Raw genomic sequence first — 138,543 nt, forward strand, 5'->3', positions numbered from 1 at the left:
GCTCGAGCTGTGCTTCCTGGAGAGGGGAGTCTCCAGGAACTGGCCCCTTCCAGGACAGAGGTGGACAATGGGAACCACCACCACCACCCCAAGATTATTGGCTGTGGTGTAACTTCAGGTAGGCAGAGCTTGGACCCATCATCCATCATCGACTCTAAGACGTCAGCAATTATAAAACATTGTTTGATTTGTTTTTGCGGTACGCAGGCCTCTCACTGCTGTGGCCTCTCCCGTTGCGGAGCACAGGCTCTGGACGCGCAGGCTCAGCGGCCATGGCTCACGGGCCCAGCCACTCCGCGGCACGTGGGATCTTCCCGGACCGGGGCACGAACCCGCGTCCCCTGCATCGGCAGGCGGACTCTCAACCACTGCGCCACCAGGGAAGCCCAAACATTGTTTTATTTAACACACACATTAAACTATGACAGGTTATGGATGCAGGACACCCCAGTTAGAGTTGGTGAAGTACAGCATCTAAACGTGTTACAAGAAGGGATTAAACTGTGCTTGATTCAACAGCGAAAGGCTGAGCCACTGTTAACTGTGTAAAGAGAAAGCGTAGTCGACGACAGTAAAAGATGCTCACACGCTATGTGTTTTTTTTAAAGCAAATTATAAAACTATTATGGTTCTGAACAACAAGAAAATCTGTATAAAATATTTTGAAGACACCCGATAACTGCCAAAACAGAGAAGACTTTCTTGAGGAGCGAAGATCCCAGAAAGAAGGGACGTGGTTTTCCTTTTGAGATATTTAGCGATTAGTATGATGTTTTAGTCAGCTCAGCAGCCGTAACAAAATACCACAGACTGGGCAGCTTAAACATGCTCTCACAGTTCTGGAGGCTGGAAGTCCAAGATCAAGGTGTGGGCAGTATGGGTATCTCCTGAGGCCTCTCTCCTTGGCTTGTAGATGGCCGCCATCTCCCCGTGTCCTCGCATGGCTTTCCTCTGTGTGTGCAGGGGAGGGGGAGAGGGAGCGGGAGGGAGGGAGACACACAGTGCAGTCCCTAATATGTGCAGCACACAAGAAGCTGAGACACTGAGCACAGCTTTTGAGTCTCATAGGATGGGGAGACAATGATTGGGCAGGACCGACTGCAAGATAAACTGGTCGGGGGGCTTTGATAATAACCTGGACCTTCAGCTGGAACACTGAAACCTACAACAAAGGAGTGAGGCTGAGGTGCAGATCAATCCTCACAGACTGAAACCCAGCATCCCAACGGCTCACTCCCAAACTGCACCAAGCTGACCTGCTCTCCTTCCCGTTGCCAGCCCGAAGCCAAAGGAAACCTCTGGAGGACAGCAGCATCACCTGGGCCTCAGGTTAACTGAAACATCTTCACAGACAATATCCAGAACAGACTAAAACTTCACAAAGAAAAGCAGAAAACAAATGATCCAAAACCAACGGAAGAAATATGTGTATATTAGTAATCCACAGGAGAACAGTATATTGGCATTATTAGATAGATTTTTAAATAACTCTAACATGTTCAAGGAAATAGACTATGAAATGGAAATTTTCAGCAGATAAGTGAAATCTATAAAGAAATGGAAATTTGAAAACAAATACAATCACTGAAACTATGAATTCAGTAGATGGGTTTAACAACAGATTAGACACAGTGGAAGAGAAGATTATGAAATGGAAGGTAGGTCAGAAGAAAACAGAAGCAGAGGGAGAGGACTGTCCCAAGGATAGGAGAAATAGCTTTCAAACCACTGCAAGAACAATGCAGCAACAAAACTCAACCAATCTGACAACGTCATAAAAACAGATAAAAGGAAACAATAGAAATAACAGAAGACATTTATGTAGCACTTATGTGACCTGCACTCTCATACCTTCATACACATTAATGGAATGAGGTAGGTACCATTATTGTACCATTTCACAGATATGGAAGCTGAGGCACAAGTTTCACATCCAAGTTTACCTGGTTACTAAAAGCAGCAGAGCAAGGATTCAAGCAAAGGAAATTATACCAGCTCTACGACAAGAAAGTAGAATAGAGCATACAAAAAATAAGATAGTAAGAATAAGTAGGGCTTCCCTGGTGGCGCAGTGGCTAAGAATCTTCCTGCCAATGCAAGGGACACGGGTTCGAGCCCTGGTCTGGGAAGATCCCACATGCCACGGAGCAACTAAGCCCGTGCACCACAACTACTGAGCCTGTGCTCTAGAGCCTGTGAGCCACAACTACTGAGCCCGTGTGCCACAACTACTGAAGCCTGCGAGCCTAGAGCCCTTGCTCCGCAACAAGAGAAGCCACCGCAATGAGAAGCCCGCGCACCACAACGAAGAGTAGCCCCGCTCGCCGCAACTAGAGAAAGCCTGCACGCAGCAACGAAGACCCAACGCAGCCAAAAAACAATCAATAAAAATAAATACATTTTAAAAAAAAGACTTTGCCTTTAAAAAAAAAAAAGAATAAGTAAAGACCAGCAATCATACTAGATATGTATGGATTAAATTGTTCTATTTAAGGACAGTGGCTCCCTACGTGGGTCAAAAAGATACAACTATGTTTTCTTCTACTGTAGAGAAAGGGTAAAAATAAAAGGCAAAAATGCTATAGCTTATAACAGTTTTCATATCAGATGAAATACACTTCAAACTGCAAAGCATTAAACGGACAATGAGAGATATATTACATTAGTAATGGGTCCACGCCACCAAGAGGCAGGTAGAAACATGCAAATAGGGTCTCACTCTGTTTTTTTGATGTTTAACAGCTGACATCTTTAAAGCCTCATCCCTGCCTCTCTTCTGTCTTCCCCACATCTTAGCACGCAGACAAAGACTAGGCGCCGCCTCCTTTGGTACCGGTGGGAAATTCAAACCACTCAAGCACCTGCCCATGCAGAAGCCCTCACCAGGGCCCCGCCCTCGCACAACAGAAGCCCCAAGTGCGCCTCCCTTCCTGGCTCTCAAGCCATTTTCAGGCCAGCTTGGGAGGCCTGCGCTGCCCTCCCTAGAAAGCCTTCTTATGTGAGGGGTGAACATTTCCATACCCTCTTGGGGTGCGCGCGCGCGCATGTGTTGTCACCAGTCTTGACAACTGGACCAAATTTTGGGTGAGGTTCCCTCTTCTTTCTGAAAGGTGTCACAATGGCAAACACTCAGTAAGCATACAGAAGATCTGCATAACATAATAAGCTCATGAAAACGCACAGAGAGAAAGAATTTGGAAACCAGTGAAAAGCTTATGGAATATTTTTAATCACCTGTGGAATATTTACAAAGTTTGAGCACATATTAGGTCTTTAAGAAAACCTCATTAAATTGTAAGAAGCAAAATCATACAGAGGGAGAGTTCTGCCTAGGATGTAGAAAGCTGGAATGCTCATTACCGCTGTCTAAAAACAAGAAAAGCTGGACAACCTCAAAATCACAACTTTTCCTAAACCTATCAGAAAGCTGGGATTTCGGCTTCCTTGTCTTTAAGTTTTGGGTCCTCTCCCTAATCTGCCTGCTATTATTAAGCTTTCAGAGTCTCAGACAGTTGCTTACTTTGTCTTGTCCACACCAGAACTCTCTCCATTTTTGAAGGTTTTCTGAGTATAGAATCTGAGCTTAGGGACTTCCCTGGTGGTGCAGAGGTTAAGAATCCGCCTGCCAATGCAGGGGACATGGGTTTGATCCCTGGTCTGGGGAGATCCCACATGCCTCAGAGCTACTGAGCCCACTTGCTGCAACTACTGAAGCCCGCCTGCCAAGAGCCTGTGCTCTGCAGCAAGAGAAGCCACTGCAATGAGAAGCCCGCGTGCAGCAACGAAGACCCAACCCAGCCAAAAATAAATTAAAAATTCGAAAAAAAAGAAAGAAATCTGAGCTTAAAGCCTTTAAATGTATCATTCACTGTCCTTAGACGATATCTGGCTTTCAGTAAGTAATTACAAGACACAAAAAAGAAGGACAAACCCCCCACAATCAAGACATGAAAATCAACAGAACCAGACTCAGATGTGACTCAAGTGCTGGGATTGTCTGACAGGATTTACGTTAAGGCTCTAGTGGGAAAGATAACATGAAGAAAAGGGTGGGGAGACTTTCAGCACCGAGACGGAGACTCTGAGGAAGAGGCCAGTGGAAATGCTGGAAGTAAAAACGGGGTAACAGAGATGAAGAATGCCTTCAACAGGCTCACGAGTAGACTCAGCACAGATGAGGAGAGAATCATGAGCTTCAAGATAAGACCGTGGAAATTACCCAGACTAAACAAAGAGGAAAGGTGGACCCCAACCCGCCAACAGAGCAGAGCAAATGGAAGCCCTGGAATAATTTCCACTGGTCTAACACATGTGTAATTGGAGTCACAGGAGGAGAGGAGAGAGTGGGCAGGAGAAATGTTGGAAACAATAATGGCTACAAATTTTCTAAAAATAAAGACACCACAGCACAGATCCAAATTCAGAAGGATTTAAAGATATACCTTTAATAATATATATAATAAATATACAAAAGGCACAACAAGACACATCATATTCAAGTGATGAAAACCAAAGACAAGGAAAACACCTTGAAGGTAGAGGGGAAAAAAAGACAGTACATGCGCAGGAACAAGGATCAGAATCACAGAACACCTGGTGCAGAAACGATGCAAGCTGAAGACGATGAGGACAAAGACGTGCTGCCTCTACACACACGAAGCTCAGGTCTCTATACTCAGCAAACCAGCCTTCAGAAGCCAAGGAGAGACTTCTGGTGTGGACAGGACACAACCCTCCAAGGACTCTGAAAGGTCAGTCATAGCAGGCAGCTTAGAGAGCAGACCCCAAACTTAAAAGACCTGACGGGGTGACTTTCCAAGTGCTCCTCCTCTTTCATCGGCCAGCTTCGACCAGAGGTCGACCCCAGTGTGGGATTACATACCAGTGCAGGTGTCAAAACCTCCAAGAGAAAGCCTCTCTCTCTGGCCAGAGGAAAGGAGACCCTGCGAGCCAAAGCATGCGAGTGAACCCAGGTTTTGGTTGGTTGGTTGGTTGGCTGGTCTTGTGTTTTTTACTCACCGGATCCTGTCCTGAAGAGACCCCGATCCTGGAGCTGCACTGTGGCCGTAGGCCAGGCACCCCACACCTCAGGAGAAAACCCATCCCTCTGGCCACAGAAACCGGGAAAAGGGGTCCTGTGATCCAGAGAGTGTCGGGGGTCCTTCATTTTATCCCTCTTCCCTCCCTGCCTGGCCCTCAGGCAGCCCCAGTCACACGACCCCACCGGCCCCTCCCCTAGGCAGGCGGGGCCCCTCCGCTGACCTCCTCCGGGCCCCAAAGAAGGGTCAGAGGTCCACACATCTACCTGAAGGTTGTGGGTCCTCACCAGCTATATTGGCAGGGTCTGGGAACATCGTAGAAACAGAGCTCACACCTGCCAGGCCAGGGAGATGATGCACAAGCCTGACTGGGCTGAAGGTGCCTCCGTGAGAGCCGCCCCAGGAGGCGGGGATGGCGTCACCAGTCTGGCTAATGGAAACGTGGGCACCACCGGCATCCGACCGCTTAGAATAACGAATGTCCCTGGCGTTCTAGAGCAACCTTCCTGATGTCCCTAGACCAGCACCATCCACATCTGCTGGAAACATGTTACAAGTGCATACTCTGGGGCCCCTCCCAGACCCGCTGGCTCGCAATTTCTGGGGTGGGGCCCCGCACCTGGGTTTTATGAGCCTTCCAGGGGGTTCCGACGCAGCTCAAGCTTGAGAACCCCTGGTGGACAGTGGTGCTGCTCAGATGGGACACGGTAGACAAATCGTCAGGGAATTCTGACTCAGCAGGTCCTGGGTAGGGACTGACGTTCTGCAGGCCTACTGAGCTCCCAGCTGATGCCCGTCCACTAAAACTCGGGCCACATTGTGAGGAGCGAGCCTCGAGGGCAGTGGTTCTCAGCCCTGGCTGTGCACTAGAACCACTTGGAGATGTTGGGGAAAAAACCACCTGTGAAATGAGACCCATGAGATGAGTGTGGCTGGGAGTGTGGCCTGGCACTGGCGAGCGCAGTGAACAGCAGAGGCGCAGGCCCGCTGCTGCGGAGGAAAGGCCTGGGCTCCCAGAAACGGGGGTGTTGGTGGGCCTATTACGTGAGCCTGCGCACCTCCCCTCCAGCTGAGCTCACGACACTCCCTGCGCAGAGTCATGGAGAAATGCACGGGCAAAGTGCCCCCGTGGCTGTCCTCTGCGGACCGGGGAGGCTGCCATGGAGCGGGGTCACCCGATCTCCCTGGGGATGAGGGGTCCCGGCGTGGTGGTACCAGATGTCAGTGCTTAACACTAGAGACAGACGCAGAGCAAATGATCATGGAAGGAGAGGAATCAGAATTTTTTGAACCGATGGCAGGGACCCTGGGAATGAAACCGATGCACAGCTGCTAAACTAGCAGGCAGGATAATTCTAGGTCTTCTGGTCAAGCCCCAACCCGTCACCATAACGGGGATGCCCGGCTCTTCCCAGCAGCTTCCAGGACTGGTGAGGAAGGACCCTGCAGTTCAGCCCCAGGTGAGACCAGCAAGTGGCTCTCAGGGCTTCCTCAGAGGGACCGATGACCGTTTTCAAGGGTCACTGTGTCCTGGAGCAAAGGAAAGCCCCTGACCCTCAGGGGTTACTACACACCAGCTTTGAAGAGGCCCGGTCAGCCACGGAGGTCCACTGGCCAGAGTGGGCTTGTGGAGGCCGGATGAGAATGGGTCTCACCCCGAGTCTAGCTCACCGGGGGCCCGTGGGAACCAGAGGCCCAGAACGCGTAGCGGGGACACGCACACTTAGCGCCCTATGGAGTCTCCCCACTTGTGCTCGGGGCCGGAGCGGAGGCCATGCCGTAGAAAGGCCCCGTGGAAGCCCGCGGAGCCCCACCCCCTGCTGCGGGAGGTGGCCCAGAGGCGCCACATCCCCAGAGGGAGTGCTGCAGGTCAGGGACCCCCGAAGCTCAATCGCAAGGCTTCCGGCCTGTGACTAGCTGGACTGTGTTCCCCCAAGTTCACAAGCCAGGGCCCTAGTCCCAGCACCTCAGAATGTGCAGAATCTGGAGAGAGGACCTTTAATGAGTTACTGAAGTTAACACGAGGTCGCTGGGTGGGTCCTAATCCAACCTGACCGGGTCCTTACGAGGAGAGACGAGGACACAGACACACACGGGATGAGCACGCGGGAACACGGGGAGGGGACGGCTGTCCACATGCCCAGGAGAGAGGCCTCGGGAGGGACAGCCCTGCGACCCCTGGGCCTTGGACTCCCAGCCTCCAAACTGTGAGACGGTCGATACATGTCTGTTGTTTAAGCCCCGAGTCTGCGGTGCTTGTCATGGTGACCTGAGCAGATACCCCACGGCCCACTGAACCCCCTCTGTGGCTGTTACAGAGCACGGGTCCTGAAGAGCGGCTGGGGGTCACAGCCAGGGCCCTGGGGTCGCAGATCCTGGCACCCAGGCTTTGCTTTCTCCTCCCGACCCCGCCGGCCGAGGTCGCCAGCCGGCGGGTGCCTGCGCAGGCTGGGAGAGCAGAGCGCCTCCATGCTGACCTCGGCCGGGCGACCTTCTGGTGCGGTCACCCGCAGCGCACTCCGACATCCCTGGAGGAGGTGGGCCTGGTGCAGCCCAGATGCTCAACTAGGACCGGCGTGGGCCAGGGTGGGGGAGGAAGCGGCCCCAGCTCAGGACACATGACCCTGGTGCCCACCTCAGGGAGGGAACGTGGAGTTGGGGTCACCAGGGCCTGGGGTAGCCTGAGCAGGGGGAGGGGAGGGAGCTGGCCCGGCTCTGAGGCCAGACCCTCGGCCACCACGCTCTGGAACCCAGGACCACGGGGTCAGAGTCGCCGAGCAGGCAGGCTCCTCACGGGCTGGCACAACCTCTCCGTCCCTCGGGTACGGGGCGCCCGGACCCTCCTGGGAAAGGGGCCAGCTCCCCCAGGCAGCCACCCGGCCTCGCTCCCACCACGGTTTCCCTTCCCTAGAAGGCGGGTCCTGGGGTGGGGCTTTGAGCCGCTCGGTCCCGGGCGTGGATCGTTGCACCTCCTCCCCGGGGGCGGCCAGAGGGGCCAGCAGTGCCCGCCGCCCCCTTCCAGTCACCGTCAGCAGCCCTGTCACTGAAGGCAAGCTCCCGTGCCCAGTGCACAGTGAGGCCAAGCCAACCAGAACACTGCAGTTTGGCGCAGAGAAGGGCCCCGCGAGGAGACGGGTGGCTCGGGCTCAAAACACCCCTGGGCCTTAGGGTGGGAGATGTCCGCTGCTGGTCGCTTGCTTCAAACAGGAGAGCCAGGGACTCCGAGCTCACAGGTACAGCTGCTTCCCCTGGAGCTCTCTGTACCTGGTCCCAGCGCTGCAGGGGTGCTAGGAGGGGGGCTGCTCATTCACACCGATGGGTGCAGAAGCCCATCTTTACCCAGACAGTCCCGCGGTCCTCACTCCCCAAGCAGTCACGTCCACACCGCCCAGAAATGACACACAAGGAACGCAAAGCATTGTCAACAAAAGCGTGTATTAATCTGCTGATTGGAAACTGGTTAAAGAGTAAGGCACTCAGGCTTACGGTCTCCGTGAGGTTACGGTTTCTGGCTGCTCTTAGTACCATTTCAGAAGCCCATGACTACAGTGTCGCTCCCGGGCGGGCTCCGCGCCGTGTGGGAGGACGGCACCCGCTCTAACGCCTCGCAGACTCGCACTCACAACCCGGCTCCGCTTTCAGCTCGGCAGCCTCAGGTCCAGAGAGTGACTTTACATCCACACGAGCTACCGTGTTAATACGAAGTTCACTGAAGTCTATCACAAAGTTTCTTTTATGAACAAACAGTAGAAAGTAAAAATTTGCAAACTGTTATAAAATACTTAGGAATGTTTCATAATACTTTCATTGCTATCAAATGCCCAAGAAACCAGAGAAATAAGACTAAAGAGTTTGTTAAAGGTTGTTTGTGAAACTTAAAGGTAGGACTGTTAAATCAAACAGATCTGTGTAGCTAACAAGGCACGTGCAACCGTTTGATGACACGTCCTTTGATCACTGGGTCCGCGTGAACTCACTCACTTCACGTGCTTGTTCACCCGCCTCCCCAAAGCTCAATGGTTTTCACATTCAAAGCAATTTGGCAACTAGGACTATTTTCAGATTTAAGAAAGGCTGTTCACGGTGACTCCACGGTCTGCTGTCCCTGCCAGGAAGCGCTCAGACCATTTACTGCAGTCACGCGTCTTGATCTGGAAGAAAAGGAACCACCACGTGTGGCCATGGAAGGAAGTTCCCAGAACACGGCCGAGACAAAGGAGCAGAGGCCGGAGCTCAGGTTGTCGGCCAAGCAGGACAGCCACCAGCGTCTGTCGTGCACGGAGATTCCATCAGCGGCCCCGCGGAGCCTGGCCAGTGCAGGCCCCTGCTCGCCGGGGGCGGACCTGTGGTCACCCAAGAGCCCTAGGTGACCGTCGCAGATGGCAGGGCAGGTCTGATTCAGGAGACTCTGCCCCTGGGGCCTGAGGCCTGTGGTCAGCGGGGCGGGAACGGCAGGCGGAGCCTCTTAGACACGCCCCCCTGCCAGCCACACACCAGCACCTGACCGACTACTGCCCTTCAGAGAGGTTTTATAATTCGAACTTTTACTGGAAAAATATCTTGATGTTCCAGTAAAGAGACACACTAAAAAGTCATCCCATAAGTGGCCTGAACTTTGACAGTAAAGCTTTTTGGTGGAATCTTTTAGGTGGGAGAATAAAATCCAAGAATTCTTAAAAAAAGAAAAAAAGACATAAGGTGAGTTTAACTACCACTCAGTGCTATTCGGTATAGTCAAGGTCAGAAAGCAAACCCTCGTCCAACTGCGTCCTGTACCCTGATGTCAACGGCAAGTCGTCTGTGCTTTTCTGGGGAAATGACAGGGGCTGGGGGGTGGCCCCAAGACGGACTGCAGACGCCCCACTTCCTGCGCGTGGAGCTGCGCGGGCCCGGATGCAGGGAGATGGTCTGCACTGGCTCGCAGACGGAGCAGAGGCCAGGGATGTGCAGTTTCCTCCCCAAATGAACAACAGAAAAGCCCTGACAGTCTTAATGTCTCAAGTGACTAAATACAGAAATCAGAGAAGAGGGAACAGAAGCTCCCAGGCCTGGGCCTGGAGGGCAGCTTCCCTCCCCAGGGTCAGAGGCGGATGGGGCAGCGGGTCCCTGCTGACCCACAGCCCGAGGAAAGGCGTGGAGACCGCTGGCCATGCCGCGAAGTGCGTCTCAGTTGTTCTCGAATCTAGCGTATGGGTTTTCTTCTCTAAACAAACCTGAAAACAAAACGGGCCTGATTAGAAATGCACTCAGCCAAGAGGAAACGAGGGTCAGAAAGCAGCACATGGTGTCTTATATGAAGATTTACTGCGGCCAAAAGGAAGCTGGGTATGCTAATAGGCAGGTTCAAACACTACCCTTCACCTTTTCGTGAACGTCACACCACAGGTGACTTGAAAACTGAAGTGGAATTTATTGTAAACAATATTTCTAAGAAACACAGATCCTAAGAAATAGACTTGTTTGCTGATTCTCTCAAAGGGAAATAAGAAATTTAAAGCCACCGTTTCTTCCCTCAGTGGTTGACTAAATTATACAGAAGAAAACAAAACAAAACCATCTTACTTTAGATATTCTTATAAATGCTGATTAATTTTCAGAATTAAGGCCACACACAGAAGGTGACCGTCAGTTTACCTGCGAAGGAGCTAAGCGCCCAGAGACTCGGAGTTTCTCTCTGCATCGTGGAAACGCACCCGCCCCCCTCTTTACACACCTGGACTGCACACGCAACTCTCCGGAGCCACTGCAACAAGTCTCCTTACCGCAGGGTTTGGGGGGTGGGGGACAGTGGGGGAAAGCTAAGGGCGGGGGGAGAACGCCCTTCTGTCAGAGGAACAGAGAGAGCTCAGCCTGCGGGGGGAAGCGCTCAGCCTGGGGGTGGGGCGGAGCGCACAGCTGGTTTTGGGTAAAAAGCTATCACGTGCCAAATACCGAATACTAGCAGTCTTGTTAAGGCCCAGCTCCGGCTCTATTTCTGGTTTAGAGGGAAAACACACAGAAACTGCTTTGTGATAAAGAAACCAAAGGCCTTCTAACGTCAAGAGACGGGTTCGTCTGCGGTACATTTGGTGTTCACAGGGCCAAGCACCTCCCTCCCCCTCCCACCAGCAGCTCGAAGGTTCCCCACAGCTGAGGCTTCCTTCCAAAGTCCAGGCCACTCAAAGGGCTTTACACAAAGGGCACAAGAGAATTCTATCAGTGCAATTAAAGGGCAACTGACCAGCTCCAAGACAGGAACACAGGGAATCCGTGACTGTTCCAGAAAAGGCCTCGTGCAGGCCGAGCAGAGCAAAGGTCCAGGATCCCATCACGACCTGTGCTACGTTGTGTGTGTGTGTGTGTGTGTGTGTGTGTGTGTGTGTGTGTGTGTGTACACGCACACGAGCACACAACCATCTCGTCTTTTATTTACATTAATGTTAAAATCAGATTTCAAAAAGCTTTCCATGATTTCCAAATTTCGTCGGAAACCAAGTGCCAGGGAGCAGAAAACACCAGTGATATCGGTGGTTTGAAAATCAGTACAGAGCCAGCTAAACACAGAAGCAGGTTCAGTGCTGTCAAACACCGAAAACATAGTCCCCCACTGAAAACCTCACCAAACAAAAGCCCAGAACAGAGCCTGGACACAGCTCCCGGGAAACAAGCGGTCCAAGGCCTCAGTGTGGCTACTGCTGACTCGGTCAGGAGGCGGGTCAGGAGCAACTCCAGCACAAGGGAGAAGGCGGGCAAAGCCCCGCAGGTAAGGGACTCACCCCACCGCAGGGCAAACAAGTCCACAAGGCGGCAAAGGGCGACAGCACTTCACCAGCAAGCAGGTGCCAGGAAGGCCTGCAGAGGCAGAGCACTCGCGGGCCTCGTCTTACGGGCACTGCTCCCAGTGCAGCCCACACCCTATAGCAGAGCCCGCCGGGCGCTGGGCGCAGCCAAGACGGCCAGGCCAGCTCCTGCCGACGGAAATGCAGAGCCAGGCGATTCTCACCGTATTTCTTCCTGATCTCATCATGTCTCGACTTCATCTCTGCTCTCCTAGAAAACACAGAAATCCCTTTCAGCAGCAAATTACAGTGTACATTTCGTGTGTGTGTGTGTGTGTGTGTGTGTGTGTGTGTGTGTGTGTGGCCGGGGCCCCTGCAGTGGAAGCGCAGAGCTCTAACCACTGGACCGCCAGGGAAGTCCCCACAGTGTAATGCCAACAGCTGTGCCTTTCACTCCATTGTGGCCTCTGGGAGCCAGAGCCGGGTGGTGGCGGCTCTGATGTGGCCACAGCCACGCTCCCACCGGGACAGGCAGGGTGCTGAGCACGGACCCCTTCATTTCAAGGAAAGCAATTCCAACACCCCGTACTGTGACTGAAGACATTTTTTCCGTATGAAAACAAGCCAATCAGCAAAGACCTTACGCTTGGTTCTGAGGATGGTTAGGAGCTCGCAGGAGCCTCGGCCCGGCCGCTGCGGGCTGACAAGCCCCCAGCCCCCCTGCGCACATGCCTCGGACAGACAGGAGACCCCAGGCAGAAGCCTTCCTCCTGCTGAGCCCCCGTGGGCTCAGAACCAGACGGGCCTCCAGAGGCCTCGCCGGCCCTGCCCCAAAGTCCCAGCTGGTGGCCACCGGCCAGGTCCCTGCCACGCAGCTTCCCACCCTCCACGCCACCACCGAGAAGCCCCCTCGGACGCCCGACACGGTCCTGACTTTCCCACGTGGAGAAAGCTGGGACCGAGTAACGGCCCCCGGGGCGCGGGGCCTCACCGCTCCTCCTGGCGGACCCGGCGCTCCTCTCGCTCCCGAGCAGCCCTCTCCTCGCTCTTGTCCGGCCGCCGGCTCCGCCTCCTCCCGCAGCAGCAGAAGCAGCAGCAGCAGGCGACGCCCAGGAGCAGGGCGCCCCCAAGCACCGACAGGGCAATGATCAGGGCCTCGAAGTTCACTGCCAATGCAAAGGCGCACAGTCAGGGCCCCGCTCACGGCCACGCCTCCTCCTCGGCAGGCGGAGGGCGGGGGGGGGGGGGGGGGGGGGGGGGGGGGACGGGGACAACGGACGGACGACGACGCCCCCGCCTTCCTCCAGCCTGCTTCTGTGACTTAGTCACCATTTCCATCAACCTGAAGCAACAGGTAGCTTTTCTCATCACCTGATGCTGAAAGGCTGTTTCCAACCTGAGAAAAGTTAACAAAACCAGGAAGAAAGAGAAGCTCCGCAGTGCACTCAGCTGCTACAACACTTGAAACTCAATCTCACGCAATCAGACGCTAAACCCGACCGGCTTCCGTGATTATCTAAGTCAAAGACCAGAGCCTCCCATCTGCTGCCAACAGGACACACGCCTGCCCGCCGGGCAGGGCACCAGCTGGAGCTGCGGCCCCGGCCAACGCCCAGGGGCTGGAGAACGGTGACTGTGATTTCCTGTCCAGACCAAACGCACTCAGAACAAGTTGCAATTCTTTCCAACTTCTCTTGAGGATTTACAAATTAAAACCAGTCAGTCGGTACTTTTCCACTCCATTCAAGCCAGAGCCTATCACAGGACAGGCTGACACCTTCCAGTTAGCACCACCCCGCCCCGCCCTGGACAGCAGTGCGACCATCACAGGACGGCCTCCTGCCGCACAGAGCTCAGAGCTTGTAAGCTCGGGTGCCACTGGTCTCTTGGTTGGGGGGAGGTGGGGTGGGCTGGGGTCTGGAAGGTGAGAGCTCTTCCTCGGGTCGGGGAGGGAGACACCAGTGCCCCGGTGCCCCCAGCCCCCCTCAGGCTGCCAGTGTGACAGCACTCGCTCTGCCTTCTGAGCTTTGAACCATGTGGTTTTTCCTCCTCTGACCTGTTCTGGAAGTGCCAGAATTGCAAGATACAGTAGTAACAGGAGACCGCCACAAGCAGGTGGCGTAACTTTTTGACTAGAGAACTCGAGAACAATCAACTTTATTTTTATTTACTTTTTAAAATCAATTTATTTATTTTATTTATTTATTTTTGGCTGCGTTGGGTCTTCGTCGCTACACGTGGACTTTCTCTAGTTGCGGCGAGCAGGGGCTACTCTTCATTGTGGTGTGCGGGCTTCTCATTGTGGTGGCTTCTCTTTATTGTGGAGCATGGGATCTAGGCGCACGGGCTTCAGTAGTTGTGGTGCACAGGCTCAGTAGTTGTGGTGCACAGGATTAGTTGCTCCGCTGCATGTGGGATCTTGCCGGACCAGGGATTGAACCCGTGTCCCCTATGTTGGCAAGTGGCTTCTCAACCACTGTGCCACCCGGGAAGCCCCGAGAACAATCAACTTTAAAAACCGACGAGGGGCTTTCCTGGTGGCACAGTGGTTGAGAATCCGCCTCCCAATGCAGGGGATGTGGTTTTGATTCCTGGTCCGGGAACTAGATCCCACATGCTGCAGCTAAGAGTCTGCATGCCACAACTCTGGAGCCTGCGAGCCACAACTAAGGAGCCCACATGCCACAAGTAAGGAGCCAGTGAGCCGCCACTAAGGAGCCTGCCTGCCACAACTAAGACCCAGTGCCACCAAAATAAATAAATAAAATAAAATTTAAAAGAAACCAAGAAAAAACAAAAACCCATGAGACCAGTCAGACCGCTGGCTCTAAAATACACCTGCCCCCACAAGAGCTTTTCTGATTAGCAGCTAAACCCAGTTATAAAACAGAACAGGAATTCCACCACGATGGGAAGCTAAACTATGGGCTTACTTCCGAGAAATCTACTCTAGGACGTACTAGACCTGAACAGAGAGAGACCCCTGTTCCCAGACGAGGGTTCAGACGGTAAAGACCTTGCTGTTCTCCACCTGAACGCGTGTGTGTTTTTGTTTGTTTTTTGGCTGAGCTGTGCAGCATGTGGGATCTTAGTTCCCCGACCAGGGATTGAACCCAGGTCCCCCGCAGCAGAAGTGCAGAGTCTTAACCACTGAACCACCATGGAAGTCCCCTGAACGCCTATATTTAAGGTCATTACAATCACAACCCCAATTTTGCCTAGAACTGGTTAAGATGATTCTACAGTTACTTGTAAGAATAAAAGCACCTGTGGCACAGGGCTGAGTTAGTGTGAGGTGCTGCCCGACGGGGTGGACCGCAAGGCCCCACCCGCTCGGCTCCCGTGGATGAGGCCCCAGCTCCCTGCAGGCCCGAGGAATAAACCCGACGAGGCCAACGCACCTTCTCTCAGGAGCCGTGGGCACCGCGCCCTCCTGTTACCACAAAGTCTGCCCCCAGCGCCCCTGCTCACCCCCCGTGAGCCCGTGTGCCCCGATGCTGCCTGGAGCGGCATCAACGGGGGCAGCCACGCTTGAGAACCGTGTGGCCCACTGACTAAGGCTAGACATGAAAGGGGTGCCAGTCAGCAGCGTGCTCCTGAGCGCACGCCCAGGGCAGGTGGGTGTCTGTGTCCAGCCCACGCGGGAGCACACGGCAGCCCGCACACAGCCCGGTGTCCACCAGTGCACCGCAGCGGTCGCCCACGGTGTCCTGAGGGATAGGCGAGCGCTGGACGTGGTCTGTGTGTGTTGCTGAGTGGCGATAACCTGCAGACTCACGTGAAAATTCACTGAGTACACGGGCATTTGTATATGCACAAGTGTACACGCATGTGTGCACGCATGTGTCTGTACTTGCACGTGTGTACGTGTGTGTGTCCTCTGGAGTCCAGGGCCCGGAGAGAGGGAGCGAGGGCTCACGTGTGCACTGTGTTAGAGTCATGCTTCAGTTTAAAAGCATTTTAACAGTTAAGGTCCCAGATGCTGATGGTTGGTTCCCTGGTGCGGGAGCCATCTCTGCGGAACAGACGGGGAGGGAAGGTTCCACGGAGGAGGCGGCCGCCAACATGGAAGCAGACGGCCGTGTGGCCCAAGGAGCCTTTCTGGAGTGAGGGCAATAGAGGGAATGGCCAGCTGGGAGGACGTGACGGGTGTGCCTGCACATGTACACGCACCCATACACACACACTCCCACAGACACAAACTTCTGGGTTCCCTGGATTTCAGCTGGTGAAATCAGAAGTGAGTCGTTTCAGACGGAGGCTGACAGATTCTGAGATGGAAATCAATTCGAAAAAAGACAGATAAAACAGATCATCACAATTCTCTGCAAGAGCACTGGCTCCTATGACCTGTAGCCAGGCGGCCTCCCGATGGCCCCAAACCAGAAGCCATAAAGGAAAGGATTAATAAGCCCAACTCATAAAAATGAGCTCCATGTGGCAACACACACCACAAACCAACCTAAAAGGCCACCTAGGAAACAACCTGGGTCTCACCTAGGGATCACTTCCCTTGGAGAAAGAGCAGGGTTAGGGTTAGGGTTAGGGAATGGATACGGTTTAGGGTACAGGTTATGGTACGACAACAGTTTAGGGTTAGCGTACGTGTGAGGGCATGGGTTAGTGTTAGCGTACGGGTTAGGATTAGGGGACGGGTTAGGGTAAGGCTTCGGGTTAGGGTTAGAGTTAGGGTTAGGGGACGGGCACGGTTTAGGGTACAGGTTATGGTACGACAACAGTTTAGGGTTAGCGTACATGTTAGGGTACGGGTTAGCGTTAGTGTATGGGTTAGGATTAGGGTACGGGCTAGGGTAAGGCTTCCGGTAAGGGTTAGGTTAGGGTTAGGGTTAGGGTTAGGGTTAGGGAACGGGTACGGTTTAGGGTACAGGTTATGGTACGACAACGGCTTAGGGTTAGCATACGTGTTAGGGTACGGGTTAGCGTTAGTGTACGGGTTAGGGTACAGGTTACGGTAAGGCTTAGGGTTAGGGTTAGGGTTAGGGAACGGGTACAGTTTAGGTACAGGTTAGTGTACGACAACGGCTTAGGGTTAGCGTACGTGTTAGGGTACGGGTTAGTGTCAGTGTACGGGTTAGGATTAGGGTACGGGCTAGGGTAAGGCTTCCAGTAAGGGTTAGGGTTAGGGTTAGGGAACGGGTACGGTTTAGGGTGCAGGTTAGGGTACGACAACGGATTAGGGTTAGGGTACGTGTTAGGGTATGGGTTAGGGTATGACACTGACACAGGTGCTGACACGCCACCCGCATGGCCCCGGGACGTGGGGAGATGCCTGCAGAGCACAGCCAAGGCCGTGGCCTTCAGGGCAGCCTCCAGACCCGGACCGGCCACTTTCCCAGACGCCACCGCTCTCACCGGCCTCCCCCACCTCCCCACTCCTGGCAGCTTACATTAACTGAGCACAACCAGAATTTTCAAAACGGCACTGGTTTTGCAAGAAGCCAATGAGAACAGCGACTTACCCCAGCACACGCCCCAGCGCGCAGAGCTCAGCTTGCAGAGAGAGCTGGGCGGCAGGATTTTGGTCACCGGGTAGTCCAAGCACGCCTTGTCAGTGTTGCACCAAAGACACTGCAAGAGGCAATGACAGGGCATCAGACGCGTAAATGCTGAAGGGCCAGCCCCACTGGCCACACTGCTGTCCCCCCTCGGCCCCCTTGCTGGTCCCCGCCCGGGGCCTCTGCGTGGCCTGCTCCCCTCGCCCGGATGCTGCCCTCCCTTCTAACACCCAGAGCATCCAGGCGTCAGCCGCCTGCAGGAGGGAGCGAGCCAGGCATGGCTGGAGTGGTGTCCGCCCACGGTTATCACCCTGTAAAGATGCTAATTTGATCTCTAGGACTGAACCAAGCGGTCTGTCTTATTGCTGGCTGTCTTAAAGATGATTCTACTAGAGCACAAGGGCATCCGTCCAGAACCGCAGAGCTGGAGAAAACCTGGCAGGTGTGCCCGAGTCCCTGGAATGCACGGCAGAGACCTGGCCAGCACACCAGCCGAGGGGCCCAGAGCCAGGCAGGCACTGGCACAGATGTGAGGTTTGGGTCAACCTAACAACCCGCCCAGGTCAGGACGTTCAGGATGTTTTCAAGCTTGAAGATAAAGATTTTACTAAGTTTTTTTTCTTTGAAGTTTTAACAGGATGGAAAGTCATGGTATGTTTTGGTCCCAAGTTAGGGTGAAAATCTGTTACAGAAAAATGTTTTAGTGAAACCTGGGGTCCCAGGGCCACTGACACAGTGTCCACTTTGGTGTCTTGTGTTCAAAATGACAGACAGCAGGGAGGCCCTCTTCATTTCGGCCGTTTCAGAATAACTTCCATTTCAGCGGTTCTTTCCTGGCTTAACAATTTCTGGGAAATCCACCATTTTCAAACAGCTCAAGTTTTAAACACCTAACTTTCCATTTTTACGTGACAGTTTTACTGAAAGCCATGTGAGCTCACTGGGAGGATAAGTTCTCTTTGTGGTGGTGTCGTGGCTGTTTGTCACTCTTGTTTTTTAGATTAATGAGGTACACGCACGTGGTGAACAACGCGGGGGTGCCAGCAGATCCTTCCGGAAGCCCGTGTGCATTAAGGATTCGCACGCAGCGGGGTCTGCCCTGGCTTTCATCTGCACTTCTGACCTCACCTGTCTGGGTTCAGAGTGGGGGTCAGGCCTTCAGAGGAGGCGTGCACCCCGCTGTGGTCTGGGCATCCCCCAACCCCACACAAGGAGGGCAAGCACGGGCACTCCAGCTCGAGGCCCCCTCAGCACTGCGAGAGCCCGGCGGGGGCCAGGAGGGCTCCAAGCACACCTGCCGCGTCTCAGGGTCCGTCTGTAAGACAAGAGGCCTCCAAGGTGGAGTGAGCCCCGTGGGAAAGCCCTGGGCTCAGGTCAACAGTCGCAGACGAGGGGCTAAACGTGCTCCCGCCTCCCTGGCCCCCACCCTGCTGCCGGGCACCTCTGCTCACGCCTGCGGGCCCCAGGGGCTCACACAAGTTCCGGGCTGTGTGAAACTCACGTGCTTCATTTCAGGAGCGGAAGGAGCACGTGAACAGCACTCAAGCGGCATGTGCAGCTTTCACCAGACGCTTTAATACGCCTGAGAAAGGCTGCTAAGAGCCGTCATGAAAAATACCTCCACAAACCCCAGACCACAGAACCCGGAACACACACACGCAGCCCCGGAGCCAGAGGCAGCGGGTCTGCTTCTGGATCACACGCTGACCCTGTGCTACTTACAGAGACGTTCCTCAGGCACTCTTCACAGGTTCTGTTTGTGTTCTGAGAGCAACCTGCAGGGCAAAGAACACACATCACTGAGGACCCCGCGGCGTCCCCGCGGGGGGGGCGGGCAAGAGACGCTCAGAGCCCGGACAGGCGGCCCCTCCCGCGCCAAGCCTTCAGGCACGCAGACCCGGCCTCTACAGGCAGGGCCCTGGGAGGACACACAAGCAGCACATGTGTGGTCCTGACCCCAGGGGTCTCCTGGGAGAGAAGACGGCGCCGCCCAGCAAGGCCAGCGCCTGCGTCTCACCTGCATGGTCGCACACCACTGACTGTCCAGTCAGCAGACACCCTGGAACCAGAGGCCACAGCGATGCCAGGCCAGACTCAAGCCAGGCCGTGGCCCCCTCGCCGGTCCCAACCCTGCAGAGCACCCCCTGCACCCCCAGGCACTCTTCACCGCACAGGTGCTACGGGAAGGGCTCAAACCCCGAGCAGCTGGCAGCTCTGGAACGCAAGCTAAGCAGAAACGAAGAGGTGGTGTACGAATAAAGGATTCCAGTCCACCATCAAGCAGCTGCCCTTCACCCCACGCCGCCCCTCAAGACACGCACACACTTGGGAGAGGCCTGAGCACATCCCGTCAGCCACCAGGAAAGGCACGTGAGAATCGCAGTCAGGCCCCACTTCACACCCACCAGAACGGCTGCATTACAAAGACTGACGATGCTAATGGTGGTGAGGATGGGGCGGGTGGGCTCAGCGGCTCGAAAACAAACACGTGCTCCTCCGAGACTTGGCAATTCCACTCTCAGTCTCGTACCCAAGAAAAACCAGAACACACGTGCACAGGGAGACATGCACAGGGGGCTGATGGCAACTTTATGTATAGGAACAGCTGAGAGCTGAAAATGGCCCAGATGTCCAGGCGCCCCGCATGCCCCTCGGCCTCCCCACTGGTCCTGAGAGCTTCCAGGTGGCTCCCTGGCCAGGGCCTCTGCGCGGCCTGCTCCTCCTGCCTGGATGGAGGACCCGACCCTCCCCGGGACCACCTCCTCCTAACACGCTGTACCCAAGGGGCAAGGGGCAGAGGTCGTTGGAGGATGGACAGGGAAACTGGTCCAGTCCTACAGTGGGACACTCTTCAGCCCTAAAAAGAAGTCTACGTCACACATGATGACTCTACAAATCACGTGCGTTGGGGGGAGCCTCCCGCAAAGGCCCGCAGCGCAGGGCTCGGGGACGGGTGAGACTCCTCTTCGGGGGCCGGGTTGGGGGGAAGGATGGGCTGGCTGGGACCCCAAGCTCCTGGAGAGGCCTGTTCTGAGGCTTGCAGGAGGTCAGGGTCTCACAGGTGTAACTCACTGGATGGCACACGTAGGATTCCTGCACTTCACCGTGTGTAAACTTGATCTCAAAAGAAGGAGGCGAACGCTGAGCTCTTAGTGATGAGGTGCACGGGGAGGAGGTGGGGGCGTGCGCGGCTGTAACTTCAAAACGCGACAGACCTGGTGGTGGGCGGAGGGCCGCTCACTGCCCAGGTCTCCCAACTTCCCTCTACTTTCCAAGGTTTTCCTAATAAAATGCAGGGCAAAGAGCTTTAGCTTTAAGTCGTTTGCTAAGCAGGACTCACGCAGTAACTGCTGCTGCGAAATAGCTGGAGAGTTCGTCTATTCAACAGCCTTCCACGCTCCATTCTTAAAAACCAAAATCCTCTTTTATCTGAAACGAAAGCCCCTTCTGTGACAACACGCCGTTGTGCGCAGTCACCATGAAGCAGCACCCTCCGCAGAGCCTCCAGTGGCCTGCTGCTGGGTTCGCGTTCGAGCCGACCCTCAACTGCGTTACTCCCTCAGCCCCAGGAAGCTGGAGCCAGAAGCGGCCCCTGAAATACCTCCATTCTCAGAGGACTGCCGAGAGGGGCCCCGGGGCCCTGTGGACCAGCAGGAGGGAACGGCCTCACTCACAAGCCGGATTCGCAGTTCTGTCCACCAAGGGGCTGAGAGAGGACGGCACACGTGTTGCCAGGTCTTTGGTCTCCAGCCACTGTCCCCACTAAAAGGAAACGGGCAGAACAATAACGCCACAACCGGGGCAGAGAAAGGACAACACCGGCCTTGGACAGCTTGCAAAGCCAGAAAGTGGCACAAGGACCCAGAAGCCAGCGTGGAGGGGGTCCTCCTTGCCAAAGTGGCACAACTTAACGTCAGAGTGAATGACAGTAATGGACTCTCACCTCCTGAACGCCCATGATTTCACACGGACACAGAATAAACACAGGGAAGGACAGCTAGCCAAGAGTCTCCGTCCCAGTAAACAGGGACACCAAGGCCACTGCGCCGTTCGCGGAGGGACAAGACGTTACGTACGGTGTCAGAGCACCCCCCGCCCCGGTCTGGCACCTGACAAGTGATCGGAGATATCACCAAGACAACCTGTGACAAGACAACGGCACAGAGTGACAGCAGGTGCCTCTGAGGGGTGCAGGAAGGACAGTCACCCAGTGGCTGAATCCCCCCCAGATGCACCCGAATCAAATCAGAGGAAACCAGGCAGGACCACAAAGGGCCTCTGAGCACAAGGACAGGCTGAGGAGCTACTCCAGGGGAACAGAGGCTGAGAGACATGACACCTGAAAGCAACACGCCAGCCGGGGTCAGAGGACCGAGGACGCTACTGAGGTAACTGGTGATCTGTGTGTACAGTCGTGTGTTAAATCAAGGGTCCGGGATCGTACCAATGGTCACTGTGCAGACTTGACCGTCACGTTCCGGCTATGCCCTTCTTAGGAGACGCACCCTGGTGAATTTAGGGTAAATGGCCACATCACAACTTGCTCTCAAACGGTTTGGTGACAAGAGTAACAGGCAGCGACTTCCCTGGTGGCCCACTGGTTAAGACTCGGCGCTTTCACTGCAGTGGCCCGGGTTCAATCCTGGTCAGGGAAGGAAGATCCCACAGGCCGCCAGGCACGGCCAAAAGAAACAGAAGCACGCAGACACAGACAAGGAGCAGCAAAGCAAATACGGCGAAGGCTGGAAGAGCAGAAAGGGACTCAGGAGTTCACTGGACCATTTACTCCTTCAACTGTTTCTCTAAAGCGCTGGGCAGGGAGGCGTGGCGGGGACCGCACGGCGCCTACCACACCCACTCTCGAGTCCTGAAGCACCCTGAGAGAGGCCCCAGGCAGCAGGTGCTACAGCATGGGAACTTCTTCTCAGGCCTCTCCAATTTAAAAGTCTGTGTGGTAACTGGTCTTGCGTGAACTAACCTAACCGACATCGGCTCCAAGATACACACCATAAACCGGTCCACCCTGGGGTCTCTGGGTCACGGGCCAGATGAGTCAACAGAGAGGCCTGGGAGGGGAAGGGCCAAGGAGACGGCCTCGCCCTTCTCCTGCTCCCGGCAACGCCAAGGTTCAACAGCCCTCCCAAAGTCAGTTCAGAGCCGAGACAAGGTAGTGCCCTCCTCGCCCTTGAAAACACCAGGGTGTTTTTCATAGTAAGACAGGGAAATACGTTAACCATTTGCAGCTGCTTCAGAGACTGGGCGTCAGCAGTCACTCACTGCATCTTATCTCATCCCGGAAACAGAAAACTTTGTGCTGAAAGCCAGAGACACGTAAACATCTGGCCTGAGTTTCCGAGGTCTAACGCTGAATGTCACTGTCCTGACTTCGGAAGGCCCGTGGCCGGGACTCTTCAGCTTGGACTCCCCTTACCAATGACTAGAGAACCTTAAGTCTCATGCTCTTGGGAAACTAAGTTAAAACAAAAAAGGTTCTCCGGACACACTAACCCATGATACATTTGAGTTCCTTCCTAAACTGCTTAAGCACAAAAGGACACACTAGTGTGTGTAAAGAGGGGTGTTGTAAAGAAACGAGGAAGTGAGTCAGTATATTTACCGTGGAACACAACAGGCCAGAGGGCTGCCTGCCTTCGGCAGCGCCCTCAGCAGTGGAAAAACCCCAGAACCGGGCACTATGGCCATGCCGCACGGTGACAGGGCACAGAGTGCCCGCGCGGTCAATTTCACGTGAGAAACGAGGCAGAAAGTTCACCTAGACAAAAAGTCCTGGCTGTCGCACCGCCTCAGCAGAAAAGGGGGAGTGAGGAGGGCAGAGGGCAAAGGCTCGGACCCGTGCACACACCCCATGCCCCGCAACCTGCCTGGAAGCCCCCGTTCTCTGCAGCAAGACCCTGTAAGGAGCCCCCGCCCCCAGCTACCCCGGCCACCACCAGCTCCTCCGGACCCCTCTGTTTAGGACAAGACTGAGGTCCCTTTAGGGGCTGCCTTCCCTCTAGATGTAAAGGTGAAACTCTGGGGTGGAGTCTGACCCCACACCCAATTAAAGCGGGGGCCAAAGCCCATGAAACTTCTTTAATTCAATGAACTTCCCTCTGAAGATCTTCAACACCTTGTCGGTTCCTAACGTCTCCCCACCACCCAAGTGCACAATAAAGACAGACGTTAGACGTGGCTGGGTTTGGACCGGTATGATGCTCTGTGATGGTTAATTTTATCTGTCAGACTGGCTGGGCTAAGGGATGCCCAGAGAGCTGGTAAAACACTTTCTTTTTTTCCTTCTTTTTTTAAGATTTTTTTTTTCTTTTTTTTTTTTTCTGTGGCCCTGCCGTGCAGCATGCAGGATCTTAGTTCCCCAACCGGGGATGGAACCCGAGCCCCCGGCAATGGAAGCGCAGAGTCCTAACCACTAGACTGCCAGGGAATTCCCAAAACACTCTTTCTGGTAGTGGCCGTGAGGGTGTTTCCAGAAGAGACGAGCATGAGTTGGTGGACGGGTGAAAGCACCTGGCCCTCTCCAAGGTGGGTGGGCATCACCTAACCAACTGAGGGCCCGAACAGAACAGAAAGGCAAGGAAGGAGGAGTCTGCTCTTTGTGTGAGAGCTGAGACGTCCACCTCCCCCTGCCCTTGGGCCTTCAGGCGTAGACTGGGCCGTATCCCCCGGGCTCCCCACTGCCTGGCCTTGAGGTGTGGCCTGCGCTACACGCCAGCTCTCCCGGAAAGCAGACGGCAGCTCATGGGGCTCCTCGGCCCCTCGGTCACGTGATCCAGTCCCTCATAATAACTCTTTCTCTATAGCTACGTATATCCTGTTGGTTCTGTTTCTCTAGAGTGATTTTTCCTAATACACACAGCATGCTTGCGAGGAAAACAAAGTCTCTTAAATAGCGTAGTCACATTCCTACAGCATGACAAGTGGTAAAGTCTCACAGCAAGCCCGGGCTCCGTGTGGCTAGAAGAAGAGCCACTTTTCTCCTGAAATACTAGGATTAGAGTCCAGTTTCACTCCCAAACTGTCACAGGACATGCCCACGCAACCCACAGGAGTCTCTGCCCTTAAGCCCAGGGCTAGGGCAGGGTGAAAAGCTGGAAAACACACCTGGGGCGCTTCCTGACACACCCATTTCAACAATACACACCCGGCGGCCACCAAGGAGAGGTTCTCGGGCGACTGAGGACTCTCGGCTCTCAGCCACCCAGTTTGGTAAAAAGCACTCGCACCACACTTGTGCTGAACAAGCCATCTGGGCCGAAAGTTCCCTATTCTGTGTCACTCGACTCTGCATTAACGAACAGTATCACAAACGTACACACAAGTACGCTTAGAAGGCGATGAGAAAAAACTCAAGTAGTCCTGCCCTGGAACCGACACCCCACGAGGTCACAGAGAGGAAAGGCGCTTTGCTGTGCTAAACAGAAGGTAACGAAGCCGCAGCTAACTGGCGCTGAGAAAACCCCCGGCCCCTCAGGCTGACCCAGGTCGGTTAGGCCACCGGCCCAAGGCTCGATTCCCCACACTAGCGACCACGCGGGGATGCCACACACAGCAGCCAGATCAAACGCTCCCAAGATCCCCAGCGGCCTGCAGACCACCTACAGGAAGCCACCCTCCAGCACCAGCGCTTCTGGAACTCCTGGGCCCTTAGGTCATGCACTCCCCTCACCACCACCCCCTGACTCTCATCTGCCGTTTCCTGGTCAGGCCCCCCAGGAACTCGTCGCCTCCACTTGCCGGTCACCACCGTGGGCCCGGCACCTGGCACAGGTAGTTACTGAGGACAGGGGGGATCGCCTAGCAAGGCCGCCCACCTGCCCACGCAGCGCGGGCCTGCAGAGCCCAGGAACCAGCGGCAGGGCGGGCTCAGCCCAAGCACCGGCCGCTATCCCTGGAGCTCCTCGGAGGGGCCTACTCCGCACGGTGGCGGGTGTAGGGGCGGCATACAGGCCTCCCCGAAGCGAGCAGGGCCCCCAACACACCAGCCGCGCCCGCACAAGGGCCCGGCCCCTGGACTTCGGCCGCCGACCCGCTGTGGGACAAGCGAGCTCCCCAGCTCTGCTTTCGACCCCGAGTCCACACCCGAGACGGCTCTTTCCGAGGGTCGTGGCGCCGCTGCGCTCGGCCAGGCCGACGCCGCGGTCCCGGACCACCCCGCATGCTGAGCCAGGACAAAGGGCCGGCCCACCGCCGTCCCCGAGCCCCGCCGCCCCAGGCTGCGGACCGACACTCGGGTGGCCTCCCGGCCGCAGACCGCGCGAGCCCAGAGCAGCGACCCAGAGCGGCTGCGACCCCCGGCCCTCCGCACCCCTTGACCCCGACACTGCGCCCCCCCGCCCTCCCCCTCCGCCGCGACCCCGCCCCGCACCCCCGGCCCCCCCGCCCCCGAGCCCGCCGGCTGCCCTCACCCTGCGCGGCGGCCGCCGGGAGGAGCAGCAGGAACAGCGCGGCGCCGCCGAGGGCCAGTCCCCAGCGCGGAGTCGGCCCGCGGACCCTGCCGGACGCCATGGCGGCTGCGACCCCGTCAGTCGGTCGTCGTCCTCGTCTGCCGGACGCGCAGCACCTCGGACCCCGGCCAGGCGCCTCCGCCCGGAAGGGCCGCGCTCCGGCGGTGGGCGGGGCGGCAGACGGGCCAGTGCGGAACAGGGGCCCGCCCCGCGCCGCTCGCGGTCCCGCCTCCCGGCGCGCGGATCAGTGCGCCTGCGCGGCGGGAAGGGGGCGGGCCGCGGGGGCCGCTGAGGCTCAGTGCGCTTGCGCGGTTGGAAGGGGTGCTACGCGACCTTGACCCTAAAGGGGTGGAGGAGCGCTCAGCGAGTGGAGGGGAGGCCTTGCTTTCTGGCTTGGTCCCGCGGGCCTCGCAGAGCCAGCACGCTGGGGCCCTGACCCCCGCCCGGAAGACCTCCGACCCGGAGGTCACCTCCCCCGAGTCGGGGCTCGGGCCGCGGGGAGGGAGCGGGCGGGCGGAGGCCGGCGCCTGGGAGGTCTGCTGGACCCCGGCCCCGGACAGCGTCATGGAATGATAAAAACATATACTGCGAGAGTCCAGTTGCTTTCTTTTTAAGATTGTGTTTCCATAGCCAAAGTACAGTGGGGCTTTGGGTATTGTATAGGGAAGCCAGGGATACTTCTCCTAAGCTTCCTGGGGTCACTGGCTTGTGGCTTCCTGGACCAGCCTGATAAGACCACCTTCCCGGTAGCAGCAGTGCTGGCATCAGGGGTGGGCCGTCCGTCACGGGGGAGGTGTCTGCCATCTTTGACCTAATTCAGGGCCCCAACGTCACTTACTGGGTCGTGTTCCACTGCTGTCCCACACCTACCTCAACTCTTGAGGGCTGCGGTGAAATCCGGGCAGTGGGCTTTGCAGTCCAGTACGGAATCTAGCTGACCCCGGCGAGGTAGGTGTGGTGCAGGCTGATCAGAGCATCCCTCCCTCTCAGTGTGCTGGGATTCAGCGGTGTGGCGTTTAAAATCTTCCGTACTTGCTCTCCCTGAGCGGCCCCAACTGGTTGGAATGTAACTGGTCCTCAACCCCCAGGGTCAGTGTGGAAAGACTTTTCTCGGCCAGGAGGACACAGTTGGTTGCAGTGTATTTGTGCCTCTGCGATGTGCAGGGACCAAAGGCAACGTGACCTCATCCTTCCCCGCTGCCAGATGTGGAAAACTGGGCCCAGCAGGGTGCCTGTGGAAGGTCATAGGGCCAGGAAAACAGCGCATCAGGACTGTGAGGCTGGCATCCCAACCCTGCCAGTTCCTACCTCCATGACCTTCGCTTCCGTGCGCTTTAGCGGCACAGCTCAGCTCACAGCACTGCTGACCATCACGAGGTCACGGGGTCACGCACAGAAAGGACCCGAGGGCCTCAGGTTGGGGCCCAGTGTTAGCGTCCCTGAGCCTGGCGCCCCTGCACACAGTGACTGCACGTCTGTGACGTCACACCAGTGTGGATGTCCAATGTTTTAACAAGCATGCCTTCAACTTGCCTCTGGCTCTTTGTAGAGGGACAAAGTTCCTTCCTGTTCATGTGAGGCAGCAAAGGGCCCTTGACTGCAGTAAGCTGTGTCTGCCCTACATCCTCCAGTTCAAATACTTCTTATCTCCCTTTGGTTTGGATCTTCTGTTATAGAAAAAGATGTTTAAAGACTCATTTGCCATTGGAACTGGAGTAAACACCAGCCCGGGATAAACAACAAGGTCCTACTGTACAGCACAGGGAACTATATTGAATATCCTGTGATAAACCAGAATGAAAAACAATATAAAAAAAGAATGTCTGTGTGTGTATAACTGAGTCACTTGTCTGTACAGCAGAGATTGCCACCACACTGTAAATCAACTAGACGCCAACTAAAAAAAGTTTTCTTAAAAAAGAAAGTTTTGGAATTAAAAACAAAAATACCAGCCTGGGCTTGGAACTATGGCCCCAGAAAGCAACATTGTTTCATCGTAACAACCACACAACAACCATGTACTGGCATTTGAAGGACATTGGACATTTGTAAACATTAACCAAGACACAGTGAACGCTACTGCATCTCAAACAGTGCCATCAGCAATGGCATTTTAAAATACAACTGAGCTGTGGGACAATTCGACAATGAGGAAGTTCAAAAAATACTCAGGGGCTTCCCTGGTGGAGCAGCGGTTGAGAGTCCGCCTGCCGATGCAGGGGACGCGGGTTCGTGCCCCGGTCCGGGAAGATCCCACATGCCACGGAGCGGCTGGGCCCGTGAGCCATGGCCGCTGAGCCTGCGCGTCCGGAGCCTGTGCTCCGCGATGGGAGAGGCCACAGCGGTGAGAGGCCCGCGTACCGCAAAAACAAAAAAACAAAAACAAACAAAAAAACACAACTCAGTAACTAGAGCCCAAGTCCCTGTTTGAAAAGGGGGCAGACGGGACAGCATTATTTAACTTGACACATTCGATTGTCAAAGAGCTTCAAGCTGATAGGAAAGACCCAAAACCACACAGGATGAGAAATACGAAATACAGTGACTTTCCAGAGAAACATATGAGTATTCTGTTTGCAATCTGGAATTAAAAAAGAATGTATGGTCTTTCCAGAACAGTGGTTAAGGGATGAGATTTGATACAGTTCGTGGTGTTAACTTAGGAGGAGTGCCCAACGGCAGCACCATGGACAGGGCTGTCCGGGGGTAGACGGGCCACGGTGGGCTGAGGCCTGAGCCCAGCTGGTTCTGGAATTCCAGGGCCCCCGCCCCTGGACCGTGCATATGGGAATCACACAATTTGGGCCTTTCACCTGAGTTGTTTTTATTTGGTGGTTGAGTGTGCCATCTGATTTTTTCATCATTGTTAGTACATTCTTTAGTAAGTTAAAGAATTATTTCCAGAAAGGCTGTGTAAACAGATCGAAGCGTCTACCTGGGCTGGTCACATTTTAACCACCGTGATCATTAACACTGCGGAGAGCTCATTTGCAGCTCAGCTGAGGACAAAGGGTGCACTTGAGGGCCTCAGAGTTTGGAGGTGCCTCGGAGGGATCTGGAAAGGTCTGTGGGTGCTCTCAGGCCGGGGAGGGGCAGCGGGGCTCTGGGGCAGCGGGAGGGATGGACAGAAGCAGAGGACTGTGCCGACAGGCCAGAGCCCATTTTCTGTGGTTGGGTTAAGAGATGCATGCACCGTGCGTGCACCCAGGGTATGAGGATGGCTCCAAGGGGGGCTGCAATTGGGAAGGGCTCCCTGGTCCCTGCCAGGCTGGACCTCTTGGAGCCCAGGGATTTGCCCTGGACTGAGACACAGAAAACTCTGCCACCTGCCCCCTCCCACGCGGGCAGTCATGACCCTCAACGCACTTCCTCTCAGGGACAGGGAAGGGGGCTCTTGTGACCCCTTCACCTGCACTTTGACAAGACAGAAAACTTAATTCTTTCAAGGTCATGCAGCCAGTGAGAGGCAGGGTGGACGGGTGGGGGGGGGTGGGGGGCAGGAGGGGAGCGCCCTCTGAGCCTTCTCCTGAGGGGGCACCACCCCCTGCACCCACAGCACCTGCAGCCCCCATGCACAGAGGCGCCCTTATGTCCAGAATTAGGCCTCCGTTTGCTTGCTTCACGTAACTATACACAAACTATAGAGTGTCACAGAATCACCTGCAGGACTTGGCAAACTCAACTGTGGAACTCAAGTCCCAGAGCCTCTCATTCAGCAGGTCGGGGGCCAGGCCCAGCCTGGTGAAGCTGAGCCTGCTGTCTGAACCAGCCCTTCAGAAGCGTGGTTCTGGGCCAGCGGGGTCTCAACCTCAGCTGCCATCACCTGAAGTCCATTTAAAAGTGGCAATGCCAGTGCTCTCAGACAGACAGACACACACACGCACGCACACACCAGCAAGGCAGTCAGAACTTGGTGGGCGAGGTGTCGTTGAAAGCTCCCCAGGCACAGGCTGCTGAGACCCTGAGCTGGGAAGTGCTGCTCTGCAAGGGCAATAAGGCACCCACTATTCTAGCTCCTCAACTGCCCAGGTGGAGAGCCCCAGGTCCCAGACAGTAAAAGGCCCTCAGCAGTTAGAATTTCAAATAAAAGTAGCGGACTCAAAGCCAGATGCCCTCCAGATGTGCCCACTCGCAGGTCTGCTGGGGGCCCAGAGGGTGGTGTGACACTGTGATTAATAAGAAATATACATTTCGTCTTCATCCATTCAAGGCACAGAGCTCCTAAAACCCTTGGAATTTCCCAAGTAATCAGTGATACAAGAGTGTCTTTGTTATTCGTAACAGTCCCCTTTCAAGCATATCTGAGTTTGTTCGTGTGGTGACCTTTGGAAAGCAGCTGTGGATGAGATCTGGTTGCCTGGGGAACTTGCAGTCTCCTCTGCGTCCCCTGCCTTCAGGGAGGGGAGAGGGGCTGGAGTGCTTTGTTCAAGCATGCCTACGCCTGTATAATGGAACTTCCATAGAAACGCAGAAGCACCGTGTTCAGGGAGCTTCCAGTGAGGGGGAGAGTGGGCTCAGAGGGCTTGGGGGCCCTGTGCCCCTTCCCCATCCCCTGCCCTGTGCACCTCTTCATCTAGCTGTTCATTTATGACAAAACTAAACTGGTAATCTCGTGAGTAAACTGTTTTCCAGTTCTGCGAACCCCTCTTGCAAATGAACTGAATCTCTGGTCTATAGCTGGTCCGTCAGAAGCACAGACGACAACCTGGGATGGTCAAGGGACGGGGGTGGTCTTGTGGGACTGAGCCCTTAATCTGTGAGCTCTCCAGGCAGACGGTGTCAGAATGGAGTTAAATCTGTGGGAGGCTGGCCAGTGTCCTCAGAGAACTGAGTTAATTGCTTGTTTGTGTGGGAAAAACATACGTACCAGAGATGGCCCACTGTCCAGATTTGCCCAGACTTCGGGGTTTCCCGGGCTAAGGGACTTTGAGGGTTAAAACCATGACGTCCCTTGGGAATTCCCTGGCGGTCCAGTGGTTAGGACTCCGCGCTTCCACGGGCTCATCCCTGGTTGGGGAACTAAGATCCTGCAAGCCACAGGCGTGCCCCTCCCCACCCACAAAAAATGGGATATTCCAGGGCCTCCCTGGTGGCGCAGTGGTTGAGAGTCCGCCTGCCGATGCAGGGGACGCGGGTTCGTGCCCTGGTCCGGGAAGATCCCACATGCCGCGGAGCGGCTGGGCCTGTGAGCCATGACCACTGAGACTGTGCGTCCAGAGGCTGTGCTCTGCGACGGGGGAGGCCACAACAGTGAGAGGCCCGCGTACCGCAAAAAAAAAAAAAAATACCAGAAGGTGAATGAGGACACCGCCGAAGCTGGAGGGTGCGGCTCAGGACGTTTTCTCTGGTCCACGGGCTTGTGCTGCCGGAGGAAGAAGGGCACTCGTCTAGCTGGAGTTTTGGGGACCAAGGGGCATCAGGAGGGAATTGCACCCCAGTTGTAACAGAGGAAATATGGTCATTACGTGTCTGTGGACGCGGATGCACAGGAAGGGCACAGGGACTGCACGCAGGGGACCCCAGAGGAAGGAGCCGTTTGGGGGAGAGTACGAGACTCCATTGGACGTGCCTGTGCGACATGGCGGGGGGGAGGGGCGTCTGCAAGGGCTTGGGACCGGAGTGGGGACCTGCGGCTTGCAGACCACGTGTGAGGAGGGGCTCGCCTTCCGGGGGTCATGGAGGGAAGGGTCAAGGCTAGGAACGTGCACAGCCATCCACATTTACCAGGTGGGGAGACTGGATGACCTGCAGCCCAACGTTGTCTGCAAGTGATTCCATTTTGTTCAATCGGGTTTTAACGTTTTGGAAAAATAGAGCCTGATTCCTCGCCTAGGTGTGGAAGGATGCAGCACCACTAAGGTGGTAGAAGGTTAACCGTTGGTTATTCTGTTTTAAACCCGCTTGTTTATGGACAGGCAGGAAGGACGGATGCCAGGGGTGCTAGAGTGATGGGCAACAGGCGGGAGCGCCCGTGGGCCTTAGCCACAGTCCTCACTTGGTGTGTGGGTGGAGAGGCGTAAGAGGCCTTAGGTGGGATGAGGCGACACAGGACGAGACAGGACAGGGTGCTGGCATCCAAGCAGCAGCGAGTGGGCTCGAGCAGGGAAGGCAGAGCTTCCCCCCTGCAGGGGACCAAGCAGCAGTGAAAGTTATCAGCTGCGGGAGTGTAGAGGGGGAGATGGTCACTCTTATTTTTTTAAACCTCGCTCTCAGTCCTGGACCACGTGCTTTTCCGTCTCAGTGGGCATCGTGTACCATTTTACACTGGCTGTGAGGCTACCCTCTGTGCACCTCCAGGAGGGCAGTGAGGGTCTCTGCTTCTGCACACTGTTCTCTGCACAGAGACGGGCATAGGCAGTGCTCTGGAAGTGCAAGTGCAGGCTCTTAACCACTGAGCCGCCAGGGAAGGCCCTGAACTGATGTGTTATGTGTTTTTAATAGAGTTATGCTGGGGTTTTAATAAAAAGTTATACATTTTATGGAAAAAAATAAGGGGAAATAGCATCTGAAACTATGTCTATGCACGTGAATGTATATTCACAGATATGCACCCCGTGCTCACATCTGTCTGCGCCTCTCAGGTCTGTGCAACGTGAGGGAAGAGCAGCATCGCCAGGGCTGCAGAGGATGTTAACACACCGGAATAGAGCCCTTTCCTTGGGGACCCAGGACCGCCCCACCCTGACGGACCCTCACGGGCCACACCCGGACCCTGACCCACACGGAGCCTGCAGAGGTTGGCAGACACGCACACGGCTAGGTGATCACGCTGGGACCTGCCACCTACGACCATCACACCTGATCACCTTGACCTCCAGGTCACCCCAGGAAACAGCCCGTGAGAAACACACTTATTTAAACTCTCTTCCACTCATCACCCAAGAGCGGGTGTAGACAGCCGAAAGCGTGACAGACGCCCACTTTCCCATCTTGCCTCGGCCCCGTTCAAGCTCTGCAGGGGGACCCCTTTGCTGGGGCCGTCCCCTGTCTTCTGAAAGCTGCCTAGGAGGTGGGGCCGGGACAGGGACAGAGAGGGGCGTGCATGGCCAACAGGTGAGGAAGGAGGAAAAGAGAACCCTGAGCCATGGCCCAAAGTCTACACGGACCCTCGGAGTGTGTGAAGAGCAGTGGAGGTGGGGCACAGAGCGCGGCGCCCAGGGAAGCCCCTGCGGAAGGGTTATTAATTTTTTCTGTACACGTGACTGGGGGCAGCATGATCAACGGGATGTAATTTTACACTCTGAGAAGTTCACATATAAATAAATCTGTACCACCTTTCATCAGACCGCGGTGCTAATTTTTACAAAGGACAACACATGTCTAACCTTATGGGACGCGAGCTATGGGACGCGAGCTATCAAAAGTCACTCATGTCAGAAGGGGGAGGCTGGCCCTTCTGATGAATCCCTAGCATTATCTGGCCGCGTCTGTCATTCTGGGGGCAGGAAAACGGTGGACTTTCCATTAGTGGTGAAGTCGTCAAGTGTCGCCAGCCGAGTCCACCGGGCGACGGGGTCACGGGCGGCCTGCGGGAGGGGACGTGGCGTGGGGCGCTCCTCCTGGGCGGCGCAGGAGGCCCCGTCTTCACCAAGCAGCCCTAACTCTCAGCAAACTTAGGGTTCATGACTGTCGTGGTGGCGCTCTTGAAAAGGGGGTTGTCCTGGTGAGAAAAGCAAGCGAGACTTGTCAGCGCAGGGAGGAAGGCGCTGGGCTCCGGGGATGAGCTGCGAGGGTGGGGTGAGGCGGGCTCGGCTCCCGTGGGCGTGCCCTCGCCGCAGAGGTGGGAGGCGCGCCTTTGTGGGGCCCCGGGGCCACTCACGTTATTCCACTGGGACTTCAGCTTCTCCTTCTCGAAGCGCTTGTACTCCCTGAGGTCACTCAGGTGGGTCAGGACCTTCCAGATGCCCAGCAGGAGGAGGCCGACGAGCACGACGCCTGCCACGGTGCCCCCCACGATGGCGGCGACGTTGGGGCCCTTCACGCACTCTAGGCAAAGAGGCACACATGCGGGGGCGTCAGGCCCGCCCGTCCCTGCACGGTGTCGGCGCTCCGCTGCTGGCTCTCAGTGACAGGCAGTGAGCAAACCGGCCCTGGCCCCGGCCCCGGCCCCCAGCCAGGGAGGGTGCAGAGCTGGGCACAAGGCCAGGCCGTGTGGTTCCAAATGAAATTGAGAGGCCCTTTGTTCATGGAGAAGGAAAGGGGGCCGAGGTGGCCAGTAAGTAACCAGGGCCAGACCCTGGCCTCCCACCTGGACAGCCAATGACCCAATCACTGGAACCTAGCCTAACCCACGTTGGATCACAGTTTAGGGGTGGGCACTCTCCTCGTAAAGGCATTCCCAGGGGAACCAATGGCAGCAGCCTTGGGAATGAGGGGGGTGGGGTCCCAGTGCCTGTGGGGCTGCACCCAGCCTCCCCCTGAGCTTGGGGGAGGGGAGGCTCTGGACTGCAGCACGCCTGCGCGGCGCCTGATCAAGGCACGATGTTCAGCGTGAGCCCGTCTGCCCGGCTCGTGGGCACTGAGGTTCGCTGGCACTCCCCCCGCACCATCCTGGCCTCTCCAGGGAACCTTCCTCCCTCACAGAAGTGGAACAACTTAGCCAGCGCGCACAAAGCCAGACCTGACCCCACACGTGCCTGTTAAAACACCCGGGGACAGCTGTCTGCACCAGCAGGCTGGGCTCTGCCGCCCTGGTAACAGACAAAGGGCTTGGGCTCTATCTGCCTTCCTGGGGGTCCTGTCGTGGGGAGGGGAGCTGGGAGCAGGTCTCAGTCCTGTAAGGTCCCCGGGGTGGGCTGCTGTCCCACGTCTGCTGCGCTCACCCCAGAGGCCGGCCTCGCGGCCTGTGCCCCACCCCCGCAGCCTCTCTGAGCAGTAAAGGGGCGGGGGTACCGAGAGCTGGTGTGTCCACACGGCTCCCCGTGCTGCTGCTGTAACCCTCAAGCCCATCCCCTCGTGGGTGTGTTACTCTAAGTCCCCGCGTCCCACACACGCTTTGCCATTGTCCACTCGACCTACCTCCTCAACACTGACCTACCCTCCGTCCCTACTTGTTGCCCTCCCTCCTGATCCCGCCCAGAGTTCCATCCAAGGGCAGGCTCTGTCCACGCCGCCCCCAGGACCCCAACCCCGCCCTGCTCAGTGCCCGGACTGGGCAGTGGCCCTTCCCAGGTCTGCGCCCGGCCTGTGAGAGCACAGCGCACTCCTCTGAAAGCCGGCTGGCCCTCCGGTGTGTCTGGGAAGAGACATAAGTCCAACCCCTCCCACCCCGCCCCCGCCCCCGGCCTCACAGGGGCCCAGTAAGAGCCCAGCCCAGCACCTCTGACCCTCTCATCCCCTGGTCTCAGCTACAAGCGTCCTCTTCAGAGAGACCTTCTGACCTCTGAGACACGCCCCGCCGGCGTCTTTACCCCTGGGAACCGGTTCATGTGTCCCCACCCCGTGTCCCGGGAACCTATGAAGACAGAGTCAGCCTCTGGGACCCTGGCGAGCCGGGCGGCAGCCCTTGGGGAAGCCGGCTCCGGCTCCGCGGGCCCCTCCAGGGCCAGGGCCGGATGTGGGTCCGGCGGCCCCAATGGTCCCCTGGGCCGGCTCTCGGGGCTTGCGCTCCAGGCCACGCTCAACGCCAGCGCTCCGGGAAGCGCCCCTGCGGGACAGCCGGCCGCCCCGGAGCAGGGCGCACGGCGGGCTGAGCTGTGCGGGGACCCGGTCCTGACCCCACCCACCCGGGCTCACCGCGCGTGTCGTTCACGTGCACGTCGTATCTGTCCCGCCCCTCGCGCTGCAGCAGGGTGTAGGTCATCCAGCAGCCCTCGGAGTCGCGCTCCTTGCACGTGCGGCCGGGCAGTGGCCTGGGCAGCAGCTTCGTCTCCCCGCACGCTGCGCTGCAGTTCTTGGCGAAGGGGCCCTGGTCGAACTTCAGACACTCGGCGCAGTTGCTGCGGGCGAGGCGCGGCGTGACCGCGGGCAGGAGGGGCGGGGGCGCGGGACCCGGGCCACCCGGAGCTGCGGGGCCGTCCTCAGCGCCCCGCGCCCCGGGTCCGGCCGGACGGCGGTTTTCCCGGGCCGCGGAGGCGCGAGGCGGGCGGGGCAGCGGGATACTCACGCGTAGCGGGCGCAGGGCGCGGGGCAGCCCGGGCACTCGAGGCACAGGGGCGGCTGGTAGCCGGGGTCGCACTGGCACACGTTGCAGCGGCACCGGCCGCGGCCGCTGCACTCGACGCCATCCAGGTTGAGGCAGCCCTTCGTAGACTTGAGGCACTGGCACGCCGAGCCCTCGTGGCCGTTGTGGCACCTGCAGGTGCCGCAGAAGCAGAGCCCTCGCTCTGGAAGACAGGGGCCCCCGCAGAATCAGCCCCGCCCGAGCCCCAGCCCGAGCCGCCCCCCGCAACCGCCGCAGGGGCGGCTGAGGCTCCGCCGGTTGGTCTGTCCCCCGCGCTCACTCTCGCCCCCGCAGACTTGGCCGTCGTAGCGCTCGCAGTTGACGTTGTCACACTCGCAGAACTGGCCGTAGATCTTCTTGTTGGGCACATCGCTCGTGTGGCACACGCACTGCCCGCAGATGCAGTCCCCCAGCCCCGAGCAGATGATGGAGCCGTTGTCCTTCCGGCAGCTTCCCTCCAGCTCCTGGCTGCTCCGGCCCTGCGTCTGGCACTCGCAGTTCTTCCCTATGTAGCCGGCGTCGCACCTGCATGGGAGATGTGGGGTCAGGGCCCTCCCGCGCGGGCTCTGCCCGGCGCGCCTGCGCGGGAGGCGGGGCCGCGGCCGCACCTGCAGACTCCGCACTCCATGGAGCCCCTGCCGCCGCAGAGGCTGTGGTCCCGGCTCGCGTCCCGGCACCGGCACTTGCACTGGGGGAGGACCCGCACAGTCACCGTGTCCGTGAAGCCCAGCGCCCGGATGACGAATGACTGCTCCTGGATGCACTCTGTGGCTGTGACCTTCACCTGGAAGGTGATCTGCAGTGGGAAAGCAGGGCTCAGGTGAACATTGGACCCCGGGCACACAACCCTGCTCCCACCTCCTCCCTGGGCAGCGTGGACAAGGGCACGGCCTAGCAGGGTGAGGGTCAGCGTCCTGGGCTCCCAAGCATGGAGGGGACCGCCTCTGCTGGGCCCCCAGGGGAGTGCATGTCGGTGGGGGGAGGGAAGGACATGGACACTCCAGGTGGTTCCAGGACTTGGGAGGGGAGATGACGGAAGAGAGGATGCGAGTTGGAAACTCAGAGTCAGAGATGCTGGAACATGCCCCCCAGCCCTCCTGCAGCTCCCCCTCCCCCCCACCATCCTCTTGTGGCCTGGACTTGAGCAGGGATGTCTTTAGAATACTTTTTTTTTCTGCGGTACCGGGCCTCTCACTGTTGTGGCCTCTCCCGTTGCGGAGCACAGGCTCCGGACACCCAGGTCCAGCGGCCATGGCTCACGGGCCCAGCTGCTCCGCGGCATGTGGGATCTTCCCGGACCGGGGCACGAACCCGTGTCCCCTGCATCGGCAGGCAGACTCTCAACCACTATGCCACCAGGGAAGCCCTAGAATACTTTTAATCTCACATCCCTTTAAAAGAATTTTAGAATGACTCTGTAAATGATGTATATTTTCTCCGTGTATTTTGTCCCGAAGCCTGGAGGCTAAGATGCCAAAATCGCACAGGAAGTCCTAGGTTCTGCATGTGGGGTTGTATTCTGACCCCGAAAGCCCAAGGGGAACCGAGCGGGCAGGGCAAAGTCCCCGCCACTCACACAGCACTGCTGCTCAGCCAGCACTGAGCTTCAGGGGGCACCAGCTCGGCCACGGCAAGCCTCACTGCAAATCGACGTGAGTGAATCTCCAACCCGTACGTGAAGACAGAGCAGAAACATCAGGGAAGTAAGCAATCAGTCACAAGACTGAATAAATTCCTGTCTGGATCACCGCGTATGAGGGGGACACATTTCACTAAAAAGTCCCACACATTTAGTAAGTCACAGAGCTGAAAGAATTCCGATGTCCTTTAGAAATAAAAGCAAGTATTTTGCTGAATATTAATTCACAGCTGCAGAAAGGAAAAGTTTAATTGTTCTGATCACGACAAATTAAAAATATCAGGGACATAACTCAGTGCCTGTTTATAATCATTTGTGTGGCCCCTGCTTTAATGTGTTTGTCAAAAAACAAAAACACGAAAATCAAAGCAAAGCAGATGCCCCGTGTAGAAGGAACGCCCTTCTTAGGCGGGTGGCGCTGTACCCGGCATCTGCCCCCAGGGGGCGCTGCCGTCCTCGCGACGGCCGGTGTCCACCGGGCCGCGAACAGTGTGTGTGGATTTTCAAGGGAAGGAACTGCACCCGCGGTGGACTGGACCCCGCCTCTTGCTGGTCCCTGTGAAGCCGTGTGCCGGGGTGCACCCTCCCTCGCTGTCCCTGGGGGAGCCCCTTCCAGAGGCCGGGAGGGAGCCTCACCGGCACGTTGATCTGGACGCCGTCGCAGTCCCCTCTGGGCTGGTCCACCTTCGATACCCCGTTACTGCAGAAGGAGTCGTAGGTGACTTTCAGGGTGTCAGGGAGGGTGTTGTGATCCAGAAAGACTCTGGAGGACAGTTTCTGTGGGCAAAGAGCACCGTGCTCAGGCTCATCCCGCTGTCCCTGGCCCTTCCCGCCCCTTCCCGGCCGATGGCCAGCACGCCTCTCATCCCCCTCCCTCCACCCGTGTGTCCACTGAGAGCTCCACGGGTGCCGGGTCCTGCACCCCATGCCACGCCCCCCGAGACAGGCCAGTGGAAGGGACAGACGTGGAGACACGTCACAGCCCTGCAAGAACGGGAGCTTGACCGTCCACCCACCACTGAAACCCCAGTGGGTGGCACAGGGTGGGAGCTGGAAAAACTGTCTAAGTGAATGAGAGAGAGCGAGACAGACCGTCAGACAGGAAGAGAGACAGAGAAACAGAGATAGAGAGAGACAGAGAGGTGAATGAGCCACTCACTGAAGGTGGCATCGTCGGTGCAAAGACAGAGCCCCCCCATGGGCAGCATCTGGAGTGTGGGAGGGCCTGCTCGGGGTGGGGGTGGCTAGGGCTCCAGGAGGGTACGAGCAGCAAACGGAGCTGCCTCAGTGGGGCTCTGACTCAATGCAGTGTCATCAGTGCTTACTGGGTGCTCCCAGCGAGCTGTGCTCGCAAGGCCAGCAGACCCTTTGGCTGGAAGAGGGCCTGATGCCTGTGTCCCAGGGGAGGCACGGAGGGCCTGGGGTGGCACCTACCACACCGTCAACGAGGAGGACAGCTGCCCTGGGGAAGTGCCCGAGGATGGCCCACAGAACGCAGGGGCTCTCCTCCCCAGACCTTCCTCCTGCTGGCCTGCAGCGGGGCGGCGTCTTGGCCGACTACCCGGGGGGCACTTACGTTGTAGGCGTTCTTAATAAGCTGGACTACGTTGCTGGAGTCGTCTGACAGCTCCCCGACTGCAGACTTGGGGATGATCTCCGTGAGCTTCTGTCAGGGAAGAAGACAGGTGGGCGTGGCCAGAACCCTGGTACCAGGACACCTCAGCATCCACCCAGTTTTGTAGTAACACCCCAGAGGGTTTCCTTCCTGCTTGCGAGCTGGCTCAGACAACCCTGCCCCCGATTTCTTACTGTATTCAGGTAACACAGCACGTGGTCCACTGTTGTGCAGGCAAACGTTTAACCACTGGCTCTCAGGAAGCGCACCCTGAATTGCAGCGTTTGCCGATTTCCTCAGTAGAAATACTCCACCCTTGTTGATTTCCCAGCACTGAAGGCAGAGCCGGGAAGGTGTGCCTCGCCATGGTGAGATGCCACCCCAGGGACTTCCCTGGTGGTCCAGTGGTTAAGAATCCGCCTTCCAATGCAAGGCACACGGGTTCACTCCCTGGTCGGGGAACTAAGATCCCACACGCCAAGGGGCAACTAAGCCCGTGCGCCACAACTAGAGAGCCCACGCTGCAACGAAAGATCCCACGTGCCTCAAGATCTGACACAGCCAAATAAAATAAATAAATAAATAAGTCTATTAAAAAAAAAAAGATGCCACCCCATCACGCAGATGTGACAGGCACAAGCAACCCAAGGGCACAGGTAATCGTGAAATGTGGCACAAAACCAGCAAGCGATGTGTTCTGAGCGTGTGAGCTGACCTAATCTAACTTTCACGATGGCTGTGTGTTAAACAACATTGTGGCAATTGGGTCTGGCAGGCGGGGCCGGCTGGTCCAGCGGCACCTCTGGGGTGGGCAGGCCAGGCCGGAGCCCGAGGTCATGCAGACAAGCCTGGGGCAGCCTCCAGGGAACATCTGTGTCCCTGCCACCCTTAGTTTAGCCCATCTTTCACGGGAAATTGCACCATCACTTTGTCTTGCAGAACCAAGGGTGGGTCACGTCCTGCCACAAAGCCCTGCTGTGACGCCCCAGAATGGAGTCCAGGCTCCTCCACAAAGCTCACAAGGACACACAGCCTGGCCACCCCACCTCCGGCCTCCGCCACCCTCTCCTCTCCTCCTCAGCCTCGGGACCCCCCCGGCCACCTGCTCTCCATTCGGTGCAGAAACACACACTGAGGAGGGTCCAGCGTAAGCTGCCCATACAGACTCGGGCCTCCTTGACCCCCCCTCGCTAGGAGCCCCGGGAGTGGGGTCAGGAAGCTAAGGCTCAGAAAGGCCTGGGACCTGCCCGGGGCCTTGTCCTTGCTGTTGGGGAGCAGGGCCTGGGGTCCGAGTCTCCCATCTCCAGCTTCTACCCCATCACCACACTACCTTCTGGGACACGATCCCTGCCCCTAATAGCAAATCACTGGGACCTGCTACCACCTGGCAAGGAGGAGACTGTCACGTCCCGGAACACGGTCAGGGACACGGCAGCTGCGAGGCCCTGACTTGCCAGCGCTCGGGAAGCTCATGTGGGTGGGTGGCCTCTCAGTGGCACCCGGCCACCAGCCTTGCTGTCCTTGTGGCTTGGCCAACACCCACTGCCAGCCCCCGGGGGGTCTTCCGGACACCCGCCCCTCCTCCCTCGGCATCCCCTGGGAACGCTGATGGCAGGCGCGGCTGGCCCCACTGGCAAACGCCCCACACAGGCACAGCAGGCCACAGGCCTCAGCAGGAAGGGGACCGGGACTTAGGGAAGGACAGGGGCCGGGAGGCGCTCCCAGCCCATCGCAGCAAGAGGCCACCACGCTGAGCCCGGCAGATGAGAGCACAGCAACTAAAACAGCCCCACAGTGACTGGGAGAAGGAGGAGGGATGAGAAACGCTCTACGACAAAGAAACTTCCCCATGAGAATTCCACGCCACAGAAAAATTTAGTAAGAACAGCAATTCAGAAAAGTCGGGACAGACCCAGGTCTCCTGAGCCGTGAAGGAAGTGCTGTCACAGCTGCTGGGGGGCCCGGGCGCCTGCTGGTTATGGGGGTGTTTTCCTCGCGACACTGAGCCGTGCGCTGGGGGTTCCAGAGCCCTCCTGCGTACACCTTACACTGTGTGAACAGTGCTGATCTGCAAACGTATGTGGACACAAAACAAGGAACTTTCCCTGACGTGAAAAACGGGGTGTGCAGACCCAAAGGGTTTCGTTGAGGCAAAACCACGATTACTGAAGTGCAAGGACTTGTCAGTGTCATGCGGCCTCAGCTCCTCAGCAGCAGCGCTCACTCCCCGAAACTCGGGGCTGCTGCGTGGCCACAGCCCACGCACCCAGCCTGGAAGCAGAACTCAGGCCGTGGTCACCCTGGATTTGATCACCATCCAGTTGCGACGCCTCTTCCTGCCGGATTGCTCAAGCCCGCTTACCTCGTACGTTGCCACCATTCTCTTGGTCACAGCGAAGATGGGCTGGATATTGCTTTCTGCCAGCTTGTGTGCCAGCTGGCCCACCGATGGGTAGTCCTAGAGAGGGCACCCCCGGTCAGATGGCTCCCAAGGCTGGGGACAAGCCATCCAAGCTGCCTATCCGATCCTGTCGGCAGAAGTGACGGCCCAGGGCGCAGAGGCTCCGCCTGCCTCCTGCTGTGATGGGGCCTGTTCCCAATGATGTTCGCAAACGCTCGCAAACGCGTAAGATGATGGGATTAGAAGGGAAACTGACAATATTGAAATACACTCAAGAAAATATTAAAAGCTGAGAAGTGCTTCCTGATCAATGCACTGAAAAAGAAATCCAGTGGCCAGTAGCCGCTCCCAGACACCCAAAGCGGAGGAGTGGTGAGCAGCGTTTTGCGGTGTCCGCACTGTGGGGCGCTGGCGAGACGCCTCTGCCTTCTCCGGGAGGCGGCATCTCAGACGCTGCCCCCAGCACAGTGGCACCCATTTTCACAACTTCACGACGTGCGCGATTTCGGGCAGAGGCTCACCGGAGCCTCAGATGTCACATCCGTCCTGTCCCAGTCGGTGGGCCCCTGAGAGCTGCCACCAACACCCACCTCCAGTCTGCAGGCTGCAGGTGGAGGACCCCAAGGGTCACATCTCTAAAGTCCTCTGCAGTGCCTGGGCTTTACGACTCCAGGGTGCCGAGCATCGTCTCACAGCAGCCCTGGACCAGAGAATTCTGACCTCTTGGTGCCGTTCGAGTGCTTCCCCCAGAGCGAGGGCCCCTCCCCACCCCTCTGGACCCCGGGCTGGCAGTGAGCCTACCTCCCCCCCCCCCACCCCCCAAGACACCGCCACACTCACGAATTCGTTGCTGCTTTTATACATGTTGTCCTCCAGGTGGCAGTGGCCGTCGTTGGGAGTGAGGATGGCGCCCAGCTTCCCGTCTCCCGCAAAGTGGAAGCCGTCATCCGTGGCAAACACCAGCAGTCTGGTGACGTTGCGCCAGCCGATCTCCTCCTGACAAGGAGAGGGCAGGGTGACCTGCCTCAGCTTCCCCAGATGGGGGGGGGGGCCAAGGCAGAGCTTGCCGTGCTCGCCTCGGGGCTGTGTGCCCCCCACTCCTGGGTTTTCTGGGGGGCAGGAGGACCAGAGACAGGGCCCAGCGCCCAGGGGGGCCCGACAAGTGTCTGTGGGACGACAAGCTCCCAGATGCCCAGGTGAATGCGTGGGACACCGAAGGGACAGGAATGCATGTTTCCATTGGCATACTCTGTGGCCCAGGCAGCTCGGACCTGGGACCACTTCCTAAGGGGACACTCCCAAAGAAGAAAAAGTACTTAGAAATGTTTATCTCACTGCAAACACAGAGGGAGGAGCCCACGGACACCGTGATGAGGAGGTGACAGAGCCAGGGCACACGCGCATCGTGAACCGTGACGTCACACAGAAATGAAAATGTGTGTCTGCGACGCAGGACGGCGCTCCCAGGGAGCAGAGGGGCTGGAGGGCTGGGGTCCAGTTTGTGAAGGGGGCAGGGCTGCGCGGCTAAACGTGGGTCGATGTGTTGCAACACGTCACAATACAGCGGCGGGACAGGACCATGTGGTGGGGACGGCCGGCCCCGACACTTAAGCCACATGACTGTCGGGGGGCCTGGCCAGGACGCCCTCTGTTCCTCGAGGGGCGCTGGAAGTAGGGGTGATTCTACTGCAGGAACCGCCAGGGTTAGGTGGCTCAGGGGTCTTCCTTAACAGGACCATTTCCTTGTATTTAGGCTTCAGAAGGTTTGCACAGGGTCACAAGCTGCTAATGGTGGAATCTGTGGGTGTCGTGACGGAGGCCCCCGGGTCTGGAGAAAGCAGGGCAGGCAGGGGCCTCACCGGGCACGCGGCGACTTGCATCATGGCGTCCAGCCCACCCTCGGGGGCGTCCAAGTTTCCCGAGATCAGCTGCTTCCCGACCTCCGTCCGGAACTGACTGGAGTTGTCGGTGAGTTTCAGCACGTGCCGAAAGGCGAACGGGGCCTGGCACTCCTTCTCCTTGTTGGGGCACGGGTTCCGCAGCTTCTCGGGGTGCGTGTTGACGAAGGGGAGCACCGTCTTGTCCACGAAGGACCCGAAGCCTAGGGGTCGGGCGGGCTGTGAGCCCCGGCTTCCCCACCTCATGCCAGAGGGCAGCGGGGGTGGGGGTGGGGGCGGGGAGGAAGCAAGGTGGCCCTGGGGGGTTGCACCAGGGACACTAGGTCTGGAGCCCTGGTGCCCTGCCCTCAGGACGTGGGGGCACAGAGGTGCCCAGGGTGGGGGTCTGGGGTGTGTGCAGGCAGCAGGCTGGCCGGGGCTCAGGGGAGGAGGGAGCGGACAGCTCACCGATGCGGCCGGACTCGGTGATCTCGTTGAGGGCCCGGAGCAGGTCGCCCCCCAGCTTCTTGACGTTGATGAGGTCGTCCAGCATGGAGTATGAGAGGTCCATCAGGTAGTACAGGTCGATGGGGTAGCCCTTGGCCCGCTGGAAGGTCACGTTGAACACAGCCGCCTGACCTGCGGGATTTGGGAATCGCGGGAGAGTGAAGGCCACCTCATCTAGCAGGGCTCGGGGGCACTGGTGCCCCCTGCAGGCCTCAGGACCCTCACGACCCCCACTCTCTGAGGCCTGCAGGTGGAATGCAGGGCGCCTACCCAGATTCGAATTTCAGATAACGAGCACATTCCCAAATAGAAGACTGTTTGGGCACAGAGATACTGAAAAGCGTTCGCGGTTTATCTGGCATTGTTGAAATTCAGATCCACCTGGATCTCCCTCGATCTCCCCGGCAAGGCCTTCTCTACCACCAGCCAGCAGGCAAATCCGTCCCGTCCCAGCAAGGGCTCCCTGGCCATCCTGGGGATACCCCCCTTCCTCAACCACATCCCGCTGGCTTCTGCGCTTCGCCGTCTTAATCACCACGTGTACCTGTAATTACTTGTCTATCTGTCAGTACGAATAGCCTGTGTCCCCAGCTCCCGGGACGGTGCCTAGCACACAGCTGGTGTTGGACAAAGACGTGAGGACTCGAGCTCCGAACCAAGTCCCCTCTGCCTGGCCCACCTTCCAGCACCAGCTCCCACGTGTGGCCGCCCCAGCCCTGCCCAGGCCCGCCCGCCACACCCCCCGCTGCTCCACCACGCCGCCTTCCTGAAGGGCGTTTCTCAGAGCGCTAACAGGGAGCTATGTCCTGAACCTGGGTCCGTGGTCAAGTCAGGTGGGCAGCCCTGATTTAAGTGGTTACTGGGGTTCCTTGGCTGCAGGACTTGTCAGAGCCTTTACTTTGCCAAGAGTACCTGGCCTTCTGAGAGTGTGACAAATGAGTGCTTTCCAGATGGTTTGTTCTCCCTTGTAAAAAGGACACAGAACTCAGGGTTAAAAGAGAAACTGGGGGGGGTCCCTGGTGGCGCAGTGGTTGAGAGTCCGCCTCCCGATGCAGGGGACGCAGGTTCGTGCCCCGGTCCGGGAAGATCCCACATGCCGCACAGCGGCTGGGCCGGTGAGCCATGGCCGCTGAGCCTGCGCGTCCGGAGCCTGTGCTCCGCAACGGGACAGGCCACAACAGTGAGCGGCCCGCGTACCGCAAAAAAAAAAAAAAAAAAGAGAGAGACTAGGCACCAGCCGCAGACGGGGTTCTTGGGGGCACCCTCCCCGGGGCAGAGAGAAGAGCTCAGACTGGTTCCCAGCAGTCCCAGGGCCTCGCCCAGCCCACCTGGCTGTCTGACCTGGACACATGGGATACGTGGCCATCAGGGGCTGGCTCACCCCCAGCCGAGGCCAAGCCTACCTGGTCTCAGGTAGAGTGTCACTTTCTGTGGGGACAGCTGCTTCTGGCCCCCCACCTGGTCCTCCTGGGTCATGGCGTGGCTCCTGGGGTCGATGATGTCATCCGTCGCGCAGCCCTTTGACAGCAGCTGCTCCCGCGTGTCACAGCGAGTGGAGTCAGGCTCCCCTTGCCCCGTGAAGTTCTGGGGGAGCCAGGGGTCAGGGGTCAGGGGCAGAGAAAAGATGGGAGCCCACACTGTGGATGCTGTGCGAAGCTGACCCCCTCATCTGCACCGGATTCAAGTCAGGAGTCCCGGTGGCAGCGGGACGAGGCAGGGGCTGGGCGGCCTCCAGAGGACCTGTTCACGAGGCTTCGCATCCCAGGAGAGCCCGCGAGCGGGCAGAGGCGACTCAGGAACCAACGGCTCCAGCCCCAGGTGGAGCCACGGGGATTCTCCGCGGCCCACGGAGCACCTGGCCCAGGGTTTTCAGGCCCTTGGGCAGCGTCAGCAGCACCGGACGAAGGAGGGAGTGGTTCCCTCCCAAGGGGACGCGAGCGCCCCTCTTGGCCCACGTGTCATCCCCCAGGCACCACGCGGATCCGGAATACAGGCCAGGGCTCTGGGCCAGGCAGCTCAGAAGGAAACAGGCCGGAGGGGAGCGTGGGGCTCCTGGGTCTTCCCTCGTGACCACTGTGCCCCCCACGAAGGCCCCCTGGATGTGGACACGGCAGGGAGAGAGAAGCGGCCGCAATCGGAGGGTCCTGCTCTCGGCTTCCTCCGACAAAAGAAGGCTCGAGAGAGCAACCGCCGGCAGGAGACCAGGCAGGTGCAGGGGGCGTGCCCAGCGCCGGGGCGGGGCCAGCAGAGGGGCGGTGCTTCCTGAGCTGCCTCTGAACTGTCCTCGCTTTCGGAACCCTATGAATGCTTTGAGTACTCCAGAAAGAAAATTAACAGGAATGGAGAGGGAAGAAACCCCTAAAATGGAATCCACTGGGAAACAATTGAACCCGACTGCATTTCAAATGCTATGACAAACTCAGGAAAGGGAAGGGAGGAATTCACCCTGAGGACGGACTTTTTAAGCCGGCACTATGACCACACCCCAACAAGAGGAGACAACACAGACCACATCCGATTCCCCCCTGCAGTGCTGCAGGTAGCAACTCTGTAACCACTTTCTGTGAATCGTAGGATTAAGAAAATGGGGAAGTGTATTGCGGATGCTGGGAGGCTGGCTTCTCATGAAGGGGAACCAGGAACCCTCAGAGAAATGTCTGAGTCCCTAGTGGGGGCGAGGAAAGTGCAGACAGGCCTGGAGCTCTGCCGATCCCAGAGAGTAAGAGAGCTCAGGAAGTGATGCTGGGGCGTGCTAACAGGACACAGGGCCAGCCTGGGGGCTCCCAAAGTCTAAACGGGGAGCACTTCGAGCTTCAAAATGGCAAAATGAAAGTGATAGCTTATAAGCTACTGAATAAAATAAACATCTACGGGTTTACACCGATGAGAGAGACAGAGAGAGGGAGGTTGGGGGAAGGAAAAATTCCTCCTTACATTAGAAGCCATTAGAAGGAGTAATGAACAGGAATGTCACCATTTTGCAACCGTCCCAGTGAGAACTGATTCAGGCAGCCAACACCAACAGATGCTCAGGTTAGTGGGTGTAAGCCTGATGGGAAGCAGAGTATTTCCTGGCCTCGGAGTATCTCCCCACAAATTACTTACTATTGCAAAAGGGAAATAGTGGCGTCATGGTGGAGAGCCTGGCAGACGCCACCTCAGCTGAGTGGTCCAGGCTGCATCCCCAGTATCAGGACGGAGTGACAACAGGAGCCCTGCACGGGGTTCCTGCCAAAAACGCACACCCTGGGCTGAATCAGAGGGAGGCCAGACAAACCCGTAGGAGGGGCATTCTGCAAAACTGCCGTGAACTCCTCAGAAATGGCAAGGATGTGAAAGACGAAGAAAGCTGACGAATGTTCCAGATTCCAGGAGATAAAGAGACATTTGAATGCAATGTGTGGGTCTGGATTATAACATTGGCCAGTGGGGTGGGTGTGGAGTAGGGTGGGGGGGTGGCATCAAAGACATTATCGGAACAATTGGAAAAACTTGCACAAGGTGTGTAAATTTGATCAGAGTAAAGTATCAGGTTAAATTTCCAATCTTTGATAAATGCATTGTGGTTTTGTAAGTGAGTACCTTGTTCTCGGCAAAGTCCCTGGAAATATTAAGGGACAAAGGGGTTTGCGTCTGCAACCTACCCTCAAACAACTGAGAAAGAAATAATATGAGTGCATGTGTGTGTTTCCAAACAGACCTGTGGTGTCAGAACCTCAGGGACCCCCATGAGGAGGGCGTGGTCAGCATCTGGGGGTCCCTAGGGAAGGGGTCCTCCCCAGGAGGAGGTGGAGCTACCCCACGTCCTGGCCTTTGCCTTTCTTCCCAGAGGGTCTCACAAGTTAAATATGAAGTAACTAAGGACAGCAGAGAGTCAGGTTTCCAGCAGGGAACTTCCCCAGTGCTCCGTGTTCTGGGAGCGGACAGCGGGGTACATGGGCGGGCGGCAGCTGCTGCCTTCCTGCTGCAAGCGTCTCTGCCTTGTCTCTGGCCAGGGCTCCTGCCTCTGGCGCTCGGGCGGCACCTGTCCAGACCCAGCGGTTTCACTCTCCGGTCTGCCTCCGCCAGGCTGCCTGGGGACATGCTGAGTCTGCCTGTCTGTCTCTGACGGCACCATGTCCCTGGGCTGCTTCTGCTCCACTAGAAAGCAGAGTGCTGACACTCCTGGAGGCAGCAGTTCCAGAGGCAGAGAAGAAGGTCCAGCCCGGGAGGAGGGAAGGGGGGAGGGCAGGCCAGGCGCGAGGCCCCTCGGGGCGGCGGACAGCGCTCAGTGAGGCCCTTACCAGCTTCTGGCACCAGGCGCAGCCAGGCCCTGACTCGACGCAGTCCCGGCAGGTGCTGACTCTGTACTTGGTGCACTCCTGGGAAAGGACTAGGGGAGAGGAGACAGGCTGGGGGGCGTAGCCTGTGGCAGGCACTGGCCGACCCCCACAGAGACAGCAGGCCCTCCAGGGACTGGGGTGTGAACGGGGTGGTGGAGAGGACCAGGAGGGAGGGAGGAGACCGGGGCCCCAGGGGAAGCGGCCTCCAGGAGGGTGGGCCCCACGGTGGGCGGGGGAATGGAGGAGGGCGGCAGAGCAGGGCCCTTCCTGAGCCTCCACCAGGGGACTTGGGGGCAGGAGGGTGCCAGGGCGGGTCCCATTCCTCCCATGAGGAGCTATCCCCGCGGGACTCACCAGACCGGAGGGCGAGCAGGCTCCCCAGGAGCAGCAGCTGGGGGCGCTGGCGCAGCATGTCCTGTGGAGGGGAGGGGGCGGTGACTGGGCCTGGGACCCCAGACCCTGGGCCTAGAGACGCAGTGCTGGGCGGGCCGTCCCTGCTGCCGAGGGGTGCTCAGCGCTGGGGCGTAGCCAGAACGGGTCAGTCTCCCCGATCCCCCTCAATGGGGCTGTGCCGGCCAGCGGGAGAGGACGGCTGAGTGGGGCTGCGTGCACTCCACGCAGCTGAGCCCCCAGCCCCCGAGGACCAGCAGGGAGTGGGTCTCCTCACAGTGACATACGCACACAAGCTCACACATACACACTCACCACGCGTATGCACACACACGCGCGCCCAAGGTGCCGCGCGCTCCGGGTCAGGGCCCCGCGTGGCCTTCGTGGCCCCGAGTCCTCAGTGAATTGAGCTGAGCTTGGAGCAGAGACTCGGCCGGCCCAGGCCTCCTGGGAGGGGGGTGAACCAGGACTTGGAAGAGAAGCCAACTCTGAGCACCTACCGGCGCCAGGACTGTGCCAGCTGCCCGCTGGGCGAGGATGTGTAATCGGGCAGGACATCTGGGGCCTGCCTGGGACAGACCCCTCCCCCCACATCCTCTGCCTGCCTCTTGTCTGTAGAAAAGCTTAGTCTCCCAGGCCTCCCCTGACTCACAAAAGCCTGGCTGGAGAATTAACGATTGAAAGGATGTGAACACTTTCAGTTGGGCCAGGAGAACTGGTAAGAATTTAAACAGTAAATCAGCCATACGGCGGTCACAGAATCTTTAGTTCCTCCTGGAAGTACCCAGATAACGAACAAACGGTACCTGATGCACATCCTCTGCTGTTTCACAGATGCTAAACCCCTACCAAATGGGAGAAGTTAATTGCACAATGACCATGAACGTGTAGCCCCCAGACCTACTGGAGCCTAAGGACTGATAACGTGAACCTCTGTGACCCTGCCTTGTTACCTCACCATCAGCCAATCAAAGAACTGTGGACGAGCTGATCGTATACCCTGCGACCCCCCTCCCTCACCTGGCCTTTACAGACGCTTTGCCGAAACCCTTTGGGGAGCTCGGGCTTTCCTGGGCCTGAGCTACCCGGCTCCTTGCTCGGCCCTGCAATAAACCTTTCTCTGCTCCAAACTCCGCTCTTTCGGTTTGTTTGGCCTCACTGTGCGTCAGGCACTCGAACTTGGGCTGTTTGACAACAGAAGGGCCCGCAGAGCCATCACCTGCTGTGCCCGAGGCCACGAGCTCTAGGTGACCGTTACTGAGCTCTTCTTCGTCCACACCTGCTGGGCCTGGGGTAAGGCGTGGACAGGGTGTTGGGCCACCACCGGCTGGCCCTGATGCTCCCAGAGGCAAGAGCGTGGGGGCGGGCTGGAGGCCTGGCGCTGGAGCTCCGGTCTTGGAGGTGGAAGCAGCACCCTCCCCCGGAAGTGCCCCAAGGGACCCAGGCTGGGCCCAAAGCAGCAAACGTCCTCCAGGCCAGCTCCTGGGAGGGGTGGCAGCGCTTCGTGGGCCCGCGAGCCCCCACGTGTGAGAACCTGTAGGGCTGCTGCCTTTTAATCTGACGCCAAGAGAGCAGAGAGGGTGCTGAGCTGCCAGCAAACCAGAGGCAGCAGGCAGGAAGGGGGGGGGTTATCCGCAACCAGGATCAACAGGCTCACCCTGAATACCTGCAAACGCCAGCTCCTCTCCCCAGCACACTGCTTGGTGCTCGGCCGGCAGATGCTCCCACCCAAGGTCCACTTGTAGCGAAGACCATGTGGCCCCTGCCGTGGCCTGTGGGCTCTGGGTGCACCTGGAGGTGGGTCCTGCCCTCGCCTCTGCTCTCCCATAAGCCCTGCATGTGTACCAGCGGCTCTGGGGTGGAGGAGGGTCCCAGGGGGTCCCATGGGGGGACCCAGTGCTTAGAGGGCCCGCCCAGTCCCACTCTCCGGTCTTTTGGGGGTGACCCCGCACCCCGGTCCCCACCAAGCTTGTAACCAGGAGCTAGAAGTGTCATAACAGAACAGACCCCTTCCCTTTTCTTTCCTGTTCCGGTCAAAAGCAGAACTTACGCCCTGCTCTGGCTTCCGGGGTCACAGAGCGGGAGCTGGGAAGGTGCTTTCAGTTTACTCCACGCCCACCCACTTGTGAAAGCCCCGTGTTGCCCCAGAGCCCTCTGGGTCCCTAGTATATTCCGCAGCCGGACGCCCCGCGAGGCCCGCGCGTGCTCACTGACCCCCCCGGCTGACCCGGGCGCCGCCGGGCCCAGTCGGCCTCAAGATAGCACCCCACTTCGGAGGCAGAGGCTGCTCCCAGTAGAGGTCGGGGAGCCCCCGCCCCAGGCGCCCCAGCTGTGCACGTAGCCGGCGGGGGGGCCAGTCCCGCCAGGGGTGGGGAAGGCCCTCCAAAAGCAGCTCGATGCCCTTTCCTGTGGCCACGGACCCCAAACAGTCACAGCAACCACAGGCAAACCCCGACCCTCGCCTGCGGAAACCGGGGCCCCGGCAGCGGCAGGATGCGGACCCGGTGCCGCTCACAGCTGGAGCATCCTCCCACGCGGTGGGGAGCGCACCTTGGTTATGGCAAGAAGACCCACAGGCCATTGGAGGGGTGTCGCCGCTCCCCCTTCCCCCTTAAGCACTGAGACTCCCGCCGCGCCCGGCTCCGCCCCAGCCCCAGTGCCCACGGCCCCTCGGGGGCAGGACGCCTGCACACGCAGTGACTGGGAGCTCGGAGCGCGGAGCCTGCAGCCAGCCCTCCTCTCGGCCCCGGGCAGGGGTGCCAGCGGACATGCCCGGCGGCCAGGACTGGCCATCAGAGGCCCCGATGCCGCAACCATCATGGCGGGGCCTCACAGACCGAGGCCTCCTCTGGGTGTCGTCCTGGGGCCCGGCCCCCTGGACGGCGCAGGGCAGTGCCCGTGCCCGGGTCCCCGGCTGCCCCAGCGGCATACTCTGCCTCGGCTCCCTCTGCGTGCCTGGAAGGGCTTGCGGGCCTGGTCCCGCTCTGGGGGAGGGCAGGCTCGGGCCGCCCTCCTGAATGTGAGGCCCCGACTCGGCCGGGACAGCTGATCCGAGAGCAGGGAGGGGGGCGTGGGCTCCAGCTGGGCCACCCGAGCCCAGACCTGCGGCACCCTCCCTGCCACCCCGACGGCCCCGAGGCTGCACTCTCCCCAGATCTAATGGCAGCCCCGCCCCAGGACTCAAGGTGCAAAACCCCAAGTCGAGGTGGCTTGAGAAACCCAAGGCCCCACGGGCCTGTGAGGACATTCCGTCAGAGCTACCCTTGAGCCTGACCCTGCCCGGCAGGGGGCTGCTGGCGCGACCGAGTGCGACTGCAGGAAGTGGCGCATCCCCGCGGACCCCGGGCACCCTGAGGATCACCCTTCACGATGAATAAAGCTCTGAGCGTCGGGGTCCGTCAGGGAACACCAGAAGAAAAATAGGATATATTCCTTCCAAATCCCACGCACTCCACAAAAGCCCATAGTCCCTATTTGGTAAAAGACAGAAGAGAAAGAGGAAACATCAAAAAAGAAAGAAAAGTTGAAGAGGCAGAGGGAGGCCCCACGTCCGAGGCAGGGTACGCTGCTGTCAGATGAGGCTTGCTGTCCAAGACGAAAGCTTTGCCGAAGTGCAGACCCTCAGACAAGCCCCTGCGGGGCCCCAGGACTCACCGAGCGTCAGGACTTTGCGTCAGAGCCTGCCCTTGACCGTTCAAGGTCAGACCATAAACCACCTGGTGCTGGTTTCCAAGAGGCACGGCCAGCAAGTGACAAGGAACAGAGATGCTGTCAGGAAAAGGTTACAAGAGGGGAAGGCAGGGGTGCGGTATTCATCCCGGGAGCTGAGGGTGCCAGGCTGCTTCATGTAGAAAAAGGCCAGTGTTGACAATGGATCTAAAATAGGCACCAACCTTTTAAAACCAAAAGACAAAGTTAGGATGTGGTCGTTTCTGTTTTCTGTAAAGACAAAAAAGAATTGGACAGAAGCGGATTCCAGTGGGGGCTGGAACCCCTCCCCCCACCCCCATCCCCGCCCCAGGTCACGGAGTTTCCAGACAGATCGGAAGACGAGGGCAGAGGGGGTTGAGGAAGATGCCACCCACGTATTCTCTGAACCCACACATTCTCGGCCCCAGGAGAATCCACTGCACGTGTTCGTCACTGCTCCATTCACCACCCGTGAAGGCTGATGGCAGAAATTTTTAGGGCCACAGTTTCTGACCAAATGGAATAAAATGAGGTGCCCCCCCAACACACACATGTTAATTAGAACCTTTAAAACACTCTGCTCAATATCCCTAAAGTCCAAGAGCAAATCAAATTTACACAGACAGACACTTCAGAAAAGAGACAGCGCAACTTTCTCTGTTCAACGGGTCCCCGATGGAGAAAGAAGCCTGAGGCCCTAAATGCTTTTCTGCCTGACGGAAGGGAATGATGATACACGTGCAGGATGGAAAGTTCAGACGTGAGAGGAAGAGCCACAAAGCTCAGGAAATAAGGGAAGGGAGGTGGGAAATACACAGACAGCAGAAAAAGTCGATGAATCCGAAAACAAACAAAAGAGCTAAAATTGATAAATACGACGAAAATCGTTTCTTTGGAAAAAGCAATAAAATGGGTCATCTGGAAGAGAGCATGTATGGCAGTCGCCAGGGAGCTTAGGAAAGGAAGAGGCAAGGCAGCAGTGAGCTGTGCACTGGCCTATAAAATGCATCCAGAGCTTCGGGGACAGTCTGTGTGACCCTGGCCCTCGGGCCGGTGGCTGGGGGGAGGGGAGAGAGCAGCGGCCCCCAGACTCAAAGGCACCAGGCAGAGCAAGTTCCCGGGAAGGCACGCGCCGTGGCAGTGCCCCCTCACACCACGGGACCCGTGAACCCAGGTTTAGCAAATAGAAATGATAAAAGCAATAGAAGAATGTGTATCTCAGAGTAAGGACACTCAGCGTAAAAACTAAGGGAGAAAATACCAAGAGGATAGACTCAGACACCCTCGTGGTCCAGTGGTTAAGACTCTGCGCTCCCAGTAGAGGGGGCCTGGGCTCGATCCCTGGTCAGGGAACTAGATCCTGCAGGCATGCCGCAACTAAGACCCAGCGCAGCCAAATAAATAAATATCAAACAAAAGAAGAAGATAGACTCTAAGATGAAAACTCTAATTCGAAAAGATACATGCACCCCAGTGTTCTTAGCAGCAATATTCACGATAGCCAAGACATGGAAGCAACCTAAGTGTCCATCAACAGAGGAATGCATAAGGAAGACGTGGTGCATATATGCAATGGAATACTACTCAGCCATAAAAAAGAATGAAATAATGCCATTTGCAGCAACATGGATGGACCTAGAAATTATTACACGAAGTGAAGTAAGTCAGACAAAGAAAGCCAAACAGCATATGATATCACTGATATGTGGAATCTAAAAATGGATACAAATGAACTAATTTACAAAACAGAAACAGACTCACAGACATAGAAAACAAATATATGGTTTAAAAGGGGAAAGGGGGGAGGGATAAATTAGGAGTTTGGGATGAACAGATACACACTATTCTGTATAAAACAGATAAACAAGGACCTACTGTATAGCACAGGGAACTCTATTCGATATCTGTAATAACCTATAATGGAAAAGAAACTGAAAAAGAATATATACATAGGAAACTGAATCATTTTGCTGTATACCTGAAACATGGTAAATCAACTACACTTGAATAAATTAAATAAATAAAAAGAAGACAAGCTCTAAAAACAAATTTTGTACCTAAAAAATTGAATAGATGTAAATATTTAGTATGTCTCATGCAGAAGGTGAATGGTAATCTTTGTGTCCAAGGAGATTTTAGAAATAATAACAAAAAGGCAAATACCCCATAGAAAAGGATCTTGTGAACAGATAATTCACAAAAGAAGAAATGCAGCTGTTACCAAACATTCGGAAAGGCCGCTCTGGCTGATAATTGGGCATCGTAAGCAAAATATCGAGATTCCTGGTCTAGCTGTCAAACTGGACACTGCTTTTAACATCCATGAGGCCCACCCAGTGGAACCTACATGGCATGAAAATGTGTGGACGGCTGCTTGCAGCTCAATTTTTACAATCAAAAGTCGCTGAGCGGGAAAACAATACATGTAAATAATCGAAACAGGCCATGTTTCTTCTGTGTGGCGGCGTTATAAGTATTTTCAATTTTCTTCATTACTCTGGTTTGTATTTTCCAAACCTTCTACAATAAACATATATAATGATTTTCTTTTAAATTCATACATTTAAGAAAATCTGAACATCGTGGTGGTTGAGGAATTGCTTGGAGATGTCTCCAGATTCCTAAAGTGGTCAGTTTCTCTGTTCCCACTGCGGACACTTCTGAGGACAGTGACCCCCTGCTGGGACATCTGCTCATAGCTCGTTCGCTCACTCATTCATTCACTGAACATGGGCTGCCTGTCTGGCCCCTGGGCACTGCTCTCCCGGATTCTAGGATTCTGACCTCTGCCAAGACCTTAGGGCACCTCCACACCTCCCCCAGATTCCCATCACACCCGAAAGCCCCACTGCTGCAGACACCAATGCGTGGCCACACCCATACTATTTAACAGTGAACTGGGGGTTTGCATCACTAGGTGTTCAGCAAGGACCCCCAGACCACCGTTGGATGCTTCCACCTGCAACAAATTCTAAAGCGTTTGTTTTGTCTTTTGTAACCATATACAAATAAAAATATGTTTACAAAAGAAATAAATTGGTGGAAGCACGGCTCCCGAGGGGCTGCCTTTCTGTGCGCCCCCAGCCCCTGGAGTACTGTGAGAGAACGCATGCCCCGTGCCCACGGAGGCCCGTCAGGCAGGAGCCCTGGCTCGCTGAGGTCTCGTCCGTCAAGGAGGCTGACCTCAGGCCCTGACCTTAGCTCCTCAGCCAGCAGGGAACCCTTCCAACTACTTCTGGCTGCAGCCCAGGGTGCGACACACCCAGACGACCTTCCCTCTGGAAGCTTCCAGAACAGCGGAATCAAGCCACATGGGTGCGGAGGCCTCTGCATCTCAGACTGGCCAGGTCTGAGCATCCGTGGGGCCTGACCCCACACCTGCCAATAGGAAAGGGGCCGTGGTTTGCTCTGTGACGACGCCTGGGCAGTGGCTGTGCAAGGCTGGGCCACAGCGCTGGGGACCACGGCAGACATGGTCAGTTCTCAAGGGAGCCTCAGCTGGTGGGTGGCGGTCCCTGCCTGGACAGCCACTTAGGACCCCAGATCCCAGAGGACCAGGGCAGGGCACTGCCCGTGGCAGCCACCCTGCTGGCCTGGCTACACTCTGCACTCACAGCCTCGATTCGCCCGCAGCTGCCCCGGGGGTGGACCAAACCTGCTCCCTGTTCCTAGGGAGGGCTCTGAGAGGGTAGCCCCTCAGCCACACAGCCAGGACAGACGTCAGCCTGACCCCGGGGCTGACACGCCCAAGTCTGCGCCCAGCTGCCGAGCGAGTGTGGACAGGTGACCCCCCCTCCGGACCTCAGTTTCCCCCCTTGTCACGGAGAGCCAAGGGTGCTGTGACGGTGAATTTCACGTGCCAACTCCGCTGGCCGTGGTACCCAGAGCTTTGCTCAAACCCTCGTCTGGATGTGGTTGTTTGCTGCAAAGGTGTTTCTAGACGAGCCTAACATTACGTAAGTGGACTCTGAGGAAAGCACATGGCCCTCCACGATGTGGGCGGGCCTCAGCCAACCAGTCGAAGGCCTTAAAGAAAAGACTGATGTCCCCCAAGGAGGGGAGACCTCTGCCTCCAGACGGCCTTGGGCTCGAGCTGCAATGCACCTCTCCTCTGGGTCTCCAGCCCGCCCTGCAGATTTGGGGTTTGCCAGCCTCCACAATCGTAGAAGCCCCGAAATAAATCTCTGCCTCTACACAGACGCGCACACGCACGCGCACGCGCACGCGCACGCGCACGCGCACGCGCACGCGCACATCCCATTGGTTCTGTCTCTCTGGGGAGCCCGCACCACTACAGACCCCAACAAGAGCACCCCAGGCTCAGGGGTTTTCAGCACCACTTCGAGGTGAGCGGGCAGAGCCGTGCTTTCCTGCTCCGTGTGTTTCAGAGGCAGTGAGGGTACCGGGCTCCTGTTTCTCTCCACCCCCATCAGAGCCCTGCGGTGGCGGCACTCCACCCCTGGGCCTGCGTGACACGGTTTCAGACCTGGGCTGCGTGGGGTGCCGTGCTGAGCAGGGACCGTGCCAGGGCTCACGCGGAAGCCACAGGGTCCGCTGGCTCCCAGGCACCCCCGACCCTGCTGCTCGACTGCTGGGAGGGTGAGCCGCCCGGACACCCCCAGCTTTTGGTCGGGGGGGGGGGGACCTTGGACCAGGCAGGAAGGCCTGCTCGGGTCACAGGCTGGCAGCTCAGGGACTCACCTGCACCTGCCATGTCCCCAAGACACCCACTCGCCAGCGGTGGGAGAGTCTGGAAACCCCCAGGCCCACCGAGGACTCCCCTCTACATGGCCTACCCTGCCCGGGAGGGGGAAGGCAGGCGCTCTTTCTGAGCAGCTTGGGGACCCCGCCCGCTGCTACAGCTGAATGTGGACTCCACCAGCCTGACGGGGGACGGGGGACGGGGCCCCAGCGGCCAGGTAGGTGACACGTGGCAGCATGGCTGGGACAGGTGGGTCTCGGCATCCCAGGGCCCATGGGACTCGGCACCTTCCCCCGCCAGCCGCGTGCTCGCTGGGGGCCTCAGCGCCCCCATCGGGCATCAGCTCTCCGCTCGGGCAGGTCTGGGTGACGACAGAACCGACACCCCATTTTAGGTCCAGTTTGTGCAAAGGGAAACGGACAGTGACCACACTAGCATCCCAGCCCTGCCCGCCTGGTGGTGTCACCGTGGCGTCACCAGGAGACTGCCTAGTGCTGGCGGGGAGCGCCGGACGGGGCTTCTCAGCTGGGGGCACAGTTATTAGCTGCGGGCAGCTGTCCCACAACGTGGGCTCAGGCGGGACCGTGGGCCGCTCGCGGTGACAGGTGTGCAGGCCGCCGGACCCTGCCACCCAGGACTCTTCCTAGAGCTGGCGGGGCCCGAGTCAGGAGACGCCACTGCAGGCTCTGTGCTGCCCCATTCGTGGGGCGGAGCCTCTCCACAGCCCTGTAACCGGCGGAGCTCGGCCTGAGCTGAACCCGCGGGACCCTGTGGACGCAGACCCACACCTTCGCCCCCTCCAGGGAAGCGAGTTTTGAATTACAATTTGATATAGAGTCAGCTGGAGTGTAAATACGGGCCCATTTCGCAGATGGGAGGCCCAGCAGCAGGCCTATCTCCTGCCCACCTTGCCGGGGTGCAGACAGGCCTTTCCCATCCCCTGGACAGTGGTGACCCCTCTGCTGAGCTTCTTCAGGGCCCCGGCTGTCTGGGGTGTCTTCCCTCGTGAAATCTCCAGGAAGCGACCGTGACCGGCCCGGGTCCAGTCCGGCACAGCGCAAGCTGACAGCCGCAGGCAGACCGATCCACGCGGATTTCAGCGGAGAAACCCGAGGCCAGTGGAGCGGTGTCTGGCTGCGGGGCCGAGCCCCTCGAGAAATGTCTCCATTCACTCCCGTCGGGACAAAGCCCTGGGGCAGCCGTGAGTCCCCTCTCCCGGCGCTTGTCCAGGTCCTCGGGCCCCAGTCCCCCCAATCCTAAGGGGACAGGCCTCCAGGGGCCTGGTTGTGGGAGGTTTAGGTCACACACCCAATGCCTCACCCCCTAAAGCTTAACTGTCACCCAGCGTGTTCACGTCGTTAGGCCAGAGCTGGTGAACCTTCGGGAGTCCCAGAGAAGCAGCAGACCCACCCCTGAGACAATGTACCACACACACACACACACACACAGACACACAGACACACAGACACACACAGAACACAGACACACACAGAACACAGACACACACACAAATACACTCACATACAGACACATACATACACACACAGACACACACACAGACACACACAGAACACACACACACATACAGACACACACACACACAGACACACAGACACACACAGACACACACACAAATACACTCACATACAGACACATACATACACACACAGACACACACAGAACACAGACACACACACAAATACACTCACATACAGACACATACATACACACACACACACAGACACACACACACACACACACACACACACTGCTGGAGGACAGAACCACGCCGGCAACCACAGAGCTGTGAAGACAGAACAGGACCTGCTCAAGCAGGAAGTGGAAGGCGCAGCTGGGGAGGCCCAGGGACCCTCCTGCACGGCCTGGCCGTGCCGGCCCCGTACCCACCAGACAGCGGTTTTGCCTGTCCCCCAGCCTCCTCCTGGCTCTGCCCGGCCTCGCAGCCCCCGCATCAGGGCTCAGCAAGTGCCTGGGGCTTGTTGAGGGACCCTCACCAGGGGAGCCGAGGCTGGGGTCTGAGTGCATCCTCCCAGCGTGCCGGTCCCATCTCCTTGGTTACATCCCTCCCATCACCCCGCCACTAGCTCTGCCCACGGTGGGCTCAGCACTTCCCCTTGCCGGATCTCAGCTCAGGGGGCCTAGAGTGGACGATCCCAGGGTGTGTGACATGGACCAGGGCCGCCAGGGCCTCCGCAGGCTGGGCCCCTTGGAGCTGCCCGCCTTGGGAAGGGCAGCAGCCATGGCCGGGGGAGAGCCTCAGGGCTGAGCTGCTCCCCTTCAGAGGAACCAGCCCGGACACAGGGGGGCCTCTGTCCACTCACCTGCTCGATGCTCTGGAGTCTCAGCAGGGCTGGTCCTGGCTGGGCTGGCAGGGGCTTGGGCTCCGCTCTTCACCAGGCCGGTGCTGCAGCGGGTGTGGGAAGATGCCGGCCCGCCCGAGACTCCACTGGTGAAGGCGCGATGCTTCCTGTTCTAAGTCAGGAACTGGAGGAAGTAGTTACGTGTGGCTGGTTGCACCACATGTGCCCCTTCCAACCTCACCCCGTCTGCCTACAGGGCCCCTGACAGAGGGCTGTCAGAGGAGCAACACACAATGGGAACACACCATCCGTCACACACGCTCACAGCTGGAAGTGGAACAGCGTGCGGGGAGGACGGGGTGGGAGCAGGGCCTCTGGCGGCACCATGCGATGCCCCCACGGGCCGAGGGGGTGGCCGTGCCCCGCAGGGGACAGAAAACCCTGGAGGGCAGTGCCCAGGAATTTTCACCCCAGGAAGGGACCCGGCCCGCAGACTGTGCACACGGGAGGGGAGCATGCCCCCACCAAAGAAGAAGCAGACAGGCACTGGGGACTCAAACTTGGGTCACGGAAATTAAAAAGCATCACACGGACCAAAGGGCAGAATAAGAAGCTGGAGAGCAGGATGAGGGCGTTGGCCCGGGAGGACGACGGGACAGGGAAGAGGCAAGTCCGTCTGCCCGGCCCCGCCCGCAGCAATTCCAGGAGAGAACAGCAAACAGAGAGGGGAGAGACCCGGACAACAGAAGAGGAGGTCCGAGAGAGGACCGGACCCAGATGAAGAGGCTGCCGCGTGGCTTGGGAGGAAGAACAAAGGTCCCGAAACTGGTTAAATTGTGATGCTATCACAGAACGTTAGTGATAGAAAGAAAACAGGACAGATTCAGAGAGAGACAGAGACAGACAGAGAGAGAGAACGAGGGAAGGGGAGGGTTAGGGTGGGGAGGAAGGGAAGCAGAAGAGGAGACACTGGTTACATCCACAAAGGAGCAGAAAGCAGAGCCTTCAGACGAAGCAGGGCTCAGACACATAACGACCCTAAAGTCTGTTTGGAAGAGGCACTCCCGAAATAAAGACAGACGGATGAAGGAATCCCAGAGGAATCCATGGGTCCCTGAGGGAAAGGCGACCAAAGAAATAAGGAAAGATTGTTAAGCCTAAGTAATTGTGGATTTTAAAACAGAGGTAAAAATATTAACAATTGGAAACAAAAATCCTAGAGGAGCAGAAGAGATGAGCAGGTGCTGCAGCTTCTGATACTCATCAATGGACACTTCGCTAGGAAATAGTTAATTTTATATGTGACAACGATTAAAACTCTCCTAAAGAATAGAACCAGGAAGTATACATCTGAAAAAGAAGAAAATATGACAAATCCTTCTTTTAAGGCAAGGGAAACAGAACAAACAAGAAAGATTGTGAACTAAGAACACACACTAAGGTATCAGGGATGATTTCAGAAGTTCCGGAGAATCCAGAGTTCCAGGGTCACAGCACCTGCGAAGGGGTCACCTTCCTCAAATATAGTCTCGATGAGTTTTAAAAATAGAGCAAACTCTAATGATATGTTCTCTGTCAAGGGAACTTCCTCTTTATGGAACTACTCCAGAAAATACAACAAAAAAGGAAGAGATTGAGAATGTCCCCGAATCGCGCCCCCTGGTGACTGTCGCTGGCTGTGACACCACAAGGACACACTCCACTCAGACACAAGTTGCTTGCTGTCCTAGGCCTTGGAGAAAACCGCATTAGAAAGTAAGTTAATCATAAAGTAAATAACATAAAAATCACAACTTTTACCCTTGAACCCGAATCACGTCAACACTTCACCTCCCAGTACATAGGAGCAATGGGGACAGAGGGCTGGGTTAATGGTCTGGCAGGGATGCAGTGAGCAAAATCCAGGCTGGAGAGAAGCCCCCAAGAAGAAGAGCAGGTTGCAAGAGAGGAGAGGAGGTGTGGGAACCCGAGATAAGAGATGGGAGAGAATAGCAACCAGGCACAGTGCACAGACCACAGGACGTTAACAAACAACTGGTAAACTTTCGGACGTGTTAAAGGTTTTGCGATTACGTTACAGAATCGTCACCTTTTAGAGTCTCATGTTAAGATATCTGCACAGGACACGACAGGATGTTTCAGATTTGCTTCCAAACAATCAGGGGTGGGGTGGGTAGTTTCATGAGGAAGAAAGAAGAAAAAATTCTTGGCAAAGTAAAGCAAAATATTAAGATTTGATGAAGTTGGATGGTGGGTACAAGGGTGTAGGGATGCTGATCTCCACCCTTTTCTGTAGTCTTGAGATAATCTATTTTCTTTTTTGAAAAGGAACTAATGGGTTGGGAGACTGGGATTGACATATATACACTAATATGTATAAAATGGGTAACGAATAAGAACCTGCTGTATAAAAAAGAAAATTCAAAAAAAAAAAAAGAAGGAACTAACGGGGAGTGACTGCAAACGAGCATGAGGACCTTTTGGGGGTAACAGAAATGCTCTAAAAATAGATTGTGGTGATGATTGCACAAATCTGTAAATTCAGCTAAAAATCATTATCATTAAGTTGTATACTTAGTATGAGTGGATATTGGCATTCAAATTCTATCTTAATGAAGCTGTAAAAAATGAATTGAAATTAAGAATAAGAAAAAAAGGCACCAACATCTTCCAGTCCCAGCTAAGACACAGTAAGCACACTGCACTCCACCTTTATACTGACCAGAGCTGGAAATATCACACAGAATAAAATAAAGCAACTTTCTAGACAGACTGGGGTGAGACATCAGAACCCGAGGAAAGGCTGATATGGTAGCAAATGTCTTGTCCCCCTACATCCCGTGCGTTAGATTCAAGGTAGCCTGCACCCCAGGACAGCACAGTGAGCACAGCCAAGAGAACCCCTCCTTTCTGGTCAGTGGGCTGGGAGGAGCAATGCCCTGAAAGACAGAGAGAGTTCAGAGAAATACCCTATTTCATTTTCTTTTTCCTGGTCTTGCCCCAGAGACAAATTTCTGTCCCAAAGCCGCACTCCCAAGATGGTGGTAGCAGCAGCTATAGCGGCAGAAGCTATTGTAATCGTCACTTTGACCCAGAGGTGGATCTAGGCACAGGAAGCATGTGACAGTGCAGGAGGCTAAAATTCCTGCTTTATAGCCAGAGGACCCGGAAGGGAAGACTCGGGAAGCCAGAGAGCATCAGAGAAATTAATAAGAAGGAGGTTAAGAAAGAGACCCTATAGAGCCTATTTTTAAAAATTTTATTTATTTATTTTGGTTGCGCCAAGTCTTAGTTGTGGCAGGCCTGCTCCTTAGTTGCGGCTCTCGGGCTCGCTAGTTGCGGCATGCAAAACGTTAGTTGGGGCATGCATATGGTATCTAGTTCCCTGACCAGGGATCGAACCTGCATCCCCTGCATTGGAAGATGGATTCTTAACCACTGCACCACCAGGAAAGTCCCCTATAAAGCTTTATATGAAGTTCCAGACTCACCCCTGAGCTGGACATATGTGGAAATGACCCAAATACCATGTCAAAGGCTTTGAAAATTGAATCGTGGTGTAGACGACTGCCAGGGTTGAAAACTGGACCGGGGGATGCAAGTGCAAGATGGATCCAAGTAGCACAGCAGAGACTTTGAAAACTAAACTCACATCGGAAGCACAGCCCACAGGAGGCAGGTCTGAACTTGTGGTCTGACCCAACCAGGCTGATGGCCAGAAAAAAAAAAAAAGAGAGAGAGAGAGAAATGTTGGAGAACATTGGAGAAGATTTTGATAGGATCCAGAGTCTCATTAAATAATATCTAAAGTGTCCAAGACACAATTGAAAAGTTACTCAAACAGCAACAACAACAAAGAAAATCTCAAGCATTTGTAAGAGAAAAAAACAACGAATAGATGTCAACTCTGAGATGGTCCAAATGTTGACATTATCACATAAAGCATCTAAATCAATTACATAAAATGTGCTCCATTAAGGAAGGAAAACACCCTTGAAACAAATGCAAAGGTAAAAATTTTCAGCAGAGATATAAAAGCTATAGAAAAGAACCAAATGGGTATTAAAATTAAAAATATGATTACAGAAATAAAAAATTCACTGAGTGGGCTTAACAGGAGAGTGGTGAAGACAGAAGAAAGAGTGAGTGAACTTGAGGACCAATAGAAATTATCCAATATTAAAGACAAAGAGAAAACAAAGATTGACAAAAAATGAACAGAGCCTGGAGACCCGTGGAATAACATCAAGAGATCTAACATTTGTTGCCGTTGGAGCCCCAGGATGAGAGGCATAACGGGTTGACCCAGAAAAAGTATTTGAAAAAATAATGGCTGAAAACTTCCCAAATTTGATGAAAAATATAAATATACAGATTAAAGAATCTCAGTGAATCTCAAATAGGATAAACTTGAAGAGAATCAAGCCTATACACACCACACTTAGACTGCTGGAAACCAAAGATAAAGAAACATGTCCTGAAAGCCTCCTGGGAAAATGGCACATCACATATAGAGGAAGAACCATTTGAAAACATCACATTTCCCGTCAGAATCACGGAGGTCAGAAGGCAGTGGAACAACCTGTATAAAGTGCTCAAAGGAAAGAACTGCCGGCTCTCAATTCTGTTCCCACAAAATCATTTCCACCAACGAAGGGGAAATAAAAACATTCTCGGGACTTCCCTTACAGTCCAGTGGTTAAGGCGGAGCTTCCACTGCAGGAGGCGAGGGTTCAACCCCTGGTTGGGGAACTAAGATCCCGCAGGCCATGCAGTGTGGTCAAAAAACAAACAAACAAAAAGACACTTGCAGATGAAGGGACAGTAAGAAAATTAGTCCCCAGCAGACAACTTTAAAAGAAATCTTAAGATTTCAGGAGGGAAATGATACCAGAGGAAAACTGGGAAACTTAGAAATGAAGAAAAAACAACAGAAAAGGAAACTAGCGGGTAACTACGCTATTTTCCCTCTTAAGGTCTTTGCAATATGTTGATGGTAAAAATGACAACATTGTCTGGTGGGGTTTTCAATGAATGTGGATGTAAACTACGTGGCAGCTCCAACATAAAAGGAGAGCAGTGAAGGGACACACACGGTTTTAAAGTTCCACTTCATTTCACGTGAAATGGTAAAATGCTCATTTTAAGTAGACAACGAGGTGTTTAGTATATATATTGCAATTCCTCCAGCAACCATTGAAAAACCTGTATAAAAAGATATAGTTTAGGGCTTCCCTGGTGGCGCAGGGGTTGAGAGTCAGCCTGCCGACGCAGGGGACGCGAGTTCGTGCCCCGGTCCAGGAAGATCCCACATGCCGCGGAGCGGCTGGGCCCGTGAGCCATGGCCGCTGAGCCTGCACGTCCGGAGCCTGTGCTCCGCAACGGGAGAGGCCGCAACAGTGAGAGGCCCGCGTACCACAAAAAGAAAAAAAAAAAAAGATATAGTTTAAAAATCAACCGATAAATTAAAATGTAATACTAAAAACACTGATACAATCCAAAAGAAAGCAGAAAATGGAAATAGAAAAGTGAAAACCAAAGGGAGCAAACAAAACAAAAATTTGAACAATAGACCTAAATCCAACAACTTCAATAATTACATTGTGTAAATGATCTAAATATACCAACGGTAAGATAGATACTAGCAGGTGGAATTTCTAAAAATATGGCCCAACTATATGCTACCTGTAAGAAAAACACTTTAAATATGACAATATAGGTAGGTAAAAAGACGACGGATGGGAAAGATACACCATACAAGCACTAATAAAGAGAAAAATAGAATGACTGTGTTCATATCGAGCAAAGTAGACTTCACAACAATGCAAAGTACCAGGTGTATGGTGGGGCTTGACTTAATGATGGAAGGGTCTATTCAACAAGATGATACAACAATTGTGAATGTGCATACATCTAACAACATCAAAACACATGAAGCAAAATCTGAAAGAACTAACAGGAGAAATCGACAATGACAGCTGGAGCCTTCAACACTCCTTTCCCAGTAAATCAATTTTTAAAAAATTAGACACAAGATCGGCAAGTGCACAGGAGACCTAAAACGCAGCCCCGACCAACTGGACCCGAAAGACGTTCCACCCAGCAGCAGCAGCAGGAGGTGCCCACAACACGGTCACCAAGGAAGACTGAGTCCTGGGCCGTAACAAAAACCAGGACACATTTAAGAGAACTGAAATCATGCACGATACGTTCCGTAGCCATAATGGAATTATTAAATGGAATTAAACCAGAAAATAAGCAACGGAAAGCCAGAAGAAATCTCCTAAGAAACAACGTACTTCTAAATGATCCATGGATCAAACAGAGCCTCAAGGGAAATTAGAAAAGAGTTTGGACGGAATGAAATGAAACACAACATACCGTATTTGTAGGATGCAGCTAAAGCAAGGTGTAGAGGGAAATTTATAGCATTCAATGCAAACATCAGAGACCCAACAACGTGAATGATTCTCAGGTATTGTGCTGAGAAGACCAGCAAGACAGAGACTCCAGCCTATGGGGAGATTAGCATCAGACCTGCCGTGAGAATCCTCCCAGCCATCTGGGGACAAGATCTACAAGGCGAATTAAAGAGTGGGGCGAAATGGGGGTGGCATCCTGCATTTAGGTGCACAGCGTGCACCCCATTCGGCTCAGCGGCACCCACCAGGAACAATACCCACCAGTGCGGGTATCGTTCTGTGTCCATCGTTGTGAAGTGTCTGTGTCTTTAGGGGGCAGTATTTGTATGAAATGTCATTAAATCTCATCTAGTACCAGGGAGATGGCCTCGGCCAACCCTGGCACATCCGTTCCTGGGAACTCACGAAGTAGTTGAAACGCCGGCGGCAAGAAGGCAGACAGGGAGTTCTGGGAATGAAAGCGTGAAACAGAGGACATCGCGGGCCTCTGTGGGGGTGAGCGAGAGGGACAGGGCTTTGCACCTCGAAGAGACCTGAAGCCAGGGGTGCGCTTTTGCAGCAGCATTCGGGGGGCCACCCTCGCCCCTAAGTCAGTCGAGAGATTCCACTTCCAGTCACCTTCACCTCCGCCTTCCAGAAAATGGACTTTATTTCACCAGGCGCTCACTGAGGACTCCAGGGCCTGGGCGGGACACTGAGCTGGACGCCCACAGGGTGCACGGCCATGCCCTCCGGAACATCATGGCCTGGCTCAGGAGGCAAGCATGCCATGGTGATATAAAGCAGGATGAGGAGGGATACCCAAGTGTGCCAGGCCTGGGGGCTGGGGCGGGCAGGAGGCAGCCAGGTGAGTGTAGAAAAGAGGAAGAGATGCCATCCCCTTGCCATCGTGGACACTGACCTGGGCACCCCCGCCCCCTTCCCGCCCAGCCATGTCCCCACAACACACAGCCCCGAGAGCACAAGAAGGGGGCTCCTATGCAACAGTGTGAAGATTAAGAAATATTTAATGATGGAGAACATGCGAAGGGGTTCCAAGCTCACCATACAGAGGTTCCCGGGGGGGTGCAGTTTTGTTGCCAACACTGGGGGGAGGCTGCAGTCACACATGAGGCCCACGATGCTGTGTCTGTGGGACAGATGAGGCACGAGAGCCGGAGAAAGACCAACCCAGCACCCAGCACCCAAAAGGCAGAACGCAGTCCCTTGAGAACTCGCCCCACGTGACGTGCGGGCGTTCACGGGAGCAGCAAGGCTGCCAGCAGCTCCTTCCCAGCCCCCAGCTCCTGGCTGGCACGCCTCCACCATCTCACCTCCCTCTGCCAACCGCCCTCCCACCTGACCTGCAAATTCCCCCTCCAACCCAGCCCTTGTCTTCTCCAGACCCCTCCCCCACCTTAAAAAGAGAAATTCTCTTTTTAATTTCTTCCTGCCAGTAGCTTCCTCCTGCAATGTTGATTCAGCTGTTGCTCTTTTGTGGGGAGGTGGGGGGGGGGTGGGAGGTGGGGGGGTGGTGGCGGTGGGGTGGGAGGTGGGGGGGTGGTGGCGGTGGGGTGGGGAGGCAGGGATGGGAGATGGGGTGAGGGGGGAATGGGGGGTGGGGAGGCAGGGATGGGAGGCGGGGTGGGGGTGGGGGTGGGGAGACGGGGGAAGGGGGAGGTGCTGGCAGAGGCAGCTGCAGAGGGGGTGGCAAGCACACTCCAGGGGGGGCTGGGGGACCAGAGCAGGAAGTAGTGCCCGCCAGTGGCAAGGGCTCCAGCAGCTCTTGCTCATCTGGCCCCCCACAAACCCACACCAACAGGCAGAAAGCCACCCAGCCAGGGCAGTGGAGGGCCTTGCTCTAATCCAGGCCACGTACGTGCAGGAGGGTAGCCAAGTGAGCACGGAAAGGAGAGAAGAGATTTGAGAGGCTGGGGGCTGTTTCTAGCTACCTACTGTCCTGAACGCTGGCCACAGCACACCCAGCCCCACTTCTCACTGTCAAGCAGAGGGCCTTTACTCCTTAGCCCTCCTCCTGGCGGCTTTCTCTGTTTGTGGGAGGAAGCTGAAGAGGTGGCATTCCTATTTCCCTGACATACCTGGAAGGAAGGTGTCTGAGCACACCAGGGAGGCCGGGGTGGGGGCTGGGGCCTGGGCAGGGGTTGCCCGACTCTCATCAAAGCATAGAGATGGACTGATACGCTTGACAGTGTGGACGGTCACATGAGCAGAGCCCCTGTCAGAGGGAGGAAGACTGGGCTCTAAGTTTAAAGGAGACGGAGCCAGCAAAAATGTTAAGCGATGACCAACTCTGGAGGAAAACCAGAAAGTGGTACCAAGAAGAAAAGGTAATTACAGTGTGTCCACTTGGCTCAGCAGAACACGTTTACACAGTGAGAATAAGGAAAGCACTGAGCCCAGGTTAAAAATAAAACTGTGATAACAGCTCTACGGAGAGGTGACGGCCGGGGCGGGGGTGTGAGGAGCTAACACCTCCCTCTACTGGAACAGGAAGATCTAACGCCTTCCCAGACCCCTCCCTTCACCACAAAGGCCAGGCTGATCTGTGGGGCACCCGTGGTGGGGTGGGGTGGGGGGGGTTGGGGGCACGGGGGTGGGGGTGGACATCTAATCCTAACCCAGTCCCCAGGGTCATTCCTCTCCTTCCTGGTACTTGTCATATTGCTATTTCCTGTTCAATTTGTGTTTTGCACCAATGCCACTTGAGGATGCACATCACAGGAAGTCTGGGCTGCCTTTGTCAAAGCAAGTTGGCACCTTCCAACCCCGGATTGAGTGGCCCAGTCCCCAGAGGCTCTGTCTAAGCTCCTCATGCCCCAGGGGCCTGGCTGGGGGGAGTGGAGTCTGAGGCTAGAGACAGCACTTGCAGTTGGGGTCCAACAGTTGGGCCCACTGGTAATGGTGGCAACTCAGGACCCTTGGCCTTGTTTTTCCTCTGGGCCTTAGTTTCCCACAATCTGCTCCCGTGCCCAGTTGGGAGGATAAATGAGGACACGTGAAAGGATCCTGCAATGGGCCTGGCACACAGCTGGTGCCCGATATGTGCAAAGATGTAAATCATACAAAGAAAAATGAGATGTGGTCCCAGCGCTCATGGAGCTTTTGATAAAATTACAGACTTTTTTTTTTAGGGGAGGGTCTATATCTGGATTTACAGAGAAATTCTTCCCTTTAAGTTTTCTGCTTCTACCTTCTAACTTTTCAACCTGGGGGAACAATCTATCTTTTCTGCATTGGTCTCTTTCCATGTAATAGGAATTGGATTCTCTCCCCGTCCCCTCCCAGCAATGCGGTGCCAATTCGAGCCTGGCTTCCGCAAGTTGAGAGGATGAAGTAAGAAGGATGCAGAGGAAAGCATGGCATCTGAGCCCTTCCTGGGGGGTGGGGGGTGGGAGCACGGGCCCCGCCCACCCCAGGAGATGGTGGGTTTTAGGCAGGGTGAGATTTCAGAGGACTGTCTGAGAAACTCCTTCTCACCCGCCCCCCTGGCAGGATCCCTGGGAAGGTCCACAAAAGCCCACGTGCTTTTGTGATCCTCCCGCACCGGGGACCCCAAGCTTTAGCGAAACCTAATTACCTGCCTCATCCCTGAGTTCGCCTGTGTTGTCCTACCCGCACGCTTGGCCCTGAAGCCCTCCTTGCCCACCCACACATTTCCCACCCTGAAGGGTCCCACCTAAACGCTGTTGGCCCCTGGACCCCTCATCCCTGCTGTGTCCCTAGCTGGTAAGGAGCTGCCCCTTCCTCTGGCCCCAGGGTGGCGTTTTACACGCAAGGTGGCACACCAGTCGTGTAGAGGTGAAGGGCAAAGGCCTGGGTGTGTGGCCTCAGACTTGCAGCCAGTCCCCTCGTCCACCGATGAGAATGACGACCACGGCGCTCTGTCACCAGGTGTGGGGTTATGAGCCACACGGACACAGAACAGCGCCTGGCACAGAGGAAGTGCGATGGCTCTGCTGGGGATGGGGAGAGGCAAGCTTTCCTGAGAAGAGCAGATAGCACCTGTCTTCAGCTTGGCTGCTGTGTGACCTGTGCTGTGACAGCCACAGCCCATCCTGCCTTCGATAAGCAATTGCATTTAAACACAGATGGAGGGCCAGCCTGTGGGTTGGGGCTCTCCGGGAGTGAGGACAGTGGCGATGGGGGCGGGAGGAGGGAGCGCACTTGGGCGCTTCTTGGGAGCGCAGATCCACTGGTCCACGTCCAGCCCGCTGGATCGGAGCTCGGGGTGGGCCCCGGTGTCTGTTTAACACACTCCGGTGGCAGGTCATCAGTGGGGGGACAAGCCCAGATGGGACCCTGTGTCCCACGCCACACTGGCCTGCACGGGAAGGCACTAGGCACTGGGGTGGAAGGAGAGGAGGACGCCAGAGGCTGGAGCAGAGCCCAAGACCACCCAGTGCTGAAGCAGACCCCAAAGGTCACTTCTGTCTTGGAAACTTTCTCTCTTGGCCTTTCCTGTCATTTCAAGACTCCTCCTCCGCTGAAGCACCTCACTGGCTCCCCAGTCCCCACTGAACCCCCCAAGGCGGGCGTTGCAGTGCCTGACCCATCTGGGCCCCCGGCACTCTCGCAGGCATCCCGGCTGGGGCCAGGGGCCCCCCTCTGCACACCTGCTCTCCTCCCCCTTCTTCCTCCCTCCTGTCTGGTTCTGGGTCCCAGCCCAGAGGCAGCCTCTCGGCCCGGTGGGGCCTCTCCAGAAAGGTCTCGCCCTCCTTCACCGGGGAAGCCCCTGTGGTTGGGGGGACGGTCTCCTGTCTTCCTTCTCCCCTTAGGTCGTGTTGCTTTTCTCCAAGAACTAGCAGCTCGTCTCCGGCGCGGGCCCCACGGGTCAGCCTTGCTGCTGGTACACAAAGGAGGAGGGCAGGTGGGAGTGGCTGAGCTCGGGAGAGCTGGGGTCCAGGCCGAGCGCAAGCCGGGCAGGGGGCTGCAAGGCCTTAGGCCGGTTCCTGGAAGGCGCCGCCTTCTACCTGTAAAGTGAGGGTGGGGGTCTGCCTCTCAGGATGCTGAGAGGAAGTACAGGAAGCTCTCAGCAGAACCTGGGAACACGGAGGTGGGGCAGGGGTCAGGGCCAAGTGCCAGGCCAGCCCAGCAAGGCTGCCGAAGCGGGGGCAGGGCAGGCGGTCAGGAGTGGAGAGCAGGGCACCCAGAGGCTGGCTAAGCTTGGGGTGAAGCCGAGGTGGAGCTGGGGAGGAACACTGCCCTAATCTGGGCGTGGCACCGTCCAGCAGGGAGCGACCCACTGAAGGTCACATGGGTAGGAGGTGGGGCCGAGCTGTCAGAGCTGAGCTGCAAGCTGGCTGACCCTGGACTGTGTGCTGCGTGGGTGTCAGGGAGACCTAATCCTTTCCGCATTTTAGCAACGATCGAACTTCCTAGTTACAAAGGCTGCACCACCCAGGGAGGGAAAAGAGAGAGGCTCGAGGGGTGTGGACACTGTGCACTGTGGGGTCATCTCTGGGCAACGGGATTAAAGGGATTTTAACTTCAGAACTAGATTTCTATATTTCCCAAATTGTCCATGATAGCCACGTATTAATTTCGTAATCAGAAAAGGGTGTTACTGTAAATCAAGTTAATGAGACCACAAACCAAAAACCAAAAACCTACGGACCCACCCCCATCCGCTGGCTCTCTCTCTAGATGGGGGAGGGCTAAAAGGAGGAAAAGGAACAGAGCTGGAAGGAGGGCGCCAGGCGGCGGGGCTCCCCGGAGTGCCACGGGCCAGGGCCACCGCGTCTCTTAGCCCGCGGAGTCAAGTGGAAATCGCGACCCGGGTAACCTCCCGCCCGGCCTCATCCTCTCGCCCCTCCCTCACCACTTCCTCCCGATCACCCCCCCCTCCCCCGCGACCACACTGAGGACGCATTATTTTACCCCAAGAGTTTCCCAGTGCGGCAACTGCACAACCCCAAATAGTTTGCCAGACCTTCCTGTCGCATTGCTGGGCGCAGACGGGCGGTACCCGCTAACCCCGTGGTCGCCGCGCGCAGAGGCGCACAGGTTGGGCCCGGGCTGCGCTGTCCCACAGCCAAGCGGGAGGCACGCGTGCCCGATTCCCAGAAATTCCTCCTGTTTGGGGGATGCTCAGACGACAAACGGCCCCGCAGAGACCCAAACCGATCATCTTTAACCCCAACTCCGGCCTCATTCTCCCAATCCGTAGCCGGTGGACGGAGCCCACTCGACCGCGAGGCCGGCGCAGGCCCCAGCCGCACGCCCTGGAGTCTGGCGCCTCCTTCCCGGAGCCGCTTCCTTAGGGGTCCTCGGGGCGCGCCCGCAGAAGCGCAGAGGGTGGGGAGCCGCCTCCGCCCCCATCGCCCCGGGGCAGCAGGGCGGGGCAGGAAGGTCCTCACATCGAGGACTTTTCTTTGCCCCTGCCCGGCTCACACGCCCCAAGGCCCGCGCGCCGAACCTCCGCCTGCCGCGGGGCACCCTGCCTGGTGCTGACGCTGACACCCCGACGGCCCGCCCCTGAGCCGCCAGACTGCCGGGTTTGCTTCCCTACCGACTTGCTGCCACTGGAATCTGAGCACCGGCTGCCCGCAGGGGCTTCCTGGTGCTTTACCTGACAGTCCTCAAAAAACCCCTGCGGTAACCCAGTGTAGAGATGGGGAAACTGAGGCTCCTACCTTGCCCAAGTCACCTCCAAGCCTGGCCAGCTCGCTGGGGGCGCGTGAACCGGGCCTCCTCTCCGGGGAGAGGCCCCGGGGGCTCCCGAGACCTAGACTCAGGCCCGGCAGGGGCTGAGGGGAGAGGAGTGTGGCCAGGGAGGGGGCTGATAGGACGCCTTCCTGGGGCTGAGGAGGGCTAAGGAAGGCTTATCCGGGGCCAGGTTCACCGGGCTGGGCGCTGTACGCGGGAGGCTGCTGCAGCCCCAGGACCACCCCAGGAAGGAAGTCCTGACAGTGGGCACATGGAGATGCGTGGGGTCAGGGCATTGGCCCAGGGTTAGTCAGGGCTGGGATGCAGTGGGCCCTGGGGCTCCACGTCCCAGCCCGGTCACTGGCCAGGGCGGCGCCCACGCCGCAAGGAGCCGCGGGCGCTGGGAGAAGCAGCGGGTCAGAACCGGGGGTCTGCAGCCCCGCTATTCGCAGGTGCTGTGCGCTCTAACGCGCAGCCTGGTGGGGTTTGGGAAACCCGAGAGCAGAGAGCGGGGGCGTCATCCGGAAGTCCTTGCGGAGGGCCCCGAAGGGCCGGGTGGACTGGGATGGGCGGCCGGGTGTTTGCCCCGAGGCTCTCCCGGAAGCCATCCTTCCACGACTTCCTGGGACCACCGGACCCGCGAGGAGGTCCGCGCCCTGCGGAGGCTGAAGGCGCTCGGGGTCCGGGGAAAGGCCCGCGCTGGCATCCCCAGCACGCCCGCGCCTGCGCCCGCGGCGCCCAGCGCCTCCAGAGAAACCCACGCGGGCCGCGGGCGCCCTCCCGCGACAGAAGAATTAACTCGCGCCTCCAGCACGGGGGGCGTGGCCTGTCCAGAGACCACCAAGGCCGCGAGGTCCCGCAGGGAGGCGGACGGCACGTGGGACAGAGGAGACACGGCTGAGCGCCGGGAAGGACAGAGCGGCTGAGGGAGGGGTCCTCCCCTGGAGGCCAAAGCCAGGGGTAGCCTTTCCAGGGCGATCATGGCCGTGGCCCCTCTGGGGAGGTAAGGGCCTCCAGTGAGGAGGCCAGGGCAGGAGCCCAGGTGGGGCTGGAATTTGGGGGGAGTGATAAAGGGGCTCTTGGGTTGGATGTGACAGGGAGAGGGGACGCTAGCCAAGGTGACGCCTCGGTTTGGGGCTTGGGCGGCTGTGTGAGTGCCCGTGCCATTTCTGCTGAAGGGGAATATACTGCCCGGGTAGTGGGGGCAGGTTGGGATGGGAACCAAGAATTCCACTGTAAGAGTCTCTGAATTTCAGGTGGAGACCCAGAGAGAGGTCGGGGCTGCAGATGAAAGTGTCAGGGTAGCAGGGTGTGGCCTGGTCACGCAGAGGGATGAAGGGAAAGAGAGGGAACGGGCCCCAGGATTTAAAAAACTCATAGCTGACCCATTTTGCAGCAGTTGGACGTTCTTTTCCTTCTACTGAGAAAGCATGGGCTGCACAGAAAATGCAAAAAGCAGACCCTGGAATGGAGGCCGCCCAGCAGGCCTCTGGCTGCATGCGCCCTGGCAGCACGCGTACCGGGCAGTCATTACCTCTGTGTTCTCCTTAGGCCTGGCGGGACCAGAGAATGGCTCGTGGCACCCCTTAAGGAGGTTGTAGGTGCCACCAGATGAGTGGGGACACGAGTGGGTGGTGGGCTTGGCCTTCTCCATGCTCCAGAAAGTCTCCCCAGAAGTTCCACTAGTCTGGGTCACAGCCAGGAAACAGGTTCTAGCCAAAGGAAGCTGGTCTGGCAGGCGCTGGTCACACACCCAACCTGGCCCTGGGCAGGCAGTGGTGATAGCAGAGCCACTGACAGAGTCGGGGTGCCGAGTCTGAGAGCTGGCTTCTGGGGTTTCTTCCAGGGACATTTCTCTCTGGCCCCAGCCCAGATCCGTTCCGTGAAGTCGCCCCTATAAATCCTGGCCTGATGCCTCTGAGGTGTTTTACTAAGTATGGGGTTTCCTTTAGGGGTTCCCCAGTCCTCCGATTCTCTTCCTCCCCGCAGGGCGTTTTTGACAGGCTCAAGCAAGCACACTCGTGTATTTCAACAACCTTGATCCCCTCCAGCGCTGTAACCATCATTCTCCAGATCACAGGGAGGCTGCGTGATTCCAGCAATTAGTCACACCTGCCCCGGGAGGCGGGGCGGAGCCCAAGGCGGGACGAGGAGCGAGACCCCGCCCCCACACCGCAGCCCCGCCCCTCTGCGGCGCCGCCTTACTCCTCTCTGGCGCTTCGCGGCCGGCGCGGGCAGGATGGCGGACTCCAGCCACAACCGTTCTTGTTTCCACCGGGCCGCCAGAGCTAAGGACCGGCTTCCGGCAGCCTGTGCCGCGTGTGCTCTTCGGCTTCCGGCCGGTTGTGGGTCTCCGCCGCGGACATGGGGAAAGTGAGGGGCCTGCGGTCCCGGGTGCACAAGGCTGCCGTGAGGCCCACGGGGGAGGCCGCTCCCGGCCCCACGCCCCCCGCCCGGGAGGCGGCCTCTCTGCAGGCCTCGGCTGGCGGAGTCGGGGGGAAGGTAAGCTGGGGACACCGCGGGCCGTGGGAGTGGGGAAGGGCTGCGGGTGGGGGAAGGGGGCCGCGGGCCGGGGTCGGGGCTCCACACTTTGCGGCCTCGGGAGTCCCGGGCCGGCTCCAGCCCCGCGTGCTTTGTGGGCGCCCCTCTGTCGCCCCCGAAGGGTCCCCGCGACCCCAGGACCGCCCTGGGACTCGGCGGAGTTTACCGCGCGGCCAGCGGGCCTTCCTGGTCCGCGAAGTGTCGTGGTCTCCGTGGGCCCCGAGGCTCGGCTGCTCAAGTGCGCGACGGCCTGGGAGGCGTTGACTTGCTCCGCGTTTGGAGTTCTGCGAGGGAGGACCAGAAACCTCCCATCCCCACGTGTAGAAATGCTGCGCGAAAATGGCAAAAATGCCTGTGCATCGTAGCTGTGCTCCGAGGAAAGGAAAGGGAATTCCCAGGATTAACGGAAAAAACGAAGAGCAAACTGAAGAGACCCTGTACCCTGTAGCAGTCCCCCCCGTCCCCCCATCTTACCTAGCCCTAAGCAACCACTGATCTTTCTGCCTCTGTTCGGTGCATTTCCTATGGATGGAGTCGTGGCCTTTGCGTTTGGCTTCTTGGACTTAGCATAGCGTTTTCAGCGCTCTCGCGGGTTGTATGATGTATATCAGTGCCTCATTCCTTTTTGTGGTGGAACGGTGTTCCACTGTTTGGTTAGACCATGTTTTGTTTATCCAGGTGCTGACCCTGGAGCTTCCTGGAAGCATTTACTGGTGTTTGTAACCAAGGGGCTAGCACCCGGACAGTGGACAAAATCTTGCTGGTTTGTGGGGACTGTGGCTTTGGATCAGTAATGCTCAGGAGAGCAGCCGTGTTTGTTAAGCACTTGCTGTGTGCCAGGCACTTTACTTCTTCATAACAGCCCCAAGCCTCATTTTGCTGAAATGAGGAAAAAGCTGAGAGTTTCAATAAATTACCAAGGACATTCAGCTGCTCATGGAGAAGCTGATGTTTGAACCCAGGATCTGCATCAGTGCCCTGGTTTTCATAAAAACTTTATTGGGGTAGAATTCATGTCATAAAACTCACCCATTTAAAGTGTACAATTTAATGGAATTTTTTTTTCTTAGTATATTCACAGATTTGCACAACCATCACTACAGACTTCAGAATATTTTCATCACCCTAAAAGGAAACCCCATACTTATTATCAGTCATTCTGGCAACTGTGAATCTGCTTTCTGTATATATATGCCTCTTCTGGATGTTTCATACAAATGGAATTATACGATATGTGGCCTTTTGTGTCAGGGTTCTTTCACTGGGCATGCTTTTGCAGTTCATCCTTATAGTACTATTTTTGTAGCATCCATTTCTTTGTTGTCTTTATTCTTTTCATGGCTGAAAAATATTCCATTGTATGGGTATACCAGACTATGTCACATTTTATTTATCCATTCATAAGTTGGATAGTTAGGTTGTTTCAAAGTTTTGGCTGTCATGATAATACTGCTGTGTACAGATTTTTCTGTGGATGCATGGAGTGGAATTGCTAGGATGTATGGAACTCTATGTTGAACTTTTTGAGGAATTGCCAGATTACTTTCCACAATGGCTGCACCATCTTAGAGTCCCACCAGCAGTAAATGAGGGTTCCAGTTTCTCCACATCCTCACCAACACTTGTTGTCGTCTGTCTTTTTGATTATAGCCATCCTGCTGGATGTGAGGTGATATTTCATTGTTTTGATTTGCATTTCCCAAAGGGCTAATGAATAATGTTGAGGATTTTTTTCATGGGCTTGTTGCCTGTATATCTTTGGAGAAATGTCTATTCAAGTCCTTTGCCCATTTAAAAATTATGTTGTCTTTTTGTTGAATTGTCAGAGTTCTTTATATATTCTAGATAGTAAGCCCTTATCAGATATATATGGTTTGCACATGTTTTTTTCACTTCTATGGGTTGTCTTTTTACTTTCTTGATATTGTCCTTGGAAGCACAAAGTTTTTACTTTTGATGAGGTCCAGTTTGTCTTGTTTTCTCTTGTTGCTTGTGCTTTTGGTGTTGTGAAAAGTCAAGGTTTAGTTGAAAAGCTCAGGGGAGTCTGAGCAGAGTTTGGTCATGGAGAGACTTTTTGTCAGTGGGTGTCCTTTGCTGGTTGACATGGGGCTCACGATGTACATCAGTATTTACATCTTAATTCAAGTGAAAGACAGAATCTTCACTACTGTTTAACTCTATTCCCTCTTATCCCCTTGTGCTGTTATTGTTATGTATGCAAGCTGGTATCATTTGCTTTCAGCCTAAAAAACTTTATTAGTATTTCTTATAAGGCAGGTCTACTAGCAAGAGATTCTCTCAGCTTTAGTTTATCTGGGACTGTCTATTTTACCTTCATCTTTGAAGGATAGTTTTGCTGGATATAAAATTCTTGGTTGACTATAGTCTTTCACCACTTTTATGTTATCCCACTGCCTTCTGGCCTCCATTGCTTCTCATGAGAAGTCAGCTGTTAATCTTATTGGGGTTCCCTTGTATGTGATGAGTCATTTTTTGCTGCTTTCAAGATTTTCTCTTTGCCTTTAAACGTTTTGACTATGATGTGTCTTGGTGTAGATCTCTGTGCTTGTTCTGTTTGGAGTTTGTTTATCCTACTTGAAGTTCATTGAGTTTGGATGTATAGGTTAGAGTTTTCCATCAGCTTTGGCAAGTGTTCAGACATAATTTCTTCGAATACTTTTTCTGCCCTGTTCTGTCTCTCTTCTTCTGGTGCTTCTGTTACATGTACGTAGGTTGGCACGCTGAATGGTGCTCTGAGGCTCTATTTGTTCTTCTGCAAGGCTGTTGTGTAAGGTTATTTCTATTCATTTTTTTCTGTGAAGCTCTATTCTTTTTCCGTCTTTTCTTCATATGGTACAATTTCTATTGATCTTTCTTCATATTCACTGATTGTTTTCCTCTGCCAGCTTAGATTTACTTTTGAATCTCTGTAGTGAAATTCTTCGTTTTGATTAATGTACTTTTTTACTCCAGAATTTTATTTACTTATATATATATTATTAAAATATGTATTATAAAAAACGTATATATATTTTGTTACGGTATGCAGTAGGAGTTGAGAATCATTTTTTTCCCCATATAAATATCATTTTGTTTCCACATAATTTATTGGAGTTCTCCATTAAATTATCTTGGAACTTTTGTCAAAAATCAATTGACCATATATGTGTGGGTCCATTTATGGACTCTAATATGTTCTGTTGATCTGTTTGTATATCCTTATGCCAGCGCCACACTGAATTGATTGCTGTAATTTTATTTATTTTTTTCTGTTTTTAAAAAATTGAGGTATAGTTGATGTACAATGTTATATAGGTTACAGGTGTACAGCATAGTGATTCACAATTTTTAAAGGCTATATTCCAGTTATAGTTACTATAAAACATGGGCTATATTCCGTGTTGTGCAGTATTTCCTGGTAGCATATTTAAGACTTCTGTTTTTGAATGGTTTCTGTCTCTTTCCTGACGTTCTCTGTTTGGTGAGATGTTGTCAGCATACTTTCCTGTGGTTCATTAGACAGGGTCTCTTTTATTCCTCAGCATATTTGCAGTGGCCGCTCTGAGGCTGTTGCCAGGTCCAACACGTGGGCCCCTCAGAAGCAGCTTCTGTTGCCTAGGTCTTGCTCCCCAGTTTCTTTGCACAGTCCCCGCTCTGTTGTTGTTGAAAACCGGATGTCTTAGGCAGCGCGTGGTGGCGCTGCGGGGGCTTGGTGCTGTGTACCTGGTAGTTACTTGCTCACGGGCCTGGCTCCGGGCTGCCGTGTGACTCAGGGTCCGCTCTCTGCCAGTGCGCGGCCTCCCATCTCCCTGCTCCTGTTTCTTGTCTTTATCTTTCAGCCTGGCAGCCTGGGTCAGCACAAGCCTCTTACTGGTCCGACTGTGCTTAAGCCCCCGTGGCCACAGAGATCTCTGCCCTTTACCGCTGGATACGTGTGTGTGGCTGGGAGGCTGCTCTCATAGTTCAGGGAGCTGACGTTTTGACCCGCCTTCACAGGGACTAGTGGCTTTGCCGTTCTCTCTGGCCACTCCTGAGCCAGTGCAGCCTTCCGCTCACACCACCTCCAGCCTGCCATGGCGCCGCTTCCTGGAAGCTGCCCCCGGGCCAGGGCGGCCTGCTGCCCGGCCAGTGTCTGCTCAGAGGTTGTGCCTATGCCCCCGTGTTATTGACGCCCCTTCCAAGGCCCCTGTCCTGGAGCTTGGACCCGAATGAGCCGGCCAGGCCTGGGAGACGGGGTCTGGGTTAGCACAGTGTGATGGGCAGGGTGACCTGGAGGATTTTGAAATCTTGATGTGGGATGAATGGGGCTGGGAGACAGTGAGATTGCTGAGATGGAACAGTGGCTGTGAAACGGGAGGGACAGTAGGAAGGTGGGAGGTTTGGGGGGAAACCTGGTTCCTCTCACAAGGGCTTCTGAGTGTTGAGGGTGTAATTCATAATCATTACTGATCCTGCATCTGGTCTCAAAGGGTCCCGCAACCAGGATCCAGGCCTGGGTGGTGAACTGAGGCTGCAGAAAGGATGTGGCTTGAGAGCTCTGGGGTCTGAGCTGGGGTGGCCTCGGGCTCCTCTCCAGCTCCCGCTCTGGAAAAGCGGGGGTCCGGCCCTCGCCGAGGGGTCTCTGAAGCCACTCTGAAGCAGGTCTTAGGTCTCCTCTGTTTCCATTTCAGGAGTGGGCCTTCATGAATGCCAGTGTGTTTGCCGGGACCACGATAGACCCCAGCGCCTTGGTGCAGAAGCTGGACGTGGACGCGAGGAGCAGCGCCTCCGTCAGGAGAGGTGAGAGCAGGCAGGACGGACCTCAGGGGTGGGCGCCAGGCCCGCTTCCACGTGCTCGCGGGCACGGGTCAGAGCAGACTGCAGGTGCACCTGTGCACTTCGAAGAGATTTGTTTTATTAGTGGAAAATTTTAAGGATGTACTAAGCAGAAGATGGTATAAGACAGTCCATGTGCCCATCCTCTGTTTTCAGCACACACAGTACTGGGTTATTTTGAAACAAACAGCATTTCCCTCAAGAATTCTTTAGTAAGTATTTTTAAGAGCTCTTAGAAGAAAAGACGTAAACACGCCTACAAGGCCATTATCACACCTCAACAGATCAGTGGTAATTCCTTATTTCAGGTAAACGAAGTAAAAGAGTCTCCCATCCTCGTGCTTGCCTCAGTCAGAACCAGGTGGGAACAAGGGTGCGTGGCAGCCCCCGCTCCGCTTTTCCTTCACGTGCTCATCACGTGGGGGAGGTCTCCTTTCCTCCTGCACCTCCCCTGCTTGGGGCTTTGTGGTGTTCCTAGCTCCAGCGTCCCGTCTGGGCTGCTCCTGGAGGAGAGGAGCGGCTCTCCTGCCCTGGGTGGCCACACCGCCACCGCTTCCTGGAGAGAAGCTTCATGCCGCACACGTGAGCTGCACGTTTACAGATGAGCTGTTGAGAACAGAAGCGTCTGTAGCCCTGTGGGGAGCACCCTGGCCTCCGGGGCAGGGCTTCTAGGGTTTCCATCTAAGTTTGTAAACAGCTGTTGCGGTTGTAAGCTGTAGTTATCTCACAGGTATGGCTTACATCAGGCATCTCTCATGAGGTCATGTTGTTTGCATCACTGCTTTGGATTTTTTTTTATTTCACTGGGGAGATTATCGGAATCTCCTTGCCATTCCTTGTATGTTGAAGCTGTAGGGAGGGAAACCTTCTCCCCTCTACCTTCCTAGGTTCTTGGCTAGGACCCTGCAAGTTAGACTAACAGAGAGAGAGTAACAAGAGAAAAACAAACTACTGCTGTGTGCAGGTCACATCACATGGGAGAAACCTCAGTGATGAGTAACTCAAAGTGGTGGTGAGGACTTGGGACTCTGTAGCATCTTAGCGAAGAGCAGTGATGCTGTGGGCTTCCGAGGGCAAACTTCGGGGGGGTGGTGAATACATAGAGGAAGGTTCACGCAGGCCCATGTGGCGCCGGCTCTGGTGTCCTCGTGGCCATGAGACTTCCTCGGAAGAGGGGATGTGTGGTGGCCCTCATTTCAGAATTTTCTGTTTTTGGTCAGATAGGGCAGTTCTGGATGGCTTCTTTCTGCACCTGCGGATTCTGTTTGCCTCCAGCCCACAGTGATGCTGACATCCAGAGTGGTGTGTGTGGGTGCCGTATTCCCAGCCCTCAGGCTCGCCTGCTGTTTCTGGGGATGATTCCGCAGAGCACATTGCTGCTCTGGCTGCGTGACCTGCCTGAGCGCTTTCCCATGGCGGGTGCCGCAGGGACTTGCTGTCGTTTGGGCGGGCAGGGTGTGCCTGGGGGGGCCGGAGCCATGGCCTCTCAGGTCCCTTTGGGGACCCACATGATCAAACAACTTTCTGTGTGTTCGTTGGTCCTCTTACGGTTTGTGTACCGGGCAGTTTTGATGGCTTTTCTGGCCAGCACCAGCATCCCTGGGGTCCCATCCCAGACCTGCGGAACCTTGTTTTCACACCCCCTCCAGGGGTCTCTGATGCTGCCAGGTTCAGGACACTGGCCCAGGGCCTAGTGGGTCCTGCCTCGCGGCTGCAGGAGCATAGAAGCCCCTATCTCCTCTCGGTCCTGAGCTGTGATGGGCTGTCATCCAGATCTCCTGATCAGCCCTTGCGGTCCTGATCTGCGGGACTGTCTCAGTGTGCGGCAGGCAGACCTCAGTTACCCCTGAGCCTTCGTGCTAAATCTGAGGGGTTTTACAAAATTCCAGGCCGCCTCCCACAGCATTGGCTGCCCGGAGAGCATGGCCAACCAGAAAGAGCAGACGTCACTTACCATCAGAGGGGGCACTTAAAATCTGGGTGGTGTGGCCTGAAAAGCACAGGGTGTGGAGGGGGACAGGGAGAGGAGGAAGGAAGGGTTTATTTTCTTTTCTGAGGTGGTCTGTGGGCTGTGACCAGGAGAGAGAGCAGCTCAGGAAAAGGCTCATCAAAGCCCGCAGAAAGCAGTCTCTCTGCAGCCAGAAAGGTGTTTTGTTTTGTTTTTATTAAGGATGTCAGAGTGTCATAATATACAGAAAATTAAAGAAGATTTACAGAAGGAGAGGGCCCGGGCTCCGGGGCGCAGAGCGCTGGCTGCTGTGAGCTCTGCGGCCTTGCGGCTGGCAGAGTCCCCAGGGACTGGAGGAAGTGGGTGGGCCATGGTGGTTGTGGGGCGTGTGCTCTGGAGCCGCAGCTGGGGGCTTGGGCGGGGCACTTGGCTCTCTGGCCCCTGGCTGCTCACCTGTAACGGGGTGATACTGGTCCTTGCGTCCTCAGTGCCGCCTGCTTTGGGGTTCAGATGAGTCAGTAAACGTGGAAAGTGGGGAACGGCACCTGGGCCTGGCTTCCGTAAGTGCCCGGTGATGCTGGAGGAGTAATCGGCCACGTGTCCCGTTGAGCGAGGCCCTCTGCTGGCTGAGGCGCCCTGGTTCCCGGTGGCAGGTGTCTTTCACCATACCCACGCCGCCCTCTCCAGCTGCTCTTGCGTTTTGGGGTTCCTCAGACCTGCCTCCTGATTGGCCAGTGCCCTGGATCTCTTGGGCTATGGGCCTTGTGACTCCCCCGGGTTTGAGCTGGGACCGGTGGCCCGGGGCAGAGGCAGGTCATGTGGAAAGTGGCATCCGGTGACTCGGCTCTGCTCAGTGACCTGCTGGGCCGTGACGGCGAGGGCGCTGTCTGCCTGGATGAGCACGTCCTTGCCCTGGGCTGAGGCGCAAATAGCACTGCTCCCCGCGTCCCTGGCCACTGTGCCTGTGTGGTCCATGTGGTCCCAGAGGAGCCTGGTTGTGGGTCTCCCCCGCTCCCCGCCCCGGGGTGGACGCATGTCTGCTGGACTCCCCTCCCAGTGCAGACCGGCGCTCACACCCTGCCCTGCAGCCTGGACGCAGTGGGGCCTGGTCGACCCCGGGGGGGGGGGCAGGAGTGTGGGGCTTGCTGGTGGCATCGCTTTAGCTTTCTCCGGGAGCCTTTGGGACCAGGTCTGCCCCCCAGTTTTCCTTCTGATTCCAGGCAGGGGCTCTGAGTTTCCTGTGGGGGGACCACTGGGCTCTCCAGTGATGGGCCTCCCCGCCCCCCACCAGCAGCAGAACTCAGCTTCGCCCTGAGCCTTGCCCACAGATCTGCACCTGCAAGGGAGCAGCCTCAGCTCCTCCGCATCCGGACTGGAGGGCAGGTGGAGGGCGGGGCGGCCCCCCGCCACCCCCGGGCTCCCGCATCCTGCCCCGCACAGAGCACCGCCCTCCAGTTCTGTGTTCTCTGTGCTGTGGTGCTGCGGGAAACAAGCCCACTCCGTGCTCAGGTAAAGCACCTGCGCTGTTGCCAGTCGTTTGCCTGTACCCTGGGCTGGGCAGTGCTGGCCCCTGGACTCAAACGGGGACGTGAGTGGGTGGAGGACGGGCTTGGTTAGGGACACAGGAGCAGAAGGACAGGAGGGAGGACGTGGCAGTGGCAGCGCGTCTGCGGGGGCTCTGGGTGGTAGAGGTTGGGGAGGAGACCGTGGTGAGTGGACAAGCAGGCCTCGAGGCCCCAGTGGAGGGACTTGGCCTTGGGGTCACCCGCCTTCATGTCCTGTGGGCTGCGCTGCTGAGACGCCCCCTTCCCCCACCCAGGCAGAGAGCTCTGCCCTGACCTTCCCTTTCCCTGCGGCCTGAGCTTCCCCCCGTTGGCCAACCGCTGCGGTTTCCTCCGGAACTCGGTTTCCTCCGACGCAGGTGCTCAGCAGAGGGCAGCAGAGCTGCGTCCCTGCGTCTCCAGGCTGAGGCCAGACCTGGAGCGGGTCCTGCCTGGAGGAGGAGAGGAGGCTTGGGAGGGCCGACCTTGGGGTGCAGGCGGACCGAGCGCTTCCCAGAGGCTGTCTTTAGGGACTTCTGATGCAGCTCCCCATTGAGGGACTTGCCCCGCCTTTCAAGTCAGGTCTGTGATGCCAGGGCTGTGACCCCAGGACTGTGACGCCAGGGCTATGGTGCCAGGGCTGTGATGCCAGGGCTGTGACAGAATAATCCACTTCGAGCTTTACTAAGCTTTACTCATGTCCATCCGGCCCGAGTGTAACAGGAACAGGAAGGTCAAGGCCTGGAGGGAGCTGCTGCTCCGTGGAGACCCACTTTGGCCACTGTGGCTCCATTTTGAACCATCTAACGTGTCTTCACAGCTCACATGTGTGTCACACGGGATGAGTAGGAATTATAACACAAAAGAAATCACATCATAGCACTCGCCCTCCGCCCGCTGCCCCACTTCCCATGCTGGGCTGAACAGTGAGAACCCCCATGCCCGTCCCACCAGTGCCAGTGCAGGGGTGGCTGAATTCTTTTTTTTTGGGGGGGGGTACGTGGGCCCCTCACCACCGCGGCCCCTCCCGCTGTGGAGCACAGGACCCGGACGCGCAGGCCCAGCGGCCATGGCCCACGGGGGCAGCCGCTCCGCGGCATGTGGGATCTTCCCAGACAGGGGCACGAACCTGCGTGCCCTGCATCGGCAGGCGGACTCTCAAGCACTGCGCCACCAGGAAGTCTGCGGTGGCTGAATTCTTGCGTCGGGGGAGGCCAGGTGGCCTTAGGAGGTGTCTTTGTGGGCAAAAGCGAAGTCCACGTAGTGTGGGGAACGTTTGCTAAGTGCCCATGCCCGCTGGGATATTGGGCTCAGGGTGGGCGATGGGAGTGGCCCAGCAGCCCCCTGTGTCCCTGCCAGTGGCTGGAGCGTCCCTTCGGACAAGGGGTCTCCCTGCCCAGCTCCAGGGCCTCTCTCGGCGCTTCCCTCTCGGAGCCTCAGCCTGGGCCTCTGCTCCTGGTGTTACCATCCCCCCTCTGTGGCACCCCAGTGGCCTGGCTGTAGAGTGGGGTGTGGTCCTCCTCCCACTGACAGGTGGGACCTTGGGCCCTCAGTCCCGCAGAGTAGCTGCCTGGCCCACCCTGGTGGTCCCCCTTCATTCTTCTGAGGGCAGACACGAGTGAACACTGGCCCGCCTGAGTCTACCCTGGGCACTGGCCAGCGACAGCATGACAGGTGGGGCCTGTACCCTGCCGTGGCTCACACTGACCCTCAGAGCTGTGACACGGTAGGTGTGTTGTGTACCCCTGCCCCAGCTGTGCTGTGCTGCTGGCGTTCGGGTCATGGGTGCAGGAGGCCTCAGGTGGGCCAGGGTCCAGACCCTGGGAGCGCTTGCGTGCGGCGCTGGCAGGGCGGGCGCTCTACTGGCCTGTGCTCCGCGGTAGCTCTGGGCTCCTGTGTGAGCTCCTGGCTCCACGGCAGCTGAGCCAGTGCCTGGGTGGATGCCGAGTCGTCCACACTGAATGGCCACGGGGCCCCTCCTTGCAGCGCAGCACGCCGCTGGCGGAAACTTGGAAGTTAGGGACCAGCGTCCTGCTAACATTACTTCTGTAAAATACAACATTTCATAGTTGAAAAAGCAGGATGTGCACGTTGTAGAAGAGAGAGAAGCGACATTACAAGTGAAAGCTCTTCCGGTGTCCGCACGTGGACTGTGTGTCTGTGACCCATCCCGGTGCGCAGGTGCTCCCTGACCTGGGGGCGCTGATGCCGCCCGGGAAGGGGCCGCAGGCTGCTCCTTGTCTAGACAGGCCCCCTCACGTGGGCAGCTCAGCGAAGCTGGGGCCCCGCTGGGGGGACGTTGGCCCGCTGTTAGCCCTGGTTGTCTCCCACGAGGTGCACGGAGTGCCTCTGTCCTGTGCTCCACACACTGGCCAGGAGGCCCTCCTGGCCACTAGGAGGGACAGAGGCCCCCCCGAGCCGCCTGCGTGGGGGTGGCGATTTCTGGAGCTGTGTTCTCAGGTCGGTGAGGCCAGGCCTGGTCACCGGCAGGTGCTCCTCCCCTGTCACCAGGTGGGGTGGCCTGAGCACCTGCTCTGTCCTCTCCTCTCCTGCCATTCCAGAACCTTCCTCTGAGTGGGGACACTGGTCTTTGGCCTGTCCCGGGCTGAGTCCGAGGGGGCTTGGTGCTGGGATGGAGAGAAGTGATACGCAGGCTTCAGGAGGGAGCGGACGGGACAGGCTCGACGTGGTGCCGCTTCCTCCTTGGTGCTGGCCAGCGTCCCCCTGAGTGTCCCCCGTCCAGCCTGGATGGCCCGTTCTCACGGGGTGTGTCTGTAATCGAGCGGGACCCATTGGGGCCTTGGGGGGGTGGGCAGACCCCTCTCGCACATCCTCTGCCGTAGCTCCTTTCTGAAGTGCCCAGGTAATAGTACCTTGAGCATATTTCCTGAGTTTTTCAGGTACTAAAAACCACCACTAAGTGGAAGAAATTAACTACTTGATGACCCTGAGCACGTAGCCCCCAGACCTCCTGGTGCCACATGTTAACCAGCCTGTTACCTCACCATCAACCAGTCAGAGAGCTGTGCACGAGCTGATCACGTACCCTGCCACGCGCCTCTGTCACGGGGCCTTTAAGAATGCTTTGCTGAAGCCTTTCAGGCAGTTTGGGGTCTTTTGAGCACAAACCACCCGTCTCCTTGCTTGGCCCAGCAAAACACTTTTCTCTGCTCCAAGCTCTGACGTTTCAGTTGTTTGGCCTCCCTGTGTGTCGGGCGCTTGCACTCGGTGCATGGCAGCATGTCCGCAGGCGGGACCCTTCCACAGGGCTGGCTCAGACACCTGGGGACTCACCTGTGCCTGCTGTCCCAGAGTCCGGAGGGTGGGCGCTGGCCCATCTGGGGTTGGCTTGAAGTGCCAGGGTCGGTGGGTGCGGTCAGGACACTCGAGGGCTCTTCACAGGGCCCTCTCTCCTGTGAGTCTGAAAACTTCCATTAAAGCCACTGTGGAGCCAGGCCCTCCTCCTTTGGCTGGACATCCGTGTCCTTCCACAGCCCTGGAGATGTCCAGAGACAGGATAGAGCACCGCCCCGGGCAGCCGTGCTGCCCTCACGCAGCCCCGACCGCAGCCTTGGGGACGTGGTGGCCCTGCCCAGATACCGCCGCCTTCTTAAGGCTGGTCCGCCTGGCGCCTCACTGTCCCATTGAAGGGCTTTGCCAGCCTTGGGGGTTGGGCTCGTTGGGCGTTTGGAGCCTCCAGATGCCCTCGGGGTCCCTGGTGGGATGCTGAGGTGCCCTGGCCCCGCAGTGCCCGTTCCCGCTTGTTCCCTCCCGTGCCCCTGGGGGCAGCGTCTGTTGGCCGCCCTGGGCCGGAGGCTCCCCGGTACTCGGGCTTGCAGCCTCCGCGAGACTGAAGCTTCCCCAGTCCCCTGGGCCTCACAGGGTCAGCGTGCCGGGTCCCATTTCCTGGGCTGCTGGGCAGGGGTCCTGGGTGGCGCGGGGAGGGTCCCGACCAGCGTGCCAGCCTGCCGCTCGTTCAGATGCCGCATGCGCTTACGGTTCTGTCAGTCTCTGCGGGTCGTAGGCTCTTTTTTCTTTTGAAATTATTTCAGAATCAGGAGCAAGGCAGAGAGGACTTCTCCCTGGATCTCTGAGGGCGTGTGCGAGGCTCCCGTGTGAGGCGCCTCTGCTGCCTCCTGCCGCTGCTGCCCTTGCTAAGGCTCCTGCCCCAGACATGCTGCCCTCACCCCACTGGCGGTTGGGCCCCGCGCCAGCCCGGGGACATCCCCTCCCTCACCCACAGTCCCACGGCCGCTGACGCCTGCAGGGCGCCTGCCATGCAGCCCCTCCCTCCCGTCACCCTCCTGCACACCCGCCCGCATCCCGCCGACCTGGCACAGGGTGACTGACGGCCCTGCGCCTCCCCTTCCTGCTGGGCTGAGAGGTCGGGGTGAGTGGGGAGGAAAGCAGGCCAGCTCCAGGCACGGCTGCAGCGTGTGGGATCTGACTCTTGGGAAAGGGGTTAGATCCCCGTGGGAGTCACGGGTTACGGGCGTTTACAGGGGATCCTGAACTGACAAGTCCAGCTGACCAGGGGCGCCGCCCTGACGGAGCTCGTCTCTGCGCTGTTTCTCCTTAGACGCCATGGGTGTGTTGTACCAGCTCGGGAATCTGCGGGACAGTCGGATCCTGTACAGAATGCGCCCCGGGTGGAACGTGGCCTGGGCTTAAGCCGCGTTACCTCTGGGGAAACCAGCTGAGGCTCAGTGAGCGGGGCAGCCTGGAGTCGCTCTGCCTGGTGTGCTGCGGCCCTGCCTGGGGGGCCTGGTGTCCCGCAGCCGGGGCCAGGCGTGGTGGCCGGGCACCCTGAATAGCTACACCTGTGTGCACACCTTGGGCTCCTGGCTTTGTCCTGCTCACCCTGTGTTCTCTGTCCGCAGGTGCCAAGGCCAAGGCTGTTTTGCCCAAGAAGGAGAAGCTGAAGCTGAGGCGCGAGAGGTGGCTGCAGAGTAAGCTCCCCCGTCCCTGGCGGGGCCCTGTCCCTGGTGGGGCCTTATCCCTGGTGGGGCCCTGTCCCTGGCGGGGCCCTGTCCCTGGCGGGGCCTTATCCCTGGCCTTATCCCTGGCGGGGTCTTATCCCTGGCGGGGTCCTGTCCCTGGCGGGGCCTTATCCCTGGTGGGGCCTTGTCCCTGGTGGGCCTTATCCGTGGTGGGGCCCTGTCCCTGGCGGGGCCCTGTCCCTGGTGGGGCCTTATCCCTGGTCGGCCTTATCCCTGGTGGGGCCTTGTCCCTGGTGGAGCCCTGTCCCTGGTGGGGCCTTGTCCCGGGCTGGCTCGGAGCCCGCTTTGGGTGGTCTGGGGCCCTGGAGGAGGGGGCCTGCGATGTGACAAGTAGGCGGCCCCGTGGGGGGAGGGGCTGGCCCTGTCACCTGTACAAGTGTCCATAAGGTCTTGCCTCAACCCCGACCTCCCCCACCGGGAACGTCGCAGGAAGCTGCTTCTCCCGTGGAAAGCATTGCAAAGGGAGTGCGTGCGGGTCGGGTGTTTTATGATACCTACGAAATTTCCCACTTTCTGGTTCTGCGTGTGTCCCTCCAGGCCCTCTTCCGGGCGTGTGACAGTACAGGGTCCCCAGCAGAGGCGGCTCTTCACCCACCTGGTGGGGTCGGGGACCCCGGGCCTCCGCTCTGCGGGGGTTGGTGGCTCCCTCCTTTCCGAGCACCTGTCTGTGGGGTGGATTTCTTCTTATTAATTTTGCTTGGAAAAGATACTTATATTTCTTGATGCTGAATATCTGCTGAGTTTTTCTGAAGATTTTCTTGTGAAGATTGTTTTGAAATTTTTTTCTTACAGTTGTCTTTTTAGTGTTTTGTTGACTTTTAAAATTAATTTGAAATGGTTTTTTCTTTATGTTCTCACACAGAACATGATTTGCATTATTTTTTAAATTTATTTATTTATTTATTTTGCGGTACGCGGGCCTCTCACTGTTGTGGCCTCTCCCGTTGCTGAGCACAGGCTCCAGACGCGCAGGCTCAGTGGCCATGGCTCACGGGCCCAGCCGCTCCGCGGCACGTGGGATCTTCCCGGTCCGGGGCACGAACCCGTGTCCCCTGCATCGGCAGGCGGACTCTCAACCACTGCGCCACCAGGGAAGCCCATGGGCTACAATTTTTTGAAGACGTTTAAGTTTTCTTCCATGATGGTTGGTCTTTTTCTAACTACTTAAGTTAATCTTGGTCACTCATTTTCCTATAAAAACATCTAATCTAATCAGATTTCAACATTTATTAGCAGAGTTGTTGGCTTCTCATTATTTAATATCCTGTTTATCATTCTTTATTTGTATCCCCTTCTCTAATTGCTGGTTAATTTTGTCTCTTCCATGCCAAGAGTTCTTGTATTTAGTTGTCACTTCTGCTCTTCTGTTCTCCAAATTGTTAGTCCCTATTGTTTTAGTACCCCATTCTTGGTTTCTCTAGGTTTGTTTTAGGGGCGTATTTACTTTTGTATGTTTGGTTTAGGGATGGAAGGCTGTGTGTCAGCCTTTGAATATAGCTTTAGCTGCGCCTCCGAAGTTGATCTTACTTAGCATTTCATTACGAAAAGCTTCGTACGGAAAAGTAGGAAGAATTTTACAGTGGGCGTCCTTATGCCCACCATCCACGTTTTACAGTGAGCACCTCACTTCTTTATCACATGTCTGTTCATCTGTCTATCCAAACACCAACCCATGTTTTAGCTACGTGTTCCAAAGTCAGTTACAGACTTCAGCACGCTTTCTCCCAAATAATTCCACTGGAGTTCAATATTTGCTTATGGTTCTTTTTAGTTTTTATTTTGAGGTAAAGTTTACACGCAGTGAAATGCAAATCTTAAGTGTGCTGTTCAGTGATTTATGACAAATGCCTACACCTGTACAACCAGAATCCCTTTCAAGGTGCAGACCATCACCATCACCCAGAAATGCCCCGCGCCCCTCCCCAGTCCCGACTGCCCCCGAGGTAGCCGCCATCTGGTCTTTTTCAGGTCAGAGTTTAGGTTTTACTGCTCTGGACATCGTACAAAAGGAGTCATGTAGGATGTGCTCTTTCTGTGTCTGGGTTCTTCTGCTCAGCTTGGCATTGGGCTCGTCCGTGCTTCGTGTAGCCGTAGTCTGCACCCTTCTGTTGCTGAGAAGTGTTTCTTTATGTGGACGTACCGTTTGGTGTCCACTTTCCGATGGATGGACACCTGGTCTGTTTTCTCTTTTTAGCTGTTGTGAATAAGGCTGCTATGCACATTCTCTACAAGTCTTTTTGTGGACATATGTTTTCATTTCTCTTGGGTAAATACTTGGAATGGAATGCTGGGTCATAGGGCAGGTGTATGTTTAGTTTTATAAGCAACCGCCAGACGTCTCTCTGCTGTGGCTGTACGTTTACGCCCCCAGCAACGTGGGAGAGTTGTGGCTGCTCCGCGGCTGTGCCGGCACGTCTGTGCCTGCAGTCCTAGCTGCTGAGCGTGAGGTGCCCGTTGTCATGGTGGATGGGCATTTTCACGTGCTGCTGCCCATTGGGGCGCCTTCTGAGGCCCAGGGTCTGTTTCATGAGGCTCTTGCTGGGCTCTTTATTGGTGAGCTCAAGGAGTTCCTCCGTCCTGGAGACCAGTCTTGTCAGGTGTGTTTTGCAAATAATTTTCTCCCAGACTGGGACTTGCCTATTTAATTTCTTAACAGTTTTTTTTTTAATGAACAGAAGTTTAATTTTGAGGAGGCTGATTTGTCTTTTTTCCTTACGGGGCTAGTGTGCGTCTTGTTTAAGAAAATGGCCCAGTCCCAAGTCAGGCGGATAAATCCTACTCTTCTAAAAACTTTGCGGTTTTGGCTTTTTCGTTTAGGTTTGTAATCCATCTTGAATTAATGTTTGTCTGTGGTGTGAAGTCCTGGTTCAGGTTCTTCTTCTTTTTTTTTTTTTTTTTCCCAGTTCCAGCACAATTTGTTGTAAAGACTTTTCTTTCCTCATCAGTTTTGTGTCTTTGTGAAAAGTCAGATAGCCTCTCAGTACCAGGCTGTCTCAGTTGTGCAGCTGTGAAGCAGGTCTTGGCGTCAGATAAGGGAAGTCCCAGGTCCTCTGTTTCAAGACTGCTTTGGGTGGTCCAGGTTCATAGCCTTTCCATATGAATTTTATCACAGGCTTGTCAATGTCTTGAACGTCACCACCACCAACGCAACCTATGATAGCAATGACAGGGATTGCTCTGAGTCTATAGGTCAGTTCAGGAGAATGGCCATTTTAACAGTATTGGGTCTTCATCTATGAGCGTGGTGTCTCCCCTTTTATTTACGTTCTCCTTAGTTTCTGTCGTCAGTGTTCGTGGTTCTCAGGGCAGAGGTCTTAGGTTTGTGGGGTTTGGATAAGCTCATTGCTGTTTGACAGTTTTTGAAGCTGTTATAAATGAAATTCACAAAAGCTTCATTTTCCGGTTTTCTGCTATTTATTATATTATTAATTAATTACTTACGAATGATTATTAATCTTGTATCCTCTGGCCTTGCTAAAATTGTGTTAGTTCTGGTAGTTATCCTGGAGATTCCTTAGAATTTTCTGCATAAATGATCATGCTACTAAAATAGAGACAGTTTTACAACTTTCTTTTCAAACTCTGTTTTATGTCGTCTTCTCATTGTACTGCAGTGGCCGGAACCTTTGCAGTGTTGCTAGAAGGGGTGAGAATTGGTCCCAGTCTCCACGGGCTGAGGACTGGGCCGTGGTCAGTGTCCTGTGAGCCAGCGTTGCTCAGGGTCAGTAACCCCAGGCCGTGACGGTGCATAAGGCTAGTGGTCCTCATGCAAGCTCTGTTTCGGGCCCTGTTTATAAGGAACTTCCCTTCGGTTTCTTACAGGTTAGCAGATGTGGGCCAGGAAGCAAGGAGAAAATGACCAGGATGGCTGGGCCTTCAGGGATTTGGCCTGCCCTCCTGGGCAGCACGTAGAAACACAGGTTTCAGCCCATAAAAATTTCCCACACGTGTTCAGCATCCCACACGCCAGTGAAATTGTCTCATTTGTAGTATTCAGTTCTTGCATAGGTAATTTTTAGGAGTAGTGGGAGGGAGGGACCGCCCCCCACTTTACCCAGGATGGCTGGTCGCAAAGCCTGCTCTTCGAGTTCCCACCTCCCTGACGCCTCCTTGTCGGAATTTCCCTCGTTTCATAATTTGCTCTAATATCCAGTAGGCCAGCTCTCTTGTTTCTTGTTCTTTTTCAAAAATGTTTTGGCTATTCTTACACATTTAGTGTTTTTAAAAAATAAGGTTTGGGATTAGATCCCAGGTCCAATTACAGGCCCTGTTGGAGTTGGAGCTGCGTCAGACCTGAGGCCGGTGTGGGAGCTGCGCTCGCGCCCTCCCTGGGCTCGGAGCCGCCCGGCCAGGTTGGCGGGGGTGTCCGCCATCCCTTCTGTGGCCTGCTTCATCAGAGAGTCTGCCTGATGTACACAAGATGTGGAATTTCTGGTAGATGATCTCTCTCAAATTAAGGAAGTTCCTTCTGTTCTTGGTTTCACTGTAACCTTTACCCTGAGTGGACAGTGAATTCTGTCAGACTCTTCGGGCGCTTCTGTGGTGACTGTAGTCTCTCCCTTTGAAGCAGCAACTGCAGCGGCCACCCGGCACGTGTCCCTGTGCTGTGCTGTCCTTGCGCGTGCTTCGGATGCGTCCTAGGTGGACCCCGCGCGCTTTGAACCTAAAAGACTCTGGCTCTGACTTGCTGGCGTTCGCCTCCGTCCTCCTGTGAGCTGGGCCTGCTTTGCCTGGTCCCCCAGCTTGGGCGCCGGGCCGGCACCCTGTCCCTTCCCCTGCCTGAACCCCCCCGACTCCCCGCTACTGCCTCGGCCCTCCTGGGAGCCAGGGCTCTGGGAAGAGTCACCCGGCTTGATGAGGTACTGAGTAGATGGTTTATCCTGTCAGCATGGAGAGTACTGAATTGTCACCCTATACATCCTAACATCCCTGGCATGGAGGGGTGGCCCGGGGCCCAGGGCAGGAGGACCCGGGAGGACGGGCGGTCTTCGTCCCCAGAGCTCAGCTCTTTGGGGTGAGTTGAGGGTCCCCTGGACTCTCCCAGTCTGGGTGCAACTGGGGGGGGTGTGTCCCTGACTTGGCTTGTCCGGGTGCCTTTCCGAGCTTCTCTGGGCGGCGCGGGCCTTCGAGGGTGGACTCCGAGCTTGGGGACGAGCTGCTCCTGCCAGGCCTCCCACGCACCTTGTTTCCAGAAAGTGTTCTCTTTTGGAAATGCCTGTTAAGGGTCGCTACACATCCCTCACTTCTCATGCACCTCCTGGGGCTTGGGTGGACCGGGGCCAAGCCGAGTGCACGCGTGTTCTTTGTACTAATAATCGGTGGGCTGTCCTGAGTCTGTCCTCACTCGTGGGGCCCCCGTCCAGGTCCCCGTCCTCCTGGCCTGCCCCGTGCCTGGTGTCATCACCGCCCTTCTGGGTGCCGTGCCCGCCTCCATCGCCTCCTGCACCTGCCCCGAGGGGTGGCCGGGCGGCCACAGCGCCTGAAGGACCGGCTGCAGACTCGCAGCCCCTCGGGAGGGAGACGCCCCGCGCCGGGCCACCTGGGCCGTGGCTGGCGCTTCTCTGCTGGCGTCTCCAGGCCTCTGTCGGCTGGGCTGTGCGTCTGTCGGCTGCTTGTCAGGAAGGTGCTCTCAGTTCCCTTTTTAGATGTGATTCAGAGTCTGCAGCCTGGCTATTTATAGCCCGATAAACCTCGTGCAGTTGGGAGGCAGGAGAGCCTCTCAGGCTCCAGTCTGATTGTCCCAAATCTATCACATCAGAGCCTCGTTTCCAAGCTTTTTAGTAGCAGAGCCTTTTTTTTTTTTTTTTTTTTAAGGAATCTAACGCAGAACAATCAGCAAATCAATTGTCGCAGATTCAGGCAGTTTCCCTGGAGCAAGGTCTGCACACAGTGCAGTGAGCTGGTGTTTGCCACGAGCCACACTGGGGAAATCATGCCTTTGAGTACGTGTTTTATTAGCAATTTTGAAATACATACATTTTAAAATGAAAGTCAGATCCTGAGGCCACGTCCCCGTCCAGGCCCTGCCGAACCCCTTCTCTGTAGAGGCCGCAGCCCTGCCGGCCGGCACAGCCTCACCCCGGTGGCTCGTCCGTGCCCTGCCCTCTGCTCGGCACCCTGGGCCCCCGGGCCGCGCCGCCCCCTCCCCAGGGTCTGTCCCAGTGCCCCCCCCCCACCAGTGCAGGAGCCCCCTCGAGACCCCGCGGTGCATGTTTCCTCTCGCTTTGGACCTGGCCACTCGCACCCTGTTGCCTTGTTGGGGACCCTCCTGCCTGCTGACGTCTCCCGTGGGGACCTCTTTTTCCCTCCTGGGCGTGTCCCTAGGAGGCACAAGGGAAGCAGAGCGGGAGGGGCCGGCTGCTCTGCCTGTGCGGCCCCTCCCTCCGCCCGCCCCGCTCCCGCAGCTGGCGGCCTTCCCAGGGGCCGCTCCCCGCCTGAGCCCATCTCCTCATCAGCCTGTAATTCGACAGCCACCTCTGGGATTAAGGGCAGCAGACCGCTGGCAGCCAGCCTGCCCCTGGGGTCCAGACCGAGCTCGGGCTCTGTGGGCTGGGAGTCGGGACCCTCTGTCGCTGAGGGCGGCGGCCGGGCGCTTGTCCTCCTGGGTCCCCTCTCGCTGACGCCTTATCCCCCTTCCTCAGAGATCGAAGCCACAAGGCTGGCGGAGCAGGAGCGCAAGGCAGAGCAGAGGCGCAGGGCCACGGTGGTGGTAGGGGACCTGCAGCCCCTGCGAGACGCCCTGCCCGAGCTGCTGGAGCTGCAGATGGGTGGCCAGCGGTGAGTGTCCTGGCCACGGGGCCGCCGCCTTGTCCAGGGCGGGAGGACGAGCAGGTGGGTGGCTGGGCTGGGCACTGACCCCGGAGAGGCCCATCTTGACTTGGACACCCTTGTCCCAGGCCCAGCCGTGAGCCAGGGGCCCTGGGGCCTCCTCGGGGGCGGGAGCCCGGTGGCACGTGGGCAGCACTGTTGCTCTCCCGCCGTGTGGCCAGAGCCGCTCAGCCGGGCCGCCGCCGGGCTCCGTGCTCTCCTGCTTGTCTCCCGGCAGCCGCAGCTGCTGCCTTTGCTGCCTCCCTCCCAGGACCTGCCGTCCTCTTGGGGCCCTTCCTGCCTCCCTGAGTCCTGTGTGCTTTAGGAGAGCACGTCCCTCTGCTGTGCCCGGGCTGCCGTTTGCGAGCAAGGGTGAGGCCGCCTGGCCTGGCTGGGAGGCGCCAGCGCAGGTGTGACCACGACCTCAGCTTTAGGACAAACGGGCAGCAATTGGAGGGCCTTTCTGTTCTGTCACAGTTGCTGGACCGCCGTCGTTTACTGTGTTGTCTCTCATTTTGCCTTTTTGAAATTCTCCTACCGAATTCCCCTCTGAGGAGGAAGGATCGGGGGTTGGCAGGGGACACGCCCAGGGCCCCTTGGCTGCAGAGCCAGGTGGTTGGCCCAGGCCGGTTCCAGGATGGAACCGCCCAGAACATGAGGCCCAGACAAGGAGCGGCCACCGGAGCTGAGATTTGACGACAGAACCAGGACCCAAAATGCGCATTCCATTCCTGGTTCTTGAACAAAAATGTGACCCGGTCAAGCACCCTCTCTCCCTGCTTTTAGTTTTCTCATCTGAAAAATGTGCTCGGGGCTCCCCGAGGGGAGCGAGCTGTGTAAACACCGCGGCCAGCAGCCTGAGGAGGGCTGCGTGGGGCTGCGGGGGCCCAGCTGCTCTCCCAGCCCCAGCCTCCGGTCGACCGGGGCCACCGTTTCCCCGTCTAGCGCCTCTTGGCACTGGGGAGCTGTTCGTTTAAGTAAACATTATTTTAGGGCAGTTTGAATGTAAATAGAAAAATGACGGAGATAACACGGACAGTTCCAGTGCGACTTGCACGCGGCTTCCTTTCTGTGACATCTTACATCAGCGTGTGCGTTTGTCACAATTAAGGAACCAACACTGATTTATAAATAATAAGCTTAAAATAATAATTGACTAAAAGCTCACAGTTTATTCACACTTCCTCAGTTTTCCTTGGTGTTCTTCTGCTGTCCCAGGACTGCATCCAGGACCCCACATGGCATGTAGTCATTGTGTCCCCTCAGAGCTCCTCTGGGCTGTGACAGTCTCTCAGACCTTCTTGTCTTTTTTTTTTTAAATAAATAAATAAATTTATTTATTTATGGCCGTGTTGGGTCTTGCTGTGCGGGCTTTCTCTAGCTGCGGTGCGTGGGCTTCTTATTGCGGTGGCTTCTCTTGTTGTGGAGCACGGGCTCTAGGCATATGGGCTTCAGTAGTTGTAGCACGCGGGCTCAGTAGTTGCGGTGCACTGGCTTAGTTGCTCCGCAGCATGTGGGATCTTCCCACAGCAGGGCTCGAACCCACGTCCCCTGCATTGGCAGGCGGATTCTTAACCACTGTGCCACATGGGAAGTCCCAACCTTCTTGCCTTTAATGACCTTGACAGTTTTGAGGACCAGTCAGGCATTTTTCAGGATGTCCCTCAGTGAAGACCACAGAGGGGAAGGGCCCGTCTCATCACGTCCCCTCCGGGGTGCGTGCTGTCACGTAACCTGCACCATGGATGCTGACCTTGGTCACCTGGTGCAGGTGTGTCTGTCAGGTCTCTCCGCTGTGCAGCTGCTCCCCCCTTCCCCACTGTCCTCTGGAAGGAGGTCGCCGTGCACACCCCGCACCCAAGGAGGCGGGACGCTCCCCTCCCCTCCCCGAGGACGGAGTGTCTGCAGAACCACGTGGATTCTCCCGCAGAGCAGATTCCCTCTTCCCCCGTTTCCTTATCAATCACTCATTTACGTCCCTTTGGACCTGTGGGTATTTATCTTATACTTCGGGCCATGATCCAATACGACTTTGTTCTGTTGCTGAACCGGCTCCAGCTCTGGTCCCTGGCAGCTCCGTCGGTTGGCTCCGCTGTCCCCGCGACACACCCATCCGTGGAGGCTGTTGTGTTTTGTTTCCGAGCACTTTCCTCCCTCTCTGGCACGAGGTGCTCCAGGCTCATCCCGGGCATTTCCTGCTCCTGTCCGAGAGTCGGCGTTTCTCCAGGGAGCCCGGCTCCCTTCCGTTGGAAGTGGTGTGAGAAACCAAGGTCTGGGCGCTGGTGTGCCGACTGCGGCTGCGGTGTGCTTCTTCTAGGCCCTCTCAGCTGACAGCAGGGACATGCGTGTGTGTCCTGACCCAGGTGTGTTCCTGTGAAATTCGGGGAACAGTCTGAGTCCATCCTCACTTCTCATGCCGACCACAAGTCTGGGGTCCCCAAGATCACTCTTAGGTTTGATGATTCTCACAAAGGCTACTACACTCAGTTACAGTTTATTACGGAGAAGGAATACAGGTTAAAATCAGCAGGGGAGGAGACCGTGGGAGGGCCCGGGAGTGTTCCAGCCTTCCCTCCCTGTGCGGGCAGCACAGAGGTCTTGCCCAGGACGTGCAGGGACCCCCACCTGTCGCCACCCCTGGGGGGGCATGGGCGAGCAGGCCGGCATTGTTTGCCTGTGGTCCCTTCACTCCATTCCTGTGGCCTTCTGGCCAAGTGACACCTGGCTGGGAGCCCCCAGCCCCATTCACAAGGTTGGGGTCCCCATGTCATCAACCCTCAGTCTTTCAGCTCGTAGAGCAGACCCAGCCCTGGGATGTTTGCTGCACAAAGTGTTTGGCCTCTTCTGTGTCTTCACAAGGGCAGGGTTTCCTGGAGCTGAGAGAAGGCGGTGCCCTTCAGGGCAGCTCACGCCAGGGGTGCCTGTTACAAGCAGCAGGTTACACGAATGGCCCAGCTGACAGGTGACTTCAGGACGTGCCCCCAGGCATCCGAGTTGGGTGGAATGTGTTGGGGGCAGCCTTGTGCCTGGGAACCCAGATCCCGAGTGCAAGGCCTCCGTCCCCAGTTGCCATCTGGGACACCCTGACTGAGGCCCTGGGCTGCTCCCAGCCTGTCCCAAACCTGGGTGGCCCTGCAGGGTGGTGGGGGGAGAGTCCGAGGCTCTGAGTGGGCCCAGCGGGTCCAGGTGTTCCCCACACTCCGGGTGGGCGCTGCCCAGCACGGACGGAGCACCAAGGCCCCCTGGAGAGCCCGTGGGGCCCCTGAGGCCAGAGCCAGTGAGTGGGCAGTGCCGCTGCCAATGGGCCGGGCTCATCAGGGAAGATTAGACTCCCCAGGACGTCGGTCCTCCGCGGCCCGAAGGTCGTAGCGGACGAAGGTGGAGGGCCTCACGCGTGGAGCCTGGACCTGACGTCAGCAGGGCTCACTCGGCCCCTGGGACCTCCGGGGTTCGTCCGCTGGTATTGGTTTTAGGCCCCCGTCCCCTTGGGCTGGGTGTGATACATGGGCTCCTTCACGTTGGAGGGGGAGGGGCAGGGAGTGGCACAAGAGCCTCAAAGCTGGGAGCCACCTGGGCGCACCTGGGCGCTCAGTGCCGGCCGAAGAGAGCCTGTCAGGAACGCACTGGCCTGTCCTACAGTTGGGGAAACAGGCTTCGAGGTGGGGCAGCTTCCCTGACGTTCCTCCCAGGGCAACCAGGGCTGGGGTCCTCTTCCAGCCCAGGCACCTCTGTGGACACTTGGGCGGCGGGCAGTGTGCTCCGAGCTGCAGTTGGTCCTGGAAGGAAGGTCTCTACCCCTGTCCACCCAACTCGGCCGTGCGGCCAGAGCCAGGCCTGGCCGCCGTAAGAGAGCTGGGGCCCTCCCCGGGGGGACTTCAGAGCGGGCGGGCAGGACCGGGGCCGGCGTCGGGTGTGAAAGCCCTTGCCCGGGCCGCTGGGGTGAGTGCTGGGGGTCAGTTCCTTTCAAGCCCGCGGCCTCGGGGAATCCACCCCGCCTGCATCTGTCCACAGTGGAAAATACCACTGGGGAGGGTCCTGCCTCCCCCTGTGAGTGGCCTGACAGGCCCTGGGCGTGCCCTGAGGCTCGGGTGAGGGTCCTGCCCTTCCTTGCCCCCCAACCGTGCCCCCACTGCACTGTGCTTGGCCGCACCTGGCCCCTGGCCCCGAGGGAACTCCTGGGTGTGTGTTCACACCTTGGTGCCCTCGGCCGTGGGAAGCCTTTTTACCTTGTGCTAGACGGGGGTGGAGGCCCAAGGCCGGCTGGGGGAAGGGAGCCCGGGCCCACCGGATCGGCAAGGGTGGGGCCTCCCGGGAGCTCTGAGTGGTCGGTGGGGCACTGCTTCCGGGTGGACACAGAGGGTGTCAGCGGTCGGACGAACAGGGCCGCAGTGTCCTGGGACCGAGGCCGGCCTGGAGTGGGACGGAGCGCCCCCAGAGCGGCCGGGCCCCGGGGAGCGGAGACAGGAAACGCCTTTCATTCATAACTTACGAAGAAACTTGAACACACGATGAGGGCTCCCGGTCGGGAGGCTAAATTTAGGTGTGGACCCAGGATTTCCTGGTTTTCTGGGCCCTCCCGCCCCTGCCGGGTCCCTCCTGCCGTGTGGCGCCGTGCGGCCGCACGTGCCCCCAGGCCCCCAGGGAGGAGAGCCCTGTGTGCACCATGGACCGTGGCCTGAGTCAGGTGCTCTGCCGGAGGTTCCCGGTGGGCGCGTGCTCTCCTGACTGTCTTCTCTGTGTCCCCAGCAGAGCGGCCATCAGGCCCCGGGCAGCCCAGCTGAGCCGGATGAGCGCAGCGCAGAGGTTCCAGCTCCTGTGAGTACGGCCCCGCCTCTGCACAGCCCACCCCCGGGACTGTCAGGCGTCGGTCCGCGTCCCCTAACCCTGGTCCCTCGGGTGCTGGGGACAGCTCAGCCAGGGCCAGCTCTGGGCCCAGCCTGACTCCAGGGGCCAGGAAGCCCCTTCCCCCAGGGCAGTGAGGGGAGCAGCTGCTGGCTCTTGGGGGGCCGCTTCGGGCCCCAAAACCCAGGCCTCTTGTGTGTGTGGACATGTGGCCGGGCAGTCAGTCATCCGGTGGAGTCCAGAGCCTCCCCGTTGGCAGCAAGGAAAGCTGGGGCCCAGTGTGGTTTGGCCTTGCCCTTGGTCACACACCCGTGGGGGCCGAGCACGGCTGGGCCCTCCACCCCATCTTGCCCGCCCAAGGCCAGGGCCGTCCCCACCATGGTGCCACGACGGGCTCGTGTGGGCTTGTGCTGGAGCTGCTGCCCTGCGGTTCTGGCCAGGCCCCTGTGGCCATGCTGGGCTGTGGGCCCGTGCAGCTCCAGATGGGGGCCGGCTGGCTGTCGGGACAGGCACAGAGTGGCAGCCCCGCAGTGGACTCTGCTGTGGAGGGGCGGGCCCACTGCAGCATCCCCATCGCCATGGCCGCCGTGGGGCCCGGAGCTCCTGTGCCCGGTTCCTGCTGGAGGTGCCGCTTACGTGAGGCCTCGTGTGTGCAGGGCACCTGCCACCTGCTGCCTTTGATAGCCACTCCCCATCACAGTCGGGGATGAGGGGCCTTTGTGACCACGAGGAGGCCCCCGGCAGCCACTCCCGTCCTGCCCAAAGCCCCTGTTGGGCCTCAGACCCCCCTGGGCCCGCCCTCCCCGCCCAGACGCTCCAAGCAGAGCTTCCCAGCGCACAGCCTTCTTCACTCCCCACCCCTCATCCTGGTCCTGGACCACCCTTCGCCGGTGTCCCTGCGGGCTGGCCGAGCCGAGGCTGGTCCTGGGGGTGCTGACGGCTCATCCCCAGCCCCCCACTGCGGGCATGGGGTTTGCTGACCTCTGCTCTCCATTCTTTCAGTGAGGAGGAAAGGACGCGTTTTCGGGAGCTGCTGGCCAGCCCGGCCTACAGAGCCAGCCCCCTGCAGGCCATCGGGCGGCAGCTGGCCCAGCAGATGCGGCTGGAGGGCAGTGGGCAGTCCTGACGCAGCGCGGGGCGTGCCTGAGCTCCGGGGACGCCCACGAGGAGGTGCCCAGGGGGCCAACTCTGCCATTGTCGCCCTGCTCCACCAGCCCCTAAGCGACGGGGCTGCTGTCCTCGGCACAGGCGGGTCTACTGAAGTGAGACAGGCAGTTGACGTGGTAGTGTTGTGACTGCCCATTTACTTTTGCAATAAAAAAGGTGCTGGAAGAACCCAGGATGTCCGTGGAGCTCGGTGCCGGCCACCCAGGAGGGGGTGCGGCCAACTCGGCGGGCATTGTTCACGCTTTTGTCTTGTCTGAGTTTGTCAACAGTGACTGCACGGTGTGTATTATTTTAAGAGAAAAACCTTCTGGCTTCCTGGGGCTCCAGTGGCTCCAGGCTGACCATGGCTGGGCGTGGCTCTGCCCCCTTCTCCAGACGCCCTCGGTCAGGGCCCCCAACCTCTGCCCGGACGCCAGGAGCTTCCCCTCCGCTGTGCTGGGGGGGTGGGGGGAGGGAGGACGGGGGCGCGGTGCCAGACTTGTGCCGCTGTCCACCGCGGCGGACTCGGGCCTCGCCCGGAAAGTGGCCTGAGAAGTTGCGAGCGTGTGGGGACGCCGCCTCCCCGACATCAGGGCGGCGCAGGTGGGCGGTGAAGGCAGGCGGGCGGGTGGGAGAGACCTCGCCAGCCTGGGAGCCTGCTGGCTGCGGTCTCGGAGCTGGGGGGACTTCCACGTTCACAGCCCTGTCTGTGGTTTTAATCTTTGCAGAATGAACTTGGACTATCTGGTAATAAAATTAAATGACAAACGGTTCCATGGTTTTTGTGTGCATTTTAAATGCACACAGCAGGAGAAGGCTCGCAGGGCTTGTGGGCCTGGGTTGTGGTTCCCGCCCGGCAGGGCCTTGGAGGGGCTCTGGGCCGGGCCCGTGGGAGGGAGTGGGGGGCTGGAGGAGGAGCCCCCGAGGGGCCGCGGGGGAGGCAGAGTGTCCGGACCAGGGGTGTCATCCGGCGGCCGGAGCAGCAGGTGCCAGGCTCAGGAAGCCAGGGGCTGTGCGGGAGGGTCGAGCACCGCCCTCTGGGGAAGCGGGTGGGGCGGGGTCCCCAGGGAAGAGGTGACATTGGTACACACACAGCAGGGGGTGCCAGCTGCTTGCCTGGAGGCTGGGGGGCAGGATGGGAGCAGCTGGGAGAGGGGACTTGAGGCTGGGGGCAGCAGGGCCCTGGGAGAGGGAGGACGTGGGTGGTGGTGTTCTGGGTAGAGGGTCAGGGTCGCTCTGGGGCCCCCAGCAAATCCCTCCTCTGCCGCCGTGCTGGGCGGGGTTCAGGGCGGGCCAGGGGAGGAAGGGCCCAGCGGGTGGGAGGTGGAAGGCCTAGGAGCCCTGGGGACTGGAGGGTGGCTTGCGTGGGGGCCACGCCCTCGGACGTCGGGGTTATCAATAGAGGACCCTGCGCGTCTGCTCCTGGCTTTGTCCAGAGGGTCCCGCGTGGGGTTCCCCGTGGCCGCCCACCTGCACCGAGTCGTCGGCGGGCCCGACCCTCGTTGGGTGTCACCAGGTTTGTCTTGAGTGGGCATCCGCTGGGTGGGGCAGGGAGGGGGGCAAGGCCCAGACGCGCTGCCTCTGGCGTGTTGCTCGCGCGGCGATAGCGCTGGTGACGCATCCTGGCCGAGGCCGCGGTGCTGAGAGGCCTTCAGGGTTCCCAGGGTCGGGAGGGCGGGGCAGGCGGGGCTGCACGGCAGCGGCTTCCACGCCTGTGGTGCCTCCTCTACAGCGGTTCACATGACGTAGGTTGGAGGGTGAGGACAGGCGTGTTCCTGGCGCCGGCTGTGCTTCTTGAGCCTGCCTCACGGTTAAGAAAGCGTTACTTCTGAGATTCTGGGAGAAAGTCTGTGATTACGTGCATTGATGTTTCTTCTGGTGCCACAGAGGCTGCTGGTTGTAGGGCCTCCTGCTGGGCCTGGAGCCTTGTCTCTCTTGTCCCCCTGGTCCCGCCCCCTGAAGAGGTCCTGGGACCTTCTCTCCAAAGGGAAACTGAGGCCTGGAGATGGGGAGCCTCCCCACAGCCGGCGCTGGGCTCTCGGGAACCCAGAGCTTCTGGCTGCCCCGTGACCTCGCCCTCAATTCAGGCCAGCAGCAGGCGAGCCACAGCGCAGGGCTCGGGTGCCCCGGGAGGAACGGGCCCTGGGACGCCGCCCCCGCAGCGCCCTCCTCCTGCCTCGGCATCTGGTTTTCAGCACAGCGGTAGTTACTCCCAAGTCAGCGTCTCTCCTGGGTTGGGAGCAGAGTCGAATCACTAGCGATGTTTAATTAGAGAACCAGGCGCAGGTCGGCCCTCTGGCTGCAGGGCTCCTGCGGGGATGAGCGGGCCAGCCCTCCCTCTGCCTCCCTGATGTGCCCTCGTCCCCGTCACCTGGCAGGGCCCACCTGCAGCTCTGTCTCATTCAGCCAACCCTCTCTGGCCTAATCTGTGGCCGGCCCGAGTCACCCCACCAGAGGGAGAGGAGACCCCTCCACACGGGGAGCTGTGTCTGGTAGGGCAGGGACAACTGTCCTGTAGCCCAGTCCGGGCTTGCCTGGGGCCCCCTGGAGGAGGAGGAAGGGGGACGGTGGCAGGTGTGAGCGACGGGTGCATCAGCTCCGTGCCAGCTGAACTCACGCCCCAAGGGCAGACGGGCCCCTCCTGGCTCTGCATCTGCATGGATGGGGTCCTGGAGGCGTCAGGCTGGGTGGCAGCCCGCAAGGGCGGTTTGCACTGGCCCCCGGATGACCGCAGAGCAGGCTGGGTATGCTGTCTGGCTGAGGCCCAGGAGGAGGAGACGGGTGCCGTGGTCGTCTGCCAGTCCCTACCACAGGCTGCTCGCTCGTGACAGGAAACCCAGGTCATCGTGGCCGATTGTTTAACATGCGGGAGAGTTGTCCCTTCATGGCGAGCATCTGGGAGCGGGCAGTCCAGGTCTTCAGAGTGCCATCAGCAGCCCAGGCTCCACTGTCTCTCCTCGTCTTTGTGCTAAAACAGCTGCCAGCGCCCCACCTATCACATCACATTCCAGCCGGGGGAGGTGGGGGGGCGGAGGGCAGACAGCAAGAGGGATGGGGAAACCTGCCCTGCCCCCATTGTAAGTCCTCCTCAGAGGCCCACCCAGGGATGTCCAGCCCCAGCTCATTGGCCAGGGCTGGGTTACGTCCCCCCCCCAGGTTCCAGGGAGGCTGGGCAGGCAGGGCCGGCCCCTGCTGTGGAGAGCAGGCCTCCTGCCCTCTGGCCCTTGGGGCGGCCGCCAGTCCCTGACCACGTGCCCCTGCTTTTGGCCTCAGCGCCAAACCCTGCAGCCTCTCTGGGGAATTTGTCACCAGCGTCCGGGAGGGAAGTTCCCATCCCAGGGGTGGTGATGGCCCGGCACGGGACTGCACGGGAGCGCTTGTGTGGAAGTGCCCACTCCACAGCCCAGGCTGGACGAGGCAGGGTGCCCATGGTGTCCCCTCCAGGCCCGGGAGGGGTCCCCAGAGCGGAGGTGGCATCCCACCAAGAAGCAGCTCTCAGGAGGGGGCCGTCCCAGGGCTGTGGCCCAGGCTGCTCTGGGGGCACATGGCGGGTTGGGGGCCAGGCCAGCCCCTGCACGCCCCACACCTGCCCGGAGGCCTCGGGGAGGCAGGGCCGTCCACTTCGGAGTCCTCCATGCCGCTGGGCACGTCTTCCTGTCGGGGTGCGTTGGGCAGGTGGCTGATGCCTCTCTCTGGATGTCAAGGAGCAGCCTGTGTCCCCTCGCCAGGCCCTTGTTGCCGGGGTGTCTGCGAGCCGCCCGCAGGCGCGGCAGGGGCAGCAGGTGCTTTCTTTATACTTGCGCTGAGCGTGTGGAAGCGGCTGGCGGAAGTGGTCAGCAGGGCGGCGGCTGTCAGCTGGGGGGGGGGGGCAGGAGGACTCCCCGCTAGGAGCCTGACCCCTGGACCAGGTGAAGGTCAGATGTCCAAGGGCGAGATGCTCGGGGATGAGAAGGCGGCGGAGGGTGTGTTTTGAGCTCCGGCCCTGCAGAGCTGTGATGGGTCCTGGTGCGGCGAGGGTGCGGGACCACCCGGTGGGAGCGGGGAGACCCCAAGCGCCGGGGCTGGGCAAGGGCCCCCTGTCGTGGGCAGACCTAGCCCTGGGAGTAGGCGGGGTCCCCATTTTCCGGAAAAGAGCAGGGGGTGACGGGGGGCCCTTGGGGGTGATGGAGGCTCTCGGGGGGCTGCTCTGCTACAGGGCTCCTGAGTTAGACGTCGCGTGTTGCGGGCCAGGTGGGCAGCTGGGCCCCACGGGCCCCAGCCCTGCTTGGACAAGGTCCCGGCTGGTGGGTGATGCTGGCGGGGAGGGCGGGGCAGTAACTGCTGGGACCCTTGGCTGTTGCCGCTACAGAGCCACGTGCCGCAAACTCCGCTCAGTTTTGCGCTGAGAGGTGAGTTCAGGTTTGGACACGGGGCAGGTGTGGGACATTCTGGTGGGGGCCTGCAGACACGTCTGCTGCTGCTGGCCGGGGCCACGTCCTGGGGAAGAGCCGGGCACTGCCCTGTCCTTGCCCAGCCGCGCTCGGCAGCCCGGCTGTCTTCCCGAAGGCCCTGTCCCAACCCCAGCCCGTGGCCCAGGCCTCTGCTCACCCACAGACCCTCTGGGCACGGGTCACTGCGACGGTGCCATTGGGCTTTCCTGCCCGGCCACAGGAACGTCTGCCTGCTGGGCGGGGCCTCTCGAGCCCCTGTGAGGCCACCTCTTCCGTGGAGACTGCCCGCTGCCCCCCGGGCGGACCTGTCCTCCTCCCCTCTCGTGGCCGGCCTCCTCCTGTCCCCTGGGTGGGCTCTGGGGCCCCTTTCCCAGAGCCAGGTCAGAGGTCCCTTCAGGGCCCACCTGCACCTGGTCCCAGGCTCTTCCTGGAGAAGCTTAGAGACTCGACCCAGTGGATTCCTGCCCACCCCTCAGCTCTCCCTGCCCTGGGGCCGCAGGTCTGAGTGTCATTAACCGTCATCCCTCGGGGGTCCCACCTCCCGGTCCCGTGAATGTCCTGTTTCCTCCGTGGTTTGCTGGAGTCGCTGCACTGGGTTCTGAGGTCACTTGGGACACCTGCTCGCTCTGCCTGCTGTCAGCTGGGTACAGCCAGCTTCACCTGCTTCCTTTGACTTTTAGGGGCTGCTTCTTAAATATTTAATTTTGTTTCATCATATGTGAACTCAAGCTACGTTGTAAGGGTCAAGTCTGCAGTGTAAGATTTAACCCTCATTAACAGTACTTGATAGTTGGGGGGGGGTTGCTCCTGTCTGGTGGAGAACGTGTTTAAAAGCAGGGAGCTGTGTTGCATCTACAGCAGATAAGATTGATTTTGTCCGTAAAGACTGGGGGCCACACTCACACTGGACAGGACGGCTGGGGTCTGGGGCTGGGCGTTCCAGCTGTCACTCAGGCCCTGGGTCCTCGGTCTGTGTATATGGGAAAAAATAAGCCCACAAGTGGATGTGAGACTTGGGTGAGTGATGCCGTCTGGACACCCTGCCACGTCCAGCGCCATGTCCCCACCCTCCTGGTGCCTGGGGGCCCCACGCTCAGGACAGGACAACCCCATCCCCTTATACCAGCCCAGTGGGAGTCCTGGAGCCCTGGGCCGTGCAGCCTGAATCCCAAACAAGAATGATTGGGGTAATTATTACGACTGGGATTAAACGAAGGAGAACAGGGAAGAAAGGCAGCACCCTGGAAAGGGCAGCTCCGGTGGGGCTAGGCTGGCAGCCGCCACCCCGACTCCTGCACCCAGAGACCACCAGCTCCGACGGGGTGGGGCGTCAGGCCCTGTGGTGCTGACCTGCCGGCCGTGGGGTGAGTGTGTGAGTGTGAGCGTGTGTGCACATGCCTGCGTGTGTGCATGCATACATACATGTATGTGCACGCGAGTGTGCTTTTAGGAGCAAAGTCTGCAGGTGCAAGGCAGGTGTTTGCTCTCCAGCATGGCCCTCTCAGAATAGGAAGGACACCTATGGTTCCTGACCCTTGAGTGCTTCTGCTGAGGGGAGAAGCCGAGTTTTCTTGGATTCCTTCTCGGTTCCTGTTCAGAGTCATGTGTTTCGTTATTACTTTTCCTGCCGCGGGGGCAGATGGTGCGATTAGTTTTCCATGTGCTGCACGGCTTTGCATTCCTGGGGCTGCAGCCTGGCTCAGGGGTCCCTGGCCGTGCTGTGTCCACTCTGCTCACAAATGAGGGGCCTGCAGCTTTTCCTGGAGACTTCCCTTCAGGTCCGCAGGAAGGTCCACGGTGTCCATGAGCTTCCTCCTGCTGGAGGGGGGAGGGGTGTTTCCAACCCCAAGGCTGGACCCCACCCTGCTCCCACGCCCCCCAGAGGGAGGAGGCTGCTCTCCAGGCCCCGTCTGCTGCAGGACCCCCTGGAATCCCAGGTGAGGCTTTGTTCTGGTCCTCGTCCCATCCAGCCCACACCTTGAACTCCTCCTGGGGTGGGATCCTGCACAGGACACATGGGTTCCAGCAGGCCTGCACCCTGGCCTGCCCCTCGGATGTCCTGTTGTCTGGCTGGTGTCCTGGTCCCAACATCCCAGAAGGAGCAGATAGCTGGGCCGGGACCTCCACCTGCTCTGGGGTCCCCCGAGGTCCCTGACCAGACGGGCCCTCCCCTCCTGCCTGGCCTCTGGAGCCTGCTGGTGTCTCCTTGTCACCATGTGACAAAACCTGCTTCGCAAGGAATGTGTCCACGTCCAGTGCAAAGCAGACACCCAGCACCCGTGCCCCGCCCCCACCGGGACAGACATTACTAATCAATCACCACCTCCTCCCAGCACGATGGGGCCTCAATTCCTGCCTCCGCGGACCATCCAGAAGCAGCTCCTAGTGACCGGGGTGCAGGTAAGGCGCCCGCCCCCTTCCTGTCCTTGTCTCTGTGGTGGAGACCACCATGGCCAGTCCCAAGGCCGAGCACAGAGCCTGGTCCTTCCCCGGCTTGCTGTGGGCCTGCGCCCTCTGATTCTCTGGGGTCGCGCACAGCCCCCAGCCTGATCTGGACACAACAGTGAGTGCACGTAACACGCACCACTTTGGGGTCAGCTCCCAGAGTCAGGGCCCCATGCACCCCATGCGCCGGGCTGCGTGGTGACCAGCAGTGCTGCGGACGGTGGCCTGTCCCCCAGCCTGGTCCTGCGTGAGATCGACACGGAGCAGAGCCCTGCTGACTCAGGTGGACTTGCTGTGCCGTGAGAGGTGAACCGTGGTCGTGGAGCCGCTGACTTTTGAGAGTGTTTGTCACAGCAGCAGAACCGGCGCCTTGTGAGTGATACGCCTCCTTCCTGTCCCCTCACCCCCACCCCTACCCCCGGGAGACCGACGAGTAGAAACAAGTCGCCCTGTCTGTGCTGAGGTCAGGGCAGGCTGCCATCAGCAAGTCGGCCAGAAATACTGAGAAATAAGAATTTTCTGCAGGAAAGAAACAGCAAATCAGATGTGCTTCCAGGGAATGACAACTAAAGAAGAATCTCCCGTGGTGGTTTTCACACCGACATGGTACCAGCTGTTCCTTTTCGTTTCCTCTCTGGAGCTGCCTGGGACGTGGGACATTCAATAAACTCTGCTGGACACGTGACGAGTTCTCCGACACACGCAGTGGAGCTGAAATTAACCTCTGAGTCACAGTGAGGTGAGCGTAACAACCTGGAAAAGAAGCACATGCTCTCCAGAGTGACTCGGGCCCCAGAGGAAGCCATGCGGCCCGATGGGAGGTCTGGAAAAGCCTAGCACAGAAGACGCTCCCCAGTGCAGCTTCTAGAAGGCGGCCAGAAATGTACTCGGTGGAGAACTTTCCACTGTGTTTTCATTATACACAAGAGAGAATAAAAAATACATGAACTAAGCATTCAGTTCCAGACTGTGGAGAAGAAAAATAAGGCAAAGCCCGAAGCCCAAGAAAGCGGCAGGAACACGTGAAAAAAGAGAAAAGAAGTGGCTGGTTTGCAAACAGAGAAACAATAGAATCAATAAGCCTTAAATGTCCCCTGGGAGTTGCTTGTGGAGGCGTCTGGATGACCTGGGGGTCCCCCTCGGGCGGCTGTCAGGAAAGCGGCTCCCCGCCGGCTCCCCCTGGGACCGCTGCGTTGGCCGGGAGCTCTCTGCGCTGCTCTGCCAGGTGCTGGGGTCGGGGGGGGGGGCAGACAGTGGGGTGCGGATTCTTGGCTTGTCCCGCCCTTTCTATGAAGGACAAATATTCGACCAAGGCGCAGGGAGCCGGGCTCCCAGGATGGAGCAGGGGTCACGGGCCCTGGCGGCCCCAAAGGGGTCAGTCGTTTCCCACGGCCAAGTGATCCCCCAGCGCTTTGGGAAGAGAGCCAGAGCCCCCGATGTCCGGGTGTCTGGAGGCCTGAGCAGCCAGAGCGGGGCCTGAGGGCCGGGAAGGGCCACTTGCACCTTGTCCAGGGCCCGCTGGGCCGGGGGCCTGAGCCCAGGGCTGGTGCCCAAGAGGTCCCGCCATAGCCACGCCAGGGCGAGTCCCCGGCCCCCCCTTCCGCATCCTGTCCAGGACAGCCGACCACAGACGTCAGGTGTCCATGGCAACACAGCAGCCCCAAACAGAGGGCCCCCAGCCCTGAAGGAAACCAGGCACCACTCTCCTCCCCCCCGACCCCAGAACCGAAGAGAAAGCAGGGGTCTCTCTGGAGCTCTGGAGTGTCGTGGTGCGACACCTTGGCCGAGGGACCCCGCATCCCTGCTGTGGCTCCTCTCACAGCGCTGTCCTTTGCTTCCGCCTGGCTCCAGGGCTGCGAGCAGAAAGACACGCAGCTGCTCGGGGCGAAGGGAAAGTTGTTTGGACGAAACTAAAACAAGACCGTCATTTATTAAAGGCAGCTGTAAAACAGGACTTAGCCTTGTAATAATATTTTGGTTTTGTTTGCCCTGTGCACATCCTGAAAAATGTGACCTCAGCCGGGGGGTGGTCACACTCCGAGCCCTCGCGAGCACTTTGGCTGCCGTGAAAGACCCCGCGGCCCCCAAGTCCAAAGGCCACTGTGGCGCCCCCGCTCACCGCGGCTGAAAGGGGATGAACTACCGTCGGGCGTTTTCCACAGCCAGTCCCTGGAACCACGGCCGATGGGTGTTAATACAAGTGGCATCAGGGCATTCTCCATCCTCAGTGGCGGCCAGCTCTGGGCCGAGTGTCTCCACACGTTGTCTCCTGGAATCCTGCCAACCCCACGACGTAGGTGCCACTGCTGTCCTGTGTGACGGGTGAGGGCCCCGAGGCTCAGGGAGGCTGGGGCCCCGTGCACCGAGTGGAGCCTGAGGCCCTGCAGCAAGGAAGTCCTCGGGACTGACAGCCACGCAGCCCTGTCCACACCCGGGGTCTGGTAGGCCACGCGGCCCCCACACGACGGGAGGAGATGGGCAGCCCCGGGCAGGCACAGCATGAGGCCGCAGCCAACGTCTCTCCTGGAAGCGGACCCTCCGGCTTCCAACCTTCGGGCGGTGCAGCCCGAGGGTGCGGCCAGAAACCGCAGAGACTGGCGAGCTGGCCAAGTGAAGCCGCTACATTTGGGGAAATTTGTGAGGCAGTGACAGCTAACTCTACACTGGGGTTCTGCTTGGGCGGTCAAATCCCCCACCCCGTCCCACCACAGCCCACTCTCCGCCCCAGGCAGCCCCTCCCCCGAGCCTGCGGCCCTGCAGGCTCCGCACGCCCCAGCCCTGCCAGGGCCCGTCCCACAGTTCGCACAGGACCCTGCTCCTGTCGGCCCCGAGCCCTCTGGCCCCTGGCTAGCCCCCTCCCATCTCCTCCTTCCTGCCACAAGCCCACTGAGGGGCCCAGCCTGTTCAGGGCGTCATCCTCACGTGTGACCCTAGGCCCCTGTGCTTGCTGACGTCCCCTGAGACTTGATCCAGGCCTCAAGCCTCATGCTCCACCCCCAACACTGCCCTTTCCAGCGCCTCTCCTGGGACCCAAGGGAGTTTTCCTGGATCCCAGCCCTGCCCGGAGGGTCCAGAATCCAGGCAGGCTCTGCACACCCCTCCCCTCCTGCCCTCCCGACCCCCAAACCTCACACCTGTCCCGTCCCCACACCTGTCCCATCCCACCTGTCCCGTCCCCCACCTGTCCTGTCTCTCACAGCTGTTCATCCCACACACCTGTTTCATTCCTCACACCTGTCCCATCCCTCACACCTGTCCCATTCCTCACACCTGTCTTGTCCCTCACACCTGTTCCATCCCCCACACCTGTCCTGTCCCTCACACCTGTCCCATCCCTCACACCTTTTCCATCCCTCACACCTGTTCCATCCCCCACACCTGTCTTGTCTCTCACACGTGTCCCATCCCTCACACCTGTCCCATCCCTCACACCTTTTCCATCCCTCACACCTGTCCCATCCCCCACACCTGCCGTGTCCCTCACACCTGTCCCGTCCCCCACACCTGTCCCATCCCCCACACGTGTCCCCAGCCCCTGTGAGTGTGTCAGGTACCCACCCCTGGCAACTACTACTTAGGTTACAGAACCCAGTCATCAGCCTCCACAGGGCGCCAGCGGGCGACAGGACCCGAGGTGCAGTGGAGTGAAGCGTGCAGCCCCTGTTGGTCATGTCCTTTGAAGAGGTGTGAGGCGGCGTGTTGTCGTGAGGCCCGAGCACTGGCTCTGTCCACCGCCATGCCTCCGGAGGACCTCGGGGCTGGGACGCGGTTTCCCAGCCTTGGATGAAGAGTCTTGGGGGTCCTGAGGCACCGTCCGGCGGGAGCCTTGGCCGGCCAGTGACTGGCCCGGGGGAGACCCGGTCCTTCCCTAAGTGTCCCTGTCTGCCCGAGCGCAGGGGCCTGGTCTTGGCACGTGTAGCCAAGGCTGTGGGCTTTGGGGTGTGAAGGCTCAGGGCATCTGGGGAGAGGAAGGGCGATGACTGGGGGCAGCTGTCAGTCACGGGAGGCTGGGCGACGGAGGAGGTGTTTTGTCAGTAATTCTGCATTCCTGCATGTTGTAAACAGAATTCCCACTTGCCTTTTGTTTATGAGACTTTATTAATGATTTACCTTTCTGCTCAGTTATTTATTAGGTGTTAAGCCAGTGTTCCTACAACTGCACCCTGGTGCTGAGACTGGGCCTCCCCGTGTGTGTCTGTGCACACGTGCATATGTTTATTTGTATGTGTGTGTGTCCAAACATGGGTGCATGGTGTGTTCCCGTGTGTGTGGGCTCACGTGTGTGCCTTGCACGTGTGCATGTGTGTGCCTGTGTGCCTGTGCATGTGCTTGTTCTTGAACTTGAACTCCTGGGCCCAGGCGTCCGTTTGCTTGAGGAGTGATGGCCTGCAGAGGGAGATCCTGCAGCCATTTGATGCCCGAGAAGCCACGCCGTCATTTGCTCTGAGGGGGGTCCCCCAAGTTCTACCGTCTCCCCATTTAGAGCCTGGTCCCAGCCTGGAGGGCAGAGCGTGGCGGCCCCTCCCTCAGCCTCATGGTGGGCCGTGGGCACCACAGCCTCTGACTGGCAGGCCTGGACAGAGCCTGTTTAATCAGATGGTGTTTCCAGGAACCAGATAACAAACACACTTTCTGGAAGCAGCAAGAATAGCCCATCTCCCAGGAGAGGAAGGAAAACAAGAACCTGCTGGTGGCCACACCCGGGACGGCGGCCAGGGCCTGGGCTTGCCAGCTGGCACACGGGAGGCAGCTCTGCATGTGCAAAGGCCCTGCACACGGCAGCCTGCAGACTTGGGGCTGCTGTCTGGGCGCCGGAGGCGCAACCCCACAGCCAGGCCCAGAACAGCAGGGATGGGGGCTCTGCCAGCCCATCCCCTGGGAGCAGAGGAAGGAAGAGCAGGGATCTGTGAGGACAGTTGGGAAGAGGGCTTCACGAGGCGCTGCTTCTGTGACCTGGGGCCTTCTGGGCGGGGCCGGGGCCGCTGAAGCACAGGGGCCTGGAGGCTCTGGTGGGGACGGAGCTCCCCCTGCCCAGAGGCCACGGCCTCTGCCTCAGGTACCTACCTGCTCCCCAGACCAGCTCGTTAGAGGTACCTCCGTCTCCATCATCCCTCCAGGCCCTGATGCGGGCTGAGGGGCCTTGCCCTCAGAGGTGGATCTGTGGCCTCCTCCCTGGACCCCGCCCTGCAGGGAGGAGGGCGGGTGGGCTCTCAGAGGAAGACGATGTCCTGCAGGCGGCAGGGGGTCCTGGCCTCAGCCCTGTAGGACCCACGTAGGACATTCTTCAGAAAACCACAGTTTTCCTTCTAAACCTCATTCCTGCTGGAGCAAGAGGAGGCCCGTGCCCACGCAACGCTGTCTGCTAATTGGAATTGGATCTTTTCGCATTTTGCATGTGAGCCACTGGTCTGACAGACCGCCCCCCATCCAGCTCCAGGCCATCTGCTGAGGCTGCAGCCCTCGGCAGGTTGAAGCAGCCAGGGGAGGGCGCCTGCCTGGGGACTCAGGTGGCACCGTCGGCTCCGCCCACCACACAGAGACGGGGAGGGGTGAGCGAGGGGCCGGGAGGACCTGCAAACCCGGAGGTGCTCTGCACACACTGAGCTCCCAGGGCCAGGTCTCTGAGAGGGTCTCCTGGCAGGGGAGGACGTGAGCGAGGGGCTGCCGTGCCTGGGGGCGGGTAATGGCCGGGCGTCGGCCGGCTCCCTCGCTCTCTGCTGAGTCCACACTCACGGGGAAGGAGGGGATTTAAGGCCCCTGGAGTCTGTCCAAGGCCACGGCTCCCAGCTGTGTGTGGGCTGCCCCAGCCCTGAGGTCTAGATTCCTCAGGGCTGGGGTGGGGACAGAAATCCAGATCCCAGCCACTCTTCCCGGGTGATTCTCACATGCATGTGGGTGTGAGGCCCCTTGGCTGGGACGCAGGGGAGCGAAGGCCCCCCACCCAGTGGTGCTCCCGGAGAGGCTGGACTGTGGGCTCCAGGGGTGTGGGGCGAGGCCAGGAGCTGCTGGGCTGTTGGAGGCGGAGGTTCACAGCCTCCAGTGCAGAGGGGCCGGCGGTGAGTTCCCTCCGTCGGCCCCTCTGAGACCTGGAGGGAGCTCAGGAGCTCGCTGCGGTGAGGGCATCGTCACAGGCTCAGCGCTGGCCCCTGCAGGAGAAACACCTTTGATTCCTAGCCTGGGTTTGCAGCTTTGCCGGCAGCCAAGGACAAGGTGCTGCTGTAACCGTGCATCTCACCTCCGAGCGGGAAGCTGGGGCATCCTCCCTGTGCACCTGCCTCCGCGCCAGGAATCATCTGCTCAAGGGACGTGCCGTGAGCCCTGGGTGAGCAGTGTGGCCACAAACAGACAAAACCCCTGCGGGCCTGGTCCTGTGGCCGCTGGCTCAGCAGCTGTGTCTGGAGGGCGTGGAGAGATTCCCCAGGACACACCAGAGCCCCTCATTCCCTGCCCCGGGGCGGGGACACCAGGGAATTGCAGCAGTGGGTCTGCCGGCCTCTGCCAGCCTTGGGCACATCCCTCCCGGGGTGCCCCGAACCCACGGTCCCCCTGGAGCCTGCAGGGGAGGGGCTGAGGCCAGCCAAGCGCTAGGAGCTGGGGAGGGGTGCAGGCCAAGGCAGCAGAAGCCCCGTCTCTGGGTGGGCAGCAGGACCCTGGCCTCTCCTGGCCGCTGGAAGCCCCCAGCATCCGGGCGCTTTGGGTGCTGCCGGCGCATCAGAAGGAAGCACAGCTCCGGGTGCCGAGCTAGGCCCTGCTCCCCTGCAGCCCCCGCAGACGGGGCTACGTCTGCCTCCTGGCCCCCCGGGCGGTGCCCAGCCCTGACCACCCACGTGAGTCCTGGGCAGCGGGTAACGCTGTCTGGACTCCAAGCAGGACCTCTCTGCGGTGCCCCCCACCCCACGCTCCCATGCTCTTGGGGCAGCTCCCCCGCTCCCGGGCCCACGTTCTAGGGTCACCCCACTCTTCCCCTGCACACATCTCGTGGGCAGGACTTTGCCTGTGAATCTGGACGTTTCCAGAAAGGACGGTTGTGTGGCTCCTTAGCTGGCTTAGCGTCAGTGCCTCTCACTCTGGTCTGTTCCGGACGATTCCAGAAGAGGCAGCTGCCCCGGACCCCCTCCCCTGGGGGTCTGCAGACAGGCCCCTTCCCCCGGGGGGCTACCCTGCCTTGTTGTTGGGCCGGCAGTGGGGCTGCCCAGCCGCAGAAGCTGAACCCAGCTCTCAGCCCCACGTGTGCCCGAGGGTCGGCTGGCCTGGCAGAGTCCGTGTCTGCCCGATGGGTCCGCCACCTGTGTCCCAACACCTTGAACGGAGGCCAGGCGCCTGGGTGGTTCCCACACGGCTGCTCTGAGGTCGACGGCCCTGCTTCCCCAAAGCCAGGGCTGTGAGCTCCAGAGACCGGGCCGGGCTAGCACCTGGCTCTCCCCTACTACAGCCCCCCGTGCGTGGCCAGCGCGTGAGAGGTGTCCCTCTGGGCAGTGGTGGCAGCTGTGGGAGACACCTGACCACCCTCCTGCACACCTTCCCCTGTCCCCCAGGCGGAGCTGCTCTGCACAGGCCAGTAGGCTGGTGGTGGTGCAGGGACTCGCTGACCCAGGACTGGGCCTGACGTGGCCCTGAGGTCTGGGATGTGGGGCTGCCAGCCCCACTGCTGCCCCACCAAGTGCTGCCCAGCTTCCCTGCGGTGGGGGCTGTAGGGGCGGATGGGGTTCAGGAAGGGTGAGCTCACCCCAAAGGCGATGTCCCCCCTCGGCCTCAGTTTCCCTGATCTACCAGGGCTGGACCACACAGCCCTGAAGCCTCCCCAGCGCCCTCCCCCACCCCCACCCCAGCTACGATGTTCCCAAGGGCCTTGTGGTCTCCACGCCGTCACTGACACCACGGTGAGGGGCCTGGTGAGGTGACAGCCACCTCCTCTCCTCCTGCTGGGCAGGGACACCCCTGGAACGGGGCGAGTGGCTGGTGAGCCGTTTTGTACCGAGTCAGGTGCATCTCGGAGAAAGCGTTTGCTTTGCCCAAGACGGAATGAAGGAGCGACTAGAACGTGGCTGGGGGAGCAGCTGAGGGTGCCGGGGGGGGGGCCCGCATAGCGGGGGCCAGGGTCCGCGGGGGCCCCCCTCCCCTCCCTGCCCCGCAGAAACCTCAAATGGCTAAATGGTGCAAGAAACAGCACCTCAGGGGGTCCTTCGTGTTTATTATGATGAAAATCAGGTCCCTTGGCTCTCTTTGTCTCTTGCCGGTTAGGGTTCAAGGCTGTGTGTATTAGTCAGCTCAGGCAGCTTAAACAACTGAAATTATTTTCTCCCAATCCTGGAAGCTGGAGGTCTGAGGCCCAGGGGTCGCAGGGCTGTCCCTCCCGAGGCCTCTCTCCTGGGCGTGCAGACGGCCGTCTCCTCCCCGTGTCCCCAGGTGGTCGTCCCTCTGTGTGTGTCTGTGTCCTCATCTCCGCTTCTTCCAAGGACACCAGTCCCTATCGGAGTGGGTGCCACCCTAGTGGCCTCACTTGAACCTAATTAGCTCTTTAAGGCCCTGTTTCCAAATACAGTCCCATTCTGAGGCCCTGGGGGTCAGGGCTTAAACATATGCTTTTGGGGACACAGCTCAACCCATAATAGGGGCACTGGCAGCCTTGGGGTTGGGGGGCACTGGCTGCTCACCCACACATCTGGCCGCTGGCGTCTCTGGGCTCCAGGGGTGTTTGGGGGTCGCAGAGGCTGAGCATCTGATCCGAGGAGGGGCTGGGCTGTGGTCAGGGGGAATCCTGACTGTGGGCCTGTCCTGGGCTGGGTCCACACGCCCCACCCCTGTCGGTGCCCGCAGCCCTCCCCTCTGTCAGGAAAGCCATGTCCACTGTCGGGCAGCTCAGTGAGCCCAGCCCAGGCAAGGGAGGGTTCACACACAGGGGGGCGGGCTGAGCTCACCAGCCCAGGACGGAGCCCAGCGGAGGCTGGCCTGTCCCCGTGGTCCCCATGCTGTGGTGTCACCAGGCCCCCCCAGCCTGGGGCAGGGCCATGCGTCCTGTCACCTCCGCCCGTCCGTCCACCGCCGGCCCTGCCCTTCTGCAGCTGCACTTCATGCTGTTTGGGTGACTCCCCACCTCTGACTGTCCCTCCTGCTTCTATCTCCAGGCTCCGTGTTCGCTGCTCTCCACTGGGAGAAAGGGTGCCGTCCAGCCTGGAGCCTAGAGGAGCCGAGAGGCATCACCCAGTTTCAAAGTCCTTCCGCTCAGGAGGGAGCCGTCATCAGGAGGCCGGGTCCTGCCTGACTCACCCTCTATGCTGTTACTCTAATGCAACTTTACCCAAGGTCAGTTTTAGGAGTTCTGGGTCGGTATCAGCTACTACATGAAAAACGGGGCTCTTTGGCCAAAATTGTTTGGGGGATGCAGAGTTAGGCAAGGTTGAAAATAGGCCCTACAGCAGGACTTATCAGTGCCTTTAACGGGCTAATGTGAACCCTGACCCTCTGGGGATGGGGGGGGCGGGCAGCAGGATTCTCAAACTAATTGGTGTTTTAATTTTCATGGAAACTCTCACAGGGTCAGTGTCTTAGGAACATATTTTGAGAACGCTGCTTCAGAACAGCCAACAACAGAAAATATAGGGCAGAGATTGTTTAAAAAACGAAACCTTAACTCTTCCTCACTTTCTTCTTATTGTTTAACATCTGAGAAGGACCTTCTCAGTCCATCCTCCCGCCTCACCTGGCTCTTTCCTGCAGACGTGGGGGCCTCTGGGCAGGGCCCCCTCCCGCCCAGGAAGAGACGACTCCCTGGCGCACAGGTCCCGGGTTAGTTACCTCCTCGCTTCGACTGGTTTCTCATCAGGCTGGTTTCTTTGTCCCTGAGGACGCCCTCGTTGTTCCCTTGACTTCAAGGACCCCAAATGCTCTTTTCTTTTAAATTGTTACAAGTACAGGGCTGTTGGATTTTAACCAGTCTCCTTACCTGTCGGAATGTGGGTGTGAGGACGCTGCAGCCTCCAGCCACTTTCTCCTGCGTGATCCAGGCGGGTGACGGGAACTCGTGCGCGTCCCCAGCTGCGCGGCAGAGACCCCGTCTCCCCGACCCTCACTGTGCGTGGCGTTCTGATTCTGTCTTCGCATCCTGGGGTTTCCCGACACCCACTGACGGACTAACCGTGGGGGACCCTGCAGGCTGGTGGACCGGGAGGGTCTCTGGGTTGCCGGCCAGTGTCAGCTTCAAGGCTCGGCCGTGCCGAGGCAGCTGACGAGAGGCGATGCTGACCTCAGCCCCGGGCGGAGCCCTCTGACAGGCGCCACTGTTCTTGCCCCCCCGGTGGGGGGCTTGTCTCCATTTGCAATGGAAGCTGGGGACAGTGAGAGGTAAAGGACGGGCAGAGAGGGCAGACCCGTTGCTCCGGTCCACGCTGACCTCGCTTTCAAGACGCCCCACCGTGCGGGGGGCGGGGTGAGGCCAGGACAGTGGTCGGTGGAGGGGGACCCCGGGACGAATGGCGACGCCCTGTCTCCTGGCCTGTGGCCCTTGTGCCCATCAGGAGCCTGGAGGTGGGGGGTCTGAGCCTGGCGCTGTGCTGGCCGGGAGGTGCTGTGAGGAGTTTTCTGGGTGACTGAAGAAACGTAACCAAGAAGAAGCAACAGTCCAGTGAGTTCAGTGTGTTCTGCAAAGCTGCAGCTAAATTGCATGTTAAGTTAATTTCCCACTGACTTGTTGGAGTTTCGGCAACGTTCTCTCTCTCTCTTTCATTCACGCTTACACTTTGCAGCTGGCAGCGGGCCCTGTGAACGGCAGGTACCTGCAGAGCTGCATGCTGGTTGCGTGTACTTCCCACATGTGACACCCAGAGAAGGTCGTCATAGAGGACTTTCATGAAGGAGGGAGGATTGGGTTGGGAGCGCAGCCCTGGGGGCCGGGTTCCAGTTCTGGGTTGGCCCAGGCCACGTGGGCTCCTCCTGAGTCAGCCAGGCCCCTGCCGCTCAGCGGTCAGAAGCATCCTTCGCGTGGGAAGCGACCACCGGCGGGGGGAGGATGTGCGCGGTCCCTGAGACCCCACCTCTGCCCGCCAGGTGCCACCCAGCCTCGAACCCCACCTCTCTCCTGGGTCCGCCACGGCCCCCTGACTCTCTGGACAGTTCTCCAGCTGGTGGTCCTGCTCTTTCAAACTGAGCTGCTCTGATCCCAGGACCACGCCACCCCCAGCCCCGGCCCCCTGTACTCTGTCTGGTCCTGGTGGGCAGGGTCCGGACCCCCTGCTGTGCTCGCCGCTCTGGGGGCAGCAGGGGGTCCCAGAGGTCTCAGCAGGGAGTGATTAGGGCCGTCACAGACACCCGCGATCCCTCCTTCCAGGGCTGCATTTCCTCTCTGCTCTGGGGTGTCCACCAGCCTGCTTTGGCCAGCGAGGGAAAGCGTGTCACCTCTGCGCAGAGGCATTCAGGCCCACCAGGGTCCTGCTCTGTGCGGCTCTGGCCCTAGAGAGACTCCGTAGCTGATCTGCACAGGCAGGGAGCGTGCGAGAGGGGAGCTGATGTGAGATCTGGGGCCTGCTGGTGACGCAACGTGGCCCGTCCCACTTCGACTCCAGGACACACGTAGGAGCTGGGAAGGTGGCTAGGCATGGCTCCCACCTTGGGGGACTGTGGCCCAGAGGCACCGGTGTTTTCAAAGCTGTACCGAAATGAAACCAGAGCTCCGTCACGGGCCTGAGGACCTTCGGATGTACACGACCTGGACTTTCCCTCCTTCCTCTTTCTCCAAAAGTTCTTGGCTAGAGGGTTGATTGTGTGAAATTTTTTCCAGGCAAGGGTAATTTCCAATTATTCTGTGATATTTGCAAACTCTGCAAGAGCAAGCAGATCTCTGCTGTGATGTTTTCCAAGAAATCTAATCTCCCCCAGCAGCCCTAACTGCTTTCTTCAATGCTGCAGGGGGAACAGGGGGCCCTCCGTCTGCCTGCTCATCCGGCACCAGTCCTGTGGGCAGTGGGGTAAGAGGGCGGCCGAGGGCAGCGTGGCCGCAGCAGTCGTGGGCCCTGGCTCTGGGGACGTGTACCCATCCGTCTCCGAGTTCTTTGTGGAAAGGCCCACAAAGAACCCAGAGCTCAGATACGGCGTCGGCATGTCCACCCGGACGGTCACGTCAAGGTGGCTTGTGGCCGACCTGCTGGACCGCCCGTTTTGGCCCGGCCCCGACCTCCGTGCCCCCTGCAGGTGTCCCCGCGTGGGCTCTGTGGGCACGTGGTCCTCCTGCAGGCTGACGCTCACGCCCCAGGGTCCACCCGCTCCACCTCGGCAGGTGCTGCCCCTCACGAGATGACCGGCCTCCGCATCTGTGGTCCTCCAAACGTAAGACGGTATTTGGGCCCCACGGGCGCACAGCATCTGCAGTCGACCCGATGGCGAGTTTACAGTTTACGCCCGGAAACGCTCAGTGGGCGTCAGCTCCACATTCATGCCAGTGAAGGGCTCATCCTGGAGATCTTCCCCCGATAAAGAGACTTCCTGTTTAAAAAAAAATCTTAGAAAATTAGGCACCGAGGGGCTGCCCTGGTGGCGCAGTGGTTGGGAGTCCGCCTGACGATGCAGGGCACACGGGTTCGTGCCCCGGTCCGGGAAGATCCCGCGTGCCGCGGAGCGGCTGGGCCCGTGAGCCATGGCCGCTGAGCCTGCACGCCCGGAGCCTGTGCTCCACAACGGGAGAGGCCACAACACTGAGAGGCCCGCGTACCGCAAAAAAAAAGAAAAAAGAAAATTAGGCATTGAGAGACAGCCTTCAAGGTAGTATGAGAATCCACCATGAACCATTAGCCCACCCCATCCGGCGATAAAACTGCCGTGGTGAGCCCATCAAGGTCAGACACGAGACCAGGAGTTCCAGCGGCACAGCAAGCGAGCGACAGCACACAGGTTGTCACTGCAGGCCCGACCGTTGCTTCCTTCAGATGCCCAAGAGAATTACCTGGAAAACATAACATACAAAAGATCAGTGAGATGTCTCATCACAGAAGTTTTAAGCATCTGTCTTTCCTGTAGAGCAGAAGTAATCCATTTAGAAAATAGAAAAGCCTGTGTATCAGGCTAAAAAATGCCCCCCCCGGAGATACATGCACGCTCTCATTTCTGGAATCTGTGAATATTACCTTATATGGCAAAACGTGATTGAATTAAGGCTTTTAAAATAAAGGGGCTCTCCTGGATTCTCTGGGCAGTCCCTAAATGCCATCACAAGCGTCCTTATGTGAGAGAGGCAGGGATCTGGTGACACATGGAGGAGAAGGCCGTGGGACGTCGGGATGGAGAGAGATTCGGAGATGATGCTCTTGAAGGTTGGAGGGATGCGGCCACAAGCCCTGGAGTGCTGGCAGGCGCCAGGAGCTGAAGGAGGCAGGAAGGAGCCTCCCCTGGAGCCTTGGAAGACGGTGTGGCCCCTCCCACAGCCCGACTTTGGTCTTCTGGCCTCAAAACTGTGAGAGAACCAATTTCTGTTGTTTTAAGGCAGCAAGTTTGTTGCCGCGACCACAGGGACGTCCTGTGCTTACAGTCCTGAGCCTCTGTCCTGAGGTTTCTCCCGCTGGAAAGGCTTCTTAGTGAGGGCTCGTGCCTAGGACAGACGAAGATTTTGACTTCATTGGTTGTACTTACCTGTACTCACATCACGGAACAGCAGGCCAGGAACGGGAGCCCCTCTGCCCGGAGCAACCCCCATGCCCTTCCCAGGGCTCCCCTGTCTCCCTGGTCTGCAGGGACACTTCCAGGCTCCCCTGAGCACTCTGTTGGGTGATGGGACGTTCCACCTGCACCCCATTCTTGGGAGCTCTGCTCAGGCCATCCCAGGAGGAGTAAAGGGAGGAAGGTCAGGGAGGGGGACTCAGGGCCGGCCCCCCTTCTGCCGAGGAGGGCTCAGGGCTTCATCTCCCGACTTCCAGGGACTGAGAACAAGCAGGGTGACCACGTTGCACCAGAAAGGCCCAAGGAGCCGCCACTGTTGTCGCCACCTGCTGGGGGCTGTGTCCCCTCCCTCCCTGTCCCCCTGGGTCTCAGTTCAGCAGGTGTGTGTGAGGGGCCTGGTTTCCAAGGTGGGCTGTCTTTGCAGGCTGAAGGGGAGTGTCCTGGTGACACTCCCTTCAAAGCTGCCGGGTGTCTTTGTTCAGGGCCGTTCGGAAGCTCCTGGCACGGCTGCCCCCTACCCCTCCCTCTGCGCCCCCCTGCAGCCCCTCCAGCCAGAGGGGCCCTGTATCTGCCCAGGTGAACTGAGAGCTTGTGCTCACCTCTGCTTTGCAAGGACCAAAACCTGGACAGAACTCGGGTGTGTTCGGCAGGTGAGTGCATAAGCAGGTGGCGGCACGTCCACGCAGTGGGACCGTTCGCAGGATGGGAAGCGACACGCTGGTCTTCACACAACACAGACAGACGAACCTTAAGTGCGTTCTTCCAAGTGGGAGAAGCCGGAGCCGAGAGGCCTCTTCCCGTCAGACCCCGTTTCCGTGACATCCCGTGGAGCGGTGGGGGCTCACCGCTGCTGGTTGGTCCTGTGACAGCCCAACCCCGAGTGAGCTGGAACCTGGAGCTGCAGACATTCCTGTGACCAGAGACCCCGTGACCGCAGCTCGGAGCCCGAGTTCAACCCGTGGGTGCGTCCCCTCGTCCTGGGCTCTGCCTGAGCGGCCAGCCCTGCGGGCTCCGCATCTGGTCTCACCGTCCCAGCCCCAGGCTCTTCTTTCTAGAAGCCATCTTTCTGAGTCAGCCTCTTAAGGAGGGGAAGCTGGCACAAGCTCCGGGGCTTGGGGACCTCGTGATGCCTGATTCGGTAGCTCTGCCGGGCGGCTGGCACCGGAGATGGCGGCGGGAAGCCCAGAGCGAGTGGGTCAGGGCCGGGACACTGGGAGCCGGGCGTGCCTCTAAGGTCATCCTGTCCACGTGGCCCGGCAGAGGGGACAAGACTTGCTGGATGCAGCTGGCACGTGGCCGAGCCGGGCCCGGAACCCAGGTCTCCTGAGCTCCCACCCCCGCCCCACAGCTTCTGCAGAGGGGGAGGCCCCAGATCCAGCTGGCAGCAGAGGGGGGCTCCTAGAGGTGGGGGCCTAGAGGGCTGGCCTCCTGCAGACGCCTCGGAAGCCAGCAGCGGCCCGTGCAGGAGCTGGCAGTCCTGGCCGGCGCTGAGCTGGGGGGTCAGGACCCACGGCCGCTGCTCTGTACCCCAGACCTTGGTCTCTGGCTTCGAGCCTGACAGGCAGATCAGCGAGTCCTGGTGGGTCTCAGCAAGCCCGGCACGGAAGGTGCTGCACTTGGGGACCTGGGAGATGTTGGAACGAGAGCAGGAGTTGTGTCTGTCCGTCCCGATGTCTGTGTGCCCAGGCAGGGTTACGGACAGACCCCAGCCTGCCCGAGCGCCTCCCGGGAGAGGAGAGTAAGGGTCACAGAACCCAAACCCTCTTGGTTCTCCCCAGCCACACGCCTTCTGGATGGGTGGGTGCACCAGGGGGCCGTGCGGCCCTAGTATTTACGAGTCATAAAGATGATTTTTAAATGCGGGAATCTGCAATGTCTTCTTGCCCAGTTTCCCGTGAGCAGCAGCTGGGAGCCTGGATGCAAGGCAGTTCAAGGCCGCCTCTGCCCCGTGGCGGGAGCCTGGCTGGGCTCCCTCCTCCCGCCTCTGTCCCTCCTCAACCCCTGATGCCAGGCCCTGGGACGGAGCTCAGGCTGCCCGGGCATAGGCACGGTAGCCGAGGGCCAGGGCACACCAGCCACCTCCCCGGCCCCGAGGGTTGGCTCCTAGAATCTGCCACAGAAACACGCTCCTCTCACCACACAGTAAACCACAGCACCCTTCGAATTAGAAATCAACGGCAGATGCAACCAGATTAGGCCTCGGAGTGACAGGCAGGGGAGGGGCTGGGGGCCGGCCAAAGCCAGAAGGAACTGCCGCTGCTGCAGCAAGATGCCAGGGCGCTCTGGCATGAGAGCATCCACGTCAGGACAGGGCCAGCTGCTCCTTAGACCCGCGGCGGGAGAGCGGCTCCGTGGGCCCTCGCACCCCTGCGTGTGTACTCCCCTGAAGGCGGGCACAGCGCCCCCCAGGCCCAGGAGCACAGTGCAAATGGACTAGAGTGCTGCCCCCTTTAACCATAGTGACCATCTTTTAGAAGAATCATCTCTTACAGAATTAAAAAAAATTGAGATGTAATTCACATACCTTGCAATTCATCCTTTAAAAGTGTCATTCAGCGCCATTTAGTACGTGCACACTGTTGTATGCAGGACACTGTCACCTCTCCCTAGTTCCAGAACTTTTCCACGACCCCAAACACAAACCGCTGTGCCCACTAGCGATCCCTCCCCTCTGCCCTCTCCTGCCAGCCTCACCGCCACCGCTCAGCTATTTGTCTCTATGGGTTTCCCTGGTCTGGACGTTTCCTACACGTGGAGTCACACAGTGTGGGAACTTCTGAGTCTGGTTTCCTCCGCTGAGCATAAGTGTCAAAGCTCCTGCAAGTTGTAGCATGTTGGGGCGTTCCTTCTCATGGCTGAGTAATATTCCATTGTCTGGATGGACCACATTGTATTTACCCCTTCATCCTTGATGGACGTTTGGGTTGTTTCCACCTTCTGACTATTATGAATACTATTGCAATGAACATTCCTGTCCAAGGTTTTGTGTGGTTGTATGTTTCCATTCTCTCAGGTATGTACCTAGAAGTGGAATTTCTGGGTCATATGGAAACTCTGTGTTTAGCTGTTTGAGGTTACAAATGGAAAAATACATTTGTATTGTCTTTTATATTTACCTTTCCCGATGTTCCTTACTTTTTCATTTCAGTTCAAGTTACCGTCTAGTGCCCTTTCTTCTCCACCCAAAGCCCTCTCTTTAGTGTTTCTTGGAGGGCAGGCTTACTAGGGATGGATTCTCTCCGATTTTATTTACTGTTGTTCATTTTGTTAAAAACGTATCTATATTTATAAATGTTTAGTATTTATATCTCTTTATTTTGTTATTTATTTTGTTTCTGTGTCTTAATTTCTCCTGCGTCTTGCAGGGCAGCTTTACTGTCCATAGACTTCTCGGTTGATCATCTTCACCCTTCAGCCCTTTGAATATGGTCTCCATGGTTTCTGATGAGAAATCAGCTTTCCATCTTACCCAGGATCCCTCGTACGTGCCACATTGCTTCTCTATTGCTCCTTTTAAGATCTCTCTTTGACTTCCCAGGCAGTCCAGTGGGTAAGACTCTGTGCTTCTACTGCAGGGAGCATGGGTTCGATTCCTGGTCGGAGAACTAAGATCCTGCGTGCCACGGGATGGCCAAAAAAAGAAAAAAAAAATCTCTCTTCGTCTGACTTTTACAGTTTAATTATGCTGTGTCCAGGTGTGGGTTTCTTTACGTGTATCCTAGTTAGAGTTCGTTGGGCTTCTACAATGTGTAGGTTAATGTTTTTCATCAAATTTGAGAAGTTTTAGGCCATTATTTTTCCAAATATTCTCTCTGTTCTTTTCTCTCCTCTATTTCTGGGACCCTATTATGTGCATTTTGGGGTGCCTAGTAGTGTCCTACAGGTCTCTGTGTCTCTGTTCACTTTTCTCTCTTTTTCCCTCTGTCGTTCTGTTCCTCAGACTAGGTAGGTTGACCTATCTTCAGGTTTTCTGATTCTTTCTTCTGCTGCTCAAATCTGCTAGTGAGCCCCCAGGGAATTTGTTTCAATTGCCGTATTTTCAACTCCAGCATTCCTGTTTGGTTCCTTTTATGTCTCTCTGTTGATATTCCTTGTTTGGTGAGGAGTAGGGGGGTGTTATTGTGCGTTGTGCGCATTGTCCTCGTGCTTCCTTTTAGTTTCTAACTTGGCTTCCTTCAGTTCTTTGAACGTATTTAAAACAGCTGATTTGAAGCCTTTGGTAAATTTAGTGTCTGGGCTGCTCCAGGGACACGTTCCATTGACTGCTTTTTCCCCTGTGTATGGGACATACTTTCCTGTTTCTTTGCATGTCTCTATTTTTTTGAAAAACTGGACATTTGGGACTTCCCTGGTGGTGCAGTGGTTGAGAATCTGCCTGCCAACGCAGGGTACATGGGTTGGAACCCTGGTCCAGGAAGATCCCACGTGCCATGGAACAACTAAGTCCATGCGTCACAACTACTGAGCCTGTGCTCTAGAGCCCTTGAGCCACAACTACTGAGCCCAAGTGCCACAACTAATGAAGCCCGTGTTCTAGAGCTGGCGAGCCGGCTACGACTACTGAAGCCCACATGCCTAGAGCCCATGCTCCACAACGAGAGAAGCCGCCACAGTGAGAAGCCCGCGTACTGCAGCCAAGAGTAGCTCCTGCTCGCCGCAACTAGAGAAAGCCTGTGTGTAGCGATGAAGACCCAATGCAGCCAAAAATAAATAAATAAAATGAAAAACTGGACATTTAAAATAACATAATGGGGTAACTCTGAAAATCAGAGTCTTTCCCCTCCCCAAGGTTTGTTGTTGGAATTTGTAGTTTGGTGGTTGTTACTAGTGATTTTCTGAGTTAATTGTATAGAGTCTGTACCCTTTGTCTCGTGGAGCTACTCAAGTGTCTTCTCAGCTACCTTGGTGATCAGCTAAGGACTGGACAGAGGCCCCCTTAAACCCCTGAGCCAGTGCATCTCAGTCTTTGCCGAGGGGCTCTGAGCGTGTGCTGGGCGCCTCCAACCCTCAGCCCGGCAGTTGGCAACTCTGCTTTAGCCTTCCCTTCCTCCCTGAAGGTTGGCCAGAGGTGAGAGTGCAGGGCCTCCTCAGCTCCTTACCGAGCAGGTGCACAGCCCTGGGCGTGTGCGTGGCCTTCCAGCCTCCTAGGAATATGCGGGAGTTGCCCAGATCTCCCCACGGACATCACGTTCCCCAGCGTCTCCTTTTAAGCTTGTCTGTCTGTCTTTTTTTTTTTTCGGCCCCAGCTGTTATGCACTGCTTTGGGCAGCTGCAATGTTGAATGATTGCCTTTGATTGTGTTTTTTTCTTTTCTGGCCGTGCTGCAGGGCTTTTGGGATCTCAGTTCCCTGACCGGGGATTGAACCCAGGCCACGGCACTGAAAGCCCAGAATCCTCACCACTTGCTTCTGCTTTTTTTTTAACAAAGCAAATGCCCTCGGGGAAATGGCTGTTCCTGTTCGGTGAGCTCCAGGTCAAGTTAGATGAAGACAGCCTTGCAAGCGTGGGCTCCAGGTGGTGACGCTTCTCTGGGGATAGGACATCAGGGGACGCCACCTCCATTCTGCCCCCTCTGTCAGCTGCCAGCCTGTTGGTTTTCAAGGCTACTGGGGAGATGCGGAGGGGAGGGTAGATGGGAGTAGGGCGAGTTAAAATGCCACAGAGCTCACTGTTCTTACCAAGATTCAGCTGTTTTTCTTGAATAAACATTCCTCATTGCAAGTCTTTGGTGAATTTCCAGAGGTCTGAGAAAGTTGATTCTGATCATTTTTGCCAATGTTCCCGTCGCTTTTATGGCTCAGAGGTTTCTGGATGTCCTCATTCTGCCATTTTACCAATGCCATTACTCTGAATTTTAAAAACAGCCTTATAAAGTTGACATATATTAAACTACACAGCCGTAAAGCCCGATTGACAAGTTTTGGCCTACGTGTGCACCTATGAACCATCACCACAGTCCAGCCACCCACCTCCCCCAGACTCCTCACGCCCTCTGGGGTCCCTCCCACGCTCTGCGCTGCCTTTGTCTCCAGGCAACCGCTGACCTGCTTCCTGTCACTGTAGATCAGTTTGTATTTCCTACAGTCTTATGTAAGTGGAATCATTCTGTCACTCAGCATCAGTATTTGGAGACTCATCTATGTTGCTCTGTGAACCAGACTTTCATTCCTACTTAAAGCTGAACAGAATCCCATTGCTTGGAAACGTTACAGTTTGCATATCCCTTCCCTTGTTGATGGACGTGTGGGTTGCTTCTTGTTTTGGGCTATTACAAATAAAACTGCTATGGACACTTATGTACAAGTCTTTGTGGGGACGTATGCTTCTCATTACTCTTGGGGAGTAAAATGGCTGGATCGCTTGGGAGGAATATGTTTAACTTTTTAAGAAGCTGTGCAACTGTTTTCAAAAGCAGTTTTACATTCCCGCCAGCAGCGTGCGCATGGACCCGTATTACATTCCTGCCAGCAGCGTGCGGATGGATCCGTAACCTCACCAGCGCTTGACGCTGCTGGGCCTTTTATTTGTAGCCCTTCTAGTAGGTGGATTGTGGCATCTTATTGCAGTTTTAATTTCCCTGGTGGCTAATGATATTGAGCATTTTGGGGTATTAATTTACTCTTTGTGTGCGTTCTTTGATCACCATTTGTTCAAATCTTTTGCCCAGGTTTTAAAAAGGGTTATTAGTTCTCTTATTAATGAGTACTCTGGATTCAAGCTTTATCAGACCTACAGTTTGCAAACATTTTGTCTCATTTTGTGGCGGGTCTTTTCATTCTCTTAATAGTAACTTTTGAAGAGCAGAAATTTAAAATTCTGATGAAATCTAGTTTATCAGTTTGTTCTTTCATGGACTATGCATTTGGCGTTGGAGCTAAGAAACCTGTGCCTAAGCCAGTCACAAAGCGTTTCTCCTACGTGTTCTCCTAGAAGTTTTATAGTTTTAGGTTTCACATTTAGATCTATGATCCATTTTGAGTTAATTTCTGTATATGGTGCAGGGCATAGATAAACATTCATGTTCTATCCACATGGCAGCCAATTGTTCCTAGACCATTTGTTAAAAAGATTCTCCTTTCTCGACTGAACTGCCTTTGCATTTTTTGTCAAAAATCACTCGTTCACGTGTGTGCGGATCTAGGTCTGGGCTTTATATAAGCATCTTGTCTTGGCCGCTATCTTTATAAAGTCTTGAAGTCAGGTGGTAGAAGTCCTCCGACTTCATTCTTCTCTTTCAAAATCATTCTGGCTCTTATAGGCTCTTTGCATCTCCTTACGGATTTTAGAGTACGTTTGTCAAATTCTAATGAAAAACAAAAGAGTCTTCTGGGATGTTGGTTAGGAGTCTGTTGAATCTATAGATCCATTTGGGGGTTGATAGCTTAGGAACCTCAGGTCTTCCAACTATGACGCAGAGTGACTTCCCATTTCTTTAGGTCTTCTGCAGTTTTTTCTCGGCAACGTCTTGTTGTTTTATGTGTACATGTCTTTCACATCTTTCATCAGATTTATCCTTAAGTATTTTATATTCACTTGACTATAAATGGGGTTGTTCTTTTCGTTTCAGTTGTTGATTGCCCATTGCTCACTCTAGAAATACATGTTGACCTTGATCCTGTGACCTGGTGGACTCCCTCAGCTCCAGTCACTTTTTTGCAGATTCCATTAGGTTTTCTGCGTAGATGAGCTCGTCATCTGCCAAAAAAAGACAGTTTCACTTCTTCCTTTCCAGGCATGACCTCAGCCTTCCGTTTCTTTTTTCTTGCCCTGGCTGGGACGGAGTGTGAGAGCAGACCTCCCCCCCGGTCCTGATCGGGCGGGGGAAGGCATCCAATCTCACCCGTAAGTATGATGTCAGCTGTAGATTTTTTTTGTAAATGCTGTTTATCAAGTAGAGGAAGTTCCCGGCTATTTCTGGTTTGCTGAGAGTTTTTATCAGAATGGATGTTGGATTTTGTCAAGTGTTTTTTCTGTGTCTACGGAGATAATCATAATTTGTTTTTCTTTCAGTTTGTTGGTTTGGTGAATTGAACTGATTAAATTTTGAATGTTAAATCAACCCTGAATTCTTGGGCTGAACTGGGATGTATTACATTTTTTATATATTGTTGGATTCAATTGAGTAGACTTGTTTAGAATTTTTCATCTGTGTGTGTGAGAGAGATTTTCTGCATTTTTTTCTGGTAACTTCTTGTCTGATTTTTGTGTCAGGTAACTGCTGGCTTCATAGAATGACTTGGGAATAATTCTTTTCTTTTCAATTTTTTGAAAGGGTTTGTGTAGAATTGCTATGAATTCTGCCTTACGTATTCGAGAAAATCCTCCGGGCCACCATCTAGGCCCGGACTTTTCTTTGTGGGAAGGTTTCTAAGCACAAATTCGCTTTGCAAATCTGTGCTCTGCTGTGTACTCACGGGACTCTGCATCTCCCTGGGCTCTCTGGATGCAGCTCTCTCCTCTCTGGTACCTGGCTGCAAACTGTCACTGCCTTGGTCTCTCTGAATTCTTAAGATCCTGCATTCAGGATGCCCACCAGGCTCTGCTGGGTCACCCCTGCACTGTGGCCTGGAAGCTCTGTGCAGGCAGCTGGCCAGGGTTCCCATCGGGCTCACCCCCTCTGTTCCCATCTCTCTGGCTTCGCGGCTCTTTGTGGCCTGACGTCCAGTGCCTTGAAAATCCTGGTGTCATATGTTTTGTCTGTGTTTTGGTGGTTTCAGGTAGGAAAGTAATCCAATCCCTCTGATTCCGTCTTGGCTGGAAGTGGAAGTTTTCCATCTTTTTTCCTTTTATTGGAAAGTAATACTTTGGACCAACTGTAGAGCACATGGAACTCTACTTAGTTCTCTGTAATGACCTATATGGAAAAGAAACTTAAAAAGCGTGGATATATGTATATGTATAACTGAATCACTTTGCTGTACAGCAGAAAGGAACACAACATTGTAAATCAACTATTCTCCAATAAAAATTTAAAAAGAAGAAAGTAAGGAACTTCCCTGGTGGCACAGTGGTTGGGAATCCGCCTGCCAGTGCAAGGGACACGGGTTCGAGCCCTGGCCCGGGAAGCTCCCACATGCCATGGAGCAACTGAGCCCATGCGCCACAACTACTGAGCCTGAGCTCTAGAGCCCGCGAGCCACAACTACTGAGCCCGTGCGCCACAACTACTGAGGCTGTGCTCTGGGGCCTGCGAGCCACAACTACTGAAGCCTATGCGCCTACAGCCCGTGCTCTGCAACAAGAAAAGCCGCCACAATGAGAAGCCCGCGCACCGCAACGAAGAGTAGCCCCCGCTCGCTGCAACTAGAGAAAGCCCGCACGCAGCAATGAAGACCCAACGCAGCCAAAAATAAATAAATAAATAAATAAATTTATATATTAAAAAAAAGAAAGTAATATGTTTATTGTAGGAAATCTAAAAAATGCAGAGATGTAGGAAGAAAAGAGTAGGAATCGCAGCTAATATCACTGGCAGCTAACACGTTTGACTTAATGGTATCGTGTGTCCTAGTCTGCTGTGCCCACCCCAGCAGAGGGGTGCCCCACCTCCAGCCTCTTGGCACTGCCAGGCCAGTGCTGGACTCAGAGAAGCCAGGTATGTCCGGGGCTGTAAGGCCGAGGTGCAACCCACTGCTGCCCACTGCCCCTCCAGCTCCGGAGTCAGAGACCTTGGCCCTGCCCAGGCCCTGGTGCCTGGCACCCGGGAAGCGGCCCCAGCGGTGTGGGAAACCCCGCAGAAAGGCTGGGATGGCTCCCCAACCGGCTCTGCAGAATCTGCGGAGCAGTGTCTTGAATCTCAGATGAGTAGGCGTTAGGCCCCTTCCCTTGTGTGTAGAAGGGTCTTGGTGTAGCATTTCCTTAGAGCGGATCCCAAAAATGGAGTTTCTGGGTCAAGGTGTGTGAGCAGAGCGGGCTCTGGCATCCGGCCGAAGCTCTCTGCAGGGTGGTGGTCCCGTTCACCGAGAGACTATTTAAACCGAGACAACAGTGCAGGCCCAGGAACCCGGAGGCCACGCAGTTTTCTGGCCGTCCGAAGCCTGTCAGGCCCGAAGATGGCACTCCGGGTGTTGTCTGGTCCCCTGCGGGCTGGTGGGCACCTGTTTCCTGTCGCGGGGGCCGCAGTCCTCTGCAACACCCTCCGGGTCAGGGTGAAGCTGGAAACCCTCCCTCCTCCCTTGGGCCCCGCCCCCCCGGCCAGCCCCCCTCTGTGCCCACAGCTGTCGGGGAGGACCTGGTGGCGGGTGCCAGTGATGCCGGGGGAGGGTCCCGTGGTATACCGGGATCACGAGGGTGGGCGTGTCACGGGCTCTCCCAGGAAGGACACTTTGTCCCAGCCCCAGCCCTGACACGGACATTGATGCAGCACTTACCTGGAGCCCAGGGCGCCCCAACACCATCCCCCCCCCGGGCTCAGGCATGGGCTGGATGGGCTGAAGTTGGCCGGGGGCGTGACTCAACAGGAAGCAGCCTCCCTGATGGACCACGTGGACGGGAGAGGCCTGGGGCCCGGGGGGCACAGGGCCCCAAGCTCTGGAAGGTCAGTTTGTCCTGACGCCACCTTCGTGCTTTCAGCGGCTTCATCCTGTCCAGAAAAACCTTAATCAATATTCAGTCTAAGGAAGAAGTGGAGAATCGTATTTGAGAGAAATTGAGGACTGCAACTGCGAAACAGTCTTTCAGTAGCTCTGAGATCTGTTCCGAAGAGATGGGGGGGTCAGCATATGTGTGATTTGGGGGAAGGGGTACGTGTAACCAAGCACGCATGTGGGTAGAAGGCTGCCGCTGGTCACCAGGAACAGACATCTCGGTTAGTGGTTTGGGTGCTTTTCTAAGTACGGGAAGAGGCAAGAATCCAGCATCATAAAAACTGTCTCCTGAAGATATCATCTGAGGGCCGGTTCTGCCAGTTTTCCCAGAGCCCAGAGGGCCTCATTCCTGATCTCCACCCCGAATTCCTTGGAGGTCAGCGACTGCAGTGGCTGAGGGCTTGATTCTTGTAGAACCGGAGGGTGGGCAGCGTTCTTTATTTTATAATTCCCTCCCTTTCGGTCTTAATTTCAACCCAAGTGTGGGAGGCATTTCATGACCAATTTATCCCACGGTGCTAGGAATGCTCGTTCCCAGGTCAGGCGAGGACTTCCTTGATCGGCCCGTCAAGGCGCTGTTACTGGACTGGGCCCTGTTAACGGTGGCCCAGCGCCTCTGGGTCTCTGGTCCTACTGGTCTGTTACGGTCCAGGAAACATTTCCCTGTTGCTGCTTCTTCCCATGCCTAGAGCTACCCTATTACAATCACTGATCTTACAGGACTATATGTTTGGTCAATTGTCTCAGGTCCCTTAGTCACCGTTAATTTTTATCTGAGGCTCGGTCATACATTTGGTAATGCCAGAAACGAAAATCTTGTAAAATAGGATACAAGTAATACAGCCAGTAACATTAATAAGGTCGTAAGTATTTAAGCTAAGAACTTCCATGAAGTGCGGCCCACATCTCCCCAGGTCGTCGGAGCAGTCTATTCTAATCGCTGTCTTTAAGGGAAATGATATATCGGCATTTTATGTAAAGTTCACCAAAGACGTCTGTACGTACAAGGCGAGTGGCGGGTCATTGTGACCCCTCACAGGAACGCCGTCTCCTAAGGAGTTACACGGCTGGTGTCAGAAGGAGAAAACTCAGTCTTCATGGCTGAGCAGGTAGTTCAGCTTGGGGAGATCTGCTTAGCACAGATGCACAACTGGAGGCCAAACGACAGAAAAATCTTGATGTTAAAATTTTTCTCGTCTTGTCTGAAAATGGGGATTGAAAATTTTCAGTTGGCAGGTGGGGAAGCAGTGGCTGCGCTCCGGTGGCTGAGGGGAAGCAGAGTCCACCCAATGCCCCACGTTGTCCTCTGAGGACGGGCCCCCCCGCACCCCGCCGCCCCCGGTCCCCTGAGCCCCCTCACTGCGGAGGGTGGAGAGATGGCGGCCGGAGTTACAGGAGCGGAGCCCTGGCCGGTGAGGAACCACTGGGGTCCGGGGGGGAGGATGTCTAAAGGCCAGGCTGAGGGGCTGCGTGCGCAAGGGGGAGGGGGAGGGGGAGGGGGAGGCGGAGGGGAGGGGCAGGAAACGGGCCGTTGGGTCCCTGGGCCCCTGGGGAGGTTTGGGTCGGACTCTGGATGTGACCAGAGGCCCCCGGAAGGTTCTAGCTGGGGTGGGCAGATCCAGCGCGATAATTTAACTGCTCTTGTGCCCCCTCTATGGGAAGGAAGAGGGAGGCTGGGAGCCGCCACCTGCGAAGCCGTGGGAGCAGATCGCAACCCCCTGCGAGGGGTCCCCAGCCCCGGGGTCGTGTCCCCCTGCAGCATAGCGATGCTGCGCTCGTCTGGGTGCTCAAAGCTACAAGCCTCCACCCTTTTCCTCTTTGCCGGCCGGCCAGAGACAGCCTGTCTTCCAGACTGAGCAAAGCCCCAGCCTCCTCGAGGCCGGCAGGCCGGATGTTCAGGGGATCGCCCACCCGCAGACGTGGCCTCATTCACCCAACAGCCCTCCTCAGCCCCAGCCCGTTCCCAGCCCCGCGGCTCCGTGGGGAGGCCCCTCCCTCCACGAATCTCTCCGTCCAGATAGAAGCAGAACGAGCAGGTAGCACGTGCTCTCTGTCAAATTAACTAATTCTGTCCATTTGCTGGATGGATGCCTGAGCAGAGGAATTCAAAACTTAAACGTAAGCAGTGGGTCTGCTTCAAAGTGAATTATTCATTAGAAACAGACAAGCATCCCGTGAGATCCATGCTTGGGCTCCTGTTTTTAGTTTTCTAAAAGGATCGCTTAATGCTGGCGGGGGTACAGCAGGGAGACTGGGCGGTGGTCTTGGGGAGCGGCTTTGAGTGGGAGCCCACGGCCGGCTAGCTTTCGGGGTGACGTGCCCCTTGAGTTGTGGGCCCCGGGTGGAGGGGGTGCGTGTGTTTCTGCTGACACAACCAGACCTCTCACCGTTGGGGGCGTCAGGGTCGGGGTGGTGGGTCCTGCTGACACAGCTCAGCAGCGGGTGGGGGACAGGGGCAGGGCGTCACTGGGGACCTGACCTCAGCTCAAGTGGGACCGATGGCCCGGCTGGCGGGGGGGGGCGCCTGAACGAGGCCCTGGGCCTATGGCTGGGGAGGAGGGCCTTTGTGCGGACCCCTGGGCTGGTTGGAGACACCCCCCTTCCTCTTGGAGGGCGACCTGTTAGTGGGCACACGGCGCAGCCCACAGGTTACCGCCGAGGGCGGACCCGGGCTTCTCACCAGGAAGGAAGCCCGTTCCCACAGCCCCTGCTAGGGCCGGGGCAGGGGCTGGGATACCTTCTGACGTGCTATTAATAGCTTTTCCTTTTATTACAAAATTAATGTGTGTTCCTTTGAGAAACTTGAGAAAAGGCAGATTGGCAAAAGGAGGGCAGTAAAACTTGCTGGCATCCCACCCACTCTGATAAGATCCACGTTGGTATTTACTTCCTCGTGTGGCCTTTCGGATATGTGAGGGACCCCACTATTTACGTCTCCTGGCAGCCTGTTTCTCCACGTCACGCTGTGTCTGTCTGGGAGACTACGAGCCTCCCCACGTACAGGCTGTTCCACGTCCCGCCAAGTGTGTGGACCTGAGCTGGTTTAACCCAGCCCCGTGGTCAGACGCTCGGTTATTTCCGGATTTTCTCTCTGTGAATAACACAGCGGTGAACACCTGTAGCCGGCTTTATGCCTTGTATCCGCCTAACACCCAGCGGGAAGCCCCGTTCTCGGACCACGTGGTCTGGGTGGAGCTGCCCGCTCTTCCGGCTCCAGACGTGGGTGAGGCAGGCTTGACCCATCGCCCTGGCCAGAGACTGGGTCGGGGATGTCGCGTGGCCTGGGCTGAGCCAGCAGAACCCCTGGGGAGAGGGCCCCCTCTGCTCCTGGAGCTTGCTAGCCATGGGGGTCATCTCTGGGCCACCCTGGAGGGAGAGCCCCTGCAGAGAGAAACAGGTGTGGGAGGGACAGTGGCCCGGAGACCCATCTGGGCTCCTGGCTCAGCTGGGCCCAAATCATGGTCCCCTTACCTGTGTCCGTTGCATCAGCCGTGGGTGTATCTGCTTGTCTGAGCGCGAGACACACCAGAGGACAGACCTGGGTCTGCGACCAGAGCATCTGGACGGGTGCAGAAGTGGTAGCAGGCCTGGGTGTTGCACGTGGCAGTGCCGGGGGCGGGGGGTCGGGCGGGCGCAGGTTGGGGCGGGTGGAGGGCTCGTCGGCCCCGTGCAGCAGGGTCCCCGTGGAGGGAGGCGGGAGCGCCGTGTGCCCCTCGAGGTGGGAGAGCAGAGGCTCTTCCCCAGACAGAGGCGGGGGGCGGTGGTGGCGGGAGCCCTGGCCCAGAACGGTGCTGCTGTGAGGCCCGCTCCTGGCGCCCCTGCCTTCCGCTCCTCGGGTTGCTGTCTTGAGCGTCCTCTGGTGGCAGCCTGGGGAGTGGGGTGTGGGCCCCTCCTCCCAGCATGTGACCCCCTCCCTTCCGGGCCACTGGCGTGGGCAGGGCTTCAGGGTGGGTGCTGGAGGTGGACACCCCAGGCCAGGTCTCGGTCAAACGCTGTTTCCTCCTTTTGTTGCTGCACCCTCATCCCACGCCCCATAAGTGAGTGAAAGCAATGAACCCACAGAAATCCCAGGTTCTGCAGACAAGGTCATGGTTGCTCCAACCTGGGCGGCCTTGGGCCTCCCTGCCCTATGTGGGTACCTGCCGCCTCCCATCTCCCCCAGCTCCTCTGTCCCGCCCGGCGTGTGCCCACCGGGGAAAGGCAGGGGAAATGTTGGGGGACCCAGATCGACTGGACACGGCCCCTCCTCCACCATCCGGCTGGGCTGTCCAGGCTGTGGCCTGGGGCCTGCTTCCGCCCCCTTCTCAGCACTGCCTGGTCCGCTGTTTTCGTGGCCCAGCTGTTCACACGGGGCCTGAGTTGCTCCGTCCTGACCACCTGCGGGGGCGCAGGTCAGCGGGGACTGCATGTGGTGGCCTGTGCATGGCTGGGTGGGGACCTTCCTTTGCGTGATGGGACGGGGCCGCCCTCCGCAGTCAGCGCACCTGTGATCCAGGTGAAACCTCGAAGGATGTTCCCTACAGCCCACGTGTGAGCCGCGAGAATGACCTGGATTAGGGACAGGGATCCAGCCAGGGGAAGGCAGAGGGGCCCAGGGAGAGGTGGAGGGAATGCGACCGAGGGAATGTGGCGCTGTGGCAAGCTGCGATGGTCCCAGAGCCTCAGGCCAGGCGTGGGGAGAGATGGGGAGATGGTACAAAGACAGCCGTGGGAAAGTTAACACGGACAGCTCTTCCCGTGGTGGGGAGGAAGTGCACAGAAAAGAAGGAAAACAGCCGGGGTGCTGGGCTGAGGGCCCCTCGCACGGCCCCGTGTCAGGCTGACTGCCGGGGGGACAGGCAGGGGCCGAGGGCCACCGGGGTGACGGTGATGGCCTGGGAGGGCCGTGGCTGCAGCCTGGCTGGGCCGGCCGGCCGACTGGGCTTTCTGTTAGCGTCGCTCGACCTTCACCCCTGGCGCAGGTGCGGCTCAGCGAGAAAAAGATGAAACAAAAGGAAAAGCTGAGGCGGTCGAGCTCACGCTCAGCCCAAACCCGCCGAGGGTCCCCGGGTCCAGACGAGCCCCCGGGCCTGTCCTTCTGCCACTGCTCAGCCCAGCGCCCTTCAGAAACCCTTTATTGCCAGATAAGCTCCAGTGACAGGATGCGGGGGGCAGAGGGACGTGGAGTTGCTCCGGCCCTGCCGGCCCCACGTCCTCCCTGGAAGCCGGATCTGGTTGTGGAAAGTTCAAGCCCCCCAGCCCGTCCCCTCCCGTCCCCTGCCGGCCCCTCCTGTCCCCTGGCGCCGGGTCCCCGTGTGGGTACCGCTGGAGCCAAAGTCAGCAGCCGGCCCGGAAGGGAGAGCAGCCTTATCTGCCGCACTGTTTCCCTCGAGGCCGGCCGCACCCCGCTGGCTGCACACTCTCGCCCCCGCCTGCCGTCGAACATTCCCAGACATTCTTCGGGGCCCTGGGCCCCTGGCATCCTGGCGGGCGGCGCTGGGAAGTGACCTGGCTCCGGCTCCCACACGCCGGCTCTGTCGCGGCTGGGGCTCTGGAGAGGCCGTGGTCACCGCGCTGTTTTTGTGGGCAGGACACCCAGGGGCTCGGTTCCCACGCCGCCCCCCGGGCCGCCCGTTCCAGCCACTGTGCCGTGGACAGACGGGCTGCGGTGGTAACCCGTTCCCACAAGGCCCCCACCCCACAGAGGAAGACCGAGGTTTCCGGGCGCCGGCGTGGAGTAGCGGCCAGTGGCCGCCTGTGCCCTGAGGTGCCCGTACGACCAGTGGTCTGAGGTCCCAGGACGACGTCGGAACAAACAGGCCACGCACGTGCTCTGGCCGAGAACACTTAGCAAACCAGAGTCTTAGCCCCAGCGGTGAGCAGTTCGGCCACTCCCCTGGGCGGGCCTGTGTCCTGCTCTACCGGACGAGCCCAGGGCATCAGCGGCAGGCGCTCCCTGTGGGGCCTCCAGGCAGGGACCCCAGCTTCCAGCCTCACGTCTACACAGCCAGCGGTGACCACCGGGCCAGCCAGGCGATGGACACTGGGCCTGCGACGCCTGCGTGGGGCTGTGGAGCTGACGGGGCACGGAGGGTCTTGGAAGTCTGCCGTCAGGTCTGGGGCCGGGCTCCCTGTGGGAGGGACATGGCGGCGTAGTTTGTGAGGCCACCGAGGGTTTTCAGTGGGTCCTGCACTGGGTGTAGCCTTTCCTGAAGCCTGCCGGTTGCTGGGGGAGGGACACCCATGGCTTAAGATGCCCCTGTCCCCACCAGTCCCTGTCTTCAGAGCAGGTCGTTCCTGCGGACCCATCTGTGGGTCACTGACCGAAAACCTAGGGAGTCCAGGCCCGGTACT

At 57.6% G+C, this 138,543-nt stretch overlaps 3 protein-coding genes across 11 annotated transcripts; 1 reads left to right on the forward strand and 2 right to left on the reverse strand.

Moving 5' to 3' along the window:
- Positions 1-8,455: 8,455 nt before the first annotated feature.
- On the reverse strand, positions 8,456-25,929 carry PTTG1IP (PTTG1 interacting protein). The gene is made up of 6 exons (XM_067739668.1): positions 25,737-25,929; positions 19,036-19,088; positions 17,278-17,386; positions 12,789-12,963; positions 12,022-12,068; positions 8,456-10,252 (listed from the first exon to the last, which is right to left on the reverse strand). Exons 1-6 carry the CDS (start codon positions 25,834-25,836, stop codon positions 10,206-10,208), a joined length of 531 nt encoding a protein of 176 aa, XP_067595769.1. The 5' UTR covers positions 25,837-25,929; the 3' UTR covers positions 8,456-10,205.
- A 7,049-nt stretch (positions 25,930-32,978) lies between these two features.
- On the reverse strand, positions 32,979-72,581 carry ITGB2 (integrin subunit beta 2). 6 transcript variants are annotated; one of them, XM_067739658.1, is made up of 18 exons: positions 72,456-72,581; positions 66,868-66,952; positions 59,423-59,585; positions 48,653-48,713; positions 48,260-48,348; positions 45,380-45,560; positions 43,938-44,108; positions 43,452-43,693; positions 42,433-42,588; positions 41,554-41,649; positions 39,153-39,242; positions 38,213-38,353; positions 36,546-36,733; positions 36,218-36,462; positions 35,881-36,100; positions 35,511-35,713; positions 33,595-33,761; positions 32,979-33,435 (listed from the first exon to the last, which is right to left on the reverse strand). In XM_067739658.1, exons 4-18 carry the CDS (start codon positions 48,708-48,710, stop codon positions 33,373-33,375), a joined length of 2,310 nt encoding a protein of 769 aa, XP_067595759.1. In that variant the 5' UTR covers positions 48,711-48,713; positions 59,423-59,585; positions 66,868-66,952; positions 72,456-72,581; the 3' UTR covers positions 32,979-33,372. The 6 variants fall into 6 exon arrangements, with proteins under 6 accessions (XP_067595759.1, XP_067595761.1, XP_067595764.1 ...); XM_067739660.1 differs by lacking the exon at positions 72,456-72,581 and having other exon boundaries at positions 66,085-67,134; XM_067739663.1 differs by lacking the exons at positions 59,423-59,585; positions 66,868-66,952; positions 72,456-72,581 and adding an exon at positions 50,346-50,516.
- A 2,112-nt stretch (positions 72,582-74,693) lies between these two features.
- Positions 74,694-101,881, forward strand: SLX9 (SLX9 ribosome biogenesis factor). Of its 4 annotated transcripts, none has more exons than XM_067739664.1 (6): positions 74,694-74,970; positions 79,680-79,788; positions 88,194-88,262; positions 94,955-95,090; positions 99,867-99,935; positions 100,965-101,881. In XM_067739664.1, exons 1-6 carry the CDS (start codon positions 74,833-74,835, stop codon positions 101,086-101,088), a joined length of 645 nt encoding a protein of 214 aa, XP_067595765.1. In that variant the 5' UTR covers positions 74,694-74,832; the 3' UTR covers positions 101,089-101,881. The 4 variants fall into 4 exon arrangements, with proteins under 4 accessions (XP_067595765.1, XP_067595766.1, XP_067595767.1 ...); XM_067739665.1 differs by having other exon boundaries at positions 99,870-99,935; XM_067739666.1 differs by lacking the exon at positions 100,965-101,881 and adding an exon at positions 97,298-97,483 and having other exon boundaries at positions 99,870-99,935.
- The last annotated feature ends 36,662 nt before the right edge of the window (positions 101,882-138,543 follow it).

This window comes from Pseudorca crassidens, chromosome 5 (genome assembly GCF_039906515.1).
Source record: "Pseudorca crassidens isolate mPseCra1 chromosome 5, mPseCra1.hap1, whole genome shotgun sequence".
Classification (NCBI taxonomy): domain Eukaryota; kingdom Metazoa; phylum Chordata; class Mammalia; order Artiodactyla; family Delphinidae; genus Pseudorca; species Pseudorca crassidens.

Bases quoted from the DNA above. Each gene is read 5' to 3' on its own strand.
- PTTG1IP (XM_067739668.1), bottom strand. From the start codon at position 25,836: ATGGCGTCCGGCAGGGTCCGCGGGCCGACTCCGCGCTGGGGACTGGCC. The intron at 19,089-25,736 runs GTGAGGGCAGCC...TTTGCCCTGCAG, and splicing joins CCCGGCGGCCGCCGCGCAGG to GTTGCTCTCAGAACACAAAC. The intron at 10,253-12,021 runs GTGAGAATCGCC...TTTTGTTTTCAG, and splicing joins TGAGATCAGGAAGAAATACG to GTTTGTTTAGAGAAGAAAAC.
- SLX9 (XM_067739664.1), top strand. From the start codon at position 74,833: ATGGGGAAAGTGAGGGGCCTGCGGTCCCGGGTGCACAAGGCTGCCGTG. The intron at 95,091-99,866 runs GTGAGTGTCCTG...CTGTGTCCCCAG, and splicing joins CTGCAGATGGGTGGCCAGCG to CAGAGCGGCCATCAGGCCCC. The intron at 99,936-100,964 runs GTGAGTACGGCC...CCATTCTTTCAG, and splicing joins GCGCAGAGGTTCCAGCTCCT to TGAGGAGGAAAGGACGCGTT.
- ITGB2 (XM_067739657.1), bottom strand. From the start codon at position 49,246: ATGTCCTGCCCGATTACACATCCTCGCCCAGCGGGCAGCTGGCACAGT. The intron at 36,463-36,545 runs GTGCGGCCGCGG...TCTCCCATGCAG, and splicing joins ATGGAGTGCGGAGTCTGCAG to GTGCGACGCCGGCTACATAG. The intron at 33,436-33,594 runs GTGAGTGGCCCC...TTTTCTCACCAG, and splicing joins TGAAGTCCCAGTGGAATAAC to GACAACCCCCTTTTCAAGAG.